The sequence below is a fragment of the Aquarana catesbeiana genome, linkage group LG02 (assembly GCF_042186555.1).
Source record: "Aquarana catesbeiana isolate 2022-GZ linkage group LG02, ASM4218655v1, whole genome shotgun sequence".
Taxonomy (NCBI): Eukaryota; Metazoa; Chordata; class Amphibia; order Anura; family Ranidae; genus Aquarana; species Aquarana catesbeiana.
This window is the reverse complement of record NC_133325.1, coordinates 588555508-588699686: the sequence shown is the minus strand read 5'-3', so window position 1 is coordinate 588699686 and position 144179 is coordinate 588555508. Positions and strand designations below refer to the sequence as shown.

The 144179-nt window shown below is 42.8% G+C and overlaps 1 protein-coding gene across 1 annotated transcript; it reads right to left on the bottom strand.

The window, feature by feature from the left end:
• Window positions 1-52175: 52175 nt before the first annotated feature.
• Window positions 52176-121144, bottom strand: LOC141128763 (sodium/potassium-transporting ATPase subunit beta-1-interacting protein 1). Its single transcript, XM_073616238.1, has 7 exons — window positions 120384-121144; window positions 83603-83740; window positions 76760-76840; window positions 73360-73557; window positions 67871-67931; window positions 64061-64142; window positions 52176-55418 (listed from the first exon to the last, which is right to left on the bottom strand). Exons 1-7 carry the CDS (start codon window positions 120435-120437, stop codon window positions 55409-55411), a joined length of 624 nt encoding a protein of 207 aa, XP_073472339.1. The 5' UTR covers window positions 120438-121144; the 3' UTR covers window positions 52176-55408.
• Window positions 121145-144179: the final 23035 nt, after the last annotated feature.

Sequence of the window (144179 nt, the reverse complement as noted above, 5' to 3'; positions counted from 1 at the left end):
CCAGACCAAAATCAATTTCTGCCCTATACAGTTTCTTCAGACAGGCATTGGACTGCACCTCTGAAACAACTGGTCTTAACAAATAGACCAAGAACTCTCCCCAGCTTCCAGTTATATTTATCTTGAGGTACGATCAAACTACAATTTACTGCGAGATGCAGCTTTGGTTTTTCTATCATTCCTTTATATCTCCACATTGCTCTTACCTTATGGGCCTAAGCTCTTCTTCTTGCTGCCTGAAAGTTGTCATTTAGAGTTGACTTGTTCCATGTCTTCTGGGTGTGTCTGAAGATTAAACAATTTTGGATTCCTCTAACCCTGCAATGATACACTGGCCTAAAACCCCAGGTTTTAAAATCTTTAGGGGTTGAAAACAACTCCTCATTATCTTATCCCTTGTAGCATGAACAACCATCCAACATAAATGAATCTACCTGAACCCCCACTATCTCTTTGTTTATAGGCAAACTGTCATATGTTTTTTCCCATGGAATGGGTGAAGGCCTCCTTATGCAAGAAATTATGGGTCCAAAAACTTTTTTGACGGCTGGAAATCTTTCATTAAGATCGTACCCATAGCTATTCAACCATACTAAGTGCAATGTTTCCAATACACCCAATGATATCAAAACAGACAATGACCCTCCAATTGACATTCCACTCTCTACTTGAATCAAAATATACTTTATATTTTGATAGCCAAGGCCTTCCCCTCTTTCCTTCAACCTGCTAATTGTTTAAATCGACCGGCATCCATCTAAATTATTTTCTTTTATATTACCCTTTTACCAAGTACAATTATTTAATTCTCAAGATATATTAACAAACTGTATGATATATTCTTTATATTGCCTTATGAGCTAAATGTAGGGACCACCCTCTTTGTTACCCACATTCTCAAATCAAAAATAAAATAAACAAAAAAAAAAATAAACAAATCCTTTAAAAAACATTCTTTGGGGTGCCTAAACCTGTACATGAAATTGCAATAGCAATACAGTGTGACATTGTTTGCAAACAGGGACCAAGAATCTCACATTTAGTGGTGGTGGGATTCCCCTTAAAATTCATAAAAGACCCTTATCCAAGCATGCACCCTGGGTGTCCAGGAAAGAGGTCCACCCTGTCAAACCATACCAGGCAACATTCCTTCAACATTTGGAGAGTACCTTGAAAAGAGGAACTGGATCATTGTGTCATTGATCAAACATGGCCATTACTATATTTGATCATTGATGTCTCTCAGGATCCCCGGCCAGTTTGTTTCCAAAAATAAGCTAGATCTGTGATTTTGCACTTACAAATGCAGGTATTCATATAAAAAGCAGTGAGATCAGCTAACTTATTCTGCATGTTTTTTTGTTAGGAAATACCAAGCTGATGGGTGAATCTGTATGAGCGAGGGATGTAAAAAATAACTTAGTTATTTTTATAATTAAGAATGATTGTGTTACAATTCCATATGAATGACTGATTTGCTCTCCGGTGACATCTTGTGTTTATTTTGCAAAATGCATGCTGTAATAGTCTACCATGTACCGTATTTTTGCATGTACTATTAGATTTAAAACTTGTATTAATATCAATATTATCTATTGATTATCTGAAGTCAAAACAAACTGTACTTTGTTTCTATAATCGATGTGCAATTGACTAAACTACTTTTTTGCAAAATTTATTTGAGCATTGCAATTATCCACGGGACAACTGAGCATTTAACTCCAGGCTTGGGTTTTTCTTTCAAGAGAGGCAACTAGCATTTTCTGCAGCATATGCAAGCAAGCCAGCTAACACATTCCTCTTAATGATATACAGTATTTTTTTTATTTAGCCTATAATTACAGTACATACAGTATATTGTCCTGCTGAACATTGTCATAGCTCCCAACTGTCCCTCGTTTGGAGGGACTGTCCCTCTTTTGAGACCAAATCCCTCTATCCCTTGTACAGCCTCAGTTGTCCCTTTTTTGATCTGATGTGTACACCTCTAAACAAAATGTACTATTTCACACCAAAAAGTGTTTTGATGCATGTAACTTTTTATCCAGCCTCTACTGTATATTACTGCTTCTGTAGTAATATTACTGCAGATTTCGTCTGCTTGCTCAATGGGGAATCTGTCCGTTGATCCCCGCTGAGCTGGTGGAGGGCTGGTTCCTGTCCGTTCTGCTTATGCAGATGGACACAAACACAGCTCGCTCTCCTCTATGGGCAATCCAATGTAAACAGACCTCCTGTTCATTTACACCTGACTACCATCACATCCAATAGACGGAAAGGGAATGATTCCCCATCTGTCTATTTTTTAGCAGAGCGGTTCGGATGTGCGCAGGTGTAAACAGACACATGTTCCATGGAGGACAATGGAGGGTCCAGTCAGGTCCGCCTAAAAAACAGACAGGTTGACCTGATCAGTCCGCTCATTTGAAAGGAACCTAAAAGGCCATAAAAGCACTTAATGGCCATAAAAGCCAATCATGTTAGCATATTAGATTTTTGAGGTCAGTGTAACCAGGGCTTTGGTTGAAATGTGTTCTCTGCCTACATACTGTTTGCCAAAAGGTGTCCCTCTTTATAACTTCAGAAAGTTGGTAGTTATAACTAAAAGTCAAAGAAAATTAACATTTTTTTAGTGAGCACCAGACCATGAATAGAGAAGAAATCTTCCAAAGGAAACACTTGTTCCAGTAATTTCTCACACATTGGAGGGATTGTCTCTTACTTCCTGCTGGGTCTGTAGGACAGGAAGTGATGGGAAATATCCTACATGGTATTCTATCCCAAAAGAAAGTTTGGGCTTTTGACGCACTTTAACTTTGTTAACCAAAAAAGCCTCCTACGTATGCTCTTCTTTAATCCCAGTTTTACCTTGTTATGACAAATCAAATATCCCCGCTTTGGTACTTTGGGCGGAAAACCTTCCCTGGAGCTCAGCCCCGCCTACCTATTGTGCAATGAAAGTGTCTTATGGCCCACCTTCATTGGGAGAGGAATGCGGGGGGTGCACAGAGGAGCAATTCTGGAAAACAAAGGTAATTGCACTTGTCTTGCTTTGTTTGCTCTTGGAAGGACTTTTACTTTTAAAAGTTTAAATGTCTATCAGATTTATTTTAATGCAAATTTTCCACTGTACAGGTTTCTTTTTAAAGCATAGCACACAATGAGTCCCATTTTTGGAGCCAAATTTCTCTGTCCCTCTTGTTATATGCTGGCTGCAGTACTTCTTCTGCTCCCAATTACTTTGTTTAGATTACTGATTGTCTTCTCTGTTCACAGAGGCCCTTTCCTGGGTGGAGGCACTGCCAACTTTATTATCAAACCCACTCTTCCACTTGGTGAAGGTTCTGGTTCTCCTCTTTACCTACAGGTTTAGCACAATATCCCTTTTAGGGAGGGTCATTTCTCATAACCCCCACAAAAGAGGACTACATATGCATTATTTCCAAATACTTATATAAAGGAAGATGTTGAAAAAACCTCAGTGGGTTCAATGGATTGTATTTAACTTTGCAATATAATATGCTATAATATTAATTTACCATGGTCCATGTAAGAGGGGGCAGAACAATGGTGTGTCTAATACCTTAATACTATATGCTAAATTATGTTTTTTTTTTTCCCTATCTAGGAATGTGGGACATATATTGACTCAATGTTTTATGAACCACAGACACTTTCTGTATATTCCTGTTATGTACCAGTGATACCCATTAGCAATGATGGCAGACCTAACATCATCATCAGTAACATGTATTTGCATAAGGAGCTCAGCAATGGCAGCCATCATCTTTCTCTCAGTACAAGCTTTATTTACAGCAACTAATGTTGTTAATACTTCTGTTTGTGGGTGAAAAACATGTATATAATTTCTTTATTTTTGTTCAGGATCAAACTTTGTATTTATTTATGCAAGGTAAATATGAAATACTGCATATTAATATGTCATGCTTACATTTTCAGCCAGCAGGTGGAGCTCTAGGCTCTTTTCACATATTTACATGTCTTTTCTTAGCTGCTCTGTTAATATAATCCTGTTGTTTGCAGAACGCAGAGGGCTGAAGTATCCCCATTGCTCTCCTTTTTCTGCCTTCTATGTTTAGACAGAAGTATGTGGATGTCCAATCAAGTGTGAGAGTCTGATGTAAGCGGAGATTCTGATATAAAAGGGAACTCTGATATAAATGGGAGCTCTGATGTAAGAGGAGACTCTGATATAAGAGGGTGGTGGGGGGGTGGTGGCTGTGATGTAAGAGGAAACTCTGATGTAAGGGGGGCTGTGATGTCAAGAGAGACTCTGATATTGCATAATTACATAGTTACATAGCTATTCAGGTTGAAAAAAAGACACAAGTCCATCTAGTTCAACCAATAAAGGAGAAAAAAAATCATACAATCCCATATACACAATCCTATACCAACAGTTGATCCAGAGAAAGGCGAAAAACCCCAGTAAAGCATGAACCAATTTGCTACAGTAGGGGAAAAAAATTCCTTCCTGAGGCAATCGGATATTCCCTGGATCAACTTTACCTATACATGTTAGTACCCAGTTACTGTATAATATGCACATTTAGGAAAGAATCCCGGCCTTTTATAAAGCAATCTACTGAGCCTGCCAGGACTAGCTCTTGAGGGAGTCTATTGCACATTTTCACAGCTCTTACTGTGAAGAAACCTTTCCATATTTGGAGATGAAATCTCTTTTCCTCCAGAACGTAGAGTGCCCCCATGTCCTCTGTGATGACCTTAAAGTTAATAACTCAACACCAAGTTCACTATATGGACCACTTATGTGTTTGTACATGTTTATCATTTTCCCCCTTAATCTCCTCTGCTCAAAACAGAATAAATTCAGTTCCCCTAATATTTCCTCATAGCTCTTATCAGTTTGGTTGCCCCTCCCTGCACTTTCTCCAGTTTCCTGATATCCTTTTTGTGAACTGGTGCCCAAAACTGAACTGCATATTCCAGATGAGATCTTACTAATGATTTGTACAGGGCAAAATGATCTCTCTCTCTCTGGAGTCCGTACCTCCCTTAATACAAGAAAGGATTTAGCTCGCTTTAGACAGGGGACTCTGATGTACAATAGGACTGTGATGTAAGAGACTTTGATATAAAGGGTCTCTGATGTAAAGGGAGACTCTGATACTAAGGTAACTCTGATGAAAGAGGAGACTCTGATATAAGAGGGGACTCTGAGGTAAGATGGGACTATTATAAAAGGTGGGACTCTGAAGCCATACCCCTTTAAAACCTCCACTGTTACAACAATCTGGCCACCCCCACCATTCATGCCACTTTGTTACTGAATATAGTTTTTTGGTATAGGAGATTTGTAAAAATGTACATGCATAGGTGGCTGCAGTGTGGCATGGCTCTCCCTTTTTTCAGGCCTATAGTGGGGCTCAACTTATGTGTCTGCACACAGGAAAATTGTGCCTGCATTTTAGGATAGTATAATAATCTGAACCCTTCTGCCTTGTCAATTTTTAGGCCATGCATTTTCAAAAAAGTACAGCATTTAAAACCCAAATTCCCCCTTTTAAAATGGGAGTAAACTCCCATTTCTGGCTTGTACCTTTAGTAGGTAAGCCTATAATAAGGCTTACCTATAGGTACTGTCAATATCTCCTAAACGTGCACCGTTAGGAGATATTCAATGTATATGCAGCCAATGACATCACCGGCGCATGCACTCTGAAGGAACATCCGTCCGGTCCTGTGCTGTAAAAGGCAGCTCCCCCACACGAAGAAAGACCGGGTGAAGATGGAAGCGGCCTCTAGCGATGCGCTGTAATGCTTCGTTTTCAGGTAAGTTTCACATAATGTGCTAGTATGCGATGCTTACTAGCACATTTTGCCTTTTACCTTTCAGGTAAAAAAAAAAAAATCACCCAGCAGTTTACTACCACTTTAAATCCAGTACTTCTTGCTTATTTAGGTCTGTGTTGTGCTGCTTTTCTGTGGATGAGATGTGTCTGTACTGCAGGCAAAGTAGGCCATACACAGCTTTTTTTTATCAAACATTGCTTTAGCTATTCAAATACATGCGTTTGCATTTGTATTTGAAAATAATGCCCCTCCAGATGATCCCTAAGCCCTGGTTCCCACCAGTGCGGCTTTGAAATCAAGCTACTTCAGCGCGATTTCAAAGCCACTGATCAGTGTGATTTTGATGTGCAATTTCATTAAGGCTTGAAACTTCATCAGAAGTCAATGCAAGTTGTAATGAAATTGAAAAAAAACTAGTGCAGGAACCTTTTTCAGAGTCTCATCAATTTGAACAGTTCTATTGCCACAAATGAAGTGCAAATTGTCATGCGATTTTGAACTGTCAAATTGCTTGACAAATCACATTGGCGTGAACCAGGGCTGAGAGGACATTCTCATCACTTTGAAAAGATTACCTTTCACTAACTCTTCCATCTTTGCACAAGAAGTAAAGGGTAATCTCCCCAATGGGAAACAGACAAAAAAAAACTGAAAGGGGTTTAAATGATTTCATACCCTATACAAAACTAAAAACTGAAAAAGTTTGAAAGTTAGATATACTTTAAAGTAAAACTTCAACCAAAAATAAAAAGATAAAAACGAATACCCCATTTAAAAGATAAAATAACAATGCTGCAAAATTCACCTTCATTTCAGAGATTTCCCCCACAGTGCTTTTTCTACTGCTTGATGGCCTCGGTCTAATAGCAAGCATCATTCAACACACTTCTTCCAAGCTTAGATCTTCCCAGACCCACCCCAGCATGTGGCTTGATGGCAAAACCAGAAGCAGCACAGTGATGAGCTCATCTCTGCAACTGTCACTGCTTTCTCAGTTCAGGTCAATCAGTTAATGTGTAAACACATGATTGGACTCCTGTTCTGCTTCTTCTTCTCAGACTCCAGTCCTGCTGTACAAGGACTGCGAAAAGCTGATACTAGGTCAAATTTAGATACTTACACACAGTGGCAGCTGGTGCTCCAATTTTTTGGGGGGGCAGCAAACAATCCCCCCAGCGAGGTCCACTCAGGCCCGGATTTACTCCCTTTGCCGCCCCAAGACCGGGTCCTTCAATGCCGCCCCCCCACCCCCGACACACATACACACCACCATTCTCGTCCTTTATCGATGGCTGCTACAATAGATCAATTAAAAACATATCTCTACTATATACTCCCCCCTCTATCATCTCTATATACACCCCCTCTATCATCTCTACATACACCCCTCTATCGTCTCTATATACTCCCCCCCTCTATCGTCTCTATATACACCCCCCTCTATCATCTCTATATACACCACTCTATCCTCTCTATATACTCCCCCCTCTATCGTCTCTATATACTACCCCCTCTATTGTCTCTATATACACCCCTCTATTGTCTCTATATACACCCCCCTCTATATACAGGTATACAGGCAGGCCAGGACGGTATACAGGCAGGCTAGGACAGTATACAGGCAGGCCAGGACGGTATACAGGCAGGCTAGGACGGTATACAGGCAGGCTAGGACAGTATACAGGCAGGCTAGGACTGTATAGAGGCAGGCTAGGACGGTATACAGGCAGGCCAGGACGGTATACAGGCAGGCTAGGACAGTATACAGGCAGGCTAGGCGAATACGCTCCTCCCACAGCTGCCCACATAGACTCCGCCTCCTGCTCTCCTTTCTAGTCAGAACAGCTTGTTTATCCTCATCCCCGCCCTGCTCATACAGAGCTCCGAATGATGTTAGTGCAGGGGGCGGCCGCAAAAGCCAAAAAGTCGCCGCAGGAGCGGCGCCGCCCCTGCACCACTGCCGCCCCGAGGCCTGGCCTTGGTGGCCTTGAGGGAAATCGGGCCCTGGGTCCGCTCTTACCCAATGCTAGTCGCGGGCAGCTTCCGTGGCTTCTCCTCCCAGCCAATCCGGTCTTAAGACCCGCTTCCTGTTCTGATTGGCTGAGAGGAGAAGCTGGAAGACAATAGCAAATGTTGATTCGCTAATCTCACAAGCGGTGCTCTGTGCCCCGAGGCCAATCTTTTTAAAGCTAATTAGAGCCTCTAATCAAGTACTTAAAAAAAAAAAAAACTCGTAGAAATCTATGCGTTCGGCGCCCCACAATAAAATTAGGGGCCTGGCACATTGGAGATTAGGGGGGCAGGGCCTACATGTAATTAACTATTGATGAACTGCATTAATTTGTTTTTTTATACTCAGCTTTATACTCAGCTTTAAGCACAGTCCAATTAATCATTCTTAAATCGGAGCACCACCCAAAAGGGGAGCCTCACTTATTTGCTTCCCCCCCCTCCGCTGCCACATTTGGCACCTTTCAGGGGGAGCAGGTACCTGTTTTTGACAGGTACCCGTCCCTACTTCCGGGGGACCTCGCTGTAGCGAGGTCCCTTGGAAGTTCGGCCTCCTTCCCCCTGCTGCTGGGCTTTTCATAAAGCGACGCATGCTTCACGCATATGCAGTAGGGAACAGGCTGTGAAGCTGCAAGGCTTCACTGCCAGTTTCCCTTACAAAGAATGGAGGCGGTTGCACCCGCAAGCTGATTGAAAAAGCAGCTGGGGTGCCGACATTGCGTGATTCCTGCACAGGTAATTGTTCTAATATTAAATGTCAGCAGCTACAGTATTTGTAGCTGCTCACTTTTAATTTTTTTGGTGGGGGGCAGGAGCTCCTCTTCAAGCTACACAGAGTGAATGTTACAGGTAGATACAAAATCACAGAATAACTACTAACAATCTGTGGTAATTTAAAATATTCAGCAATGCTTTTTGTATTTTTTTTTTAAAGAATAGAGATAGTAGGTTGTATAAACAGGGAAATTACAAAGTCAGTACTTTTAAAACATTACTAATACTATTACATATATCTCATACCATCTCAACCACATTGCTTGCCTATATCATACTTCTTTTTTTATAATTGTTTTTATTGTTTTTATGCAATTTAAAAAAAAGGCAAAGACTGCAAGTGGGCTACCCTCGCAGGAGAGAACACTTGTGTTGAAAACAGTTCAAGGGTTGACTATATGAATGTCATTTTCATGTGGTATTAACATGAAAATGAATAAAAATTGAAATATGAAAATCTAGAAACTCTAAACCTAACAACAGTAAAACCCTGAAGTTAAAAAAAAACATAATCATGAAGGCATTGAAGCTCTACTTTCTCAGCAACCGGAATTCATCTTTACTGAGTCCTTCACACTTCCGCACCAGTAAGTGCTGCTCAGTGTCTTCAAGGGAGATGGGGCTGTTGTGGCGAGCATCCATTTGTAAAATGGCGTTTAAGAAGCAAAGAATGTTTGCTAGTGCTGCTTCAAAAGGGCACCCAGACAGCACGGTGAACCTGTGGCTAGGCTATGGAAATACAAATGTTTATATATTATCCTCAGTAAATAGGTATTAAAACAAGCCTTAGCTGCCCTATGTAGCCACAGGCATTGTGGCGTAATTGAAAACAAGAAAAGATGAACACCGCGCTAAACGGTCAACAGTTCAGGTACATTTAAAAGTCCCACTTTCCAGTGAATAAAGTGCTTGTGCTTCAAATCAATGAAGGTGCTCCAATTTCAATGTGCAGACAAAGGTGCCCCACATGGATGTGCCCTAACCCTTATATATTGACCCCTTATCTCTAGGATGGTCACTTTTGCCTTGTGAGGATAAATTACCCCTGGGTTGTGTCTTCCAAATCAGCTAAGCTCAGAGTGGTCCTCCATGGGTGGAGAGAGAAATGAGAGAGAGGGGGCTCCCATAGTGTAAATGTTTGTAATTATTTATTAAAATGATTTAAAATACAAATCAGATCCATTCACATGTTAAGGTGCCTGTTTCCTGGCACCTGGTGTGATCAGCATGTGTGTATATGGGGTATTCGGCTGAACAAACTCGTGTAGACATCACCATCACGGTGTGGCTTAATCCCCTGTAGTAATTCCGGATGGATGTTGGTTGCAATGACACGATCAAGCCTCGACGCGTTTCAGTCAATGGCCATCATCAGGAAGCTCTAATTCCGCCATCTTGGTTGTGGGCTTATATACCCATAACGGGTATCAGGCTTCATTATAGTCAATCAGCGATGTTTCGGTTAGTAGACGCATGCTATACACATCTGGGCGCTTACAATGTAAATAATGAAACATTAAAACGGGGGTTTAAGCGTAGAAAAAAAAGTTAAAAAAGTTTAAAAAAATGAACATTTAATTGTGTTAGATTGTATTTGAAGATCGCCATCTGGTGGTAGACTAATAGTAACTACAAATGACATCTAGTGGTAGATGGTTACATGGTTACTACATATACATAAATTACTACATATAAATCAACTCAAAAAGTCACTCCATCTTGTGGTCAATGAAAGGTATTAAATGGATGTAGCAACAGGCATTGTGGAGTAATTCATCCTTAAACCTTTACAGCAGAAGTACTGGAATGGTTTCTCTCAGTGATCAGCTCACCCAGGCCCCTCTCAGCAGTGATTTGACAGCCTTCTAACTTTTTTCAAGAAAGTCTGAGGAAAAACCCAAAATCTATGGATTATGTGATTCACTACAAAATGCTAAATACAATATATATGAAATCCCATTTTTAAATATAAAAAGGAACTTACTGTACTTGTCAATGCTGGGTTTCGTAACAAATTGCTTAATAAGAAAGAGAGGGACTTTTTAATCCCACTGGCACCTAGAAAGCCAATTATTTACTTTCTACCGAAGGTACACATGAGTTTAGTTAATCCCCTGGGAAGACCGATTATAAGTGGGTTGGACTCTATTACCTCGGTAAATATATTGATGGCTTTTTACAACCCTTAGTATCTGGTACCCCCTCCTATATCAAAGATTCTGCGCAAGTGATTCGCAGTTTTGAGAATTTGGAGTGGAAAGAGGGATACATTATGGCCACTGCCGATGTGGTGCCCCGTATACTATCATTTCCCACGCAGATGGCTTTGGACCTGTTCTTAAGGAGAGATGTTGAGTTGATTTCTGCACAACGAGAGTTTATTTTAGATTTATTGAAATATGCCATGACCCATAATTACTTCTGGTTTGGGGGTACTCATTACCTCCAAAACAGAGGGGTCGCTATGGGTGCAAAATTCGCACCAAGTATGGCCAATTTATTTATGGCCAAATGGGAGGAGGATGTCGTCTATTCCAACAGAAGACCAGAACTGGTCTTCTGGGACAGATATATAGACGACATCCTCCTCCTGTGGGACGGCGATATGTTGTCACTTACCACCTTTATGCATCAACTCAATGATAATTCACTGGGGATTGTGCTACAGTTTGAGAGCAGCACTAGCAAAATTAATTTTTTGGATCTGACCATACAGGTCAAAGATGGCGCTTTTTTTTTAAATCAAACAAGGTTTTATTGAATATTCAGTGCATACAAAAAGAAAAAATAAAAGATTACGTTGTCATGTTGACACTATAACAGTATTATAATTATTATCATTGAAATAAAGAAAAAAGACATTCAAGGTATAGATATTTTGTTTTTAATACTGTCCATCTATACTTATACCTATATATCACTGTATGGTCATACAATTACATTAGACACAGGTAGAAGATTCCTGAAGCCATCTATCCCAGATCTTACTGTACTTTGCTGGACAACCTCTATTGATATATATACATTTCTTGTATGGTAATGTATTATTTATCTCCACCTTCCATTTCACAATTCTGGGGGCCTCTTGTCTCATCCACTTTTTGGCTATAACCTTTCTTGCTGCAAAGAGTGTTTTGTGCAAGAAGGTTTTAGTGTATTTGTCGGTTCTATCTGGAACTATACCCCAGAGACACTGTTTGGGGTCTAGGGCTAGAGGTGAACCCATCGTGTCATGTAAAAATGCCACAATTTGTTCCCAAAAGCCTTTTATTTTAGGGCATGCCCATATAAGATGGAAAAAGGTACCTCTCTCTCTCCCACACATCTGACATGTGGTGGTTTGTGTGCGCTTGTATCTTGCAACTCTGAGGGGTGTGTGGTATGCCCTATGAAGAATATAGAGCTGGGTCAGACGATCTGAGAGTTTAGGGGATACAGTTTTACAGGCCTCCAATGCTTCCCCCCACTCCCCATCCTCCACCGGTCCCACCTCCCTCTCCCATCTTGGTTTAAGACCATATGCTATTTTAGCAGCTACAGGGGTTAAGAGCAATTTGTAGAATGCCGAAATCAGTTTTTGAGAGTCTGTGCTCTTAATTACGGCAATGAGTACATTAGGTGCAGGACTAGGGCAGGAGTCAGGGAATTGTGATTGTGTTGCGTGACGGATTTGTAAGAATCTATAGAACATCTGGTCCTGTATTGTAAATTCTTCTTTGAGTAAGTCAAAGGTTTTAAGTTGTCCATCTTTTAATATATGATGTAGGTAAAATATTCCCTGTGTGGACCATATAGATGTGTCCTGTATTTTATTAAACTCCTGAAGATTTTTGTTATGCCATAACGGCGTGTAATCGTTAAACTGTGAGATGTCAAGTCTAGAGGTTGCTAAATTCCATATTTTCCTGTAGTGGTATAGTATTGTATGTCTTCTATCTCCTAGTTCCATCCCTCCCTTGTCTGTCGCTATTGCATATATCGGGTCTTTGGTGTATTGTGCCCATTTAGGACATATGAACGTAAGAAATCTCTCACTGTCGGTTTTGTCTAGATGAAAAAGCTGAGATAGCTGTGCTGCAATGTAGTATAGATTAAAATCAGGTAGAGCAGTGCCGCCTAGATCAGTCGGATTTTTGAGGGCTTGCCATGTCAATTTATGCCTGTTATTTCCCCACACAAATGTCTTTAAGAGGGACTCTAGAGATTTAAAATGTTTTAAGGGTAAATAAACGGGGGTGTGCCATAGAATATAGAGTATTTTGGGTAGTAGGATCATTTTGATTAAGTTTATACGTCCCCAGACTCCCAGTGGTAGTTTGGACCAGACCCGTATTTTATTTTTAACTAGGGAAATGAGAGGGGTTATATTCAGGGATATGTAGTCTGCAGGGGATCTGGTTATATAAATCCCTAAATATTTAATGACATCTACTTTCTGAAGTGGGAGCCTGGTTTGGGATTCTGGGGGTGGGAAACTATCAATTGGCAAAATTTGGGATTTGTCCCAATTGATTTTTAGACCTGAAAATATTCCAAATTGTTCTATCGTGTGGAGTGCATTGCGTAATGATGTGCCCGAGTCTGCCAGGTACAATAGCGTGTCATCTGCATACATGCTAATTTTTTCAATCAGAGAGCCCATTTTAAGTCCCCTGATCTCTGGGTTTGCTCGGATGGATATTGCCAGTGGTTCTGCCGCCAGGGCATATAGGAGTGGGGATAGGGGGCAACCCAGTCTCGTGCCTCTACTGAGGTCGAATAACTGAGACGACCATCCATTAGCCACCACTTTGGCCCTAGGTGCCTGGTATAGAAGTTGGACCCATTTAATAAATTTTGGGCCGAATCCATAGCCCTCCAAGCATCTCCAGAGATACCTCCACTCTATCGAGTCGAAGGCTTTCGCTGTGTCTAAGGTCACAACCACTCGTGTACCAACTTCCTCGTGTGTAGCTTGCAGGTTAATGTATAATTTCCTAAGATTAAACGAAGTGTTGCGTCCAGGCATGAAGCCAGCCTGGTCTGCGTGTATTAATGTCAATATTACCTGATTGAGCCTAATCGATAGAACTTTGGCAAGTATTTTGATATCAACCTGTAGGAGTGATATCGGCCGATAGGATTCTGGAAACCCCAGATCCTTACCAGGTTTAGGGATGAGGACTATTGTAGCCTCTGTCATAGATGGAGGTAAAGTCCCAGTTTCAAATAGATAATTATACAATTTTAATAGTTTAGAAGTTAGTATTTCGCTGAATTGGGAATAGAACTCTATTTGAAGTCCATCTGAACCAGGGGATTTGGACCTAGCATAGCTAGCCATGGCAGTTGATATTTCGTCTAAAGTAAGTGGGGCTTCCAATAGTTCTACTTGTTCTTCCGTTAACTGTGGGAAGGACACCTTTTCAAGAAAAAGAGACATGAGATGGGTCTCAGTGGGGGCTGCCGTGTATAAATCTGCGAAGAAGTCCCTAAACATTGAGGTTACTGTAGGTGGGTCTGTTATTTTTTGTCCTCCGGAGCCATGTAGTGTGATAACCACTGGGGGTTTATCTTTGCTGTGGACCAGGTTTTGCTTAGAAGAAAACATTTTTTGTTTCGCTTTCTGGTACTGTAGCTGATTAACCACTCTAGTCTGTAATTTAAGTTGGTCTACAGTTGCTGATGTCGGGGTGTTGGCATACTCTCTTTCTGCAGAGGACAAGTCCTCCAGTGCCTTACCGAGGGCACTAGAAGAGTCCATCTTGATTTTATTAATCGCCGTTATCAATGTATGCCTAGCAAAGAGCTTAAAAGAGTCCCAGACTGCGGGTGGTGATGCTGACTCATCATTTTCTATAAAGTACAATTTCCATTTGTCTATGAGCTCATCGTCTTCTGCTGGAAGAGATAGCCAGAATGGATTCAGGTGCCATGCTCGTGGTGGTTTTGCCACTGGAATACTTAATGTAATCCAATAAGGACTATGATCCGACAGTACTCTAGGGCAAAACATTACCTCCGATAATCTTGGGGTCAATCTGCGGGAGATAAGTATAAAGTCTATACGGGACATAGAGCCCAGAGATGCCGAGAAACATGAATATGACTTAACCAGTGGGAATTTATGTCTCCATGTATCTATCAGATGGAAGGTGGAGATAAGCTTAGAGAACTTAGTTTTGGTGGGAGCGCTGGGAGCTATTGATGTCAACTGTAGCCTGTCTAGCGCCGGGTTCAAAGTAACATTAAAATCCCCTAGCCAAACCGCTGCTATATTTGGATGACGGTCATATATGATATGCCTTCCTTGACCATGGATACATTAAATGGAGGTGGTACATAAAAAGCCATTATAAGTAAGGGCTCTCCATATACTTTGGCATGAATAAATACATAACGGCCATTCGGGTCAGTAGTTAGCTCGCATAATTCAAAATGTACTGATTTAGCAATTAATACAGAAACTCCCCTAGAGTGTGATGTGTGGGTAGAGTGGTACGCCCAACCAACCCATGGCCTGTGGAGCGCCATCTGAACACTTCCCTCGATATGTGTTTCCACTAGTGCTATTATGTCAGCATGTTGCTTCTTCAAGAATGTGAAGACTGCTGCGCGCTTAAATTTCTCACGCAGACCCCTCACATTCCATGTTAAAAATTTCAGAGATGCCATAGGCCAAACATTTTAACCATTAATATAGCATTTATATAGAACAATTTGCTCTTTCTGCACAAGGCATACAGAATCTTAACTTGCAGAGATATCTGACTCAAATACCTGTGATATGGCACATAGGTACTTTCCCATAGATCTGGCATATGTAACGTTACCTGTTTTCTGTTATAAGTATGCACTTTCAAAATTAAACGAACCAAAAACATTTGAACCCCCTCCCTGCCCTACACTGACCCAAACTTGTGCGGGCATGATCCCTGAACTGGTTGTTATCTGGGAAACATTCTAACTTCTTTATGAACAGTGGAATGTAGATCAATTGGTTCAGTCTCTGGACACTAAATAAAATAAAAAATATCAACCATATCACTTGTAGAACATGCAGTACGGTCTCTCGATCTTCTTGTTTCCATTTAGCTGCAACTATTAAGTTCCGGATAGAGTTCCAACGTACATGGTGCTGCTTCCCAGAACTGTGTGGGGTAAAGTCTCGCTGCACGATGCATGTTGGCTGTAGGACTTTTTCTCACTCCGGAGCCCCGGAGGGTAATGTGACTCTTGTGCTGTAAGAAATCAGGATTTGTGCTTTAAATTTGCACTGGTAGGAAACATCTCCCAGTCTCAGACACGTTATCAATGGAACTTGATCAATCAGCTTGTTGAGGGTTAACTCGTCGTTCCAACCAAGAGATTACCTCCTCTGGGTCCTCGAAGAAAACCGCGCGCCCTTCATGCTCCACTCTAAGCCGAGCTGGGAAAAACATTGAGTACTTATATTGCAGATTTCTTAGCTTACGTTTGGCCTCCGCAAAACTCTGACGGCAGCGCTGCACCTCTGCCGAGAAGTCTGGGAAGATGGCCACCTTAACATTCCCAAAAAGATGGCGCTTTTAATATGTCCACTTTCTTCAAGAGTACTGATAGAAATGGGTATATTGGACAAGGTAGCTGCCATCACCCCTCATGGCTTAAATCTGTGCCCAGGAGCCAATTCCTCCGTTTGCGGCGGAATTGTACTCTTAAGGAAGACTTTCTTATACAGGCTGCTACTCTGAAAGAAAGATTCATTGAGAAAGGATACTCACCCAATGATTTAAACAGAGTTATTAATGAAGTGGGGAGCATGGACCGAGTCTCCATTTTACAGAATAAGAAAAAACCTTCATCAAGTGAGATCGATTACAATTTCTCAATGATCACCACTTACTCCCAACAATATTTTGACATCAAAAAAATGTTTTCCAAACATTGGGGTGTTCTTAAAAATGATAAGTTTTTGGGTCCAGTCCTCCCAGACCAGCCACAAGTTATTTTTAGAGGGTTTCCCCCCTTAAACTTCAAGTAGCACCCAACATTTTGGATGCCCCTAATAGGGTGTCATTTTTCCAAAAATCCAAGGGCTATCACCCTTGCCGGGGTTGTAATGTTTGTGCCATCAATAATGACAAGAGTAGAAAAATATGTCAATTCAAGTCTCATGCCACAGGTAGAATATTTGACATTAACACCTTTATTACCTGCACCTCATTAAACGTGGTATACCTACTGATCTGCCCTTGCGGCTTGCAATATGTGGGCCGCACGACACGGGCTATGCACGTTAGGGTTAATGAGCATATCACAAACATTAAGAAGGGATTCCCGAAACACACTGTCTCTCGACATTATTTGGTATGTCATAATCAGAATCCCAAGGGAACCACCTTTGTAGCCATCGACAGGTTCAATCCACACTGGTGTGGTAGTTCGTCCAAACAGGAAATTTCCAAACTCAAAACCCGCTGGATATATGATTTAAAATGTTATACCCCTTTCGGCATGAATGTCGACTGGGATATAAATTGTTTTATTAATAATAGCTAAAAAAAATATTTTTTTCTTTATGAACACCAGGGGGCAGTGCTTGTCTATTTTTTATATTTTTTTTTTTTTTATTTTATATATATATCTTCATCTTTTATTATATCTTCATTTTTATCTTTCTGGAATAAGTTGTTTGATTTCATGATCATATATCATTCTGGGCGATTGATACTGTTGTATTACTGCATTGTTTGAGAGCCTCCATATCCTCCCTTCAATGCAGTTAATCGCTCTATAAGATATATATTTTTAATTTGTTTAATAATATATGGGTTTAATTATTGTTTTATCAATTTAATATTGCTGCCCGCGACTATCACACAATCGAAAACAGCTGCTATGTGTGTCGCACTGTCCTATCAGAGGGCAGTGTGACCTGAGATGTTTGCTATTTATGTGGGCGTGCTTGCATCATTGGCCACGCCTATGATGATATCCACATAGGATGAAACATATCAGGCTGGCCGATGCAAGCACGCTGTGAGCCGCGGACCATTTTCTTTCTGTGATGTACTTTTTATACTTGTAAGTAGACTACAATAAATGCCTATTTTTTACTTATACGGGCTTCACTATTATTGCTCTTTTCCTACTGGGTTATCCTGCTGGTGACTGCATAATCCATTCATCTTCCCATGTGTACCTTGATGTCCTGATGATATGTGACCACCTGGCTTTTCCCATCTCCTGGCTGTCTGTGATGGAGTGTCATTCCGAGTTACTGTTGAGCCTTGGCATTATTTGATTACATCGCATGCTTTTTACATTTTTCTGGTAAGCAGATTGGCAGCACGTGGGTGTGGTGTGCTTTCTTTGTGCACACTGAAGTTTGGTGGAGGTTTCACGTCATCTCTACTCTCCAAAAGTTCTTATGGACTATTTTATTCACCTGATCACTTTGTTTAATTTAGCGCTGCATTTTGATTTTTTTATACAATATATATGAAAAGTTAAATTAGATTTGGATAATACCACAAGTGATACTGTATGTCTTTCTGTAAAAAATCTTGTATTGGTAAAACAGCGGACATGTAACCTAGTTATTAGTCATAATTTCCTTTTTTAGAGGTTTATAGCCTTATATGTAAGTTAGAGCCACTGTCAGAATAATGCATGGGTGGAAGGGGGCGATAACATGTTTCAAGCAAATACCTTTTTCAAGAGTTTTTGTATTATATGGTCTTATGTGTGTAGCCCTCTTTTCGGTGGCTTATGGGAAATGGCCCTCCCAAACAGGATATTGTGCTAAACCTGTAAGTAAATAAGAGAACCAGAACCTTCGCTAAGTGGAAGAGTGGGTTTGATAATAAAGTTGGCATCGCCTCCACCCAGGACAGTGCCTTTGTGACCAGTCATCTAAACAAAGTAATTGGGGGCAAGAATATGTACCAACAAAGATGTATCGGATATGTTTAGTTTGCAGAGGGGAACCAGGCAGAGCTGTCCGCTTTCTCCACTTCTGTTCGCACTAGCCATTGAGCCACTTGCAGTGCGTCAAATGGAGACAGTGGGGGGCATCTGCTATGGTGAACTGTCTGAGAGGATCTCTCTATATGCGGATGATGCCTTGATTTACTTAGACGGCTCAGAACAGGCCTTTGTCTCTTTGATGGAGGTCGTGGACGAGTTTGGAAGGGCTTCCGGACTGAGAGTTGGCTGGGAAAAGTCTGTGGCATTCCCCATAGGCCCTGACAGGGATTATGCTTACCTTGCCCAGTCCAAGCTGACTATACATCATACATTTAAATATCTAGGAATACATATTCATAATAATCTATCTAGTTTCCAGACCCTTAATATCACCCCGATCATAACTCAAATGGAGACCAGGTTACGCTCCTGGGCCTCATTGCCACTAAATTTGATTGGACGCGTGAATATTTTCAAAATGATATTTTTACCTAAATTTCTCTATGTTTTTCAGGCTTCCCCAATATTTTTATTTAAGAAACTTTTTATCAAAATTAACTCCTTCCTTTGGCAGGGCTTGAACCCGAGAATCGCTAGGGCCTCACTCCAGGCTGCTAAACTGGATGGAGGTTTGGCCTGCCCTAATTTACGGCACTATTTTATAGCATCACAGCTTGCCTATGTCTATGACTGGTTTCTGGAGGCCTCCTCTTCCTGCTCCACCGCTCTATTGAACGCTCTTAACGGCCCCAGGGCCTCACTAGTGGACACATTACACAGGTCCATGCCTCGACGTTGTTCTAAGGGCTCGCCAATTGAGGTGGGCTGGCTGGCCTGGCATGAGGGTAATAAAGTAATCATTAACCAGATAGGGGTGTCCCCCAATGCTCCTCTATGGCATAATCCTAACTTTCCAGAGCTCCTGGGCCATCCAGATTCTCAGTGGTGGATAAGACTTGGTATTACCCATGTCTCTCAGATCTACTCAAACGACTCTTTTTTCTCATTTGCGGATCTGAAGGCTAAGTGTGGTGTAACAAACAGGTTTTATTTTAGGTATATTTCACTGCGCCATGCCATCAGGGCACAATTTTCTGGTTTGTCCCTGGAGCTCACTGAATCACATCTAGAGGTGCTATTGTCATATCCCGATATTGGGAAAATTGTTACTACTATATATTCTCGCCTTCAAGTGGCGGGGGTTAAACCCTTTCAGATTGCTCAGCGGAAATGGGAAAAGGAAATTCCCGGGTTGTCAGAGCAGGGGTGGGAGGAGGCCTCAGAGGTATGCTTTCTGGACCTTATTGGATCAAATGACCAATATGTACAATATAAATTTATACATCAGATACATTACACTCCTGCTAGGCTGGCCCGTATGGGTTATGACTCTGCAGCCTCCTGTGTTAGGTGTGGCTTCTCAGAAGCTGGATACATGCATATGTTTTGGTCCTGCCCTGTCCTGTCCACCTTTTGGAGGGACTTATTTTCCTTTTTTGAAAACACACTACTAATAAAGGTGCCCTGCACCCCGGAGGTTGGACTATTGGGTGTGCTGAACGATTTCATAAACAGGACTCATACTCAAACTCTTGTCCGTATAATACTGTTTTATGCCAGAAAATTAATTTTGATGCAATGGAAGAATGCAACTGCCCCAGATATTCAAGTTTTGTATCGTATGATGAATAAAGTTATACCAATTTTTAAACTGGTTTATAAGGGTAGGGCCTGCCCAAAAAAATTTGCTAAGATCTGGCAGCCCTGGCTTGATATAGCAGACTCCTTTTGGAAGGACACTCCGCTCTCACAACAATAACTATATCTGGCCTCCCCTTGATGTTTGTTTTTTTTTTTTTTTTTTTTGACGTCTAGGGGAGGCAGTAACCTTTGGCTGGTGGGTCGTTTTAGTACCTGGAGGGACGGTGTGGTGGAGGCGGGGTGGGACAAGGCTTGCCTTTTTGTGTGAATGAGTATAGATGGGTGCATATATGGTGTGGATGTTGTGTTCATGGAAATATCCCTGCTGTATATAGCATTGTGATTTTAGGTTGTGGTGCCCTACGAGGTCAACACTCATTACCCTTATGTGACCAGTGGCATACTTCATTCCTCCGTTGAGGAATTTGGTAAATATGATGTATAACTATAAAAGTTGGCCCCCGTTGGGCTATTGCACTTTTTTTTAATATTTTGTAAAAGAGATTTGTTTATGGATGCATTTGTACTATCTGAACCTTTAAACTACTTTCTATCAAAACAAATAAAAAACAATTTTGTAAAAAAAAAAAAAAACAAAGTAATTGGGAGTAGAAGAACTATGCAACCAGCATATAACATAAACCAAAAGCAAATAGATGCACACAAGTATGGAAAAAATATAGGCTTTATATACTGTAAGAAGAGATTAATAGCAGTACATGCATCCACTGTACAAACAGGTATTATCAGCAAAGAGCCTGATAGGAGTCCAGGTGGAGTTATACACATATACCGGGGTATATATACACTATCATGTCAAAAACATTGGAACGCCTGCCTTTACACGTACTTGAAATTTAATGGGATCCCAGTCTTATGCCCCGTACACATGGTCGGACATTGATCGGACATTCCGATAACAAAATCTATGGATTTTTTCCGACGGATGTTGGCTCAAACTTGTCTTGCATACACACGGTCACACAAAGTTGTCGGAAAATCCGATCATTCTAAACGCGGTGATGTAAAACACGTACATCGGGACTATAAACGGGGCAGTAGCCAATAGCTTTCGTCTCTTAATTTATTTTGAGCATGCGTGGCACTTTGTGTGTCGGATTTGTGTACACACGATCGGAATTTCCGACAACGGATTTTGTTGTCGGAAAATTTTATAGCAAGCTCTCAAACCTTGTGTGTCGGAAATTCCTATGCAAAATGTGTGATGGAGCCCACACATGGTTGGAATTTCCGACAACAAGGTTCTATCACACATTTTCCATTGGAAAATCCAACCGTGTGTACAGGGCATTAGTCCGTAGGATTCAATATTGAGTTGGCCCTTTCCATTTATAACAGCTTCAACTCTTCTGTGAAGGGTGTCCACAAGGTTTAGGAGTGTGTCTTTGGGAATGTTTGACCATCCTTCCAGAAGTGCATTTGTAAGGTCAGGCACTGATGTTGGACGAGAAGGCCTGGCTCGCAGTCTCCACTCTAATTGATCCCATCTATGGGGTTGAGGTCAGGACTCTGTGCAGGCCAGTGGAGTTCCTCCACCCCAAACTCGCTCATCTATGTCTTTATGGACCTTGCTTTGTGCACTGATGCGCAGTCATGTTGAAACAGGAAGGGTCCAAAATGTTTTGGTATGCTAACGCCTTAATAATTCCCTTTACTTGAACTAAGGGGACAAGTCCAACCCCTGAAAAACAACCCCACACCATAATCCACCTTCCAACAAATGATTTGGATCAGTGCACAAAGCAAGGTCCATAAAGACATGGATGAGTGAGTTTGGGGTGGAGGAACTTGAATAGCCTGTACCTGACTTCAACCTGATAGATCCTTTGGGATGAATTAGAGCTGAGACTGCGAAGCAGGCCTTCTCGTCCACCCAGCTCTTCCGATGCCCCAGCACCATGCCCTCCTGACTCCCAGCCCTCCTGATGCCCCAGCACCATGCCCTCCTGACACACAGCCCTCCTGATGCCCCAGCAACATGCCCTCCTGACACCCAGCTCTCCTGATGCTCCAGCACCATGCCCTCCTAAAACCCAGCCCCCTTGATGCTCCAGCACCATGCCCTCCTGACTCCCAGCCCTCCTGATGTCCCAGCACCATGCCCTCCTGACACCTAGCTCTCCTGATGCCCCAGCACCATGCTGACAGAGGTCATTAGTAGGTAGTATTGGGGTCAGGAAGGCAAAGTATAGGGGGTCAGGGGGGCAAGGTACTGAGCGATCAGAAGGGCACGGTGCGGGGGGGGGGGGTCAGCTAGGCACGGTACAGGGGGGTCAGGAGGGTACAGTACAGGGGGTTTAGGGCAGCTAGGTTGCGACGAGGGCATGGCACTGGGGGGTTCAGGAGGGTATGGTATTGGTGGGGATCAGGGGGGCTGAGGTGTCAGGAGGGCATGGTACTGGAGGATCAGGGGGGCTGGGGTGTCAGGGGTGCATGGTGCTGGGGGTCAGGGGGATAGGGTATCGGGGGGTCAGAAGTGAATGATACTGTGGTGTCAGGAGGGCATAGTGCTGGGGTATCAGGAGGGCTGGGGTGTCAGGAGGGCATTGTGCTGGGGCATCAGGAGGGCTGGGTGTCAGAGGGGCATGGTGCTGGGGCATCAGGAGAGCTGGGTGTCAGGAGGGCATGGTGCTGGGGCATCAGGAGAGCTGGGTGTCAGGAGGGCATGGTGCTGGGGCATCAGGAGAGCTGAGTTTCAGGAGGGCATGGTGCTGGGGCATCAGAAGAGCTGGGAGTCAGGAGGGTATGGTGCTGGGGCATCAGGAAGGCTGGGTGTCAGGAGGGCATGGTGCTGGGACATTAGAAGGGCTGGATGTCAGGAGAGCGGGGGTGCTGGGGCATCAGAAAGGCTGTGTGTCAGGGGGATATGGTGCTGGGGCTCAGGAGGGCTGGATATCAGGAGGGCATGGTGCTGGGGCATCAGGAGAGCTTGGATTCAGGAGGGCATGGTGTTGTGGCATCAGGAGGGCTGTGTGTCAGGAGGGCATGGTGCTGGGGCTTCAGGAGGGCTGGGTGTCAGAAGGGCATGGTGCTGGTAGGGATGAGCTTCTTGTTCGAGTCAAACCCATGTTTGACTCGAACAACGTCTGTTCGACCGTTCGCCGAATTGCAAACGATATGGGTCGTTCGCGCCAAATTCGAGTGGCCCATAATTCACTGTGGCATCGCAGTGCATTGCTGGCTGATGATTGGCCAAGCATGCACTATGACCTGCATGCTTGGCCAATCACAGCGCCGTCTGTATAGAGAGCTGTATTTGTTCAAAGCCAGGGTGGCTTTGGCCAATTATGGCTCAGGGGGTTTAGTACACGCCCCACACTATATAAGGCCGCCCGTCGGCCCTGTGTAGTGTGTTCCGGCGTTGAGAGACAGAGACAGAGAGACAATGTCATTTGAAGTTAGATAGATTAGGCAGGACAGTCAGTCAGCTGCACTTACAGTGTATTGTGTATATATACTGTATTCAGTTTAGCTAGATCCGTTCCTGTTATTATCTTACTACTGACAGGCAGGCAGGTGTTGTTACAGTATTTGAAGAAAATTGCTGGTGTTCTTCTGATCCTATTAGTCCTATTAGCTACAGTATTTACAGTTAGTGTAGTGCGTCCTCTGCACAGTGTGCACCTAAAGCTACCTGTAGAAGATTGGTGGTGTTTTTCTGATCCTATCACTACCGCAGGCAGCTACATTATTTTTAAGTGTAGTGCGACCTCTGCACAGTGTTCAGCTAATGCTACAAGTTAGTGTAGTGCGACCTCTGCACAGTGTTCAGCTAAAGCTACAACTTAGTGTAGTGCGACCTCTGCACAGTGTTCAGCTAAAGCTACAAGTTAGTGTAGTGCGACCTCTGCCCAGTGTTCAGCTAAAGCTCCAAGTTAGTGTACTGCGACCTCTGCACAGTGTTCAGCTAAAGCTACAAGTTAGTGTAGTGCGACCTCTGCACAGTGTTCAGCTAAAGCTACAAGTTAGTGTGGTGCGACCTCTGCACAGTTTTCAGCTAAAGCTACCTGTAGAAGGTTGGTGGTGTTTTCCTGATCCTATCACTACCGCAGGCAGCTACATTATTTACATGTTAGTGTAGTGCGACCTCTGCATAGTGTTCAGCTAAAGCTACAAGTTAGTGTAGTGCAACCTCTGCACAGTGTTCAGCTAAAGCTACCTGTAGAAGGTTGGTGGTGTTTTCCTGATCCTATCACTACCGCAGGCAGCTACATTATTTACATGTTAGTGTAGTGCGACCTCTGCATAGTGTTCAGCTAAAGCTACAAGTTAGTGTAGTGCGACCTCTGCACAGTGTTCAGCTAAAGCTATAAGTTAGTGTAGTGCGACCTCTGCACAGTGTTTAGCTAAGCTACAAGTTAGTGTAGTGCGACCTCTGCACAATGTTCAGCTAAAGCTACAACTTAGTGTAGTGCGACCTCTGCACAGTGTTCAGCTAAAGCTACAAGTTAGTGTAGTGTGACCTCTGCACAGTGTTTAGCTAAAGCTCCAAGTTAGTGTAATGCGACCTCTGCACAGTGTTCAGCTAAAGCTACAAGTTAGTGTAGTGCGACCTCTGCACAGTGTTCAGCTAAAGCTACCTGTAGAAGGTTGGTGTTGTTTTCCTGATCCTATCACTACCGCAGGCAGCTACATTATTTACACGTTAGTGTAGTGCGACCTCTGCACAGTGTTCAGCTAAAGCTACTTGTAGAAGGTTGGTGTTGTTTTCCTGATCCTATCACTACCGCAGGCAGCTACATTATTTACACGTTAGTGTAGTGCGACCTCTGCACAGTGTTCAGCTAAAGCTACCTGTAGAAGGTTGGTGGTGTTCTCCTGATCCTATCACTACCGCAGGCAGCTACATTATTTACGCGTTAGTGTAGTGCGACCTCTGCACAGTGTTCAGCTAAAGCTACCCGTAGAAGGTTGGTGGTGTTTTCCTGATCCTATTACTACCGCAGACAGCTACATTATTTACATGTTAGTGTAGTGCGACCTCTGCACAGTGTTCAGCTAAAGCTACCTGTAGAAGATTGGTGGTGTCCTCATACTAATAATCTAATAATACTACAGGCAGGCAGTTGCTTTTGCTAGCTGCAGTATAAGTATTTATATATTTATATATATATATATATATATATATATATATATATATATATCCCAGCTTAGTGCAGCTACATCTCACTGCAGGCCATTAGTATGTCTGGAAGGCCAACAAGGAGAGGCAGACAGTCACAAGCCAATAAAAGAGGGCAAGCAGGCTCTGTGTCTAGAGGCAACAGTGCTGGTCATGGACACGGTGCATCCTCATCAGCACGTGGCCGTGGGACACGCTTGGCCATTTTTTCGGCAGCTGGCCGTGTTGAGCTGCAACATGCGGAAGACTTGGTTGAGTGGATGACCAAGCCGTCATCATCCTCCTCATCCTCTCTCACCCATGCTCAGGGTACTTTGTCTGGCAAAGCAGCTGCCTAAGGGCAGCACACTGACTGCATCACACCTCAGAGCTCCGCATGTGCAGGGCGCTGCTGTCTCTGCGCGTTATTCCAAAAGTTCTTTGGTGTGGGCCTTTTTTGAGACGAGTGCATCAGATGGCACCACTGCTATTTGCAACATATGTCTCAAGCGTATCTCGCGTGGCCAAAACATCTCCCGCTTGGGCACCACATGCTTGACCAGACATATGTTGACCTGCCATGCAGTTCGTTGGCAAGCGTACCTAAAAGACCCACACCAAAAAACAAAGAGGACCTCTCCTTACTCCTCATCAGCTGGGATCTCCAACCCCACTATACCTTCAGTCCTCTCTGAGACCTGCACTGAGAGGAATGAAGGTGCAGAATTAGGTGTGTCACAGCCAAGTACTTGCGGGCAATCTGCTATCGGTACACTGACATCAGATTGTACCAGGCAAATTTCCCTGCCCCAGCTGCTGCACCGCAAAAAGAAGTTCACTCCCAGCCATCCACATGCCCAGCGGTTGAATGCTAGCTTGGCAAAATTGCTAGCACTTCAACTGCTAACTTTTCAGTTGGTAGACTCTGCCCCCTTCTGTGAGTTTGTGGAATGTGCAGTTCCTCAGTGGCAGGTTCCCAAACGTCACTTTTTCTCACGGAAGGCAATTCCGGCTCTCTACCGGCATGTGGAAGGCAATGTCTTGGCCTCGCTGGACAGGGCAGTCAGCGGTAAGGTGCATATTACCGCTGACTCATGGTCCAGCAGGCATGGACAGGGACATTACCTAAGTTTCACAGCGCATTGGGTGACTCTTCTGGCAGCTGGGAAGGATGCAGGACAAGGTGCAGTAGTGTTGGAGGTTGTTCCGCCACCCCGCCTGCAAAATGCCACTACTAGTGATTCTGACACACCTCTCTCCTCCACCCCCTCTTCTTCTTCCTCCATGGCCTCTTCCTGTGCTTTGTCCTCGGAACCAGCGGTGCTCCATAGGCGTTCAAGGGGCTACGCAAACACGCAGGCCAAAAGATGCCATGCGGTGCTTGAGCTGGTGTGATTGGGGGACAGGAGCCACACTGGGGCAGAGGTTCTGTCAGCTCTGCAGGGGCAGGTTCAGAGGTGGTTGATGCCACACCAACTTAAGGCAGGAATGGTGGTTTGTGACAATGGCACCAACCTCCTCTCCACCCTCCGACAGGGACAAATGACCCATGTGCCCTGTTTGGCTCACGTCCTTAACTTGGTGGTGCAGCGGTTCTTGGGCAGGTACCCGGGCATTGGCCATGCTGCAGTGGCTGCACACGCAGCAGAGGGCCATCAATGAGTACCTGTGCGACTATGGCACCAGGACAGGGTCAGGGGAGCTTGTTTTTTTTTCCCACGCCAGTGGGCCATGACCAGGGATGCATGCACTGTCCTGTCACCATTTGAGGAGGCCACGAGGATGGTGAGCAGTGACAGTGCATGCATCAGTGACACTGTCCCCCTTGTCCACCTGTTGGAGCACACGCTGCGTGGAATAATGGACAGGGCACTTGAGGCAGAACAGAGGCAGGAAGAGGAGGACTTCCTTAGCTCTCAAGGCCCCCTTTATCCAGACAGTGTTCCTGCGTGCCCGCCGATCACACAGGAAGAGGAGGAGGAGAAGGAGGATTGTGTCAGTATGGAGGTGGAGCCTGGCACTCAGCATCAGCAGCAGTCTTTAAGGGATCATTTACAGTCCCAAAAAAAAAACACATGCACTTGTACGTGGCTGGGAGGAGGTGGCTGCGGATCATGTTGTCCTTAGTGACCCAAAGGACTCCGGACTGAATGTTTCAGCAAACCTACGCTGCATGGCCTCGCTGATCCTGCAAAGCCTGTGGAAGGATCCTCGTATTCGTGGTATCAAGGAGAAGGAACAATACTGGCTGGCAACCCTCCTTGATCCACGTTACAAGGGTAAGGTTGCGGACCTTATCTTGCCGTCGCATTGAGAGCAGAGGATGAAACATCTTCGGGAGGCCTTGCAGAAAGGTCTGTGCAACGCGTTCCCAGAGACTGGGAGGTTACAAACTCCTGTTTCTGGACAACGTGTTCCTGAGGCTTCGGTCAGTCAAAGAAGGAGCGGTGGAGAAGGTGGCCGTCTGACCGATGCGTTCAGACAATTTTTTAGTCTGCAGCCCCAAGGTATGATCGGTTCCAGCAACCATCGCCAGCGTCTGTTTTACATGGTGCAGGAATACCTAGGGGCCAGGTCTGACTTGGACACCTTTCCCACCAAAAATCCTCTGGGTTACTGGGTCTTGAGGATGGATCACTGGCCAGAGCTTGCACAGTATGCAATTGAGCTACTGGCCTGTCCTGCATCCAGCATTCTTTCTGAGCGCACATTTAGTGCTGCTGGAGGCTTTGTAACCGATCACAGGGTGCATCTGTCCACCGACTCGGTCGATCGACTGACCTTCATAAAAATGAATCAGTCTTGGATCACCACCAGCTACCAAGCACCTGATGCTGATGTAACCAAATTATTTTTTTTGAAATGCCAGATCCCTTCAAAGACTGCCAATGCTGATGCTGAGTGACTATCCTGTTATGCAGAGTAATTATCCTCTTCCTCCTCAATGATCATGCTGATAGCTTGTAAGAACATTTTTGGTTCTGGGCGCCGCCACCAGTGCCAAGGCCCAATTTTTCAGCCCCTGTTTAACAGGGGCGTGTAATTACAATTTTTGATGCAATTCTTTGCAGCAGGGCTAGTTCCTGCGCTCCAACGAAAGTATCTGTGAGGGGTTGCAGTGTTGTGGCACCAGCACCAGTGCCTAAGGCCCAATTTTTCAGCCCCTGTTTAACAGGGGCGTGTAATTACAATTTTTGATGCAATTCTTTGCAGCGGGGCTAGTTCCTGCACTCCAACTAGAGTATCTGTGAGGGGTTGCAGTGTTGTGGCACCAGCACCAGTGCCTAAGGCCCAATTTTTCAGCCCCTGTTTAACAGGGGCATGCAATTACAATTTTTGATGCAATTCTTTGCAGCAGGGCTAGTTCCTGCGCTCCAACTAGAGTATCTGTGAGGGGTTGCAATGTTGTGGCACCAGCACCAGTGCCTAAGGCCCAATTTTTCAGCCCCTGTTCAACAGGGACATGTAATAAGAATTCTTGATTTAATATTTCACAGCAGGGCCCGTTTCTGCGCCAACCAAGAGTAACTGTGAGGACTTACAGTGCTCTGGCACCAGCACCACCACCAAAGGCCCAATTTTTCTGCCCCTGTTCAACAGGGGCATGTAATTACAATTCTTGATCTAGTATTCCACAGCAGGGCCCTGTGAGGGCTTACAGTGTTGTGGCCACAACAACACCTAAGGCCCAAATTTCTGCTGAGTATATAGGACAGGCCCCTACTTTCAAACATCCAGCTTACAAACGACTCCTACTTGCAAACGGAAGGCGACAACAGGAAGTGAGATGAAATCTACCCCTAGGAAGGGAAATTCTCTCCTGTAAGAGTTAATATGGGAAAAACTTTTCTCCTTTACACTGATGCTTTATCACCAATCCTTGTTTCACTAAAAACCCCAAATGTTCAAAAAAACATTTGTCATTGGGACAAAAAGTGAGGTGAAATCTTCTGAAGAGGAGCACAGACAGCAAAACAAATGTCACAGGGGTGATAACCCTTCCCTATGTTTTCCAAAAAGCTTAAAATAGATTTTTTGGCTGGAGCTAAACATGTTAAAAATGTACCAGTTCAAAATTACAAACAGATTCTACTTAACAATAAACCTACAGTCCCTATCTTGTTTGCACCGCCTGTATACTGCTGTTCAGAGTATATAGGGCCTGGGGGCCCCACACTTTTCCTTTTTTCATTTGGGTGTGGGGTTCCCCTTAATATCCATACAAGACCCAAAGGGCCTGGTAATGGATTGGGGGGTACCCATGCCATTTGTCTCACTGATTTTCATCCATATTGCAAGGACCCGACATTACATTAAAGCCGCAAGCAGTTTTAAATGACTTTTATTCCTTTAAAAATGTAATTTTGTGCAGGGACTGTTCTAAGTACGGGAAACACGCGCCACTTTATAGGAATACTATAGACACCCCCCCAGGTACGATATTTAAAGGAATATTTCACTTTTTTTGTTTTTCACTTTAAGCATCATTAAAAGCACTGCTCTTGGAAAAACGTCCGTTTTTAAAACTTTTTTTGCATTGATACATGTCCCCTGGGGCAGGGCCCGGGTCCCCAAACCCTTTTTAGGACAATACCATGCAAATTAGCCTTTAAAATTAGCACTTTTGATTTTGAACGTTCGAGTCCCATAGACATAAATGGGGTTCTAACATTCGTGCAAATTTTCGGTCCGTTCGCAGGTTCTGGTGCAAACCGAACTGGGGGGTGTTCGGCTCATCCCTAGTGCTGGGACATTAGAAGGGCTGGATGTCAGGAGGGTGGGGGTGTTAGGAGGGCACATAAGTTGTTGTTAATGCAGAGAGGCACAGGGAAGGTGCCGTTGTAAACCTACATGTTGGCACAGTTCCCTGTCAGCAATTATCTCTCACCTTCTCACCCAGTTTTATCCACAAGCCCCTTGGATTGGGGAGGAGGATCGGCGGGGATGACTGAGGAAGGGCAACAGCTCAGACATGTTCAGAGAAGCACTCGAACCTGCCCAAGTGATTCCGGAGGGTTTCTCCGCCCTGCAGCCCCATGTTTGCACGAGGTGGAGGCTTCTTTGACAGCTTAGGATTATGTGCTCGTGCGCGTGCATGTGCGCCTGCGTGGCTCTGGAACTCTGAGGAGAAGACCGGGTCAGCAACACTGGAACATGTTTACAAGCTACCCATCAGCTGTCAGCAGTTGATGGGTAGCTCGGGATCTATAGGTTGCCGACTCCCGCTCTAGCCTATACTAGTTATCAAGCTCTAAGCTAAAACCTAGCTAAAGAATCACAGACCAAATGGGACAGGGTTAACTATAATAACAAGAGCTTTATATAAACCCTGTGGTAGTAAACAGGTTTAAATACTAATATACAGTAAGGTGACCACTACATATACAGTAGCACAGGCCTAGCTATCTTGCACTGTGCATGTGAAATACTAACAAGGACAGGGCAGAGATACTCTGTCTGTCACAAGGATTTACACACACTACACACACACATGTACATATACAGTCAACAGCTGCAGTTAAACTATTAGTTCATAGGAATACTTGCATAATAGTCCTTTCTGACTTGGGGATTAGCAGCATGGACAGGACATGTGACTGAAATTGTCTCTCTCCCTCCGATTCCTGGTTTCAAAGCCAAAAAAATAGGGACAGGAAGTGCATACATAATATATTTACCGGCATTTACAAATGTAGCCAGTAGAGGGCAGCAGCTCCCTACATATTTTATTTAAAGAACATGATTTTTTTTTTATTTTAGGTGCTTGTATAGTGCTGCCAATTTACATATACATTGTACATTAACATCAGTCCCTACCCTCAAGGAGTTTACAACCTAAGGTTCCTAACACACATTTATACATATACAGTATTAGGGCTATTTTTTTTTTTTTTACACAGGATCCAATTAACCTACCAGCATGTCTCTAGAGTGTGGGAGGAAACGGAGTACCTGGAGGAAACTCATGCAGGCACAGGGAGAACATGCAAACTCCAGGCAGATGGTGTACATGGTCAGGATTTGAACAAGTGACCCTTTTTGCTGCTAGGTGAAAGTGCTAACCACTACACCACTGTGCTGCCCAACATGAGACTTGTTTTTAAATTATATCCACTTCTTTTCTTGTAAAAAAAAAAATATATATATATATCCACTTCCACTGTAGTTTTACTGTTTTGAGTTTACTTTGTTGGATACACAATTGGTGGATTTATTTATTGTCATAATTGGATTTGTTTTCTATCGTTGAACTATCACTTTCATTTGTGTTTGTTGTATGCACTTTATTAACAGCAGCGCAACACTTTTATAACATTGATCATTTCATTTTATGTGACGAACACACATTTATAGTGATTGCAGCAGTTGGACAACTGGTTTATTAGGCTCGTTTTAGGAGTTTGATGTGCACTAGTCATTTAGTAATTTACTAATTTACTGTCATTTTACTGCTACATTGTGGGTCGATTGCGCAGAATGATGTGTATATATATGTATATATAGTATATACGTGATTCTGCATTTCTGGGTAGGGAACACGCTCGTGCCTGCCTGCCCACTCGGCTGTGCTGTCATTGGCTCCAGTACATGCCGATCAACGGTTCCCGGCCATTGAGAAATCATCTAAACAACACAAAGCTCTATTCTGACAGCGGCGATGTGGCGATTTTTGCTTCCCTGCAAAACAGGGAAGCAAAAACCGGCACATCCTTTAGTAAACATATAGTAAACATAGTTATGAACACATTTAACCCTTTATTTACACCAGATGTTAACCCTTCTCAGCCAGTGTCATTAGTACGGTGTTGTATATTATAGCACTGCTTACTATATTAGACCCCTTTCAAACTGAGGCAGTTTTCAGGCGTTTTAGTGCTAATAATAGCCTCTAAATAATGCCTGAAAACCGCCTCCCATTCATTTAAGTGTGACTTTTCACACTGGGGCGGCGCGCTTGCAGGATGTTAGGAAAAGTCCGGCAAGCAGCATCTTTGAGGTGGTTTGGGAGTGCTGTATACAGCGCTCCCAAAACGCCCTACCCATTGAAATGAATGGGCAGCGCTTGCAAAGCACCTAAAAAAGCACTTCGGAAGCGCTGCAACATGGGCGCTTTTAACCCCTTCTTCGGATGATAGCGGGGGTTAAAAGCACCCCGCTAGTGCCGGAAAAGTGCTGCTTAAACTTCGCTAAAGCGTCGCTAAAACGAGCAGCGATTTAGCTCTAACGCACGGGCGGTATTAGTACCACTGGAGATGTCAGCAGCAGTTAACCAGTTCCCACAAAGCAAAAATCAGGCACCAGGGTGTTTTGGCAAAACTGATATCTTTATTTAATTTATCAAACCATAAAAAGGAATCAGTTCCTAAAAATGTACACATTTCAGCCTCCTACATGGCCCTTAGTCATAACTTATGACTAAGGGCTACGTTGGAGGCTAATACGCATTCATTTTTAGGAATTTTCCTTTTCATGGTTTGATGAATTAAATAAAGATATCATTTTTTTAATGTCAAGATGTCCTGGTGCCAGATTTTTACTCTCTCCATTGGATTTTGGACATTCAAAACTACACAAGTCCGGGCACAGATGGTTTGATCTCATCATGTCTATCCTTATGGCATTTTGGGGTTGTAGCATTTCCTTTGTTGTTCTAGTTCCCATAAAGTGTCAGTTAATGTCAGATTACCTGCCGTCCTGCTATAAGTCGCTGATCTCCACCATTAGTAGTATTAAAAAAAAAAAATTCCAGTATATACCATAGTTTGTAGGCACTATAACTTTCACACAAACCAATCAATATACATATTTGCACAATAGTCAACATACACATTTATGAAGAAATTTGATTTTTAATTTTTTTTCATTGGATATGTTTTATATCAGAAAGTAAAAAATATCGTTTGGGGGCGTGGTTAAGATGGCGACCTGAGAGGACATGTGAGACTGGAGCTCCGCATCTGAAAGGCTTAACTATCCGGTCCATAGGGAACTATCGCAATGCTATCCTGACCGAACTGTGCAGGCTGGTGCCGGGCATGAGAAGGGGGAATTCCGGATCGCACCGTAAGCGGAATCCTGTTCCGAAATCCTCGCCGCTGCTTCGGGGTACACGTGCACTCAGCGCGACCAACATGGCGTCCCAAACTGAACAGCCGCCGGACCCATCCCCTCTCAGGACTGAGCAGTTTAATGCTCTCATGCAGGCCATCACGGGCTGCCAGATCACGCTGACAGTGAAAATTGAGAAAATGCAGATGGAGATGGGGCTAGTCAGAAGGGACATGGACAAGTTCCGTGACAGGCTATCGGAGACGGAGAGAGGGTCGGGGATACCGAAGACACGATCCGTGAGCATGACACCTCCCTCCGCACTCTGCAACTTAAAATGAAGGCCATGGAGTCTCGAGCGGAAGACCAGGAGAATAGGAACCGGAGGTAAAACCTCCGCCTGGTGGGCCTCCCTGAAGGAGTTGAAGGCCGTGATCCGGCAGCCTACACAGAATGACTCCTACGCACGCTACTAGCACAGGCTTCATTCTCCCCTCATTTCGCGGTGGAGAAAGCACATCGGATGCCGTCCGCCAGAGGCCCACCTGGGGCTCCACCAAGAACTTTTATATTCCAGCTACTTAACTTCAGGGATCGGGACCTGGTGCTCCGTGAAGCATGGAAGCTGGAGGAGCTACGCCATGAGAATGCGAAAATTATGCTGTTCCCGGATTACTCCATATAAACACAGCGGCAAAGGCGTACCTTTGACCATGTCAAGGCCCAGCTCTGTACTAGGGGGATGAAGTACAACATGTTATTCCCGGCCCGACTTAGAGTGGTGGATGGTGAGTCAACCAAGTTTTTTACATCCCCTAAGGAGGCATCCTGCTGGCTAGAATCCCTTCCCAGAGTCCACTGATCGTATTCCCTATACTGACTCCATTTCCCCTTCTCTATCCCGGTCGCATGCCGTCCCCAGACCAGCGATGAGGAGCCCCCACCGGGAGCATGGGATTATGTTAGCCAGCACACGGAGACACAGAGCCTGAAACTTAGGAAGATATAATATGTTCCTCACTATAGTGTCATGTTGCGAGTTGCTTGTGCTGGGCTGGAATTCATGAGATACAGAGGACGTGTCTGGGGCGATTACTTCGGACTGCCCCGCTGGGCACCTCATGCTCTGACTTTCCCCCGAACGATGGAACTGTACATCCTTTTTAGCCCCCCTGGGAGGAACTTTGCACTGCCCCTTTACCTATGCTGGACGGTTGCAGGGGAGTGAGGATGACTCAAGGAATACTGTCTCTGCAGATATGGGGCTCACCTGTAACTGTGCTATACCCCCTGCCCAGGAGATATCCCTCGGCCGGGACTTGTTGTCGCTAATTGGTGCTCACCGGGAGCCTAGAGAGCTGGAAGAAATTGGGGAACGAGGGGGACCATTCCCTCCTCCTAGTTTTTTTTTTTTTTGGGGGGGGGGACTTCAGCGTCTCTATCCAGTTACTAAAGTTAATATTGCAACTAAGTTTAAGCCCTTAGATTACTCTTATGCCCTGTACACACGGTCGGATTTTCCGACGGAAAATGTGCGTTCGGAGCTTGTTGTCGGAAATTCCGACCGTGTGTGGGCTCCATCGGACTATTTCCATTGGATTTTCCGACACAAAGTTTGAGAGCAGACTATAAAATTTTTCGACAACAAAATCCGATCGCGTCAATTCCGACTGTGTGTGGACAATTCCGACGCACAAAGTGCCACACATGCTCAGAATAAATTCCGAGACGGAACTGCTCGGTCTGGTAAAATTAGCGTTCGGAATGGATATAGCACTTTCATCACGCTGCAATGTTTTAAATAGTTTAATGCAGCGCTTTCTCTTCTTCTTTACAATGCTCAAAGAATGAAGTAGTTTTGCTGCTCATATTCACACAGACTTCTCACAAACTTCTTTCTTTATTATTTATCGTGATTTCATCACTATAATTTGATTTGTCACATCTGACAAAAAAATTTAAATTTTTTTTTTTTGGTTTGTATTTTTTTCAAGCCTGATCTTGTGTTTTTTTTTATTTTTTTTTTACCTCCAGAATAGTTTTGGGTGTGTTTTGTGTGTCAAGTTACCACAACACCAATATTAACATGTATTATTTAATCTCAAGGAGGTTTTTTGGTGTTGGTGTCTCTTGTTAATTTCACATTGTATTTTTGAAATGTACCTGCCTCCTCACAAACAAACTGTCCTTTTTGAAGGAAAACACACATAGGCGAGTATAACTGAAACCAAAAATCCTTTATTAAGGGCTCATAACCAAAGAGGGAGGCAACGCTGGAGAAACAGCAGAAATTGGCGAAGCCTTTGGCCCCAGGGCACACATCAATTATTTCCAGGCAAAATTGGTGGCCTGAGGAGTCCTTATCTAAGGGAGTTCAATCTGGGCCAGAAGTCCAAGAGATCATGAACAGCAGAAGATAACATCTATGTCCCCAGGCTGTGGTCATACAAGAGCCTGCATCTTTTGTCAGACCAGACTGAACCCAGGTCATCACTCTCTGGTCTTCCTTCCACACTTCCTTCCACGCTGTGTCTGTGGTGGTGGAGTTGTGGCAGGAGGAGGAGGAGGAGGATGGGCCAACTCACACAGGTGGGTATTGGGTGTGATTTCGCCCCTCACCCCCTTAGTTAAGGTTTTATAAAGAATGTCCTCACACATGAGGCGTTGGCCCTCCTGCATGTCCTTCAGTTTTGTGGCAGCCATGCAGGCAAAGGCCTCATTGCGAGTGGGGAAGGCTCTGAGGGACGCAGAAGCTTCCTGAATCAGCCTGAGTGCTGAATCCTGCACGTTACTCCCCTTCCTGGGTCTTTTTTTTGGAAGGCGGAGGGGAGGGACCTGCGATTCTGTCAGGCTCCTACTGGGCCCGGCCTTCTCCTGGCTGCCACTTAGCCCCACCTCCTCCTGGCTGCCACTAACCCCCGCCTCCTCCTGTGTGCCACATTCCACAGCCTCCTCCTGGCTGAGGTCTTCCTGTGTATGAAAAAGGGACCTAGTTTTAGTTTTTTCTTCATCAATCACACACAATTTTCACCTCCTGACTGTTGCAAATTGAATGTTAAGAAATATAAAAGACTATCATTCTGAGCCCAGCATTTTTCATTCTTGTCCCAATTATTTTTGCCCACTACTGTCTATTGATATGTAAAACACTTTATTAAATCAGCAATTAGTGATCAATAATAACATCTAGTAAACATCATTTATGTTTTACCAATAAATCTGTAGAAGAATGCTATACCTGGCTCCAGCTGGGCTCCTCCACTTCTTCCTGGCTGGAAGTCCCAGGTTGGACATCGGAAGCATCAGCTGGGGTGGAAGATAGGGTGGAAGGAAGAGTGGAAGGTAGAGTTGAGAGGGATTCCCTGATTTCAGTCTGGTCTGACAGAAAACAAAATCTCTCGTAGTACCACAGCCTGGGGATATAAACGTCATCTGCTGCAGCTCCTGATCTCTGGGAATCCTGGACCTTCTTGCGTTCCCTAAGAAAAGTGTTCCTCAGGCCACCAATTTTGGCTTTTAAATATCGGATGGTTGCCGTGGGGAACACCGGCTTCACCAACTCCAGCAGTTTCTCCAGCGCTGCCTGCCTCTTTAGTTTATTATTGTATTGGGGGTGTTTGATCTGCCACAGACAGGGCAGCTCCCTGTATTTGTCTATGAACAGGGGGAGGAAGTTGTTGTCATTGAAGCCATCCATTTTATCTGCAAGACACAACACAAGACAAACCCTAATGTCAGGCTAAACTCTCCTAATCTTTTCACAATATAGGCTTCAATCTAGAAGCAGTATAGGCCCAATTTTTAATTTATTTTTATTTTTATTTATTTCAGGTACTTATATAGCGCTGTCAATTTACGCAGCGCTTTACATATACATTGTACATTCACATCAGTCCCTGCCCTCAAGGAGCTTACAATCTAAGGTCCCTAACTCACATTCATACATACTAGGGACAATTTAGACAGGATCCAATTAACCTACCTTACCTTCGTTATCACGATTGGCGCCTCCGATACTCCTTCCTCCGCTCACAGATCATACGTACTACGCACGCGTGTTACGCTTTATATACACTGCGCATGCGGGAAACTCTGCCCGCCCCTGACGTTCTTTCTAGTCTATTCCCCACCCCTTCTCGCTCGGCACAGTGGGGGAAGAGCATATGGCGGAGACACAACAGGTGCGTGCTAATTACAGCAACGAGGAGGAGGAAAGCCCCCCGGAGCCAGAAACGTCCCGATCCCAGAGGAGACGATTTAAGGCCTCAACAATGTCCTTTGGGGAGATTTTGGAGATGGTCGACATATTGAAGAGGACCGACTATGACGGGAAGTATGGACCTTAACCCAACCCCAATGTCAGAAAGGCCAAGATCATGGCAAAAGTTGTGAAGCGTCTGCACAGAAATTTTGTGGTACGACGATTGAAAGATCAACTCAGGAATCGGTGGTTGGACCTCAAATTAAGGGAGCATGAGCAGTACAGAAGGATCAGGAGAGTGCTGCTAAAAAGTAAGTAGTTGTCCTGTGTTCCTATTCTTTATTTTTATTACGTTCATGCTGCTCCATGTGCTTTTCTTAACTGTTGTACAGTTTAAAATGGCAACTTTCATGTTCATGGGCACATTATTCGTTCGTATGAAACATTGTTCGTTTGGCATAGAAAACACCATGTTTTGGACATATGCATTTAAATACATTTTTGCTAGCCTACTTCTCTTCAAATAATTTTGGTGTTTTCTGTGTAAGGAGAAGACTCTCAGCAGCTGTTTACACATCTGGACACTGGAGCACTAGTGTGGGACACCAGAACACCCTTTTTATTAGCCCCACACAGGTGCTCCAGTGTATACTATAGGGGTGACTCCATCTGTGAAGCTTGTACAAAACAGGTAAGTATTCAAGCTTGACAAAGGTTGACAAAGGAAAAAAATATTTCTTCATCTTGCAACTCTGCCAAAACAGACAATTGTACCCCACTTCCAAGCAATGTTTCATATTCCTATTTCTGCCATCAAATACCTATGTGCTAAGTATACCTATTTTTTTTTACATAGGGGAGAAAAGACTCGGAGGACACCACTCATCCAAGGAGACCAGGGACCCCCCACCTCAGGAAGAAGGGGAAATCCCCCAAAGCCAACAGGAGGAGGAGGAGGGAGACATGGTGGAAATTGTCACCACAACAGGTGAGTGTCTGCGGCCACAGGCTCAGGTAAGAGATGGATGCCTGCATATTTATAATACATGGTGTGTTTTTTTTTAAATATTTTTAGGTGATCGTGATGTTGTGGATCCAGGTCATTTCACCAGTGAAAGTGCCCAGATCCTGATCGGGGAGATCATGAGGTGAAATAGGGAGAAAATAGGGGAAAAACATCAATGATGTTAAAAACAAAATGAAGAACATCATTGATGTTCTAGGGAGAGTTTAAAAATCCTTGAAATCCCTAATGTAGTTGGCATTTTTTGCAAAAAAGTTTGTTGCACCTTTTTTTTACCTATTGTCGAAAAGCCAAATTTTGAAGATGCACACAGTGTGTCAACATGTGCTATCTGCCATCACGGGAGATCAATGTAGGCGTTTTGTGGGTGCAACCCCTTCCTCAATAATAAAATAGCTGAGAGGAAGGGGTTGCACCCACAAAACACATCCCTTGATCCCCCGTGATGGCAGCTAGCACATGTTGATATTCGTGAATTTGTGTGCACCTTCAAAATTTGGCTTTTCCAGGGGTGACTTCACCCCATCTGAACGCAATATCATACACAGTTTATAAATACTCATGTCTGATATTGCCTTCACTTTCTAACAAAGTTGAACTTTGTAAGTTCCAGATTTGTGTATTTCTTGTTGGTTTTAAACATGCCTGTTTTACCTTAAATGGACATTTCTACTTTTATTATTGTGACCCAAATAATTGTTATACAACAAACATGTTGGTTTGTTTTAAAAACCTTTGATAAATGCACATGTGATTGTGCTTGTATTAAAAAGATTGATAATCAAGAATGTGTTGATTCTTCTTTCAATGCTCCAAAAAATTTTTGGTGGTAAAATTGTTGTTTCCTGTGACAATGGGGGTTATATCCTAAGGGCAAATCCACTTTGCACTACAAGCGCAGTTTCAGTGCAGTCTCAAGTGCACTTGTAGTGCAAAGTGTCTTTGCCTTTAGTAAATAACACCCAACAGTGCTTTCTAATGTTACACAATCACGCCATTTTCAGGACTCCCCAAATTTATGTCAGGGTCAGCTAAAAGAAAGACAAGCAGTAAATGTCAGCAAATATTTTAGTAGTTAAAATTTGTTTTTTATTTCAAAAATATCTCAGACATTGTCTGGCATATTGATGGCCCTCCTACCCGCAAAGTATTCTATGTATCTTTTACAGACCTCGCGGGCACTCGGGGGGGAAGCCAGGACAGCCAGCTTCAAGCGCCGTCAGGGTTGGTTCATTTACATGAATTCCGAATTCTGTCCCAACTGAGCCAGCATAGTTCACAGAATTTCTCCTTAAAAAGTTGTGGAGAACACAGCAAGCCAGGATGATATGATTGAGTTTATACTCCGCCATATGTATGGGTGTAAGAAATAGTCGGAACCGGCTGGCCATTATTCCAAACGTGTTCTCCACCACTCTTCTGGCTCTGGCCAGCAGGTAATTAAAAACCCTCTGGTCCGGGGTGGGGGTCCTCATAGGGAATGGCCGCATAAGATGGTCCCCCAGCGCAAATGCTTCATCCGCAACGAAGACGAATGGGAGTCCTTTTGCATTGTCTTCTGGAGGTGGCAAGTCCAAGCTGCCATTCTGGAGACGCCTGTAGAACTCCGTCTGGGCGATGACTCCACCATCTGACATCCGGCCATTCTTCCCCACGTCCACATACAGGAACTCGTAAGTAGGGATGAGTTCTGAACATGAGTTTGACTCGAACATCGGCTGTTCACAAGTTCGCCGAACAGCAAACAATTTGGGGTGTTCGCAGCAAATTCGAATGCCGCGGAACACCCTTTAAATGTCTATGGGAGAAATCAAAAGTGCTAATTTTAAAGGCTTATATTCATGGTATTGTCATGGAAATTGTTTGGGGACCTGGGTCTTGCCCCAGGGGACATGGATCAATGCAAAAAAAAGTTTTAAAAACGGCTGTTTTTTCGGGAGCAGTGATTTTAATAATGCTTAAAGTGAAACAATAAAAGTGTAATATCCCTTTAAATTTCGTACCTGGGGGGTGTCTATAGTATGCCTGTAAAGGGGCGCATGTTTCCCGTGTTTAGAACAGTCTGACAGCAAAATTACATTTCAAAGGAAAAAAAGTCATTTAAACTACTCGCGGCTATTAATGAATTGCCGGTCTGACAATACACATAAAAGTTCATTAATAAAAACGGCATGGGAATTCCCCACAGGGGAACCCCGAACCAAAATTTAAAAAAAAAAATGACGTGGGGGTCCCCCTAAATTCCATACCAGGCCCTTCAGGTCTGGTATGGATATTAAGGGGAACCCCGGCCAAAATTAAAAAAAAAAAATGGCGTGGGGTACCCCTCAAAATCTATACCAGACCCTTCAGGTCTGGTATGGATTTTAAGGGGAACCCCGCGCCAAAATAAAAAAAAAAAAACGGCATGGAGTCCTCCCAAAAATCCATACCAGACCCTTATCCGAGCACGCAACCTGGCAGGCCGCAGGAAAAGAGGGGGGGACGAGAGAGCGCCCCCCTCCTGAACCGTACCAGGCCACATGCCCTCAACATTGGGAGGGTGCTTTGGGGTAGCCCCCCAAAACACCTTGTCCCCATGTTGATGAGGACAAGGGCCTCATCCCCACAATCCTGGCCGGTGGTTGTGGGGGTCTGCGGGTGGGGGGCTTATCGGAATCTGGAAGCCCCCTTTAACAAGGGGACCCCCAGATCCCGGCCCTCACCCCTGTGTAAAATGGTAAGGGGTACCATTTCACTAAAAAAGTGTCAAAAATGTTAAAAATGACAAGAGACCGTTTTTGACAATTCCTTTATTTAAATGCTTCTTCTTTCTTCTTTCTTCTATCTTCTATCTTCCTTTGGCTCTTCCTCCATCTTCTTCTTCTTCTGGTTCTTCCTCCGGTGTTCTCGTCCGGCATCTTCCTCTGCGGCGTCGGCGTCTTCTTCCATGGAGGGAGGCTCCCGCTGTGTGACGCTTCTCTCTTCATCTTCTTCTCTTCATCTTCTTCTCTTCATCTTCTTTTTAGGCCGCTCCGCATCCATGATGGCATGGAGGGAGGCTCCCGCTGTGTGACGCTTCTCCTCTTCTGACGGTTCTTAAATAACGGGGGGGCAGGGCCACCCAGTGACCCCGCCCCCCTCTGACGCACGGAAACTTGACGGGACTTCCCTGTGGCATTCCCCGTGACGCCACAGGGAAGTCCCGTCAAGTCACCGTGTGTCAGAGGGGGGTGGGGTCACCGGGTGGCCCCCCCCCGTTATTTAAGAAACGTCAGAAGAGGAGAAGCGTCACACAGCGGGAGCCTCCCTCCATGCCATCATGGATGCGGAGCGGCCCGAAAAGAAGATGAAGACAAGAAGATGAAGACAAGAAGATGAAAAGAAGAAGATAAAGAGAAGAAGATGAAGAGAGAAGCGTCACACAGCGGGAGCCTCCCTCCATGCCATCATGGATGCGGAGCAGCCCGAGGAGAAGAAGGGAAGAAGACGCCGACGTTGCGGAGGAAGATGCCGGACCAGAACACCGAAGGAAGAACCAGAAGAACCAGAAGAAGAAGAAGATGGAGGAAGAAACCGAAGGAAGATAGAAAGAAGAAGCATTTAAATAAAGAAATTGTCAAAAACGGTCTCTTGTCATTTTTAACATTCTTGACAGTTTTTTTGTGAAATGGTAGGGGTACTTTTGTACCCCCTTACCATTTCACACAGGGGGGAGGGCCGGGATCTGGGGGTCCCCTTGTTAAAGGGGGCTTCCAGATTCCGATAAGCCCCCCGCCCGCAGACCTCCACAACCACCGTCCAGGGGTTGTGGGGATGAGGCCCTTGTCCTCATCAACATGGGGACAAGGTGTTTTGGGGGGCTACCTCAAAGCACCCTCCCAATGTTGAGGGCATGTGGCCTGGTATGGTTCAGGAGGAGGGGCGCTCTCTCGTCCCCCCCTCTTTTCCTGCGGCCTGCCAGGTTGCGTGCTCGGATAAGGGTCTGGTATGGATTTTTAGGGGGACCCCACGCCATTTTTTAAAAAAATTTTGGCGCGGGGTTCCCCTTAAAATCCATACCAGACCTGAAGGGTCTGGTATAGATTTTGAGGGGGACCCCACGCCATTTTTTTAAAAAAATTTTGGTTCGGGGTTCCCCTGTGGGGAATTCCCATGCCGTTTTTATCAATGAACTTTTATGTGTATTGTTGGACCGGCAATTCATTAATAGCCGCGAGTAGTTTTAAATGACTTTTTTTCCTTTGAAATGTGATTTTGCTGTCAGACTGTTCTAAACACGGGAAACATGCGCCCCTTTACAGGCATACTATAAACACCCCCCAGGTATGAAATTTAAAGGGATATTACACTTTTATTGTTTCACTTTAAGCATTATTAAAATCACTGCTCCCGAAAAACGTCCGTTTTTAAAACTTTTTTTTGCATTGATCCTTGTCTCCTGGGGCAGGACCCAGGTCCCCAAACACTTTTTATGACAATAACTTGCATATAAGCCTTTAAAATTAGCACTTTTGATTATTCATGTTCATGTCCCGTAGACTTTAAGGGTGTTTGCATGTTCGAACAAATTTTTTGCCTGTTCGCAAGTTCTGGTGTGAACCGAACAGGGGAGTGTTCGGCTCATCCCTACTCGTAAGTAGCCGACACCACCGCCAACATCACAATACTATTGAACCCCTTATAGTTGTAATAGTATGACCCCAAGTTGGGTGGTGGGACGATGTGGACGTGTTTCCCATCAATTGCCCCTCTGCAGTTAGGAAAGTCCCACCGCTGGGCAAAGTGGGAGGCCACAGTCTGCCATTCCTGTGGGTTGGAAAAAAACTGTGGAGTCAAACAAGAAAATAAAATTAAACATTTTGCACATAAACATGGAAAGCAGATTAGATACAAACATTCTTGGCCAACATCAGTATAACATTTATTTTACGGACTATTTATAGACATAGGTATAAGGTCCACCTATCAGTTTTCTCCTCCCCTCCCCCCTCATGGGCCATTTTGTGAATTTTATGGGGGGGGGGGAGATGTTTTGGACAGGTCACCCTCTACACTTCTTTGAGAGATGAATGCCTAAATAATGTGGATTACTTTGGCCAGCCCTTCCTTACTTTACACTATTGGCAGCCCACTGGACAGGTAAGAAGTGTCATAATACAAAAAAAAATTACACACTGTACACATTTTAGCACATTTTTACATTCTGCTATTACCTATCAAGATAATAATAGGATACAAAAACTTTAAACAGTACCATTTGAAAGTATTCAGGCAGGCCCTTGCACTACATGCTTTGGGGAATCCATCCATAAATCTGACCACAAAAGAGGTGGGTATAGTGTTTGTGGGTTTGGCAAAGTCAGCAGATAGAGGATTGGTATCAGCTGAGTTAGCAGTTGGGGGGAGGGAGGGTTCAAAAAGATTTTGTGAACCCAAAAAAAAGCCTCTGGCACCAGAATTTTAAGCACACTTCACAATTTTAAACATTTTAGGGGGTATTTAGGGTAAAGCACTACTATGGAGCTAACAAAATACATTGTTAAGTGACTACATGAGGTGAATATAGGGCCAGGAGAGCATGCTGGGGGGGTAAGTGAAGGCAAATATGTATGAAGGACAAAAATAAAAATGACATAAAAATCCAGCATGCATGAGGACAAAGGGGACATTCACAGAATATTACAATCATGGTAATTAGGGAATGAGGAAAGAAATACAATACATTAGCAAACATTCTATGCAATAAAATATGATGTAAAAGGATAAAAATCTTACCTTAATATACTCCTTCTGCAGGACCTGGATGATGGCAGAACAGGTCTCTGGGATAATGATCCCCAGAGCCTGGGGGGAGATGCCTGTCGAGAACTTAAGGTCCTGCAGGCTTCTCCCTGTCGCCAAGTACCGCAGGGTGGCGACTAGCCTCTTCTCCGGAGTGATGGCTTGCCTCATGCAGGTATCCTGCCTGCTGATATAGGGGGTCAGCAAAGCCAATAAATGGTGAAATACGGGGTCCGTCATCCGGAGAAAGTTCCTGAAATAATCCTGAAAAAGGATTATTCTCACGGATCTCACGGAGCAAAGGCATGTGACAGAACTGGTCACGCTGGAGCAACCAATTCTTGGTCCATGAACTCCTCCCCACCCTGTTCATGGACTGGGCTTGTGTCAAGGTAAGGACCCCAACACCAAGCCCCCGCACAGCACGAACTCTACGAGGAGAGAGAACGGTCGGCTGCTCAGAACGAAGTGCGAAGAGCGACCTGAAAAACAGTAATGAACGAACAAGAACACAATGACAGAGTCAAGGGGAACTCGCTGCACGCACTGAAGAACAGATACAAACCCACAAGGACAAACTGAACAGCAGAAAACGATCTGAAAACCACAAGTCTGAAAAAGCACGAATCATCTCTCACCAAACTTTTACTAACACAAGATTAGCAAAAGGAGCCCAAAGGGTGGCGCTCTTAGTTCTGAACTGCCCTTTTATAGTCTCGTCGTACGTGGTGTACGTGACCGCGTTCTTGGCGATCGGAAATTACGACAACTTTGTGCGACCGTGTGTAGACAAAACAAGTTTGAGCCAACATCCATGGATTTTGTTGTCACAATGTCCGATCAATGTCCGATCGTGTGTACAGGGCATAAGTGTACGGTGCTAATCAATCCAGATAGATATGTTCTCTTATATGTGATTTATTAACAACGAGTTGCCTTCAGAAACAATGGAAAGCGGAGTGTCCTGCTCCCGCCATCAGGAATTGTGTCCTTGGTGTGCTGTCTATTACGCACTGCCCCCACAGGAGACTTTCCTACGTCGTAGATATATAACTGTTCTGTTGGGTTAGGTTCGGGTACACAGACACCCTGAGATATGTTCATCAGGGTATGGGGTGGGTTGGGATGGGTTTTCTGTTCGTTGTGTTGGTCTTTTTTGTTGTTGTTATTGGTTCTGTTTTTTTAATGTCAGTCAGACACCTGACAGTGATTGCAATGTGCAAAGGATAATATACTTTACTTTACTGGCTTATGTATTATGTGACAGCTGGATTTCTGCTGATCTAGGGTCAGTGGGTTTGCTGGTCTCTTCAGGTCCTAGCCACAAGGACTTTCCCACTAATTATCCCTTCCCCATCACGATATGGCTCCATTGAAGATCCTATCTTGGAATGTAAGAGGTCTTAATAATAAAATCAAGCGCTCCTTAGTCTTTGAATATCTGAAAAAATACAACCCCCAAATTTGTATACTTCAAGAAACCCATCTGGTGAGTAGTAGAATTATGAGTCTCAAGCGACCCTGGGTGGGCCATCATTACCATGCTACCCACTCGGGTTATGCCCGAGGGGTTAGCATACTGATGCATAAATCTCTCGGTTTTGAGCTCCTTGGGGTGAAATTGGACCCGGAGGGACGGTACGTGTTGATACATGTGCTCATTGATATGATCGTTGGTATATACTTGCCACCTCCTGCTACCCTCTCTCTCCTCCAATCAATTGCCTCTCTGCTGGCACAAATCCCCACAGATAATGTTCTCCTGGTCGGAGATTTTAACATCCCACCGAACCCCTCTATGGATAGGCTTTCGGCAGACTTCCAAACTGATTCTGCACTTTCTAGATGGGCACAACTATTTGGACTGGTGAATATATGGCGGTGGAAGCATCCCTCAGAACGCATGTATACCTGTCACTCCCTATCTCATAATACACTATCCCGTATAGACCTTCTGTACGCTAGTGCCAGTGTGCTCCCTAAAATTCAGGATATTAGGATGCTTCCCAGAGGTATATCCGATCATTCCCCCCTGCTCTGCTGCATACAAACCAAAACACCTGTGGCAGATAGAATTTGGCGCCTATCCAGATTCTGGATAGCCAACCCCACTCTAGAGATCGAAATAGCCAAACTAATTAAACAATTCTAGTTAATAAATGCAGGAACTACCTCACATCATCAGAGGATGCTATATTTCCTCTATAGCTAGGGAACGCAAGAATGATCTGATTACACTAGAGCAAAGGCCCAAGCCCTTGAGTCCCGTTACGCTCAGACTGCTAACCCCATCACAGGTCAAGATATGAAGGTTGCATATAGAGAAGTGATGCTGCTCAGAGTGGCAAAGGTAAATAAACAGCAGCTAATTCAAAGGCAACGAATATTTGAGCAGGGGGATAAAACGGGCACACTGCTGGCCTGGATCTCTAAGGAACAATCCCCAGTCTCCACTATAGCCTACCTTAGAAGGGAGAATGGGACCCTGGTGGCTGCTCCGGTGGAAATCAATGCCTGTTTCGTTGATTACTACTCCAAACTGTATTCCTCTAGGGTGGATTACCCCGTCGGAGAGCTATGTGAGTTCCTAAATGGAGTGTCATTCCTGGTTCTTACTCCCTCAGCGAGAGAAAGTTTGGAGGCCCCGATTACACTAGAGGAGGTTCAGATGGGCTCATTGCAATCGGGTAAAACCCCAGGATTAGATGGGTTCCCACCAGAATTTTACAAACAAAATATGGAGGAAATGGCACCTAGGCTGCATAACATGATTCCCAAAACACTACAGGTAGGGGCTCTTCCCCCATCCATGGCCCAAGCTATTATAATAGTGTTTCCTAAATCAGGGAAAGACCCTCAATTATGCTCGTCCTACAGGCCTATATCCCTCCTTAATTCGGATGCTAAAGTATTGACTAAGATCCTCGCCAGGCGCTTGAACGAGGTGATACTTACCTTAGTTCATGAAGACCAATCAGGTTTTATGCCAGGTGAGGGAACGGATATCAATCTCCAGAGACTGTATTCGGTCTTGGCTTCTGGGACTGGAGACGGCCGACCTGTGGTGGTGGCCTCCCTGGATGCAGAGAAAGCTTTCGACTCAGTCGAGTGTCAATATCTGTGGGAGGTCCTCTGTAGGTTCGGATTTGGTCCAGTCTTCATTTCCTGGGTCGAGGGTGTGTACAGGTCTCCGACAGCCAGGGTCCGTACCGGCACTGTCCTTTCCCCAGCCTTTTCTCTGGGTAAGGGAACGAGACAGGGATGTCCCCTCTCCCCGGAACTTTTTGCATTGGCGATAGAACCCATGGAAATCCTCCTGCGATCCAACCCTGAGATACAGGGGATTACAGTAGGCCCCCTCCATGAAAAGGTGTCACTTTATGCCGATGATACCCTCCTGTATCTCAAAGACGACGGGACTTCCCTGCGGACTGCGCTCTCGGTTATTAATAAATTTGGGCGATACTCGGGGGTGTGCATAAATTGGGGAAAGTCCATACTGTTTCCGCTTCATGCCGGCAAAAATTCCCCACCCTCGGATGCGCAACTCCGGAGGGTTTGCCAGTTCAGATACCTGGGGGTGGAGATACACCGAGACCTAAACCAATTTATTACCCTAAATTTGTACCCAGTAGTCTCCCAAATGTCCCAAAGATGCGCGGCCTGGAAGTCTCTTCCAATCACTCCGGTGGGACGAGTCAATCTTATCAAGATGACAGTGCTGCCTATATTCACCTACCTTTTTAGGCAGACTCCTGTAGCCATACCCGTCTCGTTCTTTAATAGGCTAGATAGCATAATCGCCTCCTTCGTATGGAAGGGAGGGGTACCTTGGATAGCAAAAACAACACTGCAACTACTGGTTATGCTGGGTGGCCTGGCTTTACCGTGCTTCATAAAATATTACTGTGCAGTGTTTCTGGTTACCGTTAGATGGTGGTTGGCCGAGACACCGGCTAATCCTGCATCAAAACTGGAGGCAGCGCTGCTGGGTTCCTCTGCAGAGCTGAGCAATTTAATCCACAGAGGCCCTAAATCTAACCCGCAGGTGACTCCGCTCATGAAGACAGCAACTAAGGTATGGGACACAGTCAGCTTGAAGATTAGGAAAACAAACACGTGGTCCCCCTCAACTCCGCTATGGGGTAACCCCCGTCTACCCCACTTTAATTCTATACCAGACCCAATTATATGGGCTAGACATGAGATTACAAGGTTGGGAGACATTGTATCTGGGGGACAGTTGATTTCTTTTGACGCCCTGAAGAGGGACAAAGACCTCCCGAATCAGATGTTCTTTAGGTACCTTCAATTACACCATGCTTACCGCTCCCAATTCCCTCCTTCGATAACACTACAAATGTCCGACCTAGAGAGTACGCTGCGGTCCCTAGACGGTGGTGGAACACTTTCTATAATCTATAATAAGCTGGTCGTTCTAGACACATCCAAGGTCTCTCGACTGTTCACAACATGGCGATATTCCAGACATGACTGACGATAACTGGGAAGAGGGTATTCAGCAATATCTACCCCTGATGATTTCGGCCAGAGATAGATACACCCAGTTAAAGTTTCTACACCGTGCCTATTATTCCCCAGCACGCTTGGCGAAAATCTACTTGGGTAGATCGGCAATATGCCCTAAATGTGGCTCGGATGGTGCAGATTTCATCCATGTTGTTTGGTCCTGTACCAAAGTGGAGGAATTCTGGAGGGTAGTCCTGACGATATCAATTCTATAGGGAAGGTAAAGGTCCCGTACAGCCCTATTCCTCTCCTGTTAGGTATATGTGATTTCTTTGAAGCTCCCCAAAGGAAAAAATGATTTGTCTTTTACGCGTCCTTCTACGCTAGGAAAGCAATTCTTTTACAATGGAACCAGACTCAACCCCCCACTAAACAACTCTGGCTGTCCCTGGTAAATGCTGCCCTACCTCTTTACAAACTAACCTACCTAGGAAGAAACTGCCCCAAAAAATTGGATAGGATATGGGCCACCTGGGTAAAGGCGAGACATCTGACTCTAGAATAGAGCTTGGAAGCTCTTTCTCCTCCACACCCCTTTAGCACCACATACCCTAGCGACCACTCTCAAACCTTAATCTGTTCGTAGGAATTAACTGAGAGGATCGACCGCGCGGGACCCGCCCATCCCGTCCCCCCCACACCCCATGCCCTCCCCCCCCACCCCTAGGTCCTTAACTGCTATTTATTTTACTGCTATAGTTACCCTTTGCAATCCATCTGACTGTTGCATGTACTACAATTGTTTTTTGCACAATAGCTTGTATCAATGCCAAACGATTTTGTCTGAAGTTACTTATACCGTGATTTATTCTCTGTCTGTCTGTTAAAATTAAATAAACTTTATGTTAAAATAAAAATATATATAGTTTTTTTTTCAAAATATATGTTTTTTTTTGTTTATATCACAAAAAATAAAAAAAATCCAGGGGTGATCAAATACCACCAAACAAAATTCTACTTGTGTGAAATAAATTATATAAATTTTGTTTGTGTACAGTAATGCATGACCAATTAAAGTAGTACAGTGCTGAATAGCAAAAAATGGCCTGGTCATGAAGGGGGTAAAATCTTCTGGAGCTGAAGTGGATATACATATTATTTATTTTTTAGTATTTGCTATTTACTCTGATTATGTGTATCTGGAAATGTACCCACAATATTGCATTTGTTGGATCTACTGACAGACTTCAAATCTCTAATGTAAGCACATGTCAGGTGCTCTGGAAGGAAGAAGAACAAAGAGAGAGGGAGAAAGAGAAAGGGAGTGAGAGAAACATTGAACAACTTCACTGCCTCTGCTTTATAATTTCAGGATAAATTACTCCACAGTACCTGCTGCTATAGAGGTAAGTGAGAGTTTGTTTTAAATCATTAGGTGTGTGTTTAAAATATGTAAATACTTGAATGGCCACAGCCTGGCTACAGCTTCTCTTTAAAGCAGATAAGTATGAAAAAAACAGCTTTTTCTATTGCTGGAGAACTAGGACAGTGGTCAGTTCTCTGCTGAGACTTTTTAGCTCTCAAAGACCCTGATGGTAAAATCTGCCTCCACCCACCCACATAGTTGCAACACACCAAAATTCCGCTTCTCAGCTAAGATTATGCTGACAAACCTGAGTCAGTCAAGAGGCAGAGGTAGTCTCTGTGTGGACAGACCGGTGAGTTTGAACTGAACAGTTGTTAGTATATTTGTGAGCAGACTGAAGGTTAGGGTTGCAACCTCATCCCTTTAAACCCAAACACATTAATTACACAGGTTCTGTGGCTGATTAAGGTGGTAATTAAACTCACTTACTGCCTTATCTGCATTAAATTAGCCTCAGAACCTGTATAATTAAAATGTGCTTGGGTTTAAAGGGATGAGGTGGCAACCCTACTGAAGGTCTAGTATGGAGACTGAACCTGTCCAGAAGGAAGGCTAGGAGAGAGAGAACTGTAACAAATAGTCAGAATGCTGACATTTGTTGTTTCATGCTGCACATACCTCCCAACTCTGAGATGGAAATGAAGGACACCTATTACATACCTCCCAACTTTCTGAGATGGGAATGAGGGACACGTGCCTTATATTGGAAATTGGATGAAAAGTATAGCACTTTAATACATTTTCTGATAGATAAGTAGTGCATTTTATATACAGCTATATAGATCAGACCAAAATGAGGAACAAATGAAGAGGGAAGAGGAACAGAGGGACTTTATTTTCCAAATGAGGGACAATCCCTCAAAATCAGAGACAGTTGGGAGCTATGTGCTGCATAACCCCTGTGAGAACAGAACCCCATGTTATCCTTTATTTATGGTGAATAAAAAGGGCCCCAAAACTGTCTTTGGTGAACGTCTGTGTGGTTTAAACTGCATTATAACATTAGATCTGCTAGAGCATGGGGTAAAGTCAGTGCCAGATGAAGCATTTTAGTGGGAGTTGCAGTTACATGCTGCTTCTTACTGTACAGGTCTGTTATGAGCAAAATTTGTTTGCGTGACTCAGTAGCTGTTGATAGAGAAGAGGACGTAAAGCTTACATGCTTGGGAATGACGGATCTGCAGCAGATTAAATAAAAGTAATGCTGTGACTCAGCTACTGGCATGGATAAGATAAGCAGAGCTGATCTACCAATCAAATCCACACTCACATATCCATGAGTGGCTAGACTGAAAACTGTGGGTGCTGCTCAGTGTGTGACTAGCATTTGTAATTATTTTTGATTAAAGCATGAAATATTTGTAATCTTCTTAGTGTTCTCATAAAAAAAAAAACACAAAAAAAGAATCAAAACACTTTAATTCAAATATACAAAAATGGACATTATTTGAGGTACATTATAAAAGAAATTCCTTACATACTTAAACTAGATCAGGGTGTGTTTTTCTCCCTTCATGGGAATCAGAAGGACCTGCAATTAGTTTATAAGGTAGCATTACTGTGACTTTGCAGGATGAGATGTATGTAAATGTAAGGGCAATGATATTGCTGCATACTGTCTCCGTCTGGGCCCATGAGAGAAAAAACAAGTGCAGGTATGGCTAAACGTCACAATTACAAATACAAATGCTAAAATAACGCAAACATCCCTTTCACACATTTACATTACAGCATACATACAGAGGCACAGTGCAGACATTGGCATAACACGATAACCTTATTGTGCTTGTGTATGGATGTTTTTTGTGGTGCAGATTCATAAAAAACTGAAGAAAGAAAAGCTTGTGTGTTGCAGCTGGCAACCAGTTAGATGTGTACTTACAACCGGCACTAGAAAGAATAGTTTGCAAACTCTTTGCTTGCTGTGGAAAAGCCATCACTTTTCTTTATTCAGTTTTTTTTTTTTTTAAACTAGTCCTACTCCACCTTAAATCTGAACCTGTGTTTTGCCTATGTAGGGCAACTATGGAGTTATGTCCCGCAATAATGTATATTACGGTAAGGCAGCCCATTAAAAATTAATGGGCTGCCAAAGCACCCCTAATGTGGTAAAAATCGCATAAGACCCTTTTTTTGTAACACAGCGCAGTGCTGTACATTGCAGCAGGCTACAGCACAAGTGCATTGAATTGCGTTGGGGTGGTATTCAAAATGAACGACACTACAACACAGTAGCGCAAGTTACGCGCGTTACTGCGTGTGATAATGAGCACATTACCGTACCACAGAAGCACAAATGGGCCCTAAGCCAGCTCTCACAGCAGTTTGCACTTCCCCTCCCGCCACTGGGAATGAACTGCAATAGCCTTGTGTAAGCTCCACATCATCACTTAGAGCTTACACAAGGCTAATGACTAAATCCACACCCACATGTGACAGTTAGTGGCCAGTCACCAAGCAGCAGCACTGTCACATGGGAGGAAGGGGAGTGCGTCATATGCTCCCCAAACCCAGAAGTACTCAGTGTTTCTTTTTGCTCCCTGAGCAGTCAGGGGAGCTATACGAAGAGGTGTATAAGCTGCTGTTGGGACTGGCCTTAAAAGAGAGGTCTGGCAAAAGCTTTTTGGCCATACTTCTCTTATGGGTTACAGGAGTGCACTTGCTTGTGCTTTCCTGTGACTCAGAATCAGCTAACAGCAGGCTTTAGACTGTGACAGAGGCACTCCAGGCTCTGGAAGGATCCCAACCATATTGTTGGGATAAACCCAGCTGCCTGATTGATAGCTGACTCTGACTCTCAGAGTGTGGCTGAGAGTCGAAGCCAGCTCCACCCACCCTGTCTACAGCCCAGTGCTCCAGTGAGCGCTGGAGGGGCAGAGCAGAAAGTGGTGACTGATAGTTACTGCTCTCCACTCAGAGCTGACCAAGAACTGAGCAATCATGTGATTGCTCAGTTCTTGGTCTTAGAGCCAGCGGGGGACAGCTGCAGCATCACACATATGCTGCAGTATTGAAGTGAGTACATATGTTTGTTTTTTTAGTTACCCCAAATTTCTCCTTTGATGTTAACCTCCATAGGTAAAGCACAGTTTCACTTTGAGGAATTAAACATTAGTACATGTTGCCTATTGCATCAGATTCTACAAACAAACAGTTGGAATCTGCTTGGCTGCTGTAAACAACAAGAACACTTCTCCCTTAGAGCACTTCTCCAACTAGAGGCCCAATTTTTCTACACTGACACTGCCAGCCTGTTCTGCACATGCATCACAGTTACTTACTGTACATTCTCAGTTGCATGCAAGAGCGTTGTTACTTTTCTCTATTACAGATATTGGGTATGCTCAGCGTTTTGTACCCTTCAGTGGCCAACACAGACTTTGCAGGGCACATGAGCAGAAAAAACAAAATGGGCCCCAATATGTGCTCATCACAGCTGCACCATGTCTGCATGCAGCTGTTTCTTGGTACGGTATAGTCCAGCAGTCCACACTGCTTTGCTCCTATAAATTAAACACCACTCATCATCCCATATGCAACAGATGTGCCTTTGCTGGCAATAACAGCTTTAGACACATCTCTTCCAGTGCAAACAGACCTGCTCATGTGCCACCAGAACAGTTCGACACCCTATACTGCGCTCTATTATCTCTGCTTATTCCACCTCCCTTGCTAAAAGCTCAGGCTTTCCACTACATTGGACTAAAGTGCCCTCTTACAGCACAGGACGTATGGTGCCTGGTATCCTCATAAATTAGAATTAGGTACTGACTGGTTCCTAGATGTTCTTGTTTTCTATCCCTTGTAACATACTATTACATAATGGCTACAGAGCACTTCATGCTAATCTCCCCTTCATACAATTTAATGTCTATCAAAATAACAATACATGGATAGAAATGAACATTCTGAATGTGTAAACATGTGCTATTGCTGTCTGCTTGTATTTAATACTGAAATTGTTTCCTGAAATATCCTTTGACATTGTTTCAAGAGTGACTCCATGTTGTCACCTGCAAATATATAAGAACCATTAAGGCTACATATTCAACCTGTGATCCAAATTATACATTAGTAGGTTTGCACATTGTGATTTAAAAACAAAAGAGGAAGTACATAAAATAATTCCAATAAAAGCTGCCCAGTGCTGAACAAAATGCCTCCCCAAAGGCATAACCATCTTTAGTGCTCCAGTTTTGTGCCGTCCAGATGTGACTTTAGTGTTGTAGTATTCCATGATATGTGAACACCCAGAATCACTTTCAAGACTGCAGTGCGTATTTTCTATGATGTAGAAACTTTTAGGGGTATTACTAAAAGAGAATTCTATTGACATTGGAATTGTGGCTTATAATAATTAAGATGTCTTTTTTCCTAGTGCAGGTTAAAAGCTAACACCTGGCTATTAGCTATAGGTAATTCTCACTTTAGCAAATATTTCTTATACCTGGGCTTATTTATTAAAGCAGAGCATTCTCTTTACTATAGTAAATTATTCAATATAAAAGTTTGAGAGGAGTTACTTCCATTGGCATATTGCTCAAATGCCTTAATAAGGGAGCCCACATATATTTGAAGCTAGCTGCAAAATGATAGCTGGACTTTTTAAACACGCAGTTATCCCCTAATGAACCTCATAGCTAGAGTAATCCTTTTAATAATAAAATTAATCCTGAGAACGACAAACAAAAATTCTAAATTCCCCCTCCATATTAATCTAATCAGAGTGGTCATTACCAAGTGGTTCTTCTTATAACCTGCAATACTGGAATTTAGTGGTTTGTGTTCATGTTCAGAGACAACCATTTTAACTATTACTATGCTCCAGTGATCAGGGCTTCGAATCCAGGCAGTTATGGTACTCTTGGCACAGAGGTGTTATTGAGATAATTGGCCAGTCCATGAAAACAGATGTCATGGAAATATTTAGTTGTGTGCAACCAGTTCAGATATCTTTGAACAGTGCCACTGTGTTTTGGTGCATTAAGGCATTCTGACCACTGATCTGGGTTAATAGTAGGGAACTAAACTGAGACAGAGAAGACATATATGGAGGGATCGGACTATGGAGGATGTATAATGAAGGAAGAATCATGGAGAGGTTTAGCCAGGCCTATAAAACAGAAAAACAGAAAAGAGTTAGTGAGAGACATCTCATTAATCATTCTAAATAAAGGGTAAGTTCACATTTACTCATGTTTCCCAAATAGTGATCCATGCACTACAATGTCCCCAATATATTAAAATGTTGTGCTCTGTTCCCAAATCAAATGCCCACCTCTTCAGCTACTGACACCATTGTCCTCCCCAATCTGTCCTGCAGATGGCAAGATGCACCCAGCCCCAGAAATCCATATAAGAGCACTACCAGCTTCTCACCCCATTCGCAGATATATAGTTCACTCTCTTCCACAGCTCAGATTTTTGCAAATACAGGAGAGCTGTGCAGGACTGTGCAGGCATGAATGGGAAATGAAGCTGGGATTGCTCGTTCATGGATTTCCGGGGAATTTATTATGTACACCCTGCCATCTGCAGGACTGATTTGTGGGGAAATTTTAATATATTGTGAAGCATTTTAATATATTGGGGACACTGTGGTGCATGAGGACCTTTTTGATGGGTAACGGTAGACTTACCCTTTAAACATTTTATCAGTCCACCCAAAAGAAATATATTAGTTTCAGGTGTAAGCTGGTAGGTTAAATCAGCCTCGCTTCCTATAAGTCCTGGATACTCCAACAGTGAGATCTGCCGGCCATAATTGCTGATTTAATGTGGGGGAGGTTTACCAATGATGGTGCACACAGAATTTAGTGCAGCTGTGCATAGTAACCAATCTGCTTCTAGGTTTTATTGTCAAAACTTAATTGAACAAACTAACGTTAGAAGTGGATTGGTTCTGTGTGCATCAGTTTTAGTAACTTTCTCCCTCTGTGTCTATCTGGGTGTTCCCAACAACCTTTGCTTGTTCCTGCTCCACCTGTGGCAAACTCCATAACGTAAGATAAAGAAAGAAATCCAAAATGGAGAGCAAGGCACCCTCACAAAGGCCACAGCATTTATGCAGATCCAATAAGTCACGTTTAGATGTCTCACCTATGAAATCCCCCAGAGGTATAAGAAACTGGTGATTTAACACTGCAACATCTAACAATACCCGAATTGTCAGTTTTGGGTGGACTGGCCCTTTAATTAAACATGTTAATGGACAAACAGAGCGGAAGTTTTTATTTGGAATACATTACACTTTGATTCAATTCTGCAAATACTGCAGTAGGCAACACATTCCATCACGAAGACAGATAACACAAATGTACACTTACTTCTGTCCTTATCTCAAATTACAAGAGGGAACTAATTAGAATTCATATTTACTTTCTCTTTTATGGTTCATTAATTTATGGACATAATTAGAGGAAGCCTATACATGTACAGCACCATATTTCAATATTACAGTTACATCTAGCAGCTTACATTTCCATTGGTGTGCCCTGATCTATCATCATGATTATATTGCACAAGGGTGGGAGTAAAGTGATTGTGTCATGATCTGTGCCATGATAAGACCACAACACATAAACACCTATTAGATATACATATAATTTGCTACTGTTCATTGGAACAGCCCAATATACACAATTAGACATGTAAATAAACTGTGGAGATAATAGATAAAATAGTGTAGCGCTGGACTAAAAATACGCATATAATGATATATGCAAGTGGACGGGGCCCATAAATGTGTAAATAAAGTGACTAGTGAATAAAGACCATATAACATTCAGTCTAAAATGATCAAGTGCATGTATAGTGACACTAGAGATTAATCAAGTGCACCTGCATATATTTAAAAAACAAGAAGTGATATGAGAGTAAATATAAAAGTGGCAAACTTCAGGTGAATAAAATGAACCAATGTGACAGCAAAATGAATGAAAAATATATTATATCAACACAAGACATCAAATCACTAATAGTGCTAATAAATCCTAATGCTTAGTGATCGCACATGAAAAGGAAATTAAATGAATATATAAACAGTCCCAAAAAAAAAAATCCAAAGAACAGGTCCCAAAGCGTAGTGACACTCCAACACAGAATCTGGTTCAGTGTTCCACCGCAGCTGTTGCCCACCACCAAGGGATAAAAGTTGGAGGCTTACCGGACAGCCTGCGACCACCCTTATTCAGGGAGGTCAAAACAGGCTCAGTAGAAATATGTGGGTCCAGATGATATCCTCACCAATAATCTCCAGGTGTACTCCAGGTATCTTTTATGGCAAGCCAAGAGGGGCTTCCAAACGGGGTGCAGCTAGGACAAATAAAAAAAATGCTAACCAAACATTGTGTGTGTCTAACCAATGATTATTCCTGCATTGTTTTGGTCAAATTTGGACATTTGGACATTGGATTTGAGGCCTTTACCAATGTTTCTCAACTCAAATCCTCAAGTACCCCCGACAGGTCGGGGTACTTGAGGATTTGAGTTGAGAAACATTGGTAAAGGCCTCAAATCCAATGTCCAAATGTCCAAATTTGACCAAAACAATGCAGGAATAATCATTGGTTAGACACACACAATGTTTGGTTAGCATTTTTTTTATTTGTCCTAGCTGCACCCCGTTTGGAAGCCCCTCTTGGCTTGCCATAAAAGATACCTGGAGTACACCTGGAGATTATTGGTGAGGATATCATCTGGACCCACATATTTCTACTGAGCCTGTTTTGACCTCCCTGAATAAGGGTGGTCGCAGGCTGTCCGGTAAGCCTCCAACTTTTATCCCTTGGTGGTGGGCAACAGCTGCGGTGGAACACTGAACCAGATTCTGTGTTGGAGTGTCACTACGCTTTGGGACCTGTTCTTTGGATTTTTTTTTTTGGGACTGTTTATATATTCATTTAATTTCCTTTTCATGTGCGATCACTAAGCATTAGGATTTATTAGCACTATTAGTGATTTGATGTCTTGTGTTGATATAATATATTTTTCATTCATTTTGCTGTCACATTGGTTCATTTTATTCACCTGAAGTTTGCCACTTTTATATTTACTCTCATATCACTTCTTGTTTTTTAAATATATGCAGGTGCACTTGATTAATCTCTAGTGTCACTATACATGCACTTGATCATTTTAGACTGAATGTTATATGGTCTTTATTCACTAGTCACTTTATTTACACATTTATGGGCCCCGTCCACTTGCATATATCATTATATGCGTATTTTTAGTCCAGCGCTACACTATTTTATCTATTGTTCATTTTGTGTGCCCTTGTATTGGGGTTATTGTGTTTTAGCTGCAGGACTCACTTCACGTTTTTCAGTTTTTAAATTGAACACCGAGCGCAATTTCCCCCCCCCTCCCCTTTCCTTTTTGCCATTTAAAAACTGTGGAGATGCCTAAAGACTTTTATTAACGGAGTAATGTGGGGTGCTCTATGAGTCCCATCATGCTTTAAAGCTGTGACAATTGTCCACAACAACCACATAATAATATTATTTTATTTGATTGTTCCAAGTTAGGAAGAAAGTGAGTGGTTTCTATGGACACAGTGTAACATTAATATTAAAGTGTATATGGATAACTGAGTAGGCCCCTATAATTAAAAAGTTTCTGTTAAAATACCTAAAGCTATAGTATCTATAGATATAGTATAAGATATAGGTATAAGACCAAAAAAGTAAATAACAAGCCAATAGGGATGAGCTTCGAGTCGAACTCATGTTCGACTCAAACATCGGCTGTTCGCAAGTTCGCCGAACAGTGAACAATTTGGGGTGCTCGCGGCAAATTTGAATGCCCCGGAACACCCTTTAAAAGTCTATGGGAGAAATCAAAAGTGCTAATTTTAAAGGCTTATATTCATGGTATTGTCATAAAAAGTGTTTGGGGACCCGGGTCCTGCCCCAGGGGACATGGATCAATGCAAAGAAAGTTTTAAAAACGGCCGTTTTTTCAGGAGCAGTGATTTTAATAATGCTTAAAGTGAAACAAGTGTAATATCCCTTTAAATTTCGTAGCTGGGGGGTGTCTATAGTATGCCTGTAAAGGGGCGCATGTTTCCCCTGTTTAGAACAGTCTGACAGCAAAATGACATTTCAAATGAAAAAAAGTCATTTAAACTACTGCAGCTATTAATGAATTGCCGATCCGACAATACACATAAAAGTTCATTGATAAAAACGGCATGGGAATTCCCCACAGGGGAACCCCGAACCAAAATTAAAAAAAAAAAATGACGTGGGGGGTCCCCCTAAATTCCATACCAGGCCCTTCAGGTCTGGTATGGATATTAAGGGGAACCCCGGCCAAAATTTAAAAAAAAAATGGCGTAGGGTCCCCCTCAAAAACTATACCAGACCCTTCAGGTCTGGTATGGATTTTAAGGGGAACCCCGTGCCAAAATTTAAAAAAAACGGTGTGGGGTCCCCCCAAAAATCCATACCAGACCCTTATCCGAGCACGCAACCTGGCAGGCCGCAGGAAAAGAGGGGGGGGTGAGAGAGCACCCCCCCCCTCCTGAACCGTACCAGGCCACTAGGGATGAGCTTCGAGTTCGAGTCGAACTCATGTTCGAGTCGAACTCATGTTCGACTCAAACATTGGCTGTTCGCAAGTTCGCCGAACAGCGAACAATTTGGGGTGTTCGCGGCAAATTCGAATGCCGCGGAACACCCTTTAAAAGTCTATGGGAGAAATCAAAAGTGCTAATTTTAAAGGCTTATATGCAAGTTATTGTCATAAAAAGTGTTTGGGGACCTGGGTCCTGCCCCAGGGGACATGGATCAATGCAAAAAAACATTTTAAAAACGGACGTTTTTTCAGGAGCAGTGATTTTAATAATGCTTAAAGTCAAACAATAAAAGTGTAATATCCCTTTAAATTTCGTAGCTGGGGGGTGTCTATAGTATGCCTGTAAAGGGGCGCATGTTTCCCGTGTTTAGAACAGTCTGACAGCAAAATGACATTTCGCGGGCGCCATGGGTGCGGAGCGGCCTGAGGAGAAGAAGATAGAAGACGCCGCGGAGGAGATGCTGGATGAGAACGCCGGAGGAAGAACCAGAAGAAGAAGAAGATGAAGGAAGATAGAAGAAAGAAGAAGCATTTAAATAAAGGAATTGTCAAAAACTGTCTCTTGTCATTTTTAACATTTTTGACAGTTTTTAGTGAAATGGTAGGGGTAAGTACCCCCTTACCATTTCACACAGGGGGGGGCGGGATCTGGGGGTCCCCTTGTTAAAGGGGGCTTCCAGATTCCGATAAGCCCCCCGCCCGCAGACCCCCACAACCACCGGCCAGGGTTGTGGGGATGAGGCCCTTGTCCTCATCAACATGGGGACAAGGTGTTTTGGGGGGCTACCCCAAAGCACCCTCCCAATGTTGAGGGCATGTGGCCTGGTACAGTTCAGGAGGGGGGGCGCACTCTCGTCCCCCCCTCTTTTCCTGCGGCCTGCCAGGTTGCGTGCTCGGATAAGGGTCTGGTATGGATTTTTGGGGGGACCTCACGCCGTTTTTTTTTTTTTTTTTTTTTTGGCGCGGGGTTCCCCTTAAAATCCATACCAGACCTGAAGGGTCTGACAGCAAAATGTCATTTTGCTGTCAGACTGTTCTAAACACGGGAAACATGCGCCCCTTTACAGGAATACTATAGACACCCCCCAGGTACGAAATTTAAAGGGATATTACACTTTTATTGTTTCACTTTAAGCATTATTAAAATCACTGCTCCCGGAAAAAATTGTTTTTTTTCCTTTGAAATGTCATTTTGCTGTCAGACTGTTCTAAACACGGGAAACATGCGCCCCTTTACAGGCATACTATAGACACCCCCCAGCTACGAAATTTAAAGGGATATTACACTTTTATTGTTTGACTTTAAGCATTATTAAAATCACTGCTCCTGAAAAAAACGGCCGTTTTTAAAACTTTTTTTTTGCATTGATCCATGTCCCCTGGGGCAGGACCCAGGTCCCCAAACACTTTTTATGACAATAACTTGCATATAAGCCTTTAAAATTAGCACTTTTGATTATTCATGTTCGTGTCCCATAGACTTTAACGCTGTTCACGTGTTCGAACAGATTTTTTGCCTGTTCGCATGTTCTGGTGCGAACCGAACAAGGGGGTGTTCGGCTCATCCCTACAAGCCAACTACACTGTAAAGACAATTATACATGTGTTTTATACTAAAGGGTTGAAATATGACATGAGGTTACATTACAGATAAAGAATGATAGAAAACCTTTTTTTGTTGTTGATAACTTAAATCAAAGACCCCGTGTAAAAATGTATGGGGTAAAATATCCAACAGGTTCTTAAACACTGGAAGGTAGCTGACCCTCCTACACTTAAAGAGTGGATCAATTAGATGGGAGATACTTTGTGTATGGAAAGGTACAGTATCTCACAAAAGTGAGTACACCCCTCACATTTTTGTATATATTTTATTATATCTTTTCATGTGACAACACTGAAGAAATTACACTTTGCTACAATGCAAAGTAGTGAGTGTACAGCTTGTATAACAGTGTAAATTTGCTGTCCCCTCAAAATAACTCAACACACAGCCATTAATGTCTAAACTGCTGGCAACAAAAGTGAGTACACCCCTAAGTGAAAATGTCCAATTTGGGCCCAAAGTGTCAATATTTTGTGTGGCCACCATTATTTTCCAGCACTGCCTTAACCCTCTTGGGCATGGAGTTCACCAGAGCTTCACAGGTTGCCACTGGACTCCTCTTCCACTCCTCCATGATGACATCACGGAGCTGGTGGATGTTAAAGACCTTGCTCTCCTCCACCTTCCATTTCTGTATGCCCCACAGATGCTCAGTAGGGTTTAGGTCTGAAACCATGCATGGCCAGTCCATCGCCTTTACCCTCAGCTTCTTTAGCAAGGCAGTGGTCATCTTGAAGGTGTGTTTGGGGTCGTTATCATGTTGGAATACTGCCCTGCGACGTGGTCTCTGAAAGGAGGGGATCATACTCTGCTTCAATATGTCACAGTACATGCTGGCATTCATGGTTCCCTCAATGAACTGTAGCTCCCTAGTGGCGGCAGCACTCATGCAGCCCCAGACCATGACATTCCCATCAACATGCTTGACTGTAGGCAAGACACACTTGTCTTTGTACTCCTCACCTGGTTGCTGCCACACACGCTTGACACCATCTGAACCAAATAAGTTTATCTTGGTCTCATCAGACCACAGGACATGGTTCCAGTAATCCATGCCCTTAGTCTGCTTGTCTTCAGCAAACTGTTTGGGGGCTTTCTTGTGCATCATCTTTAGAAGAGGCTTCCTTCTGGGACGACAGCCATGCAGACCAATTTGATGCAGTGTGCGGTGTATGGTCTGAGCACTGACAAGCTGACCCCCAACCCCTTCAACCTCTGGAGCAATGCTGGCATCACTCATATGTCTATTTCCCAAAGACAACCTCTGGATATGACACTGAGCACGTGCACTCAACTTCTTTGGTCGACCACGGCGAGGCCTGTTCTGAGTGAAACCTGTCCTGTTAAACCGCTGTATGGTCTTGGCCACCGTGCTGCAGATCAGTTTCAGGGCTCAGTTTCTTGGCAATCTTCTTATAGCCTAGGCCATCTTTATGTAGAGCAACAATTCCTTTTTTCAGATCCTCAGAGAGTTCTTTGCCATGAGGTCCCATGTTGCACTTCCAGTGACCAGTATAAGAGAGCGATGACACCAAATTTAACACAGCTGCTCCCCATTCACACCTGAGACTTTGTAACACTAACGAGTCACATGACACCGGGGAGGGAAAATAGCTAATTGGGCCCAATTTGGACATTTTCACTTAGTGGTGTACTCACTTTTGTTGCCAGCGGTTTAGACATTAATGACTGAGTGTTGTTATTTTGAAGGGACAGCAAACTTACACTGTTATACAAGCTGTACACTCAATACTTTACATTGTAGCAAGTGTCATTTCTTCAGTGTTGTCACATGAAAAGATATAATAAAATATTTACAAAAATGTGTGGGGTGTATTTACTTTTGTGAGATACTGTATATCTCCAAACACAGGGGGGCGCCCGAGCAAATTCAAATTATGGGGCCCATGGCTGAATATCCCCAGGGCTTTCCCTAGTAGACTTGGTTATGGATAGATTACTGTTGTAAAGCTATTGTGGAAGTGTATCAACGTGATGAACCGGGTAACAATGTACTGCATGACTTGGTGGGGTGCTTATGTTAGGCTCTACGGGAGGATGTGCACCTCTCTGTGTTGGGGTCTGGAACTGTGACATGTTTATGTTTCCCATATGCTGTCTGGAACCTGTAAACTTTTGTTGTATGCCTTATGTTTCTCAAGAAACTTCTTCCAGAGATAAAAAAAATAATAATAAAGTAACAAGACCCTGGACACCAAAGGATACAACTGATCTACACTTAAGTAATGCATTACAAGGTATAAAGGATGGAAGCCAGATACCTTCTGCTATTAGGTCATCAGAGGTGGATCCTTGAACTGCTCTGCTCCCACAATATATAATTTGCATAGTTATCGAAAATGTGAGTTTTTTTATTTATCTCCTGTCATACTAGATCAGTCTACTCATTATTTCCTACACTACAGTGTTCTGTTACTGTGTGTCACTTTAAAAAAGGCCCTACCCTGTGATCTTTCCATTTACTTTTTCTTTACCAGTACGAAAGACATACAATGACATCGTACGATGAAGTGACTTAGTATGTGGCAGACATTAGTACTGTGACCCACTTGTACAGTGGCTGCAGCTGAAGGTGTGAGGTCTTCATGGGAGCCTGATATCCATAGGAATCATAGGAGCCAATGAAATCAACTGCAAAATAGAAATTCTGTTAGTTAAGAGCTTACAAAAATGCTGTTTAATAATTTAATATTATTATAATATGATAAGTATTGCTAGTAGAGGCTTAGTGCGTGACAAAGCCTATACTAAATTACCAGTTGTATGTTAATTGCTTAGTGCTATACTTAAAGGAAAACTCCAGTAGTGTATTGAAGAAAAAACTATATAATATTTAACTGCTACACAAATCATTTTATAATGTTTTGCCATTATAAACTGGATTTCCATTTTGATGTACTTCAGCTACATTCTGGCAATGATGCCCGGCATCATTCAGTTGAGAGGAATAAGAACATCTTGTGGCAGAGAAGTGCTCTAGTGGTCAGCACTGAAGAGAAGGGACATATTGCTGTTTGGCATATATTTTTTAAGTATAGCTAAAGGCAAACTTTTCTTGGTGGTATTTGATCACCTCTGCAGTTTTTATTTTTTGCGCTATAAACAAAAAAAAAAAAACGAAATTTTGAAAAAAAAACAATATTTTTTACTTTTTGCTATAATAAATATCCCCCAAAAAATATAAAAAAAACAAATAAAAACAAAATTCTTCCTCAGTGTAGGCCAATATGTATTCTTCTACATATTTTTTGGTAAAAAAAATCGCAATAAGCATATATTGATTGGTTTGTGCTAAAGTTATCGCGTCTACAAAATAGAAGATAGATTTATGGCATTATTATTATTAATTTTTTTTATTAGTAATGGCGGCGATCTATGATTTTCATCGTGACTGCGACATTACGGCGGACAGATCAGACACTTTTGACACTATTTTGGGACCATTGGCATTTATACAGCGATCAGTGCTATAAAAATGCACTGATTACTGTGTAAATGTCACTGGCAGGGAAGGGGTTAAACACTAGGGGGCGATCAAGGGGTTAAATGTGTTCCCTCAGTGTGTTCTAACTGTAGGGGGGATGGGCTCACTAGAACATGACAGAGATCACTGCTCCCGGTCACTGGGGATCACGCGCCTGCTAGACACCGATGACGGAGTGACATACTGGTACATTGTTTTGCGCACCCTTGCCACTTTGCTGACGTATATCGGCGTGAACAGATCGGCAAGTGGTTAATAAATACAAAATTTTAAATTTCTACTAGGACAGAACCAGAAGAGAAGTGTTCCAGTGGGACACTTGTTCCTGTAACAAATGTCCAAGACACTTTATTTTGAATCTCTAGGATAGGCTGTGAAGGGAAATCCCTTAATCTCATTTAAGAAAAAAACAAAAAAAAAACATTTTGCCATAAATTGGTATTTGAGCTAGTCACAAACCAGCACATCTTGATATTTTAATAAACCAACAATAATCTGAACCTCCAGAATTATTTACAAGCAACTATAGCACCTGTCATACAAAGAGCACATACTTAGATATAGGCAGCCATTGTACAGCTGTCCCTGGAATCCCAGTGATTTAAAATGCAGATTATTTTCACCTATTACAAGAGTGTCCAACCTATTGACCTTCGTGGGCCACATTGAAAGAAAAAGAATTGTCTTTGGCCACACATAAACTACACTAACAAAAAGGATAAATGATGAGCAGAAAAAGTCGGGCACAACGATCACTGATATAGATAATGTATCGATCTGAGTAATAAAACTTCATTTTTTTGTAATATATTTTAATATAATAGTAAAAGAGGGCAACATAAAACTAAGGCAATATTTGACAATGTTTTTGATAAACTATTACATCCATATCTGGTTGGATGTACGTAGTAGCAATTCTCAATTCATTCTCAAGGTCCTCATCAGATATTTTGGTTCTAATTTTGCCCTTCATGTGCTCCATCTTTGAAAATAGTTGTTCATAAATATAGGTGCTGCTGAAAACAGATGACATACAGTGCCTTGCAAAAGTATTCACCCCCCCCCCCCCCCCTTGGCATTTATCGCGTTTTGTTGCCTCACAACCTGGAATTAACATGGATTGTTTGAGGATTTGCATCATGTAATTTACAGAACATGCCCACAACTTTGAAGATTTTTTTTTTTATTATTTATTTATTGTGAAGCAAACAACAAATAGGACGAAATAACAGAAAAAGTCAATGTGCATAACTATTCACCCCCCTAAAGTCAATACTTTGTAGATAACCTTTTGCGGCTATCACAGCTCCAAGTAGCTTTGGATAAGTCTCTATGAGCTTGCCACATCTTACCACTGGGATTTTTGCCCATTCCTCCTTGCAAAACTGCTCCAGCTCCTTCAAGTTGGATGGTTTGCGCTTGTGAACAGCAATCTTTAAGTCTGACCACAGATTTTCTATTGGATTGAGGTCTGGGCTTTGACTAGGCCATTCCAACACATTTACATGTTTCCCCTTAAACCACTCAAGTGTTGCTTTAGCAGTGTGTTTGGGATCATTGTTCCGCTGGAAGATGAACCTATGTCCTAGCCTCAAATTACACACAGAGTGGTACAGGTTTTGCTCAAGAATATCCCTGTATTTAGCACCATCCATCTTTCCCTCAACTCTTCCCAGTCCCGACTGCTGAAAAACATCCCCACAGCATGAGGCTGCCACCACCATGTTTCACTGTGGGGATGGTGTTCTTTGGGTAATGTGATGAGTTGGGTTTGCGCCAGACATAGCGTTTTCTTTGATGGCCAAAAAGTTAAATTTTAGTCTCATCAGACCAGAGTACCTTCCTCCATACATTTTGGAAGTCTCTCACATGCCTTTTCCCAAAATCAAAACGTGCCATTTTGTTTTTGCTTAAAGTAATGGCTTTCTTCTGGCCACTCTGCCATAAAGCCCAACTCTATCGAGTGTACGGCTTATTGTCATCCTATTTACAGATACTCCAGTCTCTGCTGTGGAACTCTGCAGCTCCTCCGAGGTTAGCTTATGTCTCTGTGCTGCCTCTCTGATTAATGCCCTCCTTGCCCGGTCCATGAGTTTTGGTGTGTGGCAGTCTCTTGACAGGTTTGCTGTTGTGCCATGTTCTTTCCATTTGGTTATGATAGATTTGATGGTGCTCCTAGCGATCATCAAAGATTTGGATATTTTTTTATAACCTAATCCTGACTTGTACTTCTCAACAACATTGTCCCTTATTTGTTTGGAGAGTTCCTTGATCTTCATGGCAGTTTTTGGTTAGTGGTGCCTCTTGTTTAGGTGTTGCAGCCTCTGGGGCCTTTCAAAAAGGTGTGTATATGTAATGACATGTGACACTTAGATTGCACACAGGTGGACATCATTTCACTAATTATGTGACTTCTGAAGGTAATTGGTTGCACCGGAGCTTTTTATGGGCTTCATAACAAAGGGGGTAAATACATACGCACATACCAATTATCAGTTTTTTATTTCTGAAAAATAGTTTTATGTATACATTTTTCTAATTTTACTTCACCAACTTAGATTATTGTGTTCTGATCCATCACATATAATTCAGATTAAAAAAAACATTGAACCAAAGGCTGTAATATAACAAAAAGCCAAGGGGGGGGGGGATACTTTTGCAAGGCACTGTAAATAAGACATGACTGTGAAGATATTCTTCTTTCTTTGTGAAAAAGAAAACTTATAAAAGTCCAGTAAAGAGACGCTGTAAAATTGTTGGGCCACATTCATAGCCATCTTACTTAGTATAGTACTAAGCATAAAAAATAAGTGTGGGGTGTGCTGGCTTAGTCAGTTCTCTACTTTGTACACCGAGTCCTGTAAGCATTACTTACAGCTGTCTTCTTCATCCATGAAAACTTTGCTGACATAGCAGGCATAGACAAAACCGAACAGCTGCGTGTAGGAATACATGGAAGGGAAAAACAATATAATATACATATATTAGAAGACAAAAACTATAATGTATATTAAGAGTACATATTTTGTGTTGTTAATTTAACAGTTATCTTAAAGTGCATTTTAATATGTATTTTAAAATATTACCTGCTTGTTATCATTCCATGTTTTTATTATTGTGTTAGATACATAGACAGATTCTTCCCCTAGTGGCTATCTATATATGAGGCATTAACCCTACCTATTGAATTGCTTATGCGAATGGTAACTATAGATGCCCCTAATACATAACATAACAGCTGATTTCATATTTCATTTATATAGAGGACAAATTATAAGTCAATGTTTTGGTGTTCTGCAGCTCATGTGTCCCAAGACAAGTATTCCACTATACATAATTTGGATTTAATTACTCTCCTTAGGTGGCCTCTAATCACTGAAGAAAGAACGAAGCACATCATTCTGATCAGATTTTAACTTTTCATGTTCCCAATGATTCGACATATATATATGAAAACACATTGTCTATACATCCAGTCTGTTAATGTTTTTTGGGGATATACAGGTGCATCTAAAAAAATTAGAAAGTCATCAAAAAGTTAATTTATTTCAGTAATTCAATTAAAAAAGTGACACTCATATACTATATAGATTCATTACATACACAATTGCAAGCATTTCTTTCTTTTAATTTTGATAATTATGGCTTACAGCTAGTGAAAGCCCAAAATTCAGTATGTCAGAAAATTATAAAAGTGTGAAACTGTTCAATATTGTAGACTCACGGTGTCATAATCTAATCATCTAATTAAATCAAAACACCTGTAAAGGTTTCCCGAGCCTTTAAACAGTTTCTTAGTCTGGTTCAGTAGGTTAAACAATCATAGGAAAGACTGCTGACTTGACAGTTGTCCAGACAAGAAAGTCATTGACACCCTCCACAAGGAGGGTAAGTTACAAAAGGTCACTGCTAAAGAAGCTGGCTGTTCACTGCTGAATCCAAGCATATTAATGGAAAGTTGAGTGGCAGGAAAAAGTGTGGTAGAAAAAGGTGCACAAGCAACAGAGATAACCACAGCCTTGAGAGGATAGTGAAGCAAAGGCCATTCAAGAATTTGGGGGAGATGCACAAGTAGTGGACTACGGCTGGTGTCAGTGTTTCAAGAGCCACCACATACGGACGTATCCAGGACATGGGCTACAACTTTTGCATTCCTTGTGTAAGCTACTCCTGAACCACAGACAATGTCAGAAGTGTCTTACCTGGGCTAAGGAGAAAAAGGACTGGACTGTTGCTCAGTGGTCTAAAGTTCTCTTTTCGGATAAAAGTACATTTTGCATTTCATTTGTAAATCAAGGTCCCAGAGTCTGGAGGAAGAGTGGAGAGACACAGAATCCAAGTTGCATGAGGTCCAATGTGAAGTTTCCACAGTCACTGATGATTTGGGGAGCCATGTCATCTGCTGGTCCAAAGTGAGCACAGCCCTCTACCAGGAAATTCTAGAGCACTTCATGCTGCTTACCAGCTTTATAGAGATGCTGATTTCATTTTCCAGCAGGACTTGGAACCTGCGCACACTGCCAAAAGTACCAATAACTGGTTTAATGATCATGGTATCACTGTGCTTGATTGGCCAAAAACTCGCCTGACCTAAACCCTATAGACAATCTGTGGGGTATTGTCAAGAGGAAGATGAGAGACACCAGACCCAACAATGCAGAAGGGCTGAAGGCCGCTACCATGGCTACCTGGGCTTCCATAACACCTTAGCAGTGCCACAGGCTGATTGCCTCCATGCCACACTGCATTGATGTAGTAATTCATGCAAAAGGGGCCCTGACAAAGTATCAAGTGCGTACTTTTTGTACATGGACATATTTTTTAGTAAGCCAACATTTCTGTATTAAAAATCCTTTTATTATTGGTCTTATGTAATATTCTAATTTTCTGAGATACAGAATGTTTGGTTTTCACTAGCTGTAAGCCATAATCATCAAAATTAAAGAAAGAAATGCTTGAAATATATCACTATGTGTGCAATGAATCTATATAATACATGAGTTTCACTTTTTGAATTGAATTACTGAAATAAATTAACTTTTAGATGATATTCAAATTTTTTGAGAGGCACCTGTACATGCATTTTCAAATGTTTGTACATTGCAAGAAAATATCATTCACCAGAAGTTCTTAAAACTGAAAAGATTGTTAATTGCCAATAAGAATTTGTAATCAATAAACTCCACTCTTCTAATAAGGTAATCATTTACTCTTATTATCTCACTATCACAGCATAAGTGTAATGCCCCGTACACACGTTCGGATTTTCCGATGGAAAATGTCTGATCGGAGCGTGTGTGGGCTCCATCGGACATTTTCCATCGGATTTTCCGACACACAAAGTTGGAGAGCAGGAGATAAAATTTTCTGACAACAAAATCCGTTGTCGGAAATTCCGATCGTGTGTACACAAATCCGGCGGACAAAGTGCCACGCATGCTCAGAATAAATAAAGAGATGAAAGCTATTGGCCACTGCCCCGTTTAAAGTCCCGACGTACGTGTTTTACGTCACCGCGTTTAGAACGATCGGATTTTCCGACAACTTTGTGAGACCGTGTGTAGACAAAACAAGTTTGAGCCAACATCCGTCGGAAAAAATCCTAGGATTTTGTTGTCGGAATGTCCGAACAAAGTCCGACCGTGTGTACGCCCTATAAGACTGTTTTAGCTCATATCTGAGTTCAGTGCTGACAACAGACACTCTATAAACTGGGAAACAGTTTCGTCTTAAGCCACATAAACACGGGCTATATGTCGAGTGACAACGGCTGGTTAAAGAAAAAAAAAGTCCGAAATTTGGCTTGTATGTATGTCGGACATGCATGCTGGAAAACCAGCAGCCGCTGGACTGACTACCGATCAGCACTCTCAGCCGATGGCAGAGAGCGCTGATCGAATTGTTCTGTCGGGGGGGGGGAGTCCTTCTGTCAGAACACAATAGCTCAGGGGGAGATCGCTGAACTAACCTCGCATGGTTAGTATAGCGGCTCCAACTGGAGCTGCCAGGTTTTTTTTTGTGCAACCTGCTGGATTGCACAAAAAAAAGCTATAGTGTGTACCAGGCTTCCGGTCTCTTTCGCACTGGTGAAGTCAACCAGAGGATCCACCTGCCGAGCAGGTGATCTCCTTGCTGATCTCCGCTGAGCAGGTGGATGACAGGTCCGTGTCCCCTCCGCTGATGTCCCCGCTGTCCTCTGTGCACTGTCAGATGGAAACAGACCATCTGTTCCTTTCCATCAGACTGTCATCTGATCTCATCCACCAGATGGATGGGGAACAAATCCCTATTCGTCAATTTTTAGTGGACCAGATCGGATGTCAGCGGTTGTTAACAGACACGTTAACATTGACATCTGCCGCTCCATAGAGAGCAATGGATAGCCCGATTGGGTCTGCCTGTCAGTTTAGTCCATTCATGTGAAAAGGGCTTTACAGCCTGACAATGAGCAGAAACTTCTGCTCCAACAAGGAGAGAATACAAGTGAATACCAGTGCACAAATCACACACCTGCACATTTCAGGCAAGCTCTCTTTCAAATGTAAAATCTGTATTTTAATTAGGGATGCTTACCTGGCAGTACACACACCTACCTACACAAACTTTCCTGTGGCCTGTAAGCTAAATTTACCCATAAGGCCTCATGCGCACTGGACATTTTGCAAACTCTCCTAGAAGCCTTTCCTCCCGGAAGCAGCATTTTGGCAGAAAAAGCCTGACACTTGTAAAAGTGTCTAAAGATTTTACAAGCTTTTAGGCGTGTTTACAGGCATCAAGAGCTTGAGCGTTAATTAATTTCATTGGCCAGAATAATAATTTATTCTAGCCATTGAACTCAATTACCACGCAAGCAGTACATGCGCCTAGCACTAATGCACGTTTAGGCGCTTTTAGCTACATTTAGCAGCGCCAAGTATTTTTTCGGCCAAAACAGCTGCCACTAAACTCTGCCAAAAGTATATGTGTGCATGAACGCCTAGGCTAACATGCAGGGGAGTGCAGGGGAGTTTAGAGGCAGGAAAAAAGACACCTAAAGCCCCTTGAAGCAGCTGCAAAAACGTCCAGTGTGCATGAGGCATTAGCAACAAAGATGAGTAAGAACATGTTTTTAGTAACCTGCTGACAAAAAAGTAAAACATCTGGAGTCTGCAGTAAAGGAAATGTTTATTTGGTCCCTTGAAGTAAACCCATCATGCGAGAAACATGGAGGCTGCCATTAATGTGACATTCTTCTGGAAGTAAAAGTTGTCTGGCTGCCATGACCATCGGTTTTATCAGTAATTTAAGTAACTGACACAAAAAAATATGCATGCGATGGCTTCTAACTTTCCCCTTTAAATACATGTTCCAGATCAGTGATTCAGAAATGATTAAACCCAGTGGATCTACATAATAGCCAACTGTAAACTAGCATTTTCAGAAGGTCGTCAGTGGCAGGTTTATCCTATTCTTTAGCGCATCTCTAAATACCTGTGTTTAGGTAGTAACTCAGGTCTCAGGTTTTAGGTATTTACAGACAAAATGTATTTCTCTTAGTTATGGAAACAGTAGGGATTGGTTAGAACCTCTGCATTTTTTTTTCAATTTCCTTTTGGAGAGATTTTCCTTTAGTTGCTGTTCTTGTGACCACGCCAGTGTAGTAAGAGAAGATTTCCAATGGGGATACAGTACATACAGCAGTACAGAGCTAAGGAAGTTTCATCCTCCCCAACCCTACTAAATAAAAATACAAATAAAATGTGATTTGTAGTGGCACACTGTCTCAGTTAAGACATTTTTCCCTCCCTTCCTATTTTACACCCATAAGTCCCTATGCTACTACCAGTATATAGAGGAAATCCTGTTAATTAGGAATGGTAGCAATAAATAATAGATCCAATTCCACAGAAACTGCAATAAACTCCACCTTGCCATTAGAAGGGCCCACTATACTATCATATAGTATACACTCTTTGGACACAATTGTCCACAGCAAGAACACCACTATTCATATTTCCATATATTGGAAACCAACATACAGGCTGTGTAAATCTCAGGACTGGGTGGACAATAATGTGAATCCTTTGGCAGATAAAACAGTTCCCAAATAATAATTTTTTATTTAGCTTTGTATGAAGCTCAACTTTAGGATTGTCACCCTGCTAGGAAAATGTTGGGGCCTACAGATATGTTTGACATTAGGTTTTTCAGTGTCATTTCCGTGTCATTTCATTTATTCTACTTTCCAGGGCAAAATGTTTCTTTCAGTGTCTTCTCACATTATTATGTAATAGGATGTTATAATACTATGTAAACCTGGATTGAAATTTACAACGTAACAATCCTTGAGAGATACTACTGTTGTTTATCATCGTAAATACTCACCGCTAGAAAAATCTGTAAAGCGCTGCTCAGGGCCTCAATATAAGGATAATCAAGAAGACATCCAGTTACTGTTACCATATGATGATCAGCCAGTGACAGAGGAGCTGTACGAACTGGCGTCACCAGACAGCCTGGTCCATTTTCCATCCACCATGATCGATGCAAGGAGGTGTTAAAGTTCATTATTAGGTCCCTGTGCTGTGGGAATAGCATTTACAAGAATTACTCCAAGTTTCCACAGACAGCAAGAAAATACAATGTAGTCAAAGACTAGGAACCGCACATTAATATTGGAAGAAAGGAAAACTGAGTTTTTTCCCAAAGAGACCTGTCCAGGTTCTGTCTATACATTTTAACTGCTAGTTAGAAAATATCTAGAAAATGTTAGTGGTTGATGTAGGCAATATCACAACAATCCTTTCTTTTCAATTTGTATAAACAAGATTTACTTAGCAAATAATAACTGTTTAAAGCTGTTTTTTTTAGATATGCATGTAAACAAGAATCTTTCAGGACAAAAATACATAAGCTGCCATTTCAGACTTTTTTTAAATGATGCATGCTTCCGGTCTGTCATGCTTATCTCTGGTTCATTACATAGTGGGTCATGGACCCATAACAAGCATTTTTATATCAGGTGTTCCAAAACCTGATATGAAAATGATATACAATTCAGGCAAGTGACCTACCAAGGAGTAGCGTCAGGATGAGGGGACAGCCCTGAAGTCTGCAGTCTTTAAAAGCAAGTCAGCAATGGCAATCTTTAACATTACTGTTCTGAAGGTTACCCTTAATGTGAATAGTATTTTATAGACAGTATATGTTTATGTTTCTTAAAGTTGATTTTTCTGTTTAATGTGTTAACATACCACATGTATGTGGGGAATGCTATATGTGCTCTTTCCTTATGTATTCTTTGCTTCCTGTCTGTGTCTTGCTAATTTTATTATTTCACACTGTTTGTCTGTTTTTGGACAATAAAGTATCTGCAATCTCTAATTACATTAAACACCTGCAATATACCTATTAGCCATATACCATGTGATCTTTTAGCAAAGTGATATTTTAATGAAAATAAGTGAGTAACTTTGTCATTTTAGTGTGTTCAGGTGCACTGCCACTTCAAATTGAATGGGCTGCCTAACACAGAATGGCTTAACGCACAATAATGCATTGGATTACCTCATGTATGTTAATGAAAGGCATAGTTTAAATAGGCCCTTTCTGTTTCAACAGCAAGTTATACCTGCCATAGTCCATGGCTTATTTCCAGTTGCTGTTCACACCCAATTCCACTTTCATATGTTCCAACTCTTTCTATTGCATCCTCCATGGTATGAATTATCTGTTCATCAAGTATACTGTAGTGGGTCCCCTAATAGTGGCTGTACGTGTGCAGACCTAGAAATTCAAATGTAGTGTTCTTGCCAGTGGAGGCTATACTGGATATGAGAAACTAGAGGTCTTTTTTTTTTTTTAAGCTCTCAGAAATTATAAGAAACTGAATTGGGTGAATGGGCCTTTATCCACTTGCTTACTGGGCACCTAAACCCCCCTCCTGTCCAGACCAATTTTCAGCTTTTAGTGCTGTCACACATTGAATAACGATCATGCAACACTGTGCCCAAATGAAATTTTTATCATTTTTGTTTTCCTACAAATAGAGCTTTCTTTTGGTGGAATTTGATCACCTCTGGGTTAAAAAAAGACAGTTTTTTTTAAATCAATCAAACAAAACCGTTTTATATTTTGTTAATACATTTTGCAAACAGGTCATTTTTCTCCTTCATTGATGTACGCTGATGAGTCTACACTGATGGGCACCGATAGGCTGCATTGATGGGCACTGATAAGGCGACACTGATGGGCACTAATTGGCGGCACTGGTGGGCTGATGAGCTGGCACTAGTGGGCACTGATAGGTGGCATTGGTGGGCACTGAGAGGTGGCACTGATGGGCGGCACTGAAGGGCATTGATAGGTAGCACTGAAGGGCACTAATAGGTGGCACTGATAGGTGGCACTGATAGCTGGCAGTGATGGGCACTGATGGGTGGCAGTGATGGGGACTGATCGGCACTGGTAGGTGACACTGATAGGCAGCACTGCTAGGTGGCACTGATGAGGCACTGATTAGCACCACTGGTGGGCAATGATAGGTGGCACTCGTGGGCATTGATAGTTGGCACTGATTGCTGGCACTTATGTACTGGTGGGCAGTGATTGGCGGGCACTGCGGGCACTGATTGGTAGGCACTGATTCATGGCACTGGCAGGCGGTACTGGTGGGCACATATGAGGCGGCTTTGCCTCTTCCTCGATGTCCCTTAAACAGAAGCCGGTGATCGGCTTTTTTTTCTCCTCACGCTGTCAGCGTGAGAAGAAAAAAAAAACGATTACCGATCTTCTGTTTACATCATGTGATCAGATGTCATTGGCTGAAGCTGATCACGTGGTAAGTGATCGGGATCGACCCCTTACTCCTATGTGTGATCACCCAAGTCTCGCTGACTTGGGTGATCACAGTGTGCGCCGCGCGCGCGCCTTAGGGGGGTTTGGCCAGCGTGCAAAGGGGAGGAAGTCTACTGACGGCCTCCCGGCAAAGCAGATTCACGCCGAAGCCGTCACTCGGCTATAGCGCGGATCTGAACAAGTTAAAGTAGAACTAACTTAGAAAAAAATCTATTGCTAGATAGTAGGCAGATTTGTGTGTATAAACTGTCTACATTGAGCTATGTAAGCTACTGGCATCTGTAAGGCTGGGTTCACACTACAGCATGCTCCGGCTCACAGCAGTGCGTCTCCATTCACCGTTTCAGGTCCGATTTCAGCCCGTATCTAACAAGGGCAGTGATTCTCTACTATTCCTCTATAAAGCAAAGACCTGCAACTGACAGAGGCAGTAATACACTTTTGTGTGATTATAAGTCTTTTTAAAAGGCAACTTGGCAAGTGTATGGTGTATAAAAGTGAAGGTGTGATATGTTGTAGGCGCTAACATTTTCTTTGGTGAAGAATAGTGCAGTTAAGGCTGATTTGTATTTGCGCTACGTAACATATGTAAACATCAAACCTGGCACTAGAGAACCATGCCTTTTAATAAAAGTTTCTTGCTATATGTCACAGAGGAGGTATCATCAAAGTAATATCATGTTACCCTATGACACATGAAAGCACTGCGGAGCTTCACTAAAAACAGAAAGAAAGAAATTTAACTATAACTAGCTAGCCAAAACGAGATTACAGCTACAAACTTCTGAAACAGCTTACTGCCCTTCAACACCTCACACTAAATTTTCATACTGTTACATATACATAGGTAATGAGGTGTGGGGGAGCAATGTTATGCTACCCTAATAAAGGAATAATTGCATTCAATACACTACAAATTATATTATACCTGTGATAAATGTCCCACTTCCAGGTAGAAGCAGATTATAAATGCATTCCAAGCCACCCATAATGCTAGCCAAACTGAATACTGTATGGGGAAAATAAAAGATAAAGTAGAGAATCAGAGACATAGCATTTACACCCAAAATGCAAATACAGAACTAAAATACAACAACAGGAGCATAGAAAACAACAGAAACACTTTCGTTTAGTGATACAGGGAAGGGTTAGACCCTTTGTCAGGCTTTCCTTCCTGCAGATCCTACTTGCTTCCTGTGTGGTCATCTGGGCCGGAAATGCGGGTAATGCCGCGCACACACAGGCGGACTTTTCGGTATCAAAGGTCCGACGGTCTTTCAACTGACTTTTGACGGATTTCCGACGGACTTTCAAACAAACAGGCTTGCCCACACACGATCACACTAAAGTCTGACGGATTTGTACGTGATGACGTACGACCGGACTAAAATAAGGAAGTTGATAGCCAGTAGCCAATAGCTGCCCTAGCATCAGTTTTTGTCCGTCGGGCTAGCATACAGACGAGCGGATTTTTCGACCGGACTCGAGTCCGTCGGAAAGATTTGAAACAGGTTCCAAATCTAAAGTCCGTCTGATTTTGGACCAAAAAAGTCCGCTGAAGGTCCGATGAAGCCCACACAGGGTCGGATTGTCCGACGGATTCCGACGGATTCGTCCCGTCAGACCAGTCCAGTCAAAAAGTCCACTCGTGTACATGGCATAAATCTCCCTAGTGGAGGCACAGACAACAGTGAGGACCTGATATAGTTTGTAGAACTTCTCTACTTTATCCAAAACATTAAAAAGTGGTTTGAATGGAATTAGGCTTGAAGGTCTATTGGATTATGCCTATGTGTTCATTTTGTAGAGTACCTGTATATTTTAAACAAAATGGATCCATACTACTCAAATGTTACCAGTCTTGATGACGATTATAAATATCAAGTAAGGAAAGGGCTCTATTTGCTGCTGATCTTTGTTAAAAGGAATTATCAGAGTCATAGACGTCTAGATACACTGCAAGTCTGCTTTATAAGGCCTCATGCACACAGGACGTTTTTACAGCTGCTTTTAGCAGCGTCAGACTTTTTTTTTTTACAGCTTAAAAATGCCTCTCCATGTTATTCTATGGACTTATGGCTTTTAGGAGCTGTAAGTGGCATAGGCGTTTTCAAGCTGTAAAGAAAATACAGGGTAAGTGCGTTCTGGAGCAGCAGCATTAAGCTGTAAAAACGCCTGATGAGACTAAAGACGTGTTAACGCTATAATCAGCGCTAAGCCACGTCAAGCGTTTTTAAGCTGTAGTAATTAGATCTGACAGTAGAAAATAGAAGAGTGCAGAGAAAGGCTGCTAAACGTGTATTAACGCCAATAGAAAGCACTTCTAAAAACATATTTGCCAGGTTTTAAATGATTTCCATTTATTTCTCTTTGTTAAACCACTTGAGCACCTTTAAGTGCAAGAGAGTTGTTCTAAAAAAATTTTAACAAAAATTCTAGGGTGTTTCACCTACTCCTCTCCTTCTGCTGTCACTCCCCCAACATGGCTATCCGCAATTATCAGTTTATTAAAAATTATAGCCAGGACTAGCAGATGAAGCTTTAAAACTGCAGCCACTCCGATGATATTTGCAGAAAGTCATTGAGTGCTGCAATGGGGGTTATTTACTAAAGGCAAATCCACTTTGCACTGAAAGTGCACTTGGAAGTAAAGTAGCTGTAGATCCGAGGGGGACATGCAAGGAAAATAAAAAACAGCATTTTAGCTTGCACATGATTGGATGATAAAATCAGCAGAGCTTCCCCTCATTTCAGATCTACCCCTTAGATTTAGAGCGACTGCACTTTCAAGTGCACTTGCGGTGCAAAGTGGATTTGCCTTTCATAAATAACCCCCAATGTACTTGTTTATTGTTACATTGTATTTACTACCTTTGACCTGTAAAAAAAATGTTGTTTTTAAATAATAAGTATTCCTATTTAACTGCTTATTAACGTTAATTATTCTCAGTCAATTATTTCTTTCCCGTCTCTCCTTAGCTATTATTTTTCGCCTATTGGTATTCCTTTTTTACCAATAAATTATAATCTTTTTAAAATAATTTTTCAGTCATTTTGTTTGTTATTTTTTCAGTGTTCTATAATTAAAAAAAACGAGCATACTAAAACAAAAGGCTTTTATCAATTTCAATTTAATATCACCAATTTAACAGGCTCATAGAGAGATATAAAAAAATTGTTCAAGTCCTTAAGAGCTATAAAGGTAATAGATCTGAAGTGGATAAAGCAGTTTATAACCACTCTATTTTTAATTAGAAATTATACGTTTTCATGTTTGGTTGTTAACACTGGGGGAGGATTATGTTTCAAATACAATACAAATACGATTGCCGCTGTCAACATGCAGGTTTTTTACATGAAAGATGCATGTACTGAGAAAATATGTAGGCTGCTATTACAAACCTCTCCCTTCTAAAATGATAGTTGCTTGATTGCCATACTTGCCCAAAGTCTTCAATACTTGTTGAGTTTATTGTCTTAGATTTAGAACAAGTATACAGTTTAGGACTTTCGCCTTAAATCTGACTTCACTCTATGTGTGCTTGCTTATGGTTGGTGACTCAGAAAGTACAGTAGCCAGTGACCGCTTGGCAACTAACATTTTCAGAAGAAGATCGAGGCTGTAACTTTTTTTCTCAATACAGGTTTCCTTTCATTTATTGATCAAGCTTTTTTTTCTGAAGTACAGTATGTTAATAAGAGCTCAAGCCAGGTGTAAAATAACTTTATTTTTAAAATACATTATCGTTTTTAATGCACTGAGGTATAACAAGCAACTTTGCAAATGTAGCCTTTAAATGTAAACCTTTCCCTATGGTTGGGACTGGCATTAAAGGCTGGGATGATTGTAAACATTGGATTGTTTGCATGCAGCCTTTCTGCATCTGCACATTACAAAGCAGAGACATTCTTGCCCCATAACCAGGTGCACCAATAAAACACTGTGAAGTCTACAGTGGTTAGAGTGAACTGGAGCATGGTTTACCAGTTCACAGGAGTGAATCAAGTTCAATTGTAAGCCAAACTAACATTTCCCATCAAACTTTGAATTAGAACGAAATGGTCCAATTTGCTGCACGTTCGGATTCACAAGAACCAATTCTCTCATCTCTCTTGGAGATGTGTTACAGCTTAATAATTTAGGCAGGGGATGCCTTCTTCAAAAAGTTTCTGATCTCCATTTATTATATAGGTACAGCAAAGCATTCACCATTTAAAGGTCCTTGCACTGAACAGATTAAGTCAAAGAGGAATGAAATAGGTATGGTACATGGAGCAGATAGTGTTTTCCCATGTATCTGTGCAGTTACTGTGCAGACTGCAGGCAAGCTGAGAATAAACAATGCAATAGTTACATCATTATGTGAAGGCAGCTCTCAAAGCACAGATACAAAAGGAAGAAATTATGGTTTACTTTCAGAGCTGTTTGGTTTCTTTAAATATGTAAAATCACTACTCTGTTTTATGGTATCCCTTACTTCTTATTTTGTATATATTTTTAGATTTTTCACATTGACTGAATTCACACTAAACCAGTACCCTCATAATCGCTTGCAGGCCATTATATAAATGTAGATCTATCCACTTTTGTGCCTTGTTCAGGAATGATTTAAGGCCCGTTAAATATTTTACATGCCAAGTCCTGATAACTATTCTAAAACAGGATCTTATAAAGTACCGTAATTCACATACATAACAAGTTAATACATGTAATTATACAATCAATTAATCCATTTTGTTGACTTGCAATAAAGATAACGATTTTATTATCAAAATGGTGCAAAACTGTGCACTCCTTCCCTCTCCCATCACTGAAAAAAGGATCAAAGGGCGACACATGTACCACTGTTGGGATCTGGAGTTCCAAAGGCCCCTGGGAAGAGTGGATCCCTCCCCTCTCAAACAGATATCTGCTCATTTATGAATAGCCCGAGGCTAAAATAACAAGACTGGCCATTAGCATGTCTAGTGAAATTATCTAATTTTGTATCCTTAAAATGACAGGGAGTTGGAAGGAATATTTTATCAAGATAGTCATGTGCTAAGTAGGCACAATACGTTTTATCAAAACAGTGTATTGTTCCTGACTGCTTCATACAGCATATATTTACAAGGAGATTAGATCCGTCAAACGACAACAGCTTTCAATAGCTAGGGTATAAAAATGAGAAGCAGCGTTTGGAACGGACAATTGTTGAAGAGTGACAGATAAATTGAAATATGTGAATTTAATTTGTTCTGTTGGCAAAGGGTTTTACAGACCGATATAAAAGTCCAAAGAAGTGGATTGCATTGAAGGTCAGATAATGCATTCGGATTGTTTATATGTAAGGTTGGGAAAAAAGGCTTCACAGATGAAAATAAATGGACATCTAAACAGTCATTTATTTGGAAGGTTTAAACCCCCCAAAGATTTCAGTTTTTGTAATATTTACCAGTAAAGTTGATCCAGGTAATATCCAATTGCCTGTTGGGGGATCAGGAAGGAATTTTGTTTCCCCCACTGGAGCAAACAGGATCATGCTTTATTGGGGGTTTTTTTTCACCTTTCTCTGGATCAAATGTGGGTATAGGATTGTATATATGGAGGTTTTCTATTTGAGTATTTTTTTTTCTATGTTAGTTGAAGTGGCTGGACTTGTGTCTTTTTTAACCAGGTTAACTATGTAACTATATGTAATGTAATAATGCTGATATGAGAGATATTTTACCTGCAAGGGGATTTACACAGCTCTGCCCAGGCTGATGACCTGTGGTTCCTCTATTGCAGTTAGGCAGCTAGGTCACCCCTATCCCTGATTTGTGAGTGTGCTTGTGGTGGGTTACCACAAGGCACACTCACAAATCGGGGATAGGGGTGACCTAGCTGCCTAACTGCGGCAGAGGGACCACAGGTCACCAGCCTGGGCAGAGCTGTGTAAATCCCCATGCACGTAAAATTATCTCCCATAGGTGTATTTCAGCTTTGTATTTTGCTGTTTACCTGGAGATCAGCTTGAAGTAATATAAAAGTGAAAATTATTTTTATTATACAGAAGTAAGAACCAACTAAACAGGATAACATCAAATGTTTTCATATGCCAAGAAGTTGGAAAACTGAATATAGGCTGTTCACTTTGCAAGGGTTTTTGCCCTTTAGCTTGGTGATTGTAGTGAAAACTCCTTTGCAAGGAATACCCAATCACGTCCAAGGAAAATAAAACATAACAATTTTTTTGATTGTACATAATTGGATGATGGAAGTCAACAGAGCTTCACCTTATTCACTGAGCTAAGGAAAAGCTTGTGAGAAATCCCCTTGCAAAGTGAAGAGCCTATTTTCTGTTCTCAAAAACACTTTGCATAAGAAAACATTTGCTGTTATCGTATTTAATTGGATACTATTTTACTTCCCTAAAATAAAAATGATTTCCACCGGTATATTACTTAAAGCACACAGTTTCCATGCGCTAGTGCAGGGTTCAAGTGGTGAAAGCAGACACTAATGAGGTGATATAGGAATTATATCTCCCGTCACTTTTGGCGGGCGTAACGCCCACCGAGCGCAATCCATTCAAGTGCACACGGATTGCTCTTCAGACACCAAAGCAAGTGTGAATGCAACCTTAGAAAGATTTTCTCCATACATTGTCCCAGGGACAACCATTTGACCAGACAGGAAGTGAGGGGAAATCTCAAACAGCAACAAAGACACTTTTAAGAAGAAGGAAAGGCTATCTACTAACCAAGTTTTAAATGATGCCAGCCAACTACCCCGAGTAATGCTGCATACTCTTTTAATAAAAAGCAGTGTAAATACCTTTTTAAAATTGTTTTTCCTAGTGATTAGATTAGTGCACACCTCTGGGTCCTGAGCGGCACTCTAGAGCAGTGATGTCACCCCACTGGCACCGATGCTTTGTCGTAGTGGGTTTACAGCCTCTTGATTGGCCAGTGGGGGGAATGATGTCATCCCATGCATTTGCACAGGAATCAGGCATTGTGGCACAGCTGGAGTGTGCTGGAAAAGCAAGCGTTTGTTGTTGCAGAAGAAACACAGCAGGTCTCATCTGCAATAAAGTACTGCCTGCTCTCAGTTTTTTTTACTATTTAAAGGCTAACTTCACCTTTTGCAGAAAATAGCTCATGCAGTCAAGGGGCCTCAGTAGATATTAAAAATCGGTGCACCTTTGTCACATGATCATTTACTTTATTGTTTTACCTGTAGGCCATTTGGGTCTCTTCAGAAGCCTGACACAAAAACTTCTAGTTAGCAACCTCCACATCCTGACTTGTTGCTAGAATGTGAAAACTGTTGGATGCTTACTCGCAGCATTGCAGAATTGAAAAGCAACGTTTTTTGCGTCCCAGCAACTAAGCATGACCTGGGGGCTGCTACCTGGGAGTTTTTTAGCCAGGCTTCTGAGGAAACCTAAATGTCCTACAAGTAAAACAACATTAATGATCATTTTACAAAGCTGCACAGATTTTTAATATCTACTGGGGCCTCTTGACTGCATAGGCTATTTTCTGGAAGAGGTAAACCTAGCCTTTCGGTTTAGTTCCACTTTATTCAAACTACTGTATACAAAGTCAATTGTATAAAAAGCATATACTGAGATAGGTAGAAAGAATTGCTAACATTAAACCAAGATAGCAATTCTCTTACACCTTTCATGTTGAAAGTAGAAACTCCCTTTTAGGAGCTAAGCAAATGGATCCTCAGTATTGATCGTCACTTAACATTATAAAAGAGTGGCCTTGGATCATTTTGATGAATGTCTGAACTTACCAATATCAGGTACTTGGATCTGTAATGCAGAGTGCCAAATATTCCCAAGATGACTGCCATAATATGCAGGAAATTGGCTAATATTGGTGCCCACTGGTAGCCGAGGAAGTCAAAGATTTGTCTCTGTAGTGCAGCTGCCTGTTATAAAAGAAAACCAAATCCCCGGGGTGAATGATCAGTGTCTTAGGGCAATATAGTGGACAAAACAATCATGTCTGCTTTACTGAAGGATTATCCCATAAAAGTGCTATGTGACCTAATGATGTTACAAAAGCTAAAGACATAAGGCTGAGTGGTCCATAAAGTCTCCCCATATAATAAAATATTTATTAGGTTCATCCACTGGGCCTGAAATACTATTGAATCTGGGGGCAGACAAAGCATGTTATATTACTATATCTATTAATGTATACATTATTTATATTAATATCTGTCCGTTTAAAAAAGACTGTGCATCATGATAAGATCGTGTTCAATTTAGCACCTAAAGAGTTAAACAAGAATACTACGGCAGAAGGCATGGGGTAATTAAAAAGCTTTTAACCACAGAGATATTCAAGTTAAATTGGATTATTGAACTGTAGAGCAGCCAGTCACCAGCTAGTGCTTAAAAGTACTCTGGGACTTGACACATGAATATGTACAGGTATAGAATCTTCACCCAAGATACTGCATTTTGTAGAGGCAAAGCCCTGAAACATACTACTACTAAACTAGCTAAATGATACAGACAGATCTGAGGAAACAAGGATCATTTTTTGACATTTTGCAAATTTTAGGCATTTTAAACATTTAAAGAGAACAAAAAAGTGGGTAATTTATTTTGTTTTATGTGCCATAAAATCAACTTTAGTGTATTATAAACTGAAATGTTTCATTTCATAAATCTAATATCATAAAACATTGGAATTACCTTTTTCCCCTCTTTGCCTTGTTTCTCTCACCACTGATATGGACTGCACATTTGGGAATAATTATGAAAGCTAAAGCTAGAATACCATGAGAGACAACAAACCACATGATTTTGGTTTCCACCTATTACATTTTATCATGGGTTTACGCCATACCATTTTTTTTATCTTAGAAATTTCCTTTGCACAGAATGGGAATCATATGTATATTGTCTTTGACTACTCAGGTGTTGGCTGATTTCTCTTGTAGTTGATTTTATATACTGTAGCCTGTATTTTGTGGTGACTGTGGTACGCGTATTGTTTGTTTCTTTAAAAATGAAAATAAAGAAATTTAAAAAATTGGAACTACCACTACTTTATTCTCTAGGATGTCTGCTTTCAAAAAAAAAAATAATGTTTTGGGGTTTTAAGTAATCTTAAGGCCTAAAATAATTTTTAAAACATGTAAACAAAAAATGAAAAAATGGCTCCAGGACTCACATGGACCACCCGCCCTGCTGCCATATAAATGCAGGAATTGCTTGGCATTATAAATAAAAAAATATATAAAATCATTACACATTCCCATTAAAATATTTGTATAGTTACTTTACTAGCCATTTCATATTTGGACATCAATCAAGCTTGGAAATCATCTGCACTCTATACTGTGGGAGATTACTTGCAGATTAGATCTAATTTGTTCAATAGCGAGTCTGTGTATTAGCATAATATCTGGGCTTGAGTTATGTCTCTTACATTTTAAACTCTTACATACTGTAGCTATTACTTACAAAATTACATTATAGGGCACAAGACACTGTTTAAAATTATGCAAAGTGCTAAAGGTTTATTAGGTGAGTTTGCTTTCACATAAAGTCCCTGATTATTAAAAAAATACATTTTAATAAATTAATTACATCTCTGAAAGATATATTTCTTATGATGTGTCACTGAATGACTGGATAAGAGGCTACAGCCCATCTAGAGGCATGTAAAACATAAAATATGAACTAGTGTATCATAACAATTGCCATTTTTTTAAATTGCCATATTATAAATAAAAATAGGATTTTTATAACAGCTTACCTGTAAAATCCTTTTCTTGGAATACATCACGGGACACATAGCCACAGTAATTACTGTCTGGGTTATATGGCACCGATGGACACTGGCACACCCTAAACAGGAAGTTCAATTCCCCATATAACCCCTCCCCTTACTGGGAGTACCTCAGTAAGCACTACACTACACTACACTACACGTGTAACCAGAAAGAGGGGAGGGACCTCTGTGTCCCGTGATGTACTCCAAGCAAAGGATTTTACAGGTAAGCTGTTTTAAAAATCCTATTTTCTTTGGCGTACATCACAGGACACAGAGCCACAGTAATTACTGTCTGGGATGTCCCAGAGCAATGCCACATGAGGGGAGGGGACACAACAAAAGAAGGGTGCAATCAGACCTGAGGACCTATACTGCAGCCTGCAGCACACTGCGCCCAAAGACGACATCCTCATGCCTTCTTACATCCACCTAATAGAATCTGGTGAATGTATGGACTGAAGACCAGGTTGCGGCCTTGCAGATTTGAGCCATGGAGGCTTGGTGATGCACTGCCCACGAAGCACTAACAGCCCTGGTGGAGTGCGCTTTGACCTGAAAAGGTGGAACCTTCCTCTTCAAGCCATAAGCTTGAATAATTACCTGCCAAATCCATTTGGCAATAATGGATTTCGATGCTGCCTGTCCTTTCCTAGGACCTTCTGGCAACACGCCTTCAAATAGATCTTGACCGCTGTCACTACATCCAAAGAGTGTAGTGACTTTTCTTCCTTAGAACAGGGTTCTGGAAAAAATGAAGGTAAAACAATATCCGGGTTTAGGTGAAAACCTGAAACCACCTTTGGCAGAAAGCTAGGATGAGGACGCAATACAACTCTATCCTTGTGAACGATTAAATATGGCTCTTTACAAGAAAGAGCCGCCAGCTCTGATACTCTTCTTGCAGAAGAAATGGCTACCAGAAAAACTAGTTTCCTTGTCGAAAAGACCCAAGGAACATGTCGTATCAGCTCAAAAGGCTGTTTCTGTAATGCTGACAGAACTAAATTCAAGTCCCAGGGGTTCAGGGGTGCTTTAACCAGATAATTAAGCCGCGTTACCCCCTGTATAAAGCTTCGGCTCAAAGAATGCGAAGCCAGCGGACGTTGAAACAACACTGATAAGGCCGAGACCTGGCCCTTGATAGTACTCAAGGCCAGCGTCATCTCTAGCCCCATTTGCAGAAAGGCAAGAATTCTACCTATGACATACTTCCTAGGATGCCAACCCCTGGATTCACACCAAGAAACATATGCCTTCCAGACTCTATAATAAATGACTCTGGAAGCTGGCTTTCTTGCATTAATCAAGGTAGGTACCACTGAGCCTGAAAGCCCACGATCCCTTAGAATGTGGGTTTCAATAGCCAAACCGTTAAATTTAGCGTTTGTAAAGTAGGATGGAACACTGGTCCCTGCGATAGCAGGTCTGGACGTGGTGGTAGGGTCCATGGGTTTCCTACCGCCATCTTTACTATTTCTGCATATCAAGATCTTCTGGGCCACGCTAGGGTTACAAGAACTACCGACTTCCTTTCCCGCTTGATCCTGCGAAGAAGTCGAAGTAGCAGCAAAATAGGAGGGAACGCATAAATCAGTGAGAACTGATCCCACGGAGTCACTAACGCATCTGTTCCGCATGCGAGTGGATCCCTTGTTCTTGACACAAAGTTGTCAACTCTGTTGTTTAACCTGGACGCAAACAGATCTACATCCGGGATCCCCCATCATTGGCATATAGCCAGGAAGATGTCGGGATGAAAGGACCATTCCCCCGGGAACAACTGCTGGGGACTTAGGTAGTCTGCCTGCCAGTTCTCTACCCCTGGAATGAAGATTGTAGAAATGCATGGCACATGTTCTTCTGCCCAGGTTAGGATATGGTTTACCTCTGCCTGGGCTGCCTGACTTCTGGCGCCCCCTTGGTGATTGATATAAGCCACTGCTGTGGCATTGTCGGATTGAATCCTGACAGGAGAATTCTGCAACCTGAATGTCCAGGCCTTTAGGGCTAGACGCGCTGCCTGAATCTCTAGAATGTTGATGGGCAAGGTCTTTTCGGTTCTGGACCATTTCCCTTGGACAGACGCTTCTTCCAAGGCTGCTCCCCAACCTGAAAGGCTGGCATCTGTTGTTACCACCTTCCAGGTAACCGGTAAGAAGGATTTCCCCTTCTGCAGATTCTCGGATATCCTCCACCAACTAAGGCTCTGGCGCACGTTTGGCGACAAACGCATTGGAAAATCTAGTGCCTGAATCTTTTTGTTCCAGGCCGATAGGATACTGTTTTGCAGCAGTCTCAAATGAAACTGAGCATAGGGAACTGCTTTGAATGAAGCCACCATCTTCTCCAATGACCTCATACAAACGCGAATGGAAGGACCTTTCTTTGCCCTGACCCCTTGGACCAGCTCCTTTATGTCGCTGATCTTTGTCTGGGGTAAAAAACACCTTCTTTTGGGCTGTATCTATGACCAGACCCAAGTACTCTAATCTTCTTACGGGCTTTAAAGAAGATTTCTCTAGGTTGGTGACCCAACCTAGGTATTCCAGGTAGTTGATTGTGGTGACTACACTAATAGACCGACCGGTCTATTAAGAGCAGGTCGTCCAGATATGCTATTATTGTTATACCTTGAGTCCTTAATTTGGCCACAGGAAGGGCCAGAAGTTTTGTAAACACCCGAGGTGCAGTAGCTAGACCGAAAGGCAAGGCTACAAACTGAAAATGAAGTTTTTCTACTTCGAAACGCAGATATTCCTGGTGAGCGGGGAATGCAGGTATGCATCCTTGATGTCGATTGAGGCCAGAAGCTCTCCCCCTTGTAGGATGGAGACTACTGATCGAATTGATTCCATGCGAAAAGAGCGAATCTTCAGGAACCGGTTTAGATCTTGGAGATCTAGAATGGGTCTGACATCCCCATTTGGTTTTGGTACAATGAAAAGGTTTGAATAAACCCTGATCCCTGGTCTTCCACGAGGACCACTATGATCACCTTTTGTGACAAAAGTCGGTCTAATGCTAGAAAGAGAGACTTCTTTTTCTCTGGATCTTTGGGGACATTTGACCTGAGGAAATGAGGAGACAGGAATTCTCGGAACTCTAGTTTGTAACCTAGAGCTATTGTGGAGACCACCCATCTGTCCTGAAATTCTTCCTGCCAGACCTTTGAGAACTGCAGAAGTCTTCCCCCCACTCAAGCGAGCAGGGGCGCCCCTTCATAAAGCGGCTTTAGCGATCTGTCTTGCGGGTTTCTTCCCCCAGGACCTCTTTTGTCCCTGGGATTGACCCTGAGGTTTACCTCTTGAACCTGATGGTGGAGGCCATCGTAACTGCCTGGAGGCTGATGCCCCTGGTACTGGAGAAAGAGCCCGTTTAAATGAGGGGAAGAGGGTACTTTTCCCACTTGATATTCTTTGGATATATTTGTCCAAATCCTCCCCAAACAGCTTTTCACCACGGAAAGTAAATCCAGCCAGGAGCTTTTTGCATGGTGCTTCGGCTGACCAAGCTTTCAACCATAAGATTCTACGCATATGCACCAAACGAAGCGTAAGGCGAGAGGTTTGAAGAATAGAATCTCTGATTGCGTCAATTGCAAAGCACAAAGCTGCTGGCAGCTCAGCTAATTCCTGGGCCTGCTGTTCAGGGACCACCTTGAGTACCTGTTTCAACTGGTCTCTAAAGGACTGACATACCCCAATTGCCGCCACTACAGGTTGAGCCACTGAACCTGCCAGGGAAAAAATGTTTTTTAACAAGAATTCCAATTTTTTATCAGTTGGATCCCAAAGCATTTGTGCGTTGTCAACCGGACAAGTCAAATTGTTATTCACAGAGCAGCGTCAATTGCTGGTATACTCCACATCATCCCAGATGATGACTTTGTAGTTGAAACATGTCGGGTGGACCCCTCACGACTGCCGCTATATGATTTTTATGCTGTTTCCTATCTTCTGAAAATGTGAGTTTGTTTTTAATCATTTTAATAAATCCAAGTTTAAACGTTATCACGCTACGTGAGTATTTCTACTCCTCGCATGAAATACGAAACATATGTTTGGCTTATGTTGGAGTGTCTATGGATATGGAAGCCGTGCTGATATTCCTTTCTGCCGTGTGGTGATGACATCTGACCAGACATACTGCCCAGACCTGTTGGTCATCAAGCTTTTTTGACCTGTATGGCGTATGCCATTTCAGGCCATTAAATTCCGGTAAGCCTCTACATTCTCTGGTGATGGTCCCGGCACTGATTTAAATCTTCCGTGCACCTATGGTCCTTCCACTGTCCACTTACCTGCCAGATTGAGTCTAACAATCCACCTGTGCGCCTGGGAGGCATTCGTCCATCATTGCCTATGCATTGCCCCCATAGACTTGTGGTTCTTTTCACAATTATTTTACATATTTGATATGGACTATTATGTTTTGAGGTTATTCACTTATTATTCGAGGTGTTGAATGCATAGAACTGTTATTGTTTCTTTCATATCAGTCACTGTCATATTTGCTTATTAGGTGCACCATGGTTTCACTTAGTAGTTCTGCAGATTAACTACATATGGTTTTTCATTCTTTATATTGTTTTGATATATTTATTCACTGTATACATATATTGAGCTTATAGTGCCACACTTTTAATCCTTTGTTATTATTAACAGGAATTCCAATTTTTTATCAGTTGTATCCCAAAGCATTTGTGCATTGCCAACCGGACAAGTCAAATTTTTATTCACAGAGCAGCGTCAATTGCTGTATACTCCAAATCTTAGTAAATTTTTCCTCCATAGGATAAAGTGTTGAAAACTTTTTAGGAGGGAAAAAGTGCTTATCTGGGTGAGTCCACTCAGATTACTTAAGCTTTTCTAGTAATGAATGGACAGGAAAGGCATGCAAGGCTTGAGAAGGCTTTAGTGAACCCAAATAGGAAGTGGGCTCTTCCATCAACTCCATTAAGGGTAGCTTAAATGTGGAGCGGACCATTTCCGTAAGAAAATGTACCAGCAACTCCTCAGCATGTGAAGTTGAAGAAGATCCTTCCCCACTTGACTCCTGGGAAGAGGAATCATCAGCCTGTTCACGGTCCCCTGAGGGGGATTCATCTTCCCCCTCCCACAGTTCCTCTGCTTGGGGATCCTGGCTGGTAGAAGGAGACCTAATGCGTTTTCTTCCACTCTGTGAAGACGTGATTAAAGCCACCTATCTTTCCTCTAAGCCACTTATAGCTGAGGAGAAAACCTGCTCAGTTATATAGACAGGGGCTGAAGTGTCCGAAGCAATTGCAGCCCCTGATGACCCTAATGGCTCACTTTGACCAGCCTCCTTAGTACAGAATGGTTTTGCAGAGGGAGGGTCCTGAGGACCTGAGGGCGACCCCTTAGTGTCCTTGGTCTTTGCGGCATTTGAACCACCTCCTCTGGTCATAGTGCCGAGCACAACGCAGAGGTACCATAAAAAAAAATGCACCCACAGCTAAGCAATAGTCCTGCTGCTGCTATTAAGCTCAGCCTGATGCTTAAAGTAAATGTGCCTGGGAATGCCTGTTTCACAAACTCACATGCCCCCCCCGTACGCTCTGTGTCCCTCCTAGCTGTATGCACCTGAAAAAAGGTGCATTTTATAGCTATGCAGCCCGCATTGTGGACGCTCAATTTGCATCAACGCCACTAAGCCCTGCCCCCTCCTTCCTCCGACCACCCATCGCGCCTCCCTCATCTATTTTAAAATAGAGAGATTTTCCACGCGAGAGGGCTCCAATCCTGCCCGATCGCATGGAGGAGGGCTGGGGGAGGAGGAGAGCTGCCGAAGAGGGACCGCTGTAATGGCGGTGGGAGAGGCACGGTACACCGCCGTCTAGCGCCATGCTCCCCCTGCCTGGAGGAAGCTATCCATGTGGGGGGACATTCCCCGGAGAAGAAAACCCCCTTTCCCACGACTTTACCTGGAGCTTTGGGCCGGAGAAGCATGCAGCCTGAGACACAGAGGCGAGACTGACAAGCATGGAACAGGTACTTGCACTTGACAGCCCCCGGTGGTGACTATAGGCATAGCAACATTTACTTTAAAGGAGAAAACCCACAAGAATTAGAAAAATTCCTCAGGAATCTCCCTTACCTTATCCACCTGCAGAGTTCTGTGGTAACAGACCCAATCTTCACCACTCATGGTGGGCTCAGTTAGAAAACCTTAATGGACTGGGGCCCCCTTTTTATCAGGGGATACACAGCCCTGGGCCTGTAAAAAGCACCCCGCCAGGAATATTGCAGAAAAGAACCAAATACTGGATCTCGGGGTCCAGCTCTCTAAAAGGAGAAGCGTTACAGGTAAAACCTCGTTTCTTCGGACACAAGGCCTGGATACCATTCAATTCGGCCTGGAAAAGACACTTTGAATGGATCCGGTTGCATGGCTTGCCCCAGTAAGGAATATTCCAGCGGAGCTCAGCACAGCACATCTTTACTCGTGACCAACACCTAAGACACTGGCAAAAAAAACTGAGGTACTCCCGGTAAGGGGAGGGGTTATATGGGTAATTGAACTTCCTGTTTAGGGTGTGCCAGTGTCTATCACCTATAGGTGCCATATAACCCAGACAGTAAATACTGTGGCTCTGTGTCCAGTGATGTACAAAAAAGAAATACTGTTTTTCACCTTTTCTCATACATTGTTGAATCTTGGCTGCTGATCTCCTGCAGTGATTTTCTGCATACATGCACTCCAACTATGGAAGTACAGCTTTTTTAGGGTGGGTTTTATCTGGAGGTGACAACAGCGGACCATGCATCTGTAACATGTGTTGACAAGGTCACTTGTAGCCCCCCATAGAAGGCCTGTGTGGCAATGTGAGATACAGGGCCACAAGGGGTAACAGGGACAGAGGTTTGTCACCCTTTAACAGGAAGTGCTTCAACAAGGATCTTCATGGGATCATCAGGTATTATTTTAATATAAGTTCAGCTTTATAGATATCAAAAATCAAAATTAAATGAACATGTTGCTGCTTATATGAGATTTTTTTTTCATTTGGATTCCCTAGGCAGACTGCACAGGATTATAGGAATGTTATACAAACCTTAAAGCTGAAGTTTAGCTTTGGCTGTTTTTGCATAGTTGCATTGGTCCAGCTTGGAGAAATGTCAAAATGTATATACCATGCTTACCATCCCATACCATAACTGGTAGCACTGAGTGAACATTTTTGCATTTTCTCAATGACTGAAAATCATTCTCTGATTGAGTAAGGTGGAGATTATGACATTACCTTCTCACCTCTTTACCATATCCAATCAGAAAATTCTTTGCATTCATTGAGAAAATGCAAACTGTTCTCTGAATTCACCCAGCCAAGCAAGCAACCTCTTAGGTTCACTAAACAGCAGGGCAGCCACTTGGCACAGGACCCAGAAGCTAGTGGTGATCACTGCAGTCATGGTGCCTGGTACAGTGATTCCCTACTTTCACAGGAATCAGCCAGGTATGGCATATGCATACTTACATTGGCCCAAGCTGAATCAACGTAACTATGCAAAAATAGCCATGCCTAAGCTTCAACTTTACATTTTATATAACTTTTCCATGATTAGTGCAGTTTCTTCTTTTTGACATTTTACTTATTGTGTGTATCTCACATTCTAAACTGCAGCAAGACCACATTTGTTGTACCCTCCAGAATAGACAAGGATTTCAATCCTGCCTCTTCTGGAAGTGCCATTCAGACAGCGCTGTATTTTTTATTTTGATATATGATGATCCCATATAGCCTGTCTGCCTAGGTACTTAAATTATAATTAAACCCAATCACTAAAATCTCATGTAATCATTAACACATTCATTTAATTAAAAAAAATAATAATTTTGTGTTTTAAATCTGCAGCTTTCAATAAAACAATACCTGCATGAAGGCCCCTGTTCAGGCACTTATTTTGCCTGCAGCCGATTGGCACAGGACCCACAAGGTAGTGAAGATCATTGTAGTAGCAAAGCCTATTACAGCAATTTTCCACTTCTAGAGGCCAGATATGACATATGCATATTTACATTGGTCCAAGTTGTACCAAGGTAACTATCCAAAAATAAATACACCTTGAATTTAGCTTTAAATAAAAGAAAACTGAGGGCACATTCTGACTTTAGCATAATATCAGTGTTTCCTGGATAGGATTTAGTTCATGGACTTGCTCTTTTGGCAAATTACGAATTGCAAAATTGTTAGGACCTGAAAATTTGACGTGGAATTCTACCTGCAGCGTGAAGCAGATTATAATGGCACTGCATGAGCATGATTATACATTTCTTCGTGCTTGGGTGTCTTCCAATAGGTAAATGTAAACAAAAGCAGCAGGTTCTTTGACCCACTCTTGTTTTATGTTATTCAGGTAGAATCCCTTAACTGGAGAAACTAAGGTTTTGTTTTCCCCTTGAAGATTCCCTCAGTTGTCATATCTTATTAAAAGCTAAGAGGAAAAGGGCATTTGGTTGTCATGGCAATGCTGAAATTAGCCTCTATCATTTTCAGCAAAATAAAGCATAAATACTACTAATATATGTATGATGACCCTGATCTGTGACACAGAATAGTCCCCCTTATGGAATGTGATTATTTTCACTATAGTAAAAGGCCTTCCATATCCTTTTGTTAGTACTTTTTGATCGAAAAAAAAAAAATATATACATTGTCACTTACATATACAGGAAGCAAGGTAAACCAATCACCATATGAAAAATGTATAAATAAGTACCAAAGAACGCAGCAATACTAAATATATGCATGTAAAAGGGTGGGCTGGTTAAACCCGTGGAGACATTGCTCATGGTATCTAGGAGCTGTTGACATTCAAAAATAAACGTGGAATTCTGAGCCTTTTTTTTTTTCCTTTTCATGTAGAGAAAACAAATTTGTACATGGATATACTGCAGGGAGAGAATAACAGAGAGGGGGCAACAGTGAAAAAAAGATGAACTAGGGAAGTTGGATCAGTGGGGAAAAGAAGAGGGGAGGGTAGGACAAGAGCGGGCTGGGTGGGTTTCTTCCTCTTGGATGAGAAAAGATGCTGAATATTTGCCAATAGGCTAAATTAGGGCTGAGAGGCAAGAGAGATTTGATCTCTATAAAAGTAATAGGGAGTCCAAATCTTCCAATATGTGTCCTCTTTCCCTCAAAATCATGGTAATGTTTACCATTTCTTGAATCTCCTCAATCCTTGCCTTCCAATGAGCTATGGTCAGGGGGCTTGTAGCAACCAATACGTTCAAGCAAACATTTCACCTGTGCTATAATCCTAAATTTCTTTAACTTTCTTTAATCTGAGATCTCTGTTGTACAGAGAGCATCTCAGAGGGTCACTGGGTGTTTACATCCTGAAGCCGGTTCTGTGTAACTTCCTTTCTCTCTGCTTCTTGTATTACTAAACACATTTAAATTTTGAAGACAACTTTGAATATGACTGATGGAAAGGAAATACTTCTTAGTACTAGCTTTGTTTTACAGGCGTCTTTCTGCATCTGAGAGACAACAAGGAGCCTGCAGACTGCAGTGGGGTGGGTTTGAGAAAAAAACTGGTCACAACGACTGAACAAAAGAAATCACTTGATATCTCCAAACACGCTCAGCAGTGTGGATGGATGAATGTGCAGTACCAGCTACAGTGCCTTGAAAAAGTATTCACACCCCTTGAAATTTTCTACATTTTATGTTACAACCAAAAATGTAAATGTATTTTTTGGGATTTTCATGTGATAGACCAACACAAAGTGGCACAGAATTGTGAAGTGGAAGGAAAATGATAAATGGTTTTCAACGTTTTTTGCAAATAAATATCTGAAAACTGTGGCATGCATTTGTATTCAGCCCTCTTTACCCTGAAACCCCTAATTAAAATCCAGTGGAAACAATTGCCTTCAGAAGTCACTTAATTAGTAAATAGAGTTCACCTGGGTGTAATTTAATCTCAGCATAAATGCAGCTGTTCTGTAAAGCCCACAGAGATTTGTTAGAGAACCTTAGTGGACAAACAGCATCATGAAGGCCAAGGAACACACCAGATAGGTCAGGGATAAAGTTGTGGAGAAGTTTAAAGCAGGGTTAGGTTATAGAAAAGTATCCTAAGCTTTGAACATCTCATGGAGCACTGTTAAATCCATCATCCGAAAATGGAAAGAGTATGGCACAAATGCAAACCTACAAAGACATGGTCGTCCACCTAAACTGACAGGCCAGGCAAGGAGAGCATTAATCAGAGAAGCAGCCAAGAGGCCCATGGTAACTCTGGAGGAGCTGCAGAGATCCACAGCTCAGGTGGGAGAATCTGTCCACAGGACAACTTATTAGTCGTGCACTCCACAAATCTGGCCTTTATTGAAGAGTGGCAAGAAGAAAGCCAGAAGAAGCAAGAAGAAGCTGGTCAGAGTTGATGTTTTAGAATGGCCCAGTCAAAGTCCAGACCTAATTCCAATTGAGAATCTGTGGCAATACTTGAAAATTGCTGTTCACAGACGCTCTCTGTCCAATCTGACAGAGCTTGAGCTATTTTGCAATGAAGAATAGGCAAACATTTTACTCTCTAGATGTGCAAAGCTGGTATTTTAAAGCCGTTTTTATATTTTACTTGATGTAAATGTGATCTATAGTAGCTTCTAATAAACTACATTATGGTTTTATGCTATGTGGAGCTCTTTTTGTTTTTGGATGCTTGTTTTTGACATGGCTATCGGGAGGATTGATGTAGGCACCCAAGAGGATTCATAGGCATATTAAAGGCCCAGGCAGGGTATTAAGCCGTAAGGGTGTTTGATCTCCTATAACACGGGGAAAACAACAGCTGGTAAGTAAGCATTTTGGCTCTTGGTGGTGGTGATATCACAGGAGGATTTCTTCCAGTTATGGAGGTGGATGTTGTTGATATTCAATCAAAAATCATTTTTTTTCTACACATGTGGACTCTTTCATTATATGTCATTTTTTATTACATGACATTTTTATCATATGAAAATTTCATTGATTATTAGGATTGTGTTAGCGCGACTCTAGTTTGAATACAATATCTGTACATATCTTGCAGAAGAGTTGCGGCTTGGATGAATTATTCATTTTGATATTTATTCACATTAGCGAAAGTTATTAGCGCAGTTTTTTCTTCTTTTTAGAAAACTGACACTGCACAGCAACCCTGAACACACCATCCCCACCATGAAACATGGTGATGGCAGCATCATGTTGTAGGGATGCTTTTCTTCAACTGGGACAGGGAGGCTGATCAGAGTTTATGGGAAGATGGATGGAGCCAAATACAGGACAATCTTAGAAGAAAACCTGTTAGATCTGCAAAAGACTTGAGACTGGGGCAGAGGTTCATCTTCCAGCAGGACAATGATCCTAAACTTACAGCCAGAGCTACAATGCAATGGTTTAGATCAAAGCATATTCAAGTGTTCGAATGGCCCAGTCAAAGAACAGACCTAAATCCAATTGAGTATCTGTGGCAAGATTTAAATATTGCTGTTCACAGACACTCTCCATCCAATCTGACAGAGCTTGAGCGATTGTGCATAGAAGGATTGGCACAAATTTCACTCTCTAGATGTGCAAATCTGGTAGAGACAGACCCCAAAAGCGAAAGGTGGTTCTAGAAAGTATTGACTCGGGGGGGCTGAATACAAATGCATGTTACACTTTTCAGATATTTATTTGTAAGAAGTTTGGAAAACCATTTATCATTTTCTTTGTGCCACTTTGTGTTGGTCTAGCACATAAAATCCCAATAAAATTGATTTATATTTTTGGTTGCAAAATGCAAAATGACAAAATGTGGAAAATTTCAAGGAGTATGAATACTTTTTCAAGGCACTGTAGATCGGAGCTGCATCAGAATACAATAGGAGATTGGGAGATTCTAGCATCCATGCTGTTTAGTGTACATTAGTACCTTGGATTACGAGCATAACTTGTTCCAGAAGAATGCTTGTAATCCAAAACACTGGTATATCAAAGCGCATTTCCCATTAGAAGTCAATGTAAACTCAGATAATTAGTTCCACAGTGACTTCTACTGTATGCAGTACCGCATGTGGCCAGAGGTGGGGGGGCATCGGAGACAGTCGGATGCACTCGGAAACACTCAGAGAGGCTCGGAAACACTTGGGAATGGAGTGTTTCTGAGTGTTTCCGAGTGTTTCCGAGCAGCTCCGAGTGTCACCTGCACCTCTGGCCAAATGTGTTACTGCACACCGCAGAGGCTGGAATCCTGTTCGTTTTGCGAGACAGCGTTCGCAAACCGAGTCAGGATTTTTTTAAAAATAGCTTGTATTGTGAAACGCTTGTTAACCGCGTTACTCGCAAACCGAGGTATTACTGTATATGGCCATCTTAACCACTTAAGGACTGGGCCTATTTTTCAAACTTGTTGTTTACAAGTTAAAATCTTTTTTTTTTTTTTTGCTCAAAAATTACCTAGAACCCCCAAACATTATATTTTTTCTAACACCCTAGAATATAATATGGCAGTCATTGCAATACTTTCTGTCAAACTGTATTTGCACAGCGGTCTTACAAGCGCACTTTTTTGGAAAAAATACACTTTTTTGCATAAAAAAATAAGACAACAGTAAAGTTAGCCCAATTTTTTTTATATTGTGAAAGATGATGTTACGCTGAGTAAATTGATACCCAATATGTCACGCTTCAAAATCGCGCTTGTGGAATGGCGACAAATTTTAAAAATCTGCATAGGCGACGTTAAAAAAAATTCTACAGGTTGCATGTTTTGAGTTACAGAGGAGGTCTAGGGCTACAATTATTGCTCCCACTCTAACGATTGAGGTGATACCTCAAATGTGTGGTTTGAACACCGTCTTCATATGCAGGCGCTACTCACATATGCATTCGCTTCTGCACACGAGCTCGTCAGGATGAGGCGCGTACATTTTTTTTTTTCTTATTTATTTTACTTTTTATTTTAATTTTTACACTGTTCTTTAAAAAAAAAATTGTGTAACTTTTATTCCTATTACAGGGAACAAAAACATCCCTTGTAATAGAAAAAAAACATGACAGGACCTCTTAAATATGAGATCTGGGGTCAAAAAGACCTCAGATCTCATATTTACACTAAAATGCAATAAGAAAAAAAAAAATGTCGTTTGAAAAAAAAAAAAAAAAATGTCCCTTTAATGCTGCGTACACACGAGCGGACTTTCCGGCAGAAAAGGTCTGACGAATCCGTCGGACATTCCGATCGTATGTGGGCTTCATCGGACCTTTTCTGTCGAAAAATCTGACGAACCTTAGAAATAGAACATGTTTCAAATCTTTCCGACGCACTTGATACATATCGAAAAAAACGTTCGTCTGTATGCTAGTCCGATGGACCGAAAACGACGCAAGGGCAGCTTTTGGCTACTGAACTTTTCTAGTCCGGTCGTACGTCATCATGTTCGAAACGATCGGACTTTGGTGGGATCATGTGTAGGCAAGTCCGTTTCGTCGGAACTCCGTTGAAAAGTCCTTCGGAGTTCAGTCCGACGAGAAGTCCGCTCGTGTGTATGCAGCATAAGAGCTATGGGTGGAAGTGATGTTTTGATGTCGCTTCTGCCCTGCAATGGTATGGAGCCGGGTGGGGGCCATCTTTCCCTCACTCAGCTCCATGCCAAGCAGGGGAAAGGAACCAAACGCCTCTGCTGCTGCTGGCGGCTCCGGTAAGTGGCGGAGGGCACCGGATCGCGGAGGGAGGTGCCCCTCCCGCCACCGATTAAAAGTGATCTTGCAGCGAATCCGGCGCTGAAACCACTTTTATCTGAAAGCGGACCGAATGCTGAATAAGTGGACACCGGGGTTATGGCAGCTAGCTGCTGCCATAACAATGATATTCCACTTCAAGGAGCCGCCGTATAATGATGGTGGGCGGTCCGTAAATGGTTAAAGCTGCCCATAGATGGATTGAAATTTGACCGGTTCAACAGGGACTGGCCAAATTTCAGTCCATCTATGGCTGTTCCCACTCGACAAAGTTGATCCAACCATCAACTTTTGTGGAATGGGATTGTTGGAAAAATTTGTTAGTTAACAACTTGCAGCTAATCTACTGCAGCCACTGATTATAGTACTCTGACATTGGAGGAGCCCCGCTGTCAGAATACAATGGCACCGCTGTGAGGATTCCTTCATTCACTTCACATGTGTAGATAGGGGAACCCATTTGTTTTTTTGTTTTTTTCATTTGCCCACTGGCTGATTGAAAAAAATGTACCATCTATGACCAGCCTTAAGATGGATACACACTATACAACTTTTGTTTGATTTCCTTCAGATTTACCTTCAACTATGTAGTGCAAGAACCTGCCTGATTGCATACAAATTGAAAGTGTTTAGATTTGACCTCATATTTATATGGTTTTGGTAAATCTAAAGGAAAAGAAAGAAAATTGTAAAGTGTGTATCCAGCTTTAAGCAGGCCATAGATAGTCCGACTTTTGGCTGGTTCAGCAGGGATCGGCCTGAGATTTGAACCATCTATGGACAGGCTGATTGTACCCAAGTCGATCCATTGATTGACTTGGGTACAACCAGCATGGTACATTTTTGCATGCGATTATTGCCAGTGGATATAGCCACTAAAAATAATCACAATAGCTCAGCGTGAGGGATACACCCCATCAACACTGATTATGTTGATGGGGGGAATCAATCGATTTAGTTTCCTGCAACCAGGAAAATTTGCATCATTTATGGCCTGTCTTACTCTCCTGCACCACAAGTAAGGTTTTCTTAGATGAAAAGATTACCAACAGACAGAATTGGGATGGACTGGAATACTATAAAAAAAAACTGAGTCTGAGTAGATAGACTGGGCTCTCTGTATGTATTTCAAGGTTTCATTTTTATTTTTATCTTAAGTGTACCTTTTATCCGAACACAGGAAGGGTGTTCTGTGCAGACTGTGCCAATTTGTGCCCTTGCAAGCACTGACAGTATTAGATGGGATACTGCACCACGACTCTTATAAATCATGATGGCCTGATTGTGTATTTCTCAAAACGATGTCTCTTTAAAGTGGAGTATTGCAGCAAAGACATAGAAACTATTTATCCTAGGCGGTCAATTCTTTTAATGTAGACCTCTTCCCTCCCTCCAATTAATCTCCCTTTTTTTTTCTTTTCTACTTGCTGCAAATAAAGGCTGAGAATGAAAAGTGCAAATGAACAGACTCAGTGGACTGAGAAATGAGAGAAGTGAAAGCGGCACAGACAAGAGCCTCAGACATAGGGAACCATACAGAGATTCAACATGGGGAGAGAAAATACAGACAGGGTGTGGACAGGGAGATCTCCAGACATAATATAAAATATAGAATTCTGTTAGACAGGAAAATATAGAAACAGATACTACAAGCATCTTGACACAATATGGATTACATGGAGACATTTAAAGCTGAACTCCAGGGATATAAAAACAAGGGAAAAAAAAGGCAATAAACGTAGTTGCAAATTCATTAAAAAATAAATTCATACTCTGAACAGCTTAGGTTCTTCCTATCTCTGATTATACGGTCTAGACCAAGGTGTCTTAACCATTTTTTTTTAGCTGTGGCACCCTTTAAGACCCCTTTCACACTGAGGCGTTTTTCAGGCGATATAGCGCTAAAAATAGCGCCTGCATAGAGCTTGAAAAAAGCCTCAGCTTTCACACTGGGGCAGTCCTGCCAGCAGCTTCTTTGCAGCGGTGGAGGAGCGGTGAATACACCGCTCCTCCACCGCTCACAATGGGGCAGCACTGCTATACCGCCGGCAAAGCGCCGCTGTAGCGGCGGTTTGCAGGCGGATTTAACCCCTTTTCGGCCGCTAGCAGGGGTTAAAACAACCCCGCTAGCGGCTTAATAGCGCCGCTAAAACGGTGGTAAAGTGGCGCTAAAAATAGCATTACTCAGTTTGAAAGGGGTCTAAAGGTTTGCAAAATCTGGAGGCACCCCAGTCTAAAATGTAAAAAAATGTAAATGTTACTTATCAATGGGAAACCTGAGTCAGGAACAATGAACACAACCACCTTAGCGTCACATCAGAAGCCCCCCCTCACATTAGAAGTCCTTCTATTACACCAGAGCCCCCCCCCCCCCCTTTCGTCACCAATTCAGGTCAGAAGCCCCTCATATATGAGTCTCCCCCTCACATCAGAGTCACCCCATCATCACAGAGCCTCCCCATCACACATATTCTAGCACTGTCATAGTTATCCTTGTTTCAGTACTTACTGAGTCACTGAACTTCAACAAGCAAGGGAATAAAATGTGCATATGCTTACTTCTGTAAAATAACAAGTTCCTTTTAATAAGGTATTAAAACTGTATGTATATGCCTGTGCATATAAGAGATATGACACTACAATATTTTCCTTTTTTTTTTTTTTTTTTTTTATTTTATAAATCCATAACATGATCCAACAGTGCCTAAATGAAATCCCGGGGTTTAGTAATGGTACCGCTAGACATAAGATCTAGCCAAGTATTGGCAATTTGATAAGTCTGTATCTATGGGCAGTTTGCAACTACTGAGGACACTTTAATTTCCTATTAGTTTTGGCTTCTTATATTGGGTCCTGGATAACAGTGAGACCCCTTTTGGACTAAGTGCCGGTTCACACGGGGGCGACAAGTCGCCTCCCGTTCTGTACAATGGAACCGTTCTAATCGGAGCGACGCAAGTCGCTCCGACTTAGAAAAAGGCTCCTGTACTACTTTGAGGGCGACTTGGGGCGACTTGCATAGACTTCTATACAGAAGTCGTTTTGCAAGTCACCCTGGCAGTCGTGTGCAGGTCGCCTCGGTGAGGCGACCTGCAAGTCGTGCCGCCCCTAGTGTGAACCGAGCCTTAGGCGTTTTTCAGGCGCTTTTGGGCTAAAAATATCGCCTGTAAAGTGCCTGAAAAACGGCTCCCCTGCAGTCTCAGTGTGAAAGCCGGAGTGCTTTCACACTGAGGCAATGCGCTGGCAGGACGTTAAAAAACTCCTGCAAGCAGCATCTTTGGAGCGGTGTATACACCGCTCCTTCACCGCTCCTGCCCATTGAAATGAATGAGCAGTGCCACCTGTGATGAACGCAGGTGTCAGATCCCTGCCATCCTTGCTAACTTGCAACAAAGGACCGGCCAATCTCACACCACGCTGTCACTTATGTAACAATGCCACTCTCAGCTACGCCCAGCACAAAGATTTTCCAGCTTGCGGGACCACAATCTAGGTGCGAGCAGCCTGAAAGTGATTGTCACTGGGCTAATTACTCAATTAACCCTTTAACTGCCACCACCCCCGTTTAAAAGACCGAGCCGGGGGAGCCTCGTAATTTTAGCAATACCAATTATAATTTTAGAATAAGCATCTGCCACACACACTGCCACCACAGACAGGTCTGCTCAGAGTCTTACTCTATAACAGTAGCGCCCTTCAAGAGGCAGGTTCGTTTATAGCTTGCATAGGTAATCGGTTCTCAACTTGGCAGATGTTCATTCTTGGATGGTAAAAAGAGAACTGACTATTGTCTTGGCATCTCCTCTTTTCTGTCAAATCAAAGGGGGTGTTGACAGCGACCAGTAACCAATCGTCTGGTCATCTTGTTTAGGGGTTGGTTGCTGGGAGGTGTCTACACTTATGACCACGTCCCAGGTACACTTTGTGATACATATTCATATATCTGCATCTATAGTGTTTACAGACTCCAAATATCCATATTATTATTCAGCGTGAGATTTCCTTCAAAACACATCTAAACATGCCAGATCTCCAGTATATAGTCTACTGAGGAGGAATAAGTGGTACCAGTGGTTTCCCATATGACATGACATAGGGGTGTCTAGACTTGAAACGTTACAAATTATCTGAGGAAACTATATATGTCCATATTATGGCTGTGCTATTACTAAGTCAGAAGTTATGAAACATGCTGAAATTTCATACTTATGCCACTGCTTTAAGCTTTATGTGTATTCAGACATTTACAACCGGGGCCTATTGGGTCTCTGAATGGAGAGGGTGACAGTTTTACGACAGGCCTGAACATTCTGCCCTTTCAACAAGCTGTTTTTACTGACCTAGCCTGGTTCTGTTTTCTCTGTTGAGATAACCTTTTCTTTTGAATTTTAAAAGCTTTGAATTCCTAAGATGAGGGAGGAGGGAGTTCAGATGTATCTGTAATGTACACAGTTAGCCAAACTGTCATGGCTGCCTTCCAAACAATATGGCAGCTAGCTACAGCGTTTCATGTCCAGTACGTGATATCGTTACACCGCCATTTTAACCCTTTTTCGGCCGCTAGCGGGGCTTAAAAGCGCCCCGCTAGTGGCCGAAAACCCCCTGCAAAAACAACAATAAAGCGCCGCTAAAAATAGCGGTGCTTTACCGCCGACGGCGCCGACGCCCCAGTATGAAAGCAGCCTGGGAACTCCCCGCCATAATTCCCAACTCCTATCCACCTGGCTTCGCCTGGTACTTTTCCTATAATATAAAATAATTAATTTTTTTAAATCCAATAGGAAGAGCATAACCACTTATAATGGACAGATCTAAGAAATCAAGCGAGTAACGCGGTTTACGAGCATTTCGCAATACGAATTATTATTTTGTTAAAATACTAACTTGGTTTGAGAGCGTTGTCTCGCAAAATGAGCAAGATTCAAGCCTCTGGGGTGTGCAGTACCGCATTTGGCCAGTGACGCTCGGAGCCGTTCGGGGCTGTTTGAAGCCGCTCTGAAACACATGGAAACACTCCATTCCCGAATGTCTCTGAGTCTCGCTGAATGCATCCAATCGGCTCCGAGTGCTCCCTGAGTATTTCCGGTGCACCCCACCTCTGTTTACATGCAGTACTGCATACACTAGCATTACCACTGGAACAGATTATCTGAGTTTCCATTATTTCCTATGGGGAAACTCGCTTTGATATACAAATGCTTTGGATTACGAGCATTCTTCTGGAACTAATTATGCTCATAATCCAAGGTACCACTGTATTCCCCAAGATATAGAGGAACATTTTGTGTAATTTACTTATATGCTCCCCAAAAGGAAAGAATTAGATGGTTTAAGGTTGACATACATGTTTGGGTTTCTCTTGTTTCAGCCCCACAGGCTGGAGGATGATTGGATGTAGTCACTGTTCAGTTGATAATTTTTCACCTGGTTCCTTCAGTTTTTTTTTTCATTAACTTTTGTGGAGCTGGATGATGCCACCAGGGCCACCCACAACTCAAATCTGATGAAATTAGAGCTGGGTATGGCCAGCTTAACATTCCAGAATTTACTAAAAATTACCATATCATCTTTGAATGGACTGACCCCTTAAAGCCAGCCATGCATGGACTGAAATTCAGCCAGTTCAGCAGAGATCAGCCATATTTCAATCCAGGTAAGGGCAGGGAGGTTGTACAGAAGTTTATCGGTAGATTGACTTCTGTACAACTGCCCTGTCAGATTTGTTCCACTGGATCGGTGCTGCTGGCTATAGCAGCATATTCTGATGGCAGGGGAGTCTGCCCCACTGTCAAAATACAATAGCTCAGTGGGGAGGATTCCCCCATCCACACACCTAGTCAAGTCATTTTTTTTCTCGAGTTGAAGGAAAAAACAAAGACTAACCTATGGGCCGCATAAAGCCCCGTACACAGGGGCCGACTGTTGGGCGGCATTGGCTGCTTGAATAGAAACCTGCCAACATTTGGCCTGTGTGTACTGTAGCCGGGGGGGGACAGTAGCAGGCTTCTGTCGACGGGGCATGACCGAAAAAGGTCTGCCGACCTACTCCCGATCAGCAATCTCAGCCAATGGCTGATCTCCTGTCAGAACCCAATAGAACAGTAGGGGAGATCGCTGTACTAATGTTGGATTGTTAGTACAGCAACTCTGACCTGAGCTTTTTTTTTTTTTTTTGTTCAGGGTAGAACGGAAAAAAAAACTAGCAGTGTGTACTAGGCTTTAGTCTGCTCCACTTCACTTAATGCTTAACTCCAGTTTTCTTGTGACTTTAAATAGTTTGTTAGAGCCAAGCTAGTCCAAAGGAACTATTTACTTTGCTAACAGATTTGTCTGCCGTGTGCTCTGTATACAGTTCTGTGTTCCAGCAGCGGGATGGGGACTTCTAATCCTGTTCCTGGACCAATATCATGTCTGACTAAGCACTGTCCAGGCATTAACAGGAAGCATTGTATATCTTTTTTTTTTTTTAACAAGAAAAAGCATTGTATATCATTAATGAGTACAAGGTTTTATCTGATTGGCTGAGGTGGAGATATTGACGTCATCCACCCGCTTTTCAATCTCAGCCAATCAGTGGAAGCCCTTTATGCATTGATAAAATAAAAGCCTTCCTCTGAATGGCTGAGCAAGGGACAGGAAGTGCTCATACCATTGCTGGAATACTGGCTGTATACAGTATTGTATGTAGATGATGCTACATACAGTTTATACTATATTATTATTATTTCAGGTACTTATATACAGGCCTTCAAGCGGACACATCTGTTAGCAGTGGCAGACGATGTGTCCGGCCCCTAATCTACATGCAGGGCGCCAGGCGCATGGATTCCAATAAGGGGTTTTTTTTTTTTTTTTTAGAAGCACATGATTACAGCCAGAGGCTCTAATTGGCTTCAAAAAGGGTGGGCTCCGGGCGCAGCAAAATCTGACACATTTTCTCATGGTTGTACATAATTTTTTCTCTTTTATTAAATAATATAAATAAATGTAAATATTATCTTTGAGGTTTCTCATGTTTGCTTTTAGTTTGCCCCAAGTGTTTCTGTAATTGTATTTCTCTTTTTAGGAAAAAGACCTTATATGTCTGTAGCACCCTCTACCATAGGTAGGTGCTAGAGTGAGGATTTTTTGGTAAGGAACTGTCAGTACGGGTAAATTTAGGAAGGCCTATGCTTCAGGCTAGGCCTGTGTGTTTTGACCTGGGGGCAGGGAGTGGTTAGTGTAGCAGTGGGTGTAACCACCTGTGCTTCAGTGCTTGAGCGCCTCCCTTGATTCCAGGAAAGAATGTTCAGAAAGGGCCTAGAACTAGAGTGGCAGGCAGCTCATGTAAGGAGCCCTGACCAATCCCCAACTGGAATTGGCAGGGGGCAGGCCTCCCATATAAGCTGAGGTAACAGGCCACTGGGAGGAGTTGTCGGCCGGGAGAAGTGGAGAATAGAGTACTAGACAGCAACAGGAGGGCACCCCCATCTGGGGGGGTGTGCCGATCGCGGGAGGAGGCCCGGGAAAACTGTGAGGGAACTTCACCCTTACACGGTCATGGGTGAAGTCCTCATCTTTACAGGGTCATTGATGAGGAGTTCCTGGAGCAGAGGGTCGGAACATACGGTCCAGTTAAGTTCTCCATCATGGACTCAGGGCAGAGAAAGGTCGGTGAGTGTACCACAGTGGAGAGCTGGATGTGGAGACATGACAGGACATGACAGGAAGTGTGGGAGGGAACCTCATCTTTACACGGTCATGGATGAAGTCCTCATCTTTACACGGTCATCGATGAGGAGTCCTGGAACAGAGGAGAGACTGTGGGGAATAGTATCAAATCGATGTGGCCCGAGGGCGCAGGATTTGCAGGCTGGACTAGCTGGGAACAGTAGTCCACCATTCAGCACATGCTACTAAACTACTAGGCCTGAGGGGAGAGGTACTGCAGACCTCTGGTCTAGTAGCAGCAACTAATCAGAGTCAGCATTAGAGACTATTCAGAGTGGTTTCTTTTGCATAAAGTAGAGGATGTGTCAAGAAACATAATGTGCTACAGAATAAGTTTGTGCAGGAGGGAAGGATTCCTGGGAGCAATAGTCTGCAGGAGTTACGCAGAGGAGGAGCAATAATCTGCATGGTGATGCAGGGAAAAGACTGTAGATGTTATACATGTGCATCATCTCTTCAGGGCTCAAACGAAGTATTTATAAATATGATGGCAAAGTAATTCGATCTATGGGCATCCTATATATCCTTTCCTCCAACCAAGTTATATCCCCCCAATAAACAAAAAACAAAACAAAGCAAATGACTGTTCATTGTCTCAGAAGTGATATATGGAGGTCTGGCAGCAGGGTGATATGGTGGATGTTAGTTACCAGTGGCAACTACACCGCTACATGTCCTTTGACAATGAGCTAGAAATGTCATGAAGCTTATTGTGTGGAGCCTATTTCCATAGCTTTCATATGAGCTCATACAGCTGCTCCACACAGGAAATTCCCAGCAAACCAGAGTATCCAGGAAAAAACTCATTAAGCATATGTGGCTCTGTGTCATATTAGCCGTATTCACAAACAACCGCTGGGTTTTATAGGCAGACGTCCATGTAAAAATGTTTACCGTCTCTCTAAGTGTAGGGATTGTCATTACTTACAGGGATCCTTTAGGTTCCCTGGGCACTGACATAAGAAAGACAAGGAATTTGAGAAAGGACAAAGGTTAAAGGTCACCGGTAGACTGGGAATGTCTGTATTATATAGCATGAGAATTCCTTTCAAATGGAAGTTAAGCAGCCCTGCCCTTCATTTACAAGATGCTCTTTAAACATGCGGCCCCACAAAATGAATTTTTCATAAACCTCCTGCATTGAAGGGGGCACCAGACAGCACTTGGAATTAATGGAAGCCACTTATTATCATTATTCAGTGAAGTATATTCATTATGTCTATTTTGAGATCATCATACAAAATAGTGAGTTGGATTTAAGTGAGCACCACTTCCGTGATTTTAATTCCACAGTGTCATTGAAACGGTCACCATTAGGATGAAGAAGATCATCTTATTTCGATTTATCCAGCTAGAGTTACTTAACATCCTCCTGCCAAATCAGCCTACTATTTTCACAAACTCCAATTATTTTGTCTTTGGTTTCAAAATTATCAAACGGTAGCCACATCAAAACAACAGATACTAAAAAAAATAACTATACTGGTAGACACAAAACTATCACGGTTTTGGGTCTTTTTTTTACATTAATATATTCTTTAAATCTTTTAAAAAGTTAAACTTTTAGTAACTTTATAAACCTGCATGAATACATTCATAACAGAAAAGCTCCACCTTTTTTGTTATTAAAAAGCAATCCTTGAATTTCATAAAGTGAATTTGTCTAGACTGAGATGCTATCAGTCGTTGAAGGCCGGAATAAGTATTTTGCTCAGTCTTCTTCCACCCAGTGATCAGCCAGCCACATCGTACCTCTCTAATGCCCCGTACACGCGGTCGGATTTTTCCACGGAAAATGTGTGATAGGACCTTGTTGTTGGAAATTCCGACCGTGTGTAGGCTCCATCACACATTTTCCATCGGATTTTCCGACACACAAAGTTTGAGAGCTTGCTATAAAATTTTCCGACAACAAAATCCGTTGTCGGAAATTCTGATCGTGTGTACACAAATCCGACGGACAAAGTGCCACGCATGCTCAGAATAAATAAAGAGATGAAAGCTATTGGCCACTGCCCCGTTTATAGTCTCGACGTACGTGTTTTACGTCACCGCGTTTAGAACGATCGGATTTTCCGACAACTTTGTGTGATCGTGTGTATGCAAGACAAGTCTGAGCCAACATCCGTCGGAAAAAATCCTAGGATTTTGTTGTCGGAATGTCCAAACAAAGTCCGACCGTGTACGGCGCATTACAACGAACAGGGTGAGAGGTCTCGCACCAAGGGGCTGAATTGTGTCAGACATTTGTAAACATAGCCAAAAAGCTCAACATATACAAGGAATCACTTGCTTTTGTCATCTCTGAGCCAGCATTTTAGTCCAGGAAGTGAATGTTGACCTTGGATAATGCCTGAATGGTTCTATTCTTCTGATGAGAAAAATAGATGGGAGACATTGTCAGGGAGTGTGATCTCAAGGAGAGGTAATAAATACCTGTAAATGTTACTCTGGCCACAGTTCGATCGAAACACAATTGATTTTCAATCCAATTATGGCCATTTATGTTCGAGAGAAGTTGATCTATGGATCAACTTCTCACAAATGGGCTTGTTGGAATTTTTTTGGTCAATTAGTGTTTGTTGCCTGAATACAATAACACAGCGGGGAAGATTCCTCTATCCACCTTGCTTGTGTGGATGGGGAAATTCGTTAATTTTTTTTCGACCAGTCTGCTGGCTGAGTGAAAAAAACGGAGCCATGTATGACCAGCCCTATACTCATACACTAATCAGCATGCATGAACTTAGCATGAGAAATATATTTGATGCCAGGCCTATCAGGTCCATTTCTTATGTATGACATTTTTAATACAGGGTGAAACTATGATACACTATTCATACAGCATTACTAGTTTTCTAACCCGAAGTCGCAGTAGAAGCTGCTTGTCTGTTTCTGCCTCATTCTCATAAGACCCCTTTCACACTGAAGGCACTTTACAGGCGTTTTTAGCACTAAAAATAGTGCCTGTAAAACGCCTGTAAACTGCCTCCCCTGTCTCCGCAGTGTGAAAGCCCGAGTGGTTTCACACAGGGGCGGTGCGCTTGGAAGACGGAAAAAAAAGTCCTGCAAGCAGCATCTTTGGGGCGGTGCGGGAGCGCTGTATACACCGCTCCTAAACCACCCCTGCCATTGAAATCAATGGGCAGCGCCTGCAAAGCGATTCGGCAGCGACGCTTTTCGGGTACTTTTAACCCCTTGTTAACCCCATCTTTGGGGTTAAAAGCCCCCCCCCCGCACAGCGCAGGTAAAGCGCTGCTAAAACGAGCGGTGCTTTCCCGCTAACGTGGCTCGCGCCCCAGTGTGAAAGGGCTTTTATATTGACACGAGCAGGCTTGGAGGGGGATGAGTTTTAGTGTGTAAATACTGGAGCTTGAAACAATAGACTTTTTCAACAGAGCAGCTAAGGGAAGACAGGTGAACACGTGAAAAGAAACTCCACCGACTGGGCTGTAAAAGTAATGTTTGATACTTAGCTGAACAAAAGCATAAAACTATCTTTATAAGTAGCATTAAACATATTAATTAAAAAAACACCATACATTAGCTTTGATTAGAATTGCTGGAAATCAAAGTACTACTAGCAGTCTATGAATCATATCTGAGTCATGTCTTAAGCCCACTTATGTGATTAAAGTGCAGTACGATTGTGATGCACGTGGAAACTGCGGCTGAATATATTTCATCTCCATTCAAAAGAAAGGGGGCTGCAATAACTTGTGAAGTTGCTGTGAGGTATGTTTACCATATGGCCGCCACATGGTAGATAGATCACACAGTAACTGCACTGTTGTCAGCTATGTGTGCCTTGTGTTTCTATAAGCAGTGTGGTTGGATATGGTTATGTGGAGACCACATGATAAACTGCAGTGACAGATTCATTTACCTCTGTGGTCACCATTTGTATCAGTATACAAGACAGAGCAAATTGTGTTTAGGACCCTATGATCTTAGGAAGGAAACAAACCATAAAAGCTTCCACAATATGCAATTTTACAAAACAGTACCTTGTGCAAAAGTGTTTATACTGTATACTAAAAGCATCATCTATAGAAAAGGGAAGGAGATGTTCTGCTGTGACTAGGGTAACCACATTTCTAAACTGCCATTCAGGAACAATCCCCCCCCCCCCCTCCAAAAAATGATTTTTGACATTTTTTTTTTGCTGATTTTTGGGGCAGGGGCGTATGAAAAAAGATTGTGGTGAACAGTGGATATGTCTTAAATTGCGCTAAATATTGGCTTAAAGGGGGTGTAGCGAACAGAGGGTGTAGCCACATTGTGTTAACCATGGAAGGGGCTTAAATTTAAAACCCACCCTACCTTACAACAATCCTTTCTATCCACTGCACCTTTCCACTGACAGTTTAAAGTAGCCCATCCTACCTATAGCAAACCACACTATCAACACCACACCAAAGTGGCCCATTTTATCTTATGCGGTGACCACAATTTTCAGGTTTGTAGCATAAGGCCGGCCATACACGGTTTGAATCTTCTGTTAATGGGCAGGTGGAAAGTACTAAGTTGATCAATCTTGTTCCTTGTGCAATATACAGTATGTACAGCAGGATATATTATTACCATACTAGGATCTGAGAGCACGATTGTGGAAGTCAGAGTACATCCACCTCTAATATTTCAAATGTGTTCCAATATTTTATGAAGGTACATGGTGGGGACATGTCTGACTTTCATTCCACAGAATGAAAAGGGTACAGCCGAGTCCTAGAGAAGGCAATGTCCACATAAAACTGCTAAAGAGAGAAGCCCTGTGGATCTTTAGATTACGTACTAAGGCTCCACAGGGCCTTGATTTCAGGTAGGACATACGTTTATTTCTGTAATGATTACATATTAGGAGCTACGTTTTTTTTGTGTTGCCCACCTGACACCTTTCATCCGCTCTCTGAAAAGTGATTCCACTACCAGATACCTGTCAACTGCCCTCTGCAAAGCGATTAATTGTGGAGCAGTGACGCAACCACCCTACACCCGCATGCAATGCATGTGTTGTGGCGCAGTGGGGCAATATTTACCAGGTCAGTTGTTAAACCCCTCTGAAAAGCAGTCCAGCAATGATTGCTTTGCTTTTTAGAGGGGTGGAAAGTGCTTTTGCACGTGTAAACCTAGCCCTGCAAATAATGACAATGTCAACAATGTCAAATCTTCATTATATGGTAGTACCTATGCCTTGGGACAATTTTAAAGCTGGGTTACAGTTTTCCAGTATAAAGAGTACATCCTAATGTAAGAATGTAATATACATACAAAAACAATTTAGACAAATAGGTATTAGGTAAATAATAGAGGCTGTATGTTATATTTACTAACTACTAAAACCAATGGCCACTGCTCCATACTCTTACTACGAGACCTTTCTGTGGCCTTTGATACTGTTGACTACCCACTACTCCTAAATAAACTCCACTCCCTTGTCCAAGATTTGGCTCTCTCCTGGTTATCCTACTATCATTCAGTGTCACCTACAACTCTGTATCCTTCTCTCCACTTCCTCTTTCTGTAGGCTCTCCCAAGGCTCTGTTCTTAGACTCCTTCTCTTCTCTATCTATACCTCCTCTCTCGGTCACTTGCTAACCTCCCACAACCTCCAATACCATCTCTATGCTGATGACACTCAAATGTATTTCTCTACTCAACTCACCCCTTTAATCTCTTCTTGCATTACTAAGTTACCAATTACCAACTGACATATAAGCATGGATGTTGCACCACTTCCTCAAACTAAATCTTTCTAAAACCAACCTTATAATATTATCCCCCCCAGGTTAGTGCCCTCCTCCCTGACTTTTCCATCAAGATCAATAATCTGACTATCAGTCCCCCATGACAGGGTACTAGGTGTAATCCTAGACTCTGATCTCTCCTTTCAGCCCCAAATCCAATTGCTGCCAAAATCTTGTAGACTTCACCTCCGTAACATCTCTAAAACTGGGCCCTTTTTAACTAACGAAACCACCAAGCTCCTCATTCACTTCCTTGACTATTGCAACTTCCTTCTAATAGGCCTACCTCTACACATACTAACAACAACAGACAAAACCATTCACAACTCTGCCCCAAGCTACATCACCAATCTTGTCTCAAAATATCCCCCAAACTGTCCTCTCCGCTCCTCCCAAGACATCCTGCTCTCTAGCCCCCTAGTCTCCTCCTCCCATGCTCCTCTCAAGGACTTCTCCAGAGCCTCTCCCATCCTGTGGAATTCTACCTCAGTCTGTCTGGCTACCTCCAACTCTTTGCACCTTTAGGTGATCCCTGAAAACTCATATCTTCAGTGAATCCTATCCACATAACAAATGAACTTTTAATTCTGCCATCAACTCATCCAATACAGTTATTATATTTTTGTATTACCGTATATACTCGAGTATAAGTCGAATTTTTCAGCCCTTTTTTTTGGGCTGAAATTGTCCCCTTCGACTTATACTCGAGTCACCGCTGTCTGTCTGCATGATCAGCGTGTCATGCAGGCAGACGGCGGCCGGCGTGTGATGATAGTGTTCGGCGGCTATTCCAGCATTCAAAAGCCGTGCCTCCTGCTCGTCTGTGATAGGCTGAACAGCTGTCAGTGTACAGCCTATCACGGACATTCTCTCGTCCTCGTCCGTGGTATGAGAATGAGAGAATGTCCGTGATAGGCAGTCAGCGGTCAGCCTATCACAGACGAGGAGGAGGCGCGGCTTTTGAACTGTGGAATGGCCGCCGAACACTATCATCACACGCTGGCCGCCGTTTGAGGATGGAGATCGCCACAGGGAGGCTGGAGATCGCCACAGGGAGGCTGCACAGGACACAGGTAGGCTGCGCATTCACACAGGACACATGCACACAGGACATGTACAGGACACATGCACACAGGGACACAGGAACACAGGGACACAGGACACATGTACAGGACACACATGTACAGGACACAGGACACATGCACAGGGTACAGGTAGGCTGCACAGGACACAGGGAGGCAGGCAGCTGCAGATGGGCATTGTTGACCCTCTGCATTTCTCACCCTCGTCTTATACTCGGGTCAATAAATTTTTCCCAGTTTTTTGTGGTAAATTAGGGGCCTCGACTTATACTCGGAACGACTTATACTCAAGTATATACGGTACTTTCCCCACCTTTATTAGGTTGTAAGCTCCTATTAGCAGGGCCCCCTAACCCTCTTATATCGTATCATATTGTAATTGTTCTGTCTCCCTTTATATTGTAAAGTGCTGCACAAATGTCACTATCTAAATACTGAATAATATTAATAATAATAAAAATAATATTCTAGAGAACTTAAAATAATGCTATTTTGAGGAAATCCCAAAACAAACATAAAATCACAAACATACAACAAGGATTAATATAGCATAATAGACAGTAAAACAAAATGTAGGAGGGCCTAACCCAGGAAAACTTGCAATCTAAGGCTAGCCATACATGGTTAGAATTTCATTGGATAAGGATCGTTTTAAAGTTGTTGTTTGATTTTCTAATGGTTAATGGAGACATTTCAACAATCATTTTTGACTGCCACGATGATAAAGGCAAAGGATGTAAAATGTTTCTCATTTGTTTTTTATCTGAACGACATTCTGTGAATGTCGTTTTCATTCAGGAAAAATCGTATGTATTGAAATGTACGCCTGTTAGGTAAAGTTTGATCTGGAAGCAGAACTTTCATTCTCAGTCATGATCATTCATTCATTTTTATATATGATATGTGGTAGGGTCACATGCATAACATCACTTGTAAAAAATCAAACATTACATTTCAAGCTATTGGTATGGTTATCGAACAAAATGTTTAACCCATGACAACCCCAGAATTTTTTTAGCAGCATGTTAAAGGGGTTGTAAAGGTCATGTCATACTTACCTCCTCTGTGCAAAGGTTTTGCACAGAGTGGCCCCGATCCTCCACCTCTGGGGTCCCTCAGCGGCACTCCAGGCTCCTCCTCTTCTCGAGTGCCCCCGCAGAGAGCTGCTTTCAAAGGGGGCACTCTATCCAATGAGGACCCGAGACAGCGGCTGGAGCTGCTGTGCTCGTCCCCGTCGCTGGAAAGATCGGGTTCAATTAAGTAAAAGGGGGGCTCTGGGGGGCAGCTGCACTACAGAAGGTTTACAACCCCTTTAAGCTGACCATACACTATACAGTCTAAATAGTATAATCCCTGTACAATATTTAGATTCACCAAAACTATGAAATATGTGGATAATCTTAAATAATGCATTCAATAGATACCAAATCAGGAATGCCTTGCACTACATAGTCGATGATAGATCTAAAGGAGATTGTACAATCAGATTGTATACTGTATGGTCCGCTTTAGCCTGGACAAAGCAAATTGGTAATTTTGAAAAGTGCAGTAACCTTTAGCAACGAATAATATATATTAGATTTCAGTTTAATGTTAGGTGATGAAGTCTTATAACAGTCTGTCTGGTTGCTACGAGTGATTGTATTTTGCTTAGTACACATGCTTAGTTTACTGAGTACCAGTAATATATTTTCTAATACAGAAAGCAGTATAATATATGTTTTATTGGATCACATTATCATTAAGAAAGGTAAAAATGAATAACATTCACATTTATTAATATCCAACAAATCTCAGGTTCTAGATGCTGCCTAATGAGAATTACAGTATTTTTCTTTTTTTACACACCAATGTGACCTGCTTAATATTTTTATTCCTATTACTCTTACAGTAAGCCTGGTGGGCAAAAATAGTACAATGCTGCCTCTGATGTAATGACTTGGCTTTAGGGGGAACCCATGGGGGACAATCGTGAATGCTTCTGAGGTCAGAAGCAGTTGTTATCACAACAAATATTGGAACATTTCTGTGCAGAGGGGCTAATCCTTCACTTTTAACTTCACAGCACATGTGCTGTCACCTGTGTTGCACAGTAGCTCCTGGTGCAAGCTAATGTCAACCCACCTGTCATTCATAAGGCAACATAAGCCTGTCTGTGGTCACCCTAATATACCCTTATAGTCTGCTCAGACTGAGAGAAAACAACAGACACTCTGGGGTCTATTCACAATGTCAGCAAACTGTGTGAATCTTGGGTGAGAGTTGTGCAAATTCTGTGTGAATACATTTAGACCCTTCTCTGTGACTAATTGATTTTGTCTCAGCAGTCATTTAAAAGGACTGAGTACTGCTTGATATATTGGCAGCCACAAAAGGAGAATGTAGGATTTTTAGAAGTAATACAAATCTGAAAGTCACCTCAAAAACTATATTCAGGTAAAAGTTACAATGATTTAAAATGTGTACTTTTTCAAAATACCCCTTTATTTCAATTAAGTTTAACTACAATGTACAATGTATGCATTAGATTTCAGTGCCAGGAGGTTGTATTTTTGTTGTAGAGCTCCTAGCACAGAGAACAAAACCATACCCTAAGGCTGGCCTTACAAACTGGGCCATACCCTAAGGCTGGCCATACAAACTGGGCCATACCCTAAGGCTGGCCATACAAACTGGGCCATACCCTAAGGCTGGACATACATGGCCCAGTTTGTTTCGTTCAGCCAGTGGGCTAAATAAAAAACAAAATTAACTGATTCCCCCATCCACACATTGAAGGTGTATGGGGGATTTCTCCCCACTGTGTCATTGTTTTCTCACATTGTGGAGGTAGGGAGACTCCCCTGCTGTCAGAATACACAGATCAGCGCTGCAGCCATTGGCTGCAGGTGCTGATTGAGCGGCTAAAATCCGACAAGGCAGTTGATCGACTTCTGTTCAACTGCAGTGGCCACACATGGATCGAAATTCGGCCAATTCAACCATGTATGGCCAGCTCGAGGCCCCTATACTAAATCTTGCCATATACTGACAGATTTCACACTGCAGGCTGAATGTAAAGAAATCTAACAGATTTCTTTGTCCACACTAAACAATGCAATTAGACGAAGGCAAACATTTTCCACCATCTCCTTAGATTTTTTTTTTATCGAAGGATGTTGGAGAAAGTGGTGCTGACAGGACTACCCACTTATTGATTTTCAGCCAGTTTTTTAGGAAATTCGCTCAGTGTATGCATGGCCAGCTTAGTTCAAAATCCCTACACTAAAGCTGGCCATACACTAGAAAAATTTAGATAGAAAATTTTTGTTTCAGGAACATTTATTCAATTTTTTAATCATTATTGGGGCCAAATCAATTATTATTTTTATTAATATTATACAGGATTTATATAGCGCCAACAGTTTGCGCAGTGCTTTACAAGACAAGGGCAGACAGTACAGTTACAATACAATTCATTACAGGAGGAATTAGAGGGCCCTGCTCATTTGACCCCTTTCACACTGGAGCGCTTTGCAGGCGCTACATCGCTAAAAATAGCACCTGCAAAGCACCCTGAAAGAGCCGCTGCTGTCTCTCCAATGTGAAAGCCTCGAGGGCTCTCACACTGGAGCGGTGCGCTGGCAGGACGCTAAAAAAAGTCCTGCAAGCAGCATCTTTGGAGCGGTGAAGTAGCGATGTGTATACCGCACCTCCACCCCTCCGGTCCATTGAAATCAATGGGCAGCGCGGCTATACTGCCGTCAAAGCGCTGCCAAAGATGCTGCTAGCAGAACTTTTTTTAGCGTCCTGCCAGTGCACCACTTCAGTGTGAAAGCCCTCGGGGCGTTTTCAAATTGGAGAGACAGCAGTGGCTCTTTCAGGGTGCTTTGCAGGCGCTATTTTTAGAGCTGTAGCGCCTGCAAAGCGCCCCAGTGTGAAAGGGGTCTAAAAATAGCGGCGCTTTAACGCCAACGCACCCACCGCCCCAGTGTGAAAGCGGCCTTAGAGCTTACAATCTATAAGGCTACTTTCACACTGGGGCGGTGGGTGCGTCGGCAGTAAAGTGCTGCTATTTTTAGCGCTGCTTTACCATCAATTTCGCAGAGCTATTCGGCTGCTAGCAGGGGCGCTTTTAACCCCCCGCTAGCGGCCGAGAAAGGGTTAAAACCACCGCAAAGCGCTGCTGTGCAGCACTATGCCGGCAGTATAGCCGCGCTGCCCCATTGATTTCAATGGGCAGGAGTGGTTTAGGAGCGGTGTATACACCACTCTTTCACTGCTCCAAAGATGCTGCTAGCAGGACTTCTTTAGCGTCCTGTCAGAACACCGATCCAGTGTGAAAGCCCTCTTGGCTTTCAAATTGGAGAGACAGCAGCGGCTCTTTCAGGGCGCTTTTTTTAGCGCTGTAGTGCCTGCAAAGCACCCCAGTGTGAAAGGGGTCTAAGGAAGGGTCAAGTGATACAAAAGGTAATAGTTGTGGGGGAAGATCTGATGGAGAAAATAAATGTACAGTTGTTAGGCGGGGGTAGAATAGGCTTCTCTGAAGAGATGGGTTTTCAGGGATTGTCTAAGACTGGGTTCACACTTATGTGACTTGGATGCAGGTTTCCCCATATCCAATTCTCATGACAGGAGACTGTGGCCGGTCCGCATATCGACGGGGCGGCTGCATAGCAGATTGCACAAGGGCCCTATGCATCTTTGGCTCTGTTTCAGGTCCAAATTCAGGCAAAAATTCAGGCCTGATTCGTCCCTGAAATGGAGAACAGGGACACACCGGACGGACCCCTGCTGTCAGCCGATTTCAGGGTGAACCCAGCCTAAAAGCAAGCAGAGTATGAGATAGTCGGACAGATTGAGGTAGGGAGTACCAGAGGATGGGAGAGGCCCGGGAAAAGTCCTGGAGGCGAACATGGCAGGAGGTGACAAGGGAACTAGAGAGCAGGGTTTGTTTTCGACCACAGTGACGAGGAAATTCAAAGGAGAAGGATGGAAAATTTTTCTCCAACAAATTTTTAGCACTGAATGCAGTTTTCATTCAGGAGATTACATTCATTCCAAAATGAAAAACAAATGAAATTTAGAAGTACTTTCAAAACAACATTCCTCAAGTCATCAAATGTACTGCTAAGAATTTTTGTATGAATGTTCATAAGAATATTCGTTTAAAATTCTACTAGTGTATGGCCAGCCTAAGCCTCCCTTTCATGCATACCTAGTAATTCCTCCTGCACCAAAGGTTGACCTTCCAGTGCCCCAAAATACTGGCATCAAATTCCTATCCAGTAATAGGGTACTATTGCAATATATGTATTAACAATAATGATTACTGACAGTCTATAATAACGGTTCACTGTAAAGTATAAAACCTAGGAAATTTGTCCTGACAACTAAAAAGTGTTCATCGGTCTACTATACATTTTGCATATAGAATGTACGATAAAAAAATTATGTCTCTATGATTATTTCAAAACAAAGGCATGTATTATCCTTTATTCACTATTTGACTTGAAACAAAGTTTCTTCTTATGATTCTTATATCCAGAATATGTTTACTGACCGCTATGTATTCCATCATGGAGGACTGTCATGTGACACCATCCATACCTCTATTCTCCAAGTAGGTGTGGGGAGCTCCCAGCTGTCCAAATAACATGTACTTATGGCCTTGACATGTCTGCCATCAAAATACAGTTATTTTTTTTTTTGCTAAATGATCCATTCAGGTTTGTATGTGTATGTCAATGCATTATGCAGTAAGTCACAGGTACTTAGAATACCTGATAAAGAAAATGTTCTACTTTTTGACACTCTTTAGAAAAACTAGCCACCAACCAAGCTTTAAAGGAATAGTACAAGCTAAAATGTTATATCCAGAATAAATGAGCCCCTGCAGCAATTACTAAGGTTATATAATTGTATCAGACAAAAAAAAAAAATATATTATATATATATATATATATATATATATATATATATGTATATATATATATATATATATATATATATATATATGTATTTCACAGTTATAGTATATACCTCCTATTACTGAGCTCTTCTCTGACATTCCATAAGTGAACCTTTAATACTAGTATCTAACAATTATTCTAAAGGAAGTGTGTAGATAGATAGATAGATAGATAGATAGATAGATAGATAGATAGATAGATAGATAGATAGATAGATAGATAGATAGGATATTGGTGCAATGTAATTGAACACCTATTTATATACAGTATAGCCAAATATATCTACATACATTTTAAATAAACATACTTTGCAATTAAATACAATAATAGTAGCACCTATGGCAGTATATGTGTAGATTTCATATGTAAAACAAAAGATATAAGAGGTTTTTCATATACAATATCAACTGCTTGAAGAGCTTGCAATCTGTTCATTAAATGCACAGACATAGTAGGACGTAATGCATTATTTGCACATATCATGTATATGTAGTAATGATGTGTTAATCCTGTTACTGTTTCCCAGAATCCCACCAGACCGGTTATTGTTTTAACTCACCAGCTGCAGGCAGCAGATCCCAACCAAGGTACATCTCCCAGTGCATTTGCCCATAGTGGATAGATTTGGATCCTACAAAAGCAGTCTTTGGAGTAGACAATCCTGATATGCTAGGGAAATCCTTACAAATGTCAGCTCCTCAGCCTAGCATCTTCTGCATTTTCCTTGGCAAGAAAAGGCCTTCTTGGTTACAGGACCATGTTTAGAAATGCCACCCTACAAATCTACATGCTATATGGGAGAGGAGGAGCATTCAACCTTATGTCCTCTTTGTGTTGGTCTATTGTGTGTTTTGTGTATGAGAGGGGGGAGGATAGGAGTGGCAGGGAGAGAGGACAAGCCACACACACCCACCCACCCTAGAAGGATTCACCCAGCCCTCCTCTTCTTTAGTAAGTATTAGGAACATGCTATTCACTCCTTCCTGGCCAGACCCTGGGTGTGGAGAGAGGAGGAGGTAAATGAGAGAGGGGGCTCACACTCACCACTTGCCACCCCTTTTTTTTTTTTTTTTTTTAAATATACACCAGAGAATGAACGACAGATGCAAAATCTCTTTTGTTAAATTGCAGGAGAAAAGCGGATATATTCGGTGTCTGCTGGATGCAGTATTGTACAAGCCCTGCATACTGGCCCATCTATACTCAGCATCCAAAACGTATATAAGAATTCGATTTCATATGAAGTCTCTGGGTATGCATGTAATGAATCGAAGAAATGCTTTGTTTTGGTTTTGTAGTGTATGAAGCGTTCCGTTATCTCCCCCCCCCCCCACCCACCCACCAGCCGCCTTTCACAAAGCTATTCTGTAATTCACTGTGGTTTGTGAAATTCATTATTCCCTTCTCCTGTGACACCATCAGAGAGAAAAGCTGTTTACTGCCCCCTTTCACCCCTGACCAGCTCTGTGGACCTTCTACAACTTAACCAAGTTAGCCTTCTGTCTTGACATTTTCATTAGGTGCTTGTCCACTACACCAACCAACCAACCGTCTAGAAAAGATTGATAATACAAAGTGATGATCAATCACAGGAAAAATAATTGTCCACCCACAGACTCTATGCATGTGCGCTTATCTACTGTATATATATATATATATATAATTAATAATATTAAATACATAATATTTATTTAGAAAGATCCGCCCGCAATCCCATGAAACCAAAAAGTCAATCAATAATGAAGAAGTAATTACTCACTAAGCATTTTTACAACAGTAACTGTGTGGAACACTTGAAGCAGACCTTCACCCTCTTCGCCCACTTTCCATCATTAATTTATGCTTACACATCAACATCTCCCCCCCTTCCTGTTTTCATACAGTTGCACACTTACTTTTTTCAATACCATTTTTTACCCCCCTCCCCCATGGACTTGCTGGGATTTTCGCCTAATGCCCTGTACACATGGTCGGACATTGATCAGACATTCCAACAGCAAAATCCATGGATTTTTTCTGACGGATGTTGGCTCAAACTTGTCTTGCATACACACGGTCACACAAAGTTGTCAGAAAATGAACGCGGTGACGTAAAACACGTACGTCGGGACTATAAACGGGGCAGTAGCCAATAGCTTTCGTCTCTTAATTTATTCTGAGCATGCGTGGCACTTTGTGCGTCGGATTTGTGTACACACGATCAGAATTTCCGACAACGGATTTTGTTGTCGAAAAATTTTATAGCAAGCTCTCAAACTTTGTGTGTCGGAAATTCCGATGGAAAATGTGTGATGTGTGACCACACATGGTCGGAATTTCCGACAACAAGGTCCTATCACACATTTTCCTTCGGACAGGGCATTAGTCAAAATGGCATCTTCAGTTGCCTGCAGCCTCCTGTGATACTCACATAAGCATCTCAGGAGGCCTCAAGATACTCTAAAAGGTCTAATCATGGGGCCAGTCCTGGTTCTTGCAGCTGGCCCCCAGATGACATGCTGTAGTGCATGCACATCTTCAGGGACTCAGCTGCAAAAACCTGGAAGAATGTATAAAGGGGGCACAATATGGGCCCACTTGCTTGAGATTGTGGCCACCCCTTCCCATTATTTCATTTATTTTAATTTTCGGAGGACAGCATTCAGCCTAGCAGGTATTTTGGGTGCTGTCCCCTTTAAGTTTTTTCAGAGCCAGGATAGCGGCCAAAGGGAAGCCAGGGAATTTTCTGGAAAAATTGGGAAAGGTTATTTAAGGACTGGGGGGGATAAGGTTCTCCCTCTTTCCCGGTGGTCAAGACAGGAAGAAGAAAGCTCCTTCCCTCCCACCCCAGTCGCGAGCACTTTCATGTGGTTGGGTCACCCTGGCATTCCAGGGGGGACTGTTTATTTTCTATGTAAAATATGTAGTACTGCTGCTCGAGTTCCAAAAACTGAGCAGCAAGAATTTATGTTTATTTGAATTCATGATGTAATTTGGTTTATAATAAAAGAGTAGTGAAGGATATTTAATGTGAAAAAACCAATAAAGTCTTTATTTTTGCTATATTGTATCTGGGGAAGAGCGTTTTGGGAGGGGTGTGGCATGCAATCTCAATAGCTAGCTACCGATGATGTCAGAGAATAAGATGGTGGAGCGGGAATGGGGTGCACACTACAGAACACCTCCCGATTGACCAGGCGTGTGAGTATTTTTTTTTGTGGATAACCGAACAAAAAAGATGCAAAAAAGTGTGTGTGCGGTGTGGGAAGGGGGGTTAGGATGAAGTTCCTCTTTTAAGTGGACACAATTTAAACCAAATATGTTTTCATTATTTAAGTCATGCAACTCCCACAGGCACTTAATCCAGGAATTCTATGCAGATATTAAAGTATACACTTCACAGCTGAACTCCAGGCACATACACTATATTGTCAAAAGTATTGGGATGCCTCCCTTTACAGGAATTTTAAACACGTTGTAAACCCTTAAAAATAAAACCTGTAAGACAAAGGCATTATTATGAAATACCTTAAAACGAAGCCCTCCAGCGGCACCCGCACACCGCTGAGATTGCTGACATCTTCTCCAGTGTTTCTTCTGGGGTTTGCGGGCTCCAGCACTGTGAGTGGCCGTGGGATTGATGACTTCACTCCCACGCATGTGCGTGGGAGCCGCCGTTCACGGCACAGGGCTCTGAAAAACCACACAGGCAGCCGTTCCTTCAGAGCGAACGCGCCAATGATTTCACTGGCTGCATGTAAAGTAAATATTTCCTAAACGGTGCATGTTTAGGAGATATTTACACTACCTATAGGTAAAATTCAGTAATAGGCATCCCAGTCTTAGTTGATAGGGTTCAATATTGAGTTGGCCCACCCTTTGTAGCTTTAACGGCTCCAACTCTTCTGGGAAGGCTGTCCACAAGGTTTAGGAGTGTGTCTAATGCCATGTACACATAGGTGGACTTTTCGACCGGACTGGTCCGACGGGACGAATCCGCCGGACAATCCAACTGTGTTTGGGCTTCATCGGACCTGCAGCGGACTTTTTCGGGCAAAAATCAGATGGACTTTAGATTTGAAACATGTTTCAAATCTTTCCGACGGACTCGAGTCCGGTCGAAAAATCCGCTCATCTGTATGCTAGTCCGATGGACGAAAACCGTCGCTAGGGCAGCTATTGGCTACTGGCTATCAACTTCCTTATTTTAGTCCGGTCGTACGTCATCACGTACGAATCTGTTGGACTTTGGTGTGATTGTGTGTAGGCAAGTCCCTTTGTTCAAAAGTCCACCAGAAGTCCGTCGAAAGTCCGTCGGAAAGACCGTCGGACCTTTGATGCCGAAAAGTCCGCCGGTGTGTACACGGCATTATGGGAATGCTTTTTTTTTTTTTTTAATTTTCAGTTTATGCAAACAATAGCAGCCCACGCAGGAGCTGAACAGTAACTGCCCATGCAGGGGCAAGACTTAAAGTCACAGTAACATACCATAACTTTAATTCTATGTTCAACTTAACACAGACTACTAAACTACTACCCCAATGTGGGGAGAGGTTCAGTTCAAGGGGATCAGTGCTCAAACTAGTGTTATCAGGATAATTCAAGACAGGTACATCTGGGCTCAATACACTCTAACGCTGTGTACACACGACCGGACTGGTCCGACGGAACGAATCCGTCGGACAATCCGACCGCGTGTGGGCTTCATCAGACCTTCAGCGGACTTTTTCTATCGAAAATCAGATGGACTTTAGATTTGGAACATGTTTCAAATCTTTCCGACGGACTCGAGTCCAGTCGGAAAATCCGTTCGTCTGTATGTCCGACGGACAAAAAAGGACGCAAGGGCAGCTATTGGCTACTGGCTATGAACTTCCTTATTCTAGTCCCTTCGTACGTCATCACATTCAAACGAACGGACTTTCGAACGGACTTTAGTCCGTTCATGCGTGGGCAAGTCCGGTCGTTCGAAAGTCCGTTGTAACTCCGTCGAAAGTCCGTCGGAAAGACCGTCGGACCTTTGATGCTGAAAAGTCCGCTCGTGTGTACGCGGCATTAGATATATTTTCAGTCTAGGTCTTGAGTCATTCCTCACTTGCTGTGGTGGCATCATCCAGCCAACATGTCCACACTTTATCAATCTTTTGTGGGCAACCTCTGTTCAAGTAGGTAGCTTTGTATAAGGGTAAACTGGCATTTATCAGAGTCTAATGGGAATGTTTAACCATTCTTCCAGAAATGCATTTGTGAGGTCAGGCACTGATGTTGGATGAGAAGGCCTGGTCTACACTCTAATTCATCCCAAAGGTTTTCTGTGAGGTTGAAGTCAGAACTCTGTGGAGGCCAGTCAAGTTCCCCTACCCCAAACTCACTCATCCATGTCTTTATGGACCTTGCTTTGTGCACTGGTGCGTAGTCATGTTGGAACAGGAAGGGGCCATCCCCAAACTGTTCCCACAAAGTTGGGAGCATGAAATTGACTAAAATGTCTTGGTATGCTGACACCTTAAGAGTTCCCTTCACTGGAACTAAGGGGCCAAGTCCAGCCCCCGAAAAACAACCCCACACCATAATCCCCCCTCCACCAAATGATTTGGACCATTAAACAAAGCAAGGCCCATAAAGCCATGGATGAGCGAGTTTGGGGTGGAGGAACTTAACTGGCCTACACAGAGTCCTGACCTCAACACGCTAGAACACTGTTGGGATGAATTAGAGCAGAGACTGCAAGCCAGGCCTTCTCGTCCAACATCAATGCCTGACCTCACAAATGCACTTCTGGAAAAATGGTCAAACATTCTCATAGACACACTCCTAAACCTTGTGGACAGCCTTCCCAGAAGAATTGAAGCTGTTATAGCTGCAAAGGGTGGGCCAACTCAATATTGAACCCTACGAACTAAGACTGGGATGTCATTAAAGTTCATGTGAGTGTAAAGGCAGGCTTCCCAATACTTTTAACAATATAGTGTATATACACACCATTAAACCTAGTTAAGTATTCTTTAAATATTATTAAGTGAATTTTACACTGAACTAGCATAAGTACAAAAATCTATCCTTCTATCAGCATGCTGTAAATCTCTGTACAGCAGCATTCTGAGCCAGTCAATTGTTTTGCACAGAGTGATCAGTCCTCTGTTTGAACCCTAAAAATTCTCACAAATCAGCAGCACTCCTTTCTCGCCTTCATCATACACAGCATAGATTAATTGCATACAGTAGCTGAAAAGCAGTTCTGGTGGGCTTCTTCTCTGCCAGTAATAGGGTAGGGAGAGAAAGTAGAGTGATGAACCCATAGTGTGCTGCTTCTCCTTTATTGCCCCGTCACAAGCTTGAGGCAGGTTGGTGACCAAACTGTATTGCTTGGCTTCAGAAGATCAAAGTTAGGTCAGTTTACCAGAGTGCTTTAGTGCTCCAGTTTTAGTAAATCAACCCCAGAGTCTGTGAGGCAGTTCAGATAAGTATATAAACTAACACCTGTCATTTGAAAACAGTTTACCAAATTTTAAAGCCCAACTCTAGCCAAAAAAAAATCAGTTTTGAATAGAGCGAGGAAGGGTTACAACCTCTGTCTGCATTTTATTGCTACCTGTGTCCTTATTAGGAGTTCCCCCCACTTCCCGTCCTAGTAGTAGTGGGAAGTGATATGAAATGTATTCAATGAAAAAAACAGTTCAATCATAACATTATATAAAGTGCCTTGAAAAAGTATTCGTACCCCTTAAAATTTTCCACATTTTGTCATGTTACAACCAAAAACGTAAATGTATTTTATTGGGATTATACGTGATAGACCAACACAAAGTGGCACATAATTGTGAAGTGGAAGGAAAATGATAAATGGTTTTCCAAGTTTTTTTACAAATAAATATTTAAAAAGTGTGGTGTGCATTTGTATTCAGCCCCCTTTAATCTGATACCCCTAACTAAAATCTAGTGGAACCAATTGCCTTCAGAAGTCACCTAAATAGTAAATAGGGTCCAGCTGTGTGTAATTTAATCTCAGTATAAATACAGCTGTTCTGTGAAGCCTTCTGAGGTTTGTTAAAGAACTTTTTTTAGTGAACAAACAGCATCATGACGGCCAAGGAACACACCAGACAGGTCAGGGATAAAATTGTGGAGAACTTTAAAGCAGGTTAGTTATAAATAGATAAGTTATAAAAAAAATATCCCAAGCTTTGAACAGCTCACGGAGCACTGTTCAATCCATCATCAGAAAATGGAAAGAGTATGACACAACTGCAAATCTACCAAGATATGGCCATCCACCTGAACTGACAGGCCGGGCAAGGAGAGCATTACTCAGAGAAGCAGCCAAGAGGCCCATGGTAACTCTGGAGGAGCTGCAGAGATCCACAGCTCAGGTGGGAGAATCTGTCCACAGGAAAACTATTAGTCATGCAGTCCACAAATCTGGCCTTTATGGAAGAGTGGCAAGAAGAAAGCCATTGTTGAAATAAAGCTATAAGAAGTCCTGTTTGCAGTTTGTGAGAAGCCAAGTGGGGGACACAGCAAACATGTATAGGAAGGTGCTTTGGTCAGATGAGACCAAAATTGAACTTTTGGCCTAAAAGCAAAACGCTGTGTATGGCGGAAAACTAACACTGCACATCATCCTGAACACACCATCCCCACTGTGAAACATGGTGGTGGCAGCATCATGTTGTGGGGATGCTTTTCTTCAGCAGGGACAGAGAAGCTGGTCAGAGTTGATGTGTTAGAATGGCCCAGTCAAAGTCCAATTGAGAATCTGTGGCAAGACTTGGAAATTGCTGTTCACAGACGCTCTCCATCCAATCTGACAGAGCTTGAGCTATTTTGCAAAGAAGAATGGGCAAAAATTTCACTCTCTAGATGTGAAAAGCTGGTAGAGACATCCCCAAAAAGACTTGCAGCTGTAATTGCAGCGAAAGGTAGTTCTACAAAGTATTGACTCAGGGGGGCTGAATACGAATGCATGCCACAATTTTCACATATCTAATTGTAAAAAAAATTGAAAGCCATTTATCATTTTCCTTCAACTTCACAATCATGTGCCACTTTGTGTTGGTCTATCACATAAAATCCCAATGAAATACATTTACGTTTTTGGTTGGGGGGTATGAATACTTTTTCAAGGCACTGTAGTTGCTGTTCTAGTTTATAAGCTGAAACATTTGTAAAGTACTGCAAAAACTCACATTCTCACCAACCCCTACTGTGTGGTCACATAGCCTAGAGCAGCGGTCACTAACCAGTGGTTTGTTTACAGCTGTGGCGTATCCTCCATATGTGCAATGTGTGTTGGCACAAGGGGAATGGGGCCCTATGTGTTCTCACACACTCCATAGCATGCAGGGCCAGTACAAGGAGTGGACAGATACCCTAAGTTCAGTATTATCGTGTTGGTGGGGAAAGGGGGGTGTACTGTGTACCCAGCTGTACATCTCCATCTCCAGCTGCTTATTGAACGTGCTAGGTAGAGGTAGAATAGGCACTGAGAGCAAAAAATCTGAAATGGTTTTACGTAATAAAAATCAATAGGATGTAGGAGTTCTATTAGTGAATACATTAAGATTGCTTTCACACTGAAAGCGCCGGCTGTTAGCGCTAAAGCGCTGCTCGTTTTAGTGGCACTTTAGCACTGTTTAAGAGCTTAGAGCTTAATTTCAGCTACATTCCACAACAGTTGGGATACTTCTGAGATCCCTGACAGGTGCAGATGACCTACAGTTGACCTCCTTGTAAGCTTCATCAACATGCTTCAAGTTGATTTTGTATTCCCATTGACTTGTATGGGGAGAGAAACAGTTCTGGTGTGAACAAAAGTCTTTTGACACAAGCCCTAAGCCCACAGCTAAACCAGCGTGGCAATCTCCCGTTCTGAGCCCTGCTATAGCCGCCTCACCGAACCGGGGATTAGAAATCCCCTCGCATTTCTCTCTTCTGCTTCCCCGCTGACAGGACGAGCTACGTGGGTTCTGATTGGTTGGCGCCACCCATGTGAAGGCTCAGACCAATTAGATTGGGCTTTAACGTACCTCCTGACGGGGTATGTTAACCGGCCACCACATCCCTAAAAACCGATGAGCCATCAGCTGCGAGTGGATTCCCCGCTGTGAGCTGAATGTGAAAAAAAACATTGCCAGCAAATCGTGAAACAACTGGTGCATGCTGGGCCACCAACGTCACAGGGGGCCGTGCCACCAGATGATGTCGCTGGGTGGCCCCACCCCCTAGCTATTTAAGAAATGTCACACGGCGGGCCAGGTGGTGGCGGTGGACGTTGGATCTACATCGGGGGGCTTCCCGGCCTGCTCCTTAGCAACCAGCTATACATAGTGTATTAAAGTGGGAAAAAAAAAACACATCAAAAACGCATTAAAAAAGCATGTTCAAAAACACAGAATGAGCCTGAAAAATGCATCAAGCACAGCCCGCATAGATGTGAACCTAGACTGAATGACCTGGTTGAAGCATGTAGCCAACAGAAGTCTGAAAAGTACAAACTCTCATACTACATGATTTTTTTAGGTCAGTGACTCACTTAGTGGTGAAACCAGGATCAGTATGAGAGCCTTAGAGTCTGTAACTTAAAGGGTACTTTGTTGCTTTGCTCATTCAAGGCTAAAGGACAGTCTATTTAAAGCCTTCTTGACCCTATTATACTCACATCTGAAGTTTGGCCCAGCTACTATTTCCAACTTTGCAGTCAGCACAAAACACATTGGGTTTCTGTGAGTATATGATCTTTTCATATTATACAGTGCTTGGGCCTCAGTGTCAAATCGTTAGACCTGCAGGAAGATGGGACTTCATCAAGCCTTCGTAAGCTCCAATGCAAGCTAACACAGAGATTTAGCAGGGTACTTTGCAGTGGATGCAACGCAGGAAAGAGCAGTAAGTAGAGGATGAGTTAGGCTGGCCATACATTATACAATTTTCTTGTACAATTTATCTTTAGGTTTACCAAACCATATAATATGAAGTCAAACCTAAACACTTTCAATTTGTATGCAATCAGGCAGGCCCCTAAACTACATAGTTGAAGGTAAATCTAAAGGAAATTGTATAAGAAAATGGTATAGTGTATGGCCAGCCTTAAAGTGGGTCTTCATGGTGAGCTCTAAAGAGAATCTAACTTTGTCTGGTGGAAACACAAAAATTCAGGTACCACTCCTATATGTCAAAGGGTTTACACAGACTTTCACCTGAAAATTAAAAATACCATTATCCTCTTACTCCCACCCAGCTTATTAAGAAATGTTATATATTTTTTTATTTCAGGGAGCACATACCTTTTTTGGGGTACACTTTCCTATTCCTCCCCTTGGTGAGGATGACATACACTGGGTACAGTACATGAAGCTGCTGACTTAAAATTTTTCAAAACCTGCTTCTTAAAAAGCAGTAATAAACCCAAAAGCAAACATTTACATTATATTGAAGCTTACCAATTCTTAGATGTGATGGCTTTCTTTCATCCATTTTCATCTTGGCCCAGCCAGTAAGTCTGTTGTTTTTCAAAAGCTTTTTTGCATTTACCACTAGCAGGATGCTTACAATGATCAGCTTTTGTTTATTTATGTAAAACCTTTGTCCCCAAAAGGTAAAAAACAGTTTGCTGTAACTGAAACAAAGAATCATGTTTCCACCTCCATGCTTGACTGTAGGGATGGTGTTTTTAGGGTCATAGTCAGCATTTTTCTTCCTCCAAACACGGCCAGTCAAGTTAATGCCAAAGAGCTCAATTTTGGCCACATCTGACCACAGTACTTTCTCCCAATCCTTCTCTGAATCATTTAGATATTCATTGACATGACTGTACATGTGCCTTCTTGAGGAGAGGGACTCGCCGAGTTTGGAGGTAGAAAAATGCTGATTATAACACCATCCCTACAGTCAAGCACGGAGGTGGAAACATTATGCCTTGGGGCTGTTTCTCTGCTAAAGGTACAGAGCGACTTTGCCGCATTGAGGGGCTAATTGATGGGGTCATGTATTGTAAAATCTTGGATGAGAACCTTCTTCCCTCAGCCAGAACACTGAAGATGGGTCATGGATGGGTCTTTCAGCATGACAATGACCCAAAACATATTGCCAAAAAAACAAAGAAGTGGCTCAAGAAAAAGGTTATGGAGTGGCCTAGCCAGTCTTCAGACCATAATCCTATAAAAAATGTATGGAGGAAGCTGAAACTTTGAGTTGCCAAGCACAGCCAAGAAACCTTAAGTATTTAGAGAAGATCTGTAATAAAGAGTGGACCAAAATCTCTTCAGAGATGTGTGCAAACCTGGTCAACAACTACAAGAAATGTCTTAACTTTGTAATTGCCAGCAAGGGTTTCTTCTCCTGGTAGTAAGTCATATTTTGCTTGGGGATCAAATACTTATTTTACTCACTGAACTGCAACGCAAGTTATAACATTTGTATCGTGTTTTTTCTGGATTTTTGGTTGATATTCTGTCACCATCACTTAAAATGCACCTATGATAAAAATGATAGACCCTTCATTTCTTTGTAAGTGGGCAAACATACAAAATCTGCAGGGAATCACACTGTATAACTGGTCTCCAAACCCTCACACCAGGAGAAGCCATTATATAGAGGTCTGAAAGCACCCAATAGTCAGCCCTTTCTTCTGCTCTTCTTTAGATATATATTGTCCTTGGTCATACAAATATAAAGGGGTCTCACTATGGAACAAACTTATTTTTATTAGATTGTCCAATATATCTATGCACTTTAACAAGAGTGTACAATACCCAGCAAAATAGTTCTCAATAGTTTGGTGTCAGAGGTAAACACTGCACTGCAATATAAGATTGAAGTATCAATGCCTGGAAATGATTAACTGTTCTACAAGTAATATATTGCATTTCTGTTTTCTTAGTTTAAAGACGTATTTAAACATTTTTCATGTTGTCGCACTATTTATGAACGCCATTCCCTATACAACCTACTAGGGTGTAGTAAATTATTTGCTCTCTATTTGTTCTTTCTAAGGCTGCTTCTATGGCAGGGGGCTATTGACAGTTGACCACTTGCAGAAGGCATGAACAAAGTAGTTCTTGATAGGGTAAGAGGACTACTCTAGTCACCAGGCAGTAATATGGCAAATAACTCAAAGTTAATAAATAGATGCCAAGAGAGGAAGTAATCCAAAAGAAATAAAACAAGACACCAGGTAGGACAGTAATGGAGCAAATAAACCACTCAGTGCCAAGTAGAGTATAGGCATGTATGTAGCCATTAAACCCAAGGGCTGTGGGCACCTGCGATCTACATCCAAATATTAATTCCTAAACGTCAACAATCGACCATGAATATTAAGTGACACTTGCGGCAAAATGGAGTATACTGCAATACACGTCTGAATGATTTTGAAAATGACTTTTGAAATGACATTAACATGTTAAATTACATATGAGATTTTAGTAATTGGCTTTACATATACTTAAATGCCTTAGACATTATCTTGCCTATTTCTTGGCACATTATGTTGTGGCTTCAGGCAAATTATAACTCCTTAGTTAAATTACTAATGAGTATTGCAGTGTTATTATGGTATTATTGTCAATATATGGTAATTACAGTTTTGATTTCTTTTGCCAAACTTTATGGTCATATTTACATTTCTGATATTTACCAATATTTACTGCAGGTGAATCTTCCTAGTGCACATGTTTTAAAGCTAATCACCAGGAATTCAGCTACTTTCTAAAATGTGTTGGCTTACTATGGGTTAAGTCCAACGAAGTGCATGCCCCCTCCTTAACTTATCTGGTTTTTATGACTGACAGTGCACACATTTTCTCACACAGCAGCCGCTCTGCCTGGGCTTCACAGTGATTGCTTCACCAACAGTAAGCCCCGGTTCACACAGGGGCGGCACGACTTGCAGGTCGCCTCACCGAGGCGACCTGCACATGACTGCCACGGCGACTTGCAAAACGACTTCTGTATAGAAGTCTATGCAAGTCGCCCCAAGTCACCCCCAAAGTAGTACAGGAACCTTTTTCTAAGTCGGAGCGACTTGCGTCGCTCCTATTAGAATGGTTCCATTGTACAGAACGGGAGGCGACTTGTCAGGCGGCTAGGTCGCCTGACAAGTCGCCCCTGTGTGAACCGGCACTCAATGTTTGGTGAAAGTCACATTTACTGCTTTATAAATATGCCCCTCAGTGTTTAGTTTTGTTTTGCTGTATCTCTTCTCACCTCTCTGCCTCTACTTACAGAGACCGAGGCAGCAGGTGGAGCCAATGTAATTGTCAGAAACCATGAAATCAGATCGAGACAGAAGTACAATTAAATCACACTTGTTTAATAATAAAAGTAAAAAGAACAAACGTAGTCAAAACATAGCCAAAATTCAGTAACTGGAATGGATAGTCAGCCAAGCCAGAAGTCAGGAATCAATTTAGTGGAACAGCAAGCAGGATCTGGAGCCAGAAGGGATGTCAGCAAAGCAAGTCTTTAAACAGGAATGCAGGAGATAGGCTCCGTGATGTTGACCAAGGTGAAGGCAGAGATCCACTGACCTGAACGGCTTAAATAGGCAGGACTGACGAGCAGGATATCAACAGCTGAGTACCTGTGGAGAGATAAGAGCTGGCAATTACCCGACTGGCCAGCTCTGAGAAGGAAGGGCTGAGCCCAGCCCTGATACTAATGCTGTGAGCAGGGAGCAGGAGGCGGGGCTAAGCCATGTTGTGCGTGTCTATGAAGGCACACAGCCTGGCTTGGGATTGAGCCCACACATCTGCCTCCATAAGTGATTTGATTTGGGGAACACCGTGAAGAAGACGAGTAGACAGCACAGGCAGGAGACCCCAGAAGAGGAGGTTCCGGGCCACTCTGTGCAATATTGCACAGAGCAGGTAAGTATAACATGTTTGTTATTTTATTTTTAAAAAGTTGACTTTATAAACTCTTTAAGTTTTGTTTATTAACAGTATGCCAAGTACATTTTTGAAGTAAAAGGCCCCCTCCACACCAACAGACTGATCAGGTCCGCCTGCGTTCCTGCACTGCAATTGTTGTGGATCACCCCTTACTGGTTGCTGTATTAATATGGGTTCAATAGCAGTTCAAATTCTTTGTTTTAGCATTCATCTGAAAATACTAGGCACCAATTAGTGCCCACTCCTTTGCGATGTCAGCCCCTTTTCTTCATCTCTGTCTCAGTGGTGACAGTTTTTTTAACCTTGGTTAAATCCAGGTTATCCCCAGTTCTCCTGTGTGGCAGGACTTTTTTTTTTTTCCATGTGTGCCCTCATTTGCCCACTGCTTGATTGATTAATAGTCAATAATTTCCTCTCAGCTATACTTTTTCAATCAGTTTCACAGTACAACATATTGACGCATGCCAACAATTCAAAGCCCTCTCAAACTCAGACAAATGTTGATAAATAAAATGTTTTTGTCCTCTTGCCATTTAAGTTCAACACAGTTGAATCAAAACTGACAATTTAGGTTACTAAAACACTTTTACCATAAACAGAAAATAGTGAGCGTAAACTAATTACATTAGATGAAAAATGCATTTTAAATTACTTCACTAATTTGATCAATAAATATGCTAAAAGGATAAATAATTAGACAAATGTTGCAAGGATTCTAAAATGTTAAAATGTTGACATTTACAATTTTGTCAGTGCAGATTTGTTAGTCATTGTTTTGCAAGCAAAGAAAAATCACCAGTCACATATAAAGTACCTGGTGATCATGTACTTTCCCCAATCTCCCTGCAATGACTGTTATATACAGTGCCTTGAAAAAGTATTCATACCCCTTGACATTTTCCACATTTACTAAAAACGTAAATGTATTTTTTTGGGGATTTTATGTGACAGACCAACACAAAGTAGCACATAATTGTGAAGTGGAAGGAAAATGATAAATGGTTTTCAAATTTTTTTACAAATAAATATGTGAAAAGTGTGGCGTGCATTTGTATTCAGCCCCCTGAGTCATTACTTTGTAGAACTACCTTGCACCGCAATTACAGCTTCAAGTCATTTTGGGGATGTCTCTACCAGCTTTGCACATCTAGAGAGTGACATTTTTCCCCATTCTTTGCAAAATAGCTCAAGTTCGGTCAGATTTGATGGAGAGCTTCTGTGAACAGCAATTTTCAAAAAACACAGTCACTTCCAGCGCTAATAGGTTTTCCAAGGTGAGGAATAATAGATGTCAGATAAAATAGTGGTGTGAAAGGTATATATGGTATCCCAGAACTAGGGATGAGCCGAACACCCCCCGGTTCGGTTCGCACCAGAACCCGCGAACGGACCGAAAGTTCGCACGAACGTTAGAACCCCATTGACGTCTATGGGACTCGAACGTTCGAAATCAAAAGTGCTCATTTTAAAGGCTAATTTGCATGGTATTGTCCTAAAAAGGGTTTGGGGACCCGGGTCCTACCCCAGGGGACATGTATCAATGCAAAAAAAACTTTTAAAAACGGCCGTTTTTTCGGGAGCAGTGATTTTAATGATGCTTAAAGTAAAAAAAAAAAAAAAGTGAAATATTCCTTTAAATATCGTACCTGGGGGGTGTCTATAGTATGCCTGTAAAGTGACGCGTGTTTCCCGTGTTTAGAACAGTCCCTGCACCAAATGTCATTTTTAAAGGAAAAAATCTCATTTAAAACTGCTTGCGGGTTTAATGTCATGTCGGGGCATGGCAATATGGATGAAAATCAGTGAGACAAACGGCATGGGTACCCCCCAGTCCATTACCAGGCCCTTTGGGTCTTGTATGGATATTAAGGGGAACCCCGCACCCAAATTAAAATAAGGAAAGGTGTGGGGCCACCAGGCCCTATATACTCTGAACAGCAGTATACAGGCGGTGCAAACAAGACAGGGACTGTAGGTTTGTTGTTAAGTAGAATCTGTTTGTAATTTTGAACATTTTTAACGTGTTTAGCTCCAGCCAAAAAATCTTTTCTAAGCTTTTTGGAAAACATAGGGAAGGGTTATCACCCCTGTGACATTTGTTTTGCTGTCTTTCCTCCTCTTCAGAAGATTTCACCTCACTTTTTTGTCCCAATGAAAAATGTTTTTTGAAAATTTGGGTTTTTTTGTGGAACAAGGATTGGAAAGCATCAGTGGAAAGGAGAAATTGTTTTCCCATATTAACTCTTACAGGAGAGAATTTCCCTTCCTAGGGGTAGATTTCATCTCACTTCCTGTTGTCTCCTTCCGTTTGCAAGTAGGAGTCGTTTGTAAGTTAGATGTTTGAAAGTAGGGTCCTGCCCTATATACTCAGCAGAAATTTGGGCCTTAGGTGTTGCTGTGGCCACAACACTGTAAGCCCTCACAGGGCCCTGCTGTGAAATATTAGATCAAGAATTGTAATTACATGCCCCTGTTGAACAGGAGCTGAAAAATTAGGCCTTAGGCACTGGTGCTGGTGCCACAACACTGCAACCCCTCACAGACACTCTAGTTGGAACGCAGGAACGAGCCCTGCTGCAAAGTATTGCTTCAAAAATTGTAATTACACGCCCCTGTTAGACAGGGGCAGAAAAATTGGGCCTTAGGCACTGGTGCTGGTGCCACAACACTGCAACCCCTCACAGACACTCTAGTTGGAACGCAGGAACGAGCCCTGCTGCAAAGTATTGCATCAAAAATTGTAATTACACTCCCCTGTTAGACAGGGGCAGAAAAATTGGGCCTTAGGCACTGGTGCTGGTGCCACAACACTGCAACCCCTCACAGACACTCTAGTTGGAATGCAGGAACGAGCCCTGCTGCAAAGTATTGCATCAAAAATTGTAATTACACGCCCCTGTTAAACAGGGGCTGAAAAATTGTGCCTTAGGCACTGGTGGTGGCGCCCAGAACCAAAAATGTTCTTACAAGCTATCAGCGTGATGATTGAGGAGGAAGAGGATAATTACTCAGGGATAGTCACTCAGCATCAGCATAGGCAGTCTTTGAAGGGATCTGAGATTTCAAAAAAAATTATTCGGTTACATCAGCATCAGGTGCTTGGTAGCTGGTGGTGATCCAAGACTCATTCATTTTTATGAAGGTCAGCCGATCGACCGAGTCGGTGGACAGACGCACCCTGTGATCGGTTACCACGCCTCCAGCAGCACTGAATGTGCGTTCCAAAAGAACGCTGGATGCAGGACAGGCCAGTAGCTCAATTGCATACTGTGCAAGCTCTGGCCAGTGATCCATCCTCAAGACCCAGTAACCCAGAGGATTTTCGGTGGGAAAGGTGTCCAAGTCTGATCTTGCCCCTAGGTATTCCTGCACCATGTAAAACAGACGCTGGCGATGGTTGCTGGAACCGATCATACCTTGGGGCTGCGGACCAAAAAATTGTCTGAACGCATCGGTCAGACGGCCACCTTCTCCACCGCTCCTTCTTTGACTGACCGAAGCCTCAGCAACACGTTGTCCAGAAACAGGAGTTTGTAACCTCCCAGTCTCTGGGAACGCGTTGCACAGACCTTTCTGCAAGGCCTCCCGAAGATGTTTCATCCTCTGCTCCCTCTGCGATGGCAAGATAAGGTCCGCAACCTTACCCTTGTAACGTGGATCAAGGAGGGTTGCCAGCCAGTATTGGTCCTTCTCCTTGATACCACGAATACGAGGATCCTTACGCAGGCTTTGCAGGATCAGGGAGGCCATGCAGCGTAGGTTTGCTGAGGCATTCGGTCCGGAGTCCTCTGGGTCACTAAGAACGACATGGTCCGCAGCCACCTCCTCCCAGCCACGTACAAGTCCATGTGTTTCTTGGGACTGATCCCTTAAAGACTGCTGCTGATGCTGAGTGCCAGGCTCCACCTCCATACTGACACAATCTTCCTCCTCCTCCTCTTCCTCTTCGTCCTCTTCCTGTGTGATCGGCGGGCACGCAGGAACACTGTCTGGATAAAGGGGGCCTTGAGAGCTAAGGAAGTCCTCCTCTTCCTGCCTCTGTTCTGCCTCAAGTGCCCTGTCCATTATTCCGCGCAGCGTGTGCTCCAACAGGTGGACAAGGGGGACTGTGTCACTGATGCATGCACTGTCACTGCTCACCATCCTCGTGGCCTCCTCGAATGGTGACAGGACAGTGCATGCATCCCTGATCATGGCCCACTGGCGTGGGGAAAAAAAACCAAGCTCCCCTGACCCTGTCCTAGTGCCATAGTCGCACAGGTACTCATTGATGGCCCTCTGCTGCGTGTGCAGCCGCTGCAGCATGGCCAACGTTGAGTTCCACCTGGTGGGCATGTCACAGATTAGGCGGTTCTTGGGCAGGTTAAACTCCTTTTGGAGGTCCGTCAGCCGAGCACTGGCATTATATGACCGGCGGAAATGCACACAGACTTTCCTGGCCTGCCTCAGGACATCCTGTAAGCCCGGGTACCTGCCCAAGAACCGCTGCACCACCAAGTTAAGGACGTGAGCCAAACAGGGCACATGGGTCATTTGTCCCTGTCGGAGGGCAGAGAGGAGGTTGGTGCCATTGTCGCAAACCACCATTCCTGCCTTAAGTTGGCGTGGCGTCAACCACCTCTGAACCTGCCCCTGCAGAGCTGACAGAACCTCTGCCCCAGTGTGGCTCCTGTCCCCCAAGCACACCAGCTCAAGCACCGCATGGCATCTTTTGGCCTGCGTACTTGCGTAGCCCCTTGAACGCCTACAGAGCACCGCTGGTTCCGAGGAAGAGGCCATGGAGGAAGAAGAAGAGGAGGGGGTGGAGGAGAGAGGTGTGTCACAATCAGCATTTTGGAGGCGTGGTGGCGGAACAACCTCCAACACTACTGCACCTTGTCCTGCATCCTTCCCAGCTGCCAGCAGAGTCACCCAATGCACCGTGAAACTTAGGTAACGTCCCTGTCCATGCCTGCAGGACCATGAGTCAGCGGTAATATGCACCTTACCGCTGACCGCCCTGTCCAGCGAGGCATGGACATTGCCTTCCACATGCCGGTAGAGAGCCGGAATCGCCTTCCGTGAGAAAAAGTGGCGTTTGGGTACCTGCCACTGAGGAACCGCACATTCCACAAACTCACGGAAGGGGGCAGAGTCTACCAACTGAAAAGGCAGCAGTTGAAGTGCTAGCAATTTTGCCAAGCTAGCATTCAACCGCTGGGCATGTGGATGGCTGGGAGCAAACTTCTTTCGGCGGTGCAGCAGCTGGGGCAGGGAAATTTGCCTGGTACAATCTGACGTCGGTGTACCAAAAGCAGATTGCCCACAAGTACTTGGCTGTGACACACCTAATTCTACACCTTCATTCCTCTCACTGCAGGTCTCAGAGAGGACTGAAGGTCTAGTGGGGTTGGAAATCTCAGCTGATGAGGAGCAAGGAGAGATCCTCTTTGTTCTTTGGTGTGGGTCTTTTAGATACGCTTGCCAACGAACTGCATGGCAGGTCAACATATGTCTGGTCAAGCATGTGGTACCCAAGCGGGAGATGTTTTGGCCACGCGAGATACGCTTGAGACATATGTTGCAAATAGCAGCGGTGCGATCTGATGCACTCGTCTCAAAAAAGGCCCACACCAAAGAACTTTTTGAATAACGCGCAGAGACTGCAGCGCCCTGCACATGTGGAGCTTTGGGGTGTGATGCAGTCAATGTGCTGCCCTTAGGCTGGCCCCTGGAGGGCATCCTGCCTCGTTGGTGATGTGCCGCCGCCTCCTCCTCCTCCTCCTCCTCCTCTCTCCTATCAGGCACCCACGTTGAGTCAGTGACCTCATCATCCCCTCCCTCCTCATCACTGGAGCAAACCTGGCAGTATGCTGCAGCAGGGGGAGCATGACTGCCAGATTGCTGTCCTTCTTGGGCACCCCCTCTGTCCGTGCTCATGTTACTGCCTTCATCGAGCTCAGTATCGTCATCAGAGCCTTCCAAACGCTGGGCATCCTCCTGGAGCATGTACCCAACACTGTGGTCAAACAGTTCGAGGGAATCCTCATGAGGACATGGTGGAGCTAGGGAAGGAGTCACTGATGACATTGAGCTGAGGGAAGAGGCCGCTGCTTTGCCAGACAAAGCACCCTGGGCATGGGTGAGAGAGGATGAGGAGGATGAGGACGGCTTGGTCATCCACTCGACCAAGTCTTCTGCATGTTGCGGCTCAACACGGCCAGCTGCCGAAAAAAAGGCCAAGCGTGTCCCATGGCCACGTGCTGATGAGGATGCACCGTCTCCACGACCAGCACTAGACACAGAGCCTGCTTGCCCTCTCTTATTGGCTTGTGACTGTCTGCCTCTCCTTCTTGGCCTTCCAGACATACTAATGGCCTGTAGCTGCACTAAGCTGGGATAGAACACCTGTAATTTTCTTCAAGTAGCTTTATATACTGTAACCAGACAAGCCTGCCTGTCAGTAGGAAGATAACAGGAACGGATCTAGCTGAACACTGTGAGCAGGACGCACTGCACTAAATGTAAATAGTCTAGAAGATAACAGGAACGGATCTAGCTGAACACTGTGAGCAGGACGCACTGCACTAAATGTAAGTAGCAGGAACGGCTCTAGCTGAACACTGTGAGCAGGACGCACTGCACTAAATGTAAATAGCAGGAACGGATCTAGCTGAACACTGTGAGCAGGACGCACTGTACTAAATGTAAATAGTCTAGCTGCCTGACCGTGGTACTAATAGGATCAAATAGAACACCTGTAATTTTCTTCAGGTAGCTTTATATACTGTAACCAGACAAGCCTGCCTGTCAGTAGGAAGATAACAGGAACGGATCTAGCTGTACACTGTGAGCAGGACGCACTGTACTAAATGTAAATAGTCTAGCTGCCTGACCGTGGTACTAATAGGATCAAATAGAACACCTGTAATTTTCTTCAGGTAGCTTTATATACTGTAACCAGACAAGCCTGCCTGTCAGTAGGAATTTAACAGGAACGGATCTAGCTGAACACTGTGAGCAGGACGCACTGCACTAAATGTAAATAGTCTAGAAGATAACAGGAACGGATCTAGCTGAACACTGTGAGCAGGACGCACTACACTAAATGTAAATAGTCTAGAAGATAACAGGAACGGATCTAGCTGAACACTGTGAGCAGGACGCACTGCACTAAATGTAAATAGTCTAGAAGATAACAGGAACGGATCTAGCTGAACACTGTGAGCAGGACGCACTGCACTAAATGTAAATAGCAGGAACGGATCTAGCTGAACACTGTGAGCAGGACGCACTGCACTAAATGTAAATAGTCTAGAAGATAACAGGAACGGATCTAGCTGAACACTGTGAGCAGGACGCACTGCACTAAATGTAAGTAGCAGGAACGGCTCTAGCTGAACACTGTGAGCAGGACGCACTGCACTAAATGTAAATAGCAGGAACGGATCTAGCTGAACACTGTGAGCAGGACGCACTGCACTAAATGTAAATAGTCTAGAAGATAACAGGAACGGATCTAGCTGAACACTGTGAGCAGGACGCACTGCACTAAATGTAAATAGTCTAGAAGATAACAGGAACGGATCTAGCTGAACACTGTGAGCAGGACGCACTGCACTAAATGTAAATAGCAGGAACGGATCTAGCTGAACACTGTGAGCAGGACGCACTGCACTAAATGTAAATAGCAGGAACGGATCTAGCTGAACACTGTGAGCAGGACGCACTGCACTAAATGTAAATAGCAGGAACGGATCTAGCTGAACACTGTGAGCAGGACGCACTGCACTAAATGTAAATTGCAGGAACGGATCTAGCTGAACACTGTGAGCAGGACGCACTGCACTAAATGTAAATAGTCTAGAAGATAACAGGAACGGATCTAGCTGAACACTGTGAGCAGGACGCACTGCACTAAATGTAAATAGCAGGAACGGATCTAGCTGAACACTGTGAGCAGGACGCACTGCACTAAATGTAAATTGCAGGAACGGATCTAGCTGAACACTGTGAGCAGGACGCACTGCACTAAATGTAAATAGTCTAGAAGATAACAGGAACGGATCTAGCTGAACACTGTGAGCAGGACGCACTGCACTAAATGTAAATAGCAGGAACGGATCTAGCTGAACACTGTGAGCAGGACGCACTGCATTAAATGTAAATAGTCTAGATAGAAGATAACAGGAACGGATCTAGCTAAACTGAATACAGTGTATATATATATATGCAACACCTGGGATGCATATATATACACACAATACACTGTAAGTGCAGCTAACTGACTGACTGTTCTGCCTAATCTATCTAACTCAAATCAAATGACACTGTCTCTCTCTCTCTATCTCTCAGCACACCGGAACACACACTACACAGGGCCGCCGTGCAGGCGGCCTTATATAGTGTGGGGTGTGTACTAAATCCCCTGAGCCATAATTGGCCAAAGCCACCCTGGCTTTGGCCAATTACAGCTCTCTCTACTGACGGCGCTGTGATTGGCCAAGCATGCGGTTCATAGTGCATGCTTGGCCAATCATCAGCCAGCAATGCACTGCGATGCCGCAGTGAATTATGGGCCGTGACGCGCCACACGAATTTAGCGCGAACGGCCCATAACGTTCGCAATTCGGCGAACGATCGAACAGCCGATGTTCGAGTCGAACATGGGTTCGACTCGAACACGAAGCTCATCCCTACCCAGAACTAAGTGGATGCTGCCTTCCTCAGATGGGGTAATCCGAAAGGAAAACATGCAACTGACAAAAGGCCATAAACACAGTGCATGGAAATGCACAGAACATGGGGTACAGCTAGCGCGTTTCGGGTGTGCACCCCCTTCCTCAGAGCTAGGCTAATCTCGTACACTATGGGCAAGCCAATTTTCAAGTCTTGCCACAGATTCTCTGTCAATTACTTCATTCTCAATTGGATTTAGGTCTGGACTTTGACTAACACAAGAATTTGCTTTGATCTAAACCATTCTGTTGTAGCTCTGGCTGTATGTTTAGAGTCGTTGTCCTGCTGGAAGGTGAACCTCCGCCCCAGTCTCAAGTCTTTTGCAGACTCTAATAGGTTTTCATCTAAGATTGCCCTGTATTTGTATACATCCATCTTTCCATCAACTCTGACCAACTTCCCTGTCCCTGCTAAAGAAAAGCATCCCCACATCATGATGCTACTACCACCATGTTTCCCGGTAGGGATGGTGTGTTCAGAGTAATGTGCAGTGTTAGTTTTCTGCCACACATAGCTCTTTACTTTTAGGCCAAAAAGTTCAATTTTGGTCTCATCTGACCAGAGCCCTTTTTTCCACATGTTCGCTGTGTCCACCACATGGCTTCTCGCAAACTGCAAACAGGACTTCTTATGGCTTTCTTTTAACAATGGCTTTCTTCTTGCCACTCTTCCATAAAGGCCAGATTTGTGGAGTGCACGACTAATAGTTGTCCTGTGGACAGATTCTCCCACCTGAGCTGTGGATCTCTGCATCTCCTCCAGAGTTACCATGGGCCTCTTGGCTGCATCTCTGAATAATGCTCTTCTTGCGCGGCCTGTTAGTTTAGGTGGACAGCCATGTCTTGGTAGGTTTGTAGTTTTGCCATAGTATTTCCATTTTCGGATGATGGAATGAACAGTGCTCTGTGAAATGATCAAAGCTTGGTATATTTTTTTATAATTTAACCCTGCTTTAAATTTCTCCACAACTTTATCCCTGAACTGTTTGGTGTGTTCCTTGGCCTTCATGATGCTGTTTGTGCACTAAGGTTCTCCAACAAACCTCTGAGGGCTTCACAGAACAGCTGTATTTATACTGAAATTAAATCAGACACAGGTGGACTCCATTTCCTAACTAGGTGACTTCTGAAGGCAATTGGTTCTACCAGATCTTAGTTAGGGGTATCAGAGTAAAAGGGGCTGAATACAAATGCATGCCACACTTTTCAGATATTTATTACTAAAAAATGTTGAAAACCATTTATCATTTTCCTTCCACTTCACAATTTTGTGCCACTTTGTGTTCGTTTATCACTTAAAATCCCAATAAAATACATTTACGTTTTTGGTTGTAACATAACAAAATGTGGAAAATTGCAAGGGATATGAATACTTTTTATAGGCACTGTATACCATATCACCTGGTGATAATTTGGACCAAATTAAATAACAAGCTGTTTGACCTGGCTGGGGGTCAATGGGACATTTCAATTTATTGTACTTAAATTTTGAAACAGGTCCAGTCAGATATAAACAGAAATGGTTTCACTGAGTGTTCTTCACTTGATCTGACTGTTCAGGACACAGGATCTTTAGGCTTCAGCCATGGTTGTATACAGCTACCTTCAGGGGACACTGGCAAAAATGAAAGTTGCAGGGACATCCCTTATACAACCCTTTTATATTCCCAGCTAATCTGTTTTTTTCTGGTGACCTTGGGTGATGGACCCCTTCTCTCTACAGAGAGAAGCTTATCACTTTTATGTGAAGTTCTTTTAACCACTTAAGAA

Excerpts from the sequence above, each read along its gene's own strand:
- LOC141128763 (XM_073616238.1), bottom strand. The coding sequence starts at position 120,437 with ATGGGCAAATGCACTGGGAGATGTACCTTGGTTGGGATCTGCTGCCTG. Across the intron at positions 83,741-120,383 it reads GGATCTGCTGCCTGCAGCTG|GCAGCTGCACTACAGAGACA; the intron begins GTGAGTTAAAAC and ends CTTTTATAACAG. Across the intron at positions 64,143-67,870 it reads CATGGATGAAGAAGACAGCT|TTGATTTCATTGGCTCCTAT; the intron begins GTAAGTAATGCT and ends TCTATTTTGCAG.